The sequence below is a fragment of the Nothobranchius furzeri genome, chromosome 6 (genome assembly GCF_043380555.1).
Source record: "Nothobranchius furzeri strain GRZ-AD chromosome 6, NfurGRZ-RIMD1, whole genome shotgun sequence".
Taxonomy (NCBI): domain Eukaryota; kingdom Metazoa; phylum Chordata; class Actinopteri; order Cyprinodontiformes; family Nothobranchiidae; genus Nothobranchius; species Nothobranchius furzeri.
The window spans coordinates 75,843,493-75,966,958 of NC_091746.1; the positions used below are offsets into that span (position 1 = coordinate 75,843,493).

The 123,466-nt window shown below is 42.7% G+C and overlaps 1 protein-coding gene and 2 long non-coding RNA genes across 6 annotated transcripts; 2 read left to right on the top strand and 1 right to left on the bottom strand.

The window, feature by feature from the left end:
* The first annotated feature begins 2,017 nt into the window (after positions 1-2,017).
* On the top strand, positions 2,018-97,204 carry LOC107375150 (M-phase phosphoprotein 9). 4 transcript variants are annotated; one of them, XM_070552573.1, is made up of 24 exons: positions 2,018-2,144; positions 2,760-3,028; positions 9,294-9,441; positions 15,549-15,638; positions 15,735-16,240; positions 16,596-16,761; positions 16,876-16,930; positions 17,372-17,475; positions 27,911-28,012; positions 30,225-30,688; positions 32,047-32,196; positions 42,346-42,433; positions 44,456-44,671; positions 51,432-51,479; positions 51,607-51,671; positions 51,843-51,944; positions 60,525-60,758; positions 60,829-60,998; positions 64,910-65,176; positions 85,524-85,644; positions 85,752-85,840; positions 89,304-89,497; positions 89,703-89,771; positions 96,421-97,204. In XM_070552573.1, the coding sequence occupies exons 2-24, from the start codon at positions 2,796-2,798 to the stop codon at positions 96,520-96,522; spliced, it is 3,783 nt and encodes a 1,260-aa protein (XP_070408674.1). In that variant the 5' UTR covers positions 2,018-2,144; positions 2,760-2,795; the 3' UTR covers positions 96,523-97,204. The 4 variants fall into 4 exon arrangements, with proteins under 4 accessions (XP_070408674.1, XP_070408675.1, XP_070408676.1 ...); XM_070552574.1 differs by having other exon boundaries at positions 16,599-16,761; XM_070552575.1 differs by lacking the exon at positions 27,911-28,012.
* On the bottom strand, positions 34,625-35,302 carry LOC129164466 (uncharacterized). Its single transcript, XR_011520918.1, has 4 exons — positions 35,164-35,302; positions 34,968-35,086; positions 34,823-34,892; positions 34,625-34,704 (listed from the first exon to the last, which is right to left on the bottom strand). It is a non-coding gene; the product is annotated as an uncharacterized lncRNA (long non-coding RNA).
* LOC139070389 (uncharacterized) lies at positions 65,184-72,209 on the top strand. The gene is made up of 2 exons (XR_011520917.1): positions 65,184-71,233; positions 71,963-72,209. It is a non-coding gene; the product is annotated as an uncharacterized lncRNA (long non-coding RNA).
* Positions 97,205-123,466: the final 26,262 nt, after the last annotated feature.

Genomic DNA, 123,466 nt, shown 5'->3' on the forward strand with positions numbered 1-123,466 from the left:
ACAAATGCTGTTGCCTAGCAGACCAAGAGGATGGAGCCGCTAACAAATACACACACTCATGACATTGTGACATCATAATGTACCATCTAACATCATAGTGGACCTCTTAGCCAATAGCAATGGCAGATTTAAATTCAAATGCAGTGCTAAGGTTTTACCAGATGACGGTGCATCGCTGACGGTTTTAGGCAGAATATTTAAATTTTGACTAAGATGCACTAAAGTGCCGAATCATTGACTACACACGCCTACAGCACGATCAGACACAAAGATATAAATGTGCAACTAGGGATGTCAGTTTGCATAAACCTTGATGCATTAGCACTCACTAAATATGAGTATTCAATTCAAGTCTAGTTTTTGTATGTTTTTGTGTTCTTCTCTTTCAACCTGACATATCTCTTTTAAATGTGTACTTTTGTTTTTCCTTATTGCAGTGTTTTTTTGTTGTTGTTTTGTTGTCTTTTCTAAAAGTGGAGTAGCACATTTCTCTTTGAAGGGCGATAAAATAAACCAAACTAATAAAATAGGAACAGCCTCTCACATTAAACTACACTCAAAATAATAAATTCAGGTGTTGAACATCATGAAGTTAACCAGGGATTTTCTTATAAACAAAGTAAACTTTCAAGTTGTTGTAAAAAAATAAAAAATTAGATACCTTTAAGTCTTCTTTTCAACTGTGCACAATTTCATGTAACAAAATACAAGAAAGCGATTCAACAAAACTGAATTTAGCCAAGATTTTGTCTGTTTTTCCCAGAACAGATGTGTGCAGCGCCTTTTAAATTATCTGAATTTCACAAACAAGTATTGCATTATTGGAAGATGGTATTTCCCCATAATTTTACTCCTCATTGTGCCACCTTGTGGAATGATCGAGTATTTGTTTCAAACAGAAAGTTTTTGTTTAACCAGTAGTGGTTTAATCAAGGAATTATTTTTGTACATGATATTATGGATAAAGATGGTGAAATATTACAGCTACAGAATTTAAAATATAAATTTAATAACATTCAATGTTCTCTTAAGGAATATGAGAAAGTATATAAGGCTATACCAGTGACTTTGATACAAATGCTAAAAAACACAATTCTCTTCTCTAATGTTCGAATAAAACTTCCTAATTTATTAATAGGAGAATTGAACATCACAGAAAGAAAATGTGATAATAAATTTTTAAATGGAGCCTTTAAAAAATATATCTATCATGATTATGATAGAAAGATTAAACTAAAAATACTAGGAAATCCAATAATTGAAGAAAAACAATTAAAATTTATAAAATGGCCTATAATGCCCAAAGTAAAAGAAATGCAATTTAAAATTCTTAACAACTACTATCCATCAGCAGAGACGCTGAGGAAGAGATTTGGTTTTGAAGTTGACCCTTGTGAATTCTGTCAGGGAAGCCCTGAAAAAATAGAACACTTATTTTTCAGCTGTCCTGTCAGTAAGAGGTTTTGGGAAGAAGTCCACTGTTGGTTAAGAAATAAAATAAGAGAACTTGATCGTTTTACAAATGAAGATATTCTCATTTGCAATTCTAAATTAAATGGGAACAATTCATTGTTAATTAACATTATTATTATTATTATGGGTAAATACCACATCCACAAAAGCAAATGGAAAAATCGACTGCCAAACATGAACTGTTTCACAAATGAATTCCGTATGTTCTTATCCACTTTGACTCGTATAAAAAATTCAAATGCAAAAGACATTTGTCATGCTGCAGAAAAGTGTTTAATCTTGTAACAATGTTTTTACTTTGTGATATAAGTCCCTCATTTTTAAGTTTCTTATTTGTTTTTCTTTTATTGTTTCTAAGGATGCCTTGTATGTTTCCATTATGTGTTGCTGTCTCACGAGAAATTGTAATAATCGTTTAATGATAATTAAAAAAAAAGATGTGTGCAGCACCGGACACGCCCTTTCCGCTTAGCCAGCCAATAGAAAGCAAGAACTGTGACACCAACCAATCACTGTTCTGTATTTCATTTCGTATTTTGACGAATCGCGTGGTGGGGCTGTGAACGTTACAGCAGCCAGCAAACACTGCAGTGCAGTAGCCAACCAGCAACCAGCGGCTAGCGCGACTACTCGCTGAGAGATATGGGTGAAATGACGCTACAAGTTAACCGGTAGGGTTAATTGGTGTAGTTTATAACCGTCTTTGCTGTTTACCGCCCTTCGCTGTGGGCTATAAGGTCGCACGCGCTGTCCTGCCACTCCGCTGTGCCTACATGTTATAAACCAACTTAGCCAAACTGCTAGTTAGCTAACCAACCACTCGAACGACTCGACAGCTGTAGTTACCGCACTCCAGCTAGATAATCTAGCCTAAGTGAGCAGGCTGCCGCGGGCTGATGTGCCGTCCGCAGGCAGAGACGTCCTATAAAAGGCAGCTAGCTGGTGTTTGTGTTCAGTGATGACAAACGCCACAGTCTACAGCATCCCGCCTGTCTGCAGTGTGTTTGCTATGCTTGTTAGCTCTCCAGCTATTAAACTTCCTCATTTCAGTTCACTCATCACAAATGTGCTTACTAATATGTAACATCGACTTACGTCAGTTAAGATTTTGGACTTAGATTAATATATATTTATTCTAAATAATAGCTTTTGTTATGTATAGGTGTTCGTCCTACGTGTGCTTGTGTGGATTATTTTGTGTCAGTTGAGCATCACTTCCAGCTGTTAGGTCACACTTCCTGTTTTAATGACTTAACAGCTTCATTTTCTCTTTGTTTGGCCACCAGCTGTCAGAGTGACCCCCTCCACATGGGCCGGTAATCATGTCCACAGATGACAGTATCTCTGAGGATGTGTCCAGCTCGGCTTTGAGCCACTGCCACGCCAGCGCTGACGGGGATGGAGAGAAGGAGAGTGAAACCTCTCTGGTGTCCTCTGAGGGGACATCAGCCTCGGGACTGGCTGTCTCAGAGGAGAGACACACAACCTCCCACACCACGCCAGGCACCGTGGAAAGCAGGCCCTTGGACATCACACCAGCATGCAACAAGATCAGGTGACTAACTATCAACACAACACTTTACATTAAAAAAATGTCGGCTAGCAGTGCCTCCACCACACTCAGGACCATCCAGACAAAAGCGTCTGCTAAATACATAAACATAAAAAAACAAATTCAGTCTATCTTCACCCATGAGTCTCTACTTGACCTTGTGGTAACCCCAAGGCACTGAAGATGCCTGAGAGGTGGTTGGAGACGGAGTGTCTCCATGCTGCTTTGTTTTGGTCACTTATGAGCGTGAGGCGAGTGGTGTTACAACCCTTCCTGGGGAGTTTGGCTCGTGTGCAAAAAGGAAGGGACAATAACGGGATTTAAAAGTTAAAATGATGATCAGGTTTATTTACAACTACAAAAAACATAAATCTTTCCATCCACAGGTTGGGAATAATAAAACTAATTCTGCCTGTGGGGAATTAAAACAAAAGTACAAATAACTAGGGATGTCCCACTGGGCAAAGATTACTGGTTTCTGGACCAAAATAAGGATCTCCAAAGGTCCAAACTCTAAACTGGGTGGTTAAACCAAACTCAAAGTGATATTTTAAACTAAACAGAAACCCCACAACACTCTAAATGTAATAAAAGGGAGATCTGCACCACAAAAACAATGAACTCTAAACCAAAACGTAGCAGCTTATCCAAACGCAAGAAGCTGTTAGCGAAAATGCTAACAGTAGCTTTACCAATGTTAAGTTCATGTTACCAAGTTTAACAAGTTTAAATAAACCAAAAACACCCAGCAGCAAACAGACCAGCATGGAGGAGAGACTGCTACCACCAAAACAGCTCTCCTCATGTCTGAAAGAAGCTCCTTTATGAAGGGAGAAACGCTCCCGGTGATTTTCTACGTCTGCGATAGAGACGAAGCAGCGCATCTGACCCCGGAAGTTGTTGTCCGTTGCCGGGAGACGAAGGCGGGCAAAACAGGAAAGGAATCTAGTAGCGGACGGACATTGTTCTGGGTCTTCAGTATTTGGTGGAGATGTTAGTGAAGGCGGAGAAGAGGGCGAACTAGAGGAAAAACAGGCAGAATCGTCTTCTATTTACTAACTCCTGTGGATGCAACAAGTGGGCGTGGTGCGTCGAGTACCGGATCTGACATCGACAAATTTTTTAGAATCGAGCCGTCAACGTCATCGATGCGTCGCTACAACTCAAGGATCGAAGAGTTTTGCTTCTGGGTTGGCCAGTCTGGAGCTCTGCTCAAACTGAATTAACTCGGGAAGGGATTCTAGTTTTATTAATCCTATGTTATGACTTACTGACAAGTTAGAATTTGACATGTGAAGGAGGTTTTACCAACAAACCTCAGAAACCACACCTTTCTCAGATACAGGAGCTCTGATTTGTGGATAAGAAAGCAATGTGTCATGAGATTACTTTAACCTTGTCATCTTGTCATGTGTGTGAGCTGTCAAGTCACGTACGCTTATTATCAGACAAGTGGATATTGCAAGGACACATTCATTTCATCCTCGTTAATTTAAGCACAGATTAATCAAAACATTTCATTTAACACCTTATCCATTCATTACCTCATTTCATTAGCCGTATTGTTCATTTCATTATATGATTTCATTATAAAAGTTCATCTTTTGTTCTTTGAAGCAAAGCAGTCTGAGACAAGAGGAAAGCTTTAAGAGAGACTTTGGTGAAGCAACAGTTTGCCAAGGCACTGCAGAGTCTTCCTTGCAGCTCGGAAGATTAAAGGCACCAGATGCAGAGTTATGTCTGCAGCTGACTGGATACTGAAGAGGTCAAACTGTAGATGAAAATCGACCATTTCTGGACGCTACGCTGCCCATACTATGCTGTAACAGGATGTTTACTCACACTGTGGTGTGGACTTGCAGAGGTGAAGCTGGACGTTCACATTGTGCAGCGGACCATCTACCATCAAATGCACAGCGCTGCTCATAAACACATTCTGGGGGCCACGCTTTTTAAAAACGCTTTAGTTTCCTTACAATGAACTAAATAATTACTATACTATATTAATATTTATTTTACTAAATTAATTACTATTAGGTAGAGATGAGGAAAATAATCAAATAATCGATGCATAGGGATGTGGACATAAACGGTTCTGCATCGTAGGACAGTACGTCATAATCGATTATAGTGGAATGTAGTTTTGCTTTTTTTAACGGCGGCACCAGCGCAGCATCCAAATCTGTCAGAGTGGTTAGTGAAGTAGATCCATCAGCTGGGTAATTTAATCCTAATCCAGCCCACAGCCTTCTGCTGGTGTTACTATCAGAAAGAATAAAACACACATCTTAAATATTATTTCCACTTTATTCTTTTGTGTCATGATGATAAACTGATGTTAAATTCAGCTTAAAGAGAAGCTGGGAGGAAGCTTTGGTGCATTTTAAGTTACAGGAGGTCTTGTCTCCTATCTGCTCCTCCAGAGACAGCATGGACATGAGGGTTACATGGTGAGGGTCCCACAGGACAGGTTAATGGAAAGTTTTGTAGTTAGCTGGTTAGTGAAGTAGATCCATCAGCTGGGTAATTTAATCCTAATCCAGCCCACAGCCTTCTGCTGGTGTTATTACCAGAAAGAATAAAACACACATCTTAAATATTATTGGAAGTGTAGAATTTGTTTTATGTTTTATTGTTTTCTGCATCAAACAGAACTTGATTCATTCTCTAACATTTCAAAAACGAACCACTGGGTTCAAATAAAATAACAAACTAAGTCAAACATTTCATTTGGTGTTATTTCTGTCACCCTGTGGCATAAATATTTGACTCTAGAGCTGCTCACAGACATTAAACACTCATATATGAACCCATTATGGATTTTATTATTACATTATGTGTCCTGTAGGTTGTCAGTACTATTTTAGATTTAGTGAGTTTTTGAAAGCGTGTTTTCTCAGCCTGAGGCGTGGTGTTGAACGAGGAAACAGATGTTTTACTTTGTTAAATCTTCTTAAATGTTTAAATGTTTGTCCTAACCTGTTGTGAATGGAGAGCTTTTGAGGGATGGCAGGTTGTGTCAATTACGTTTTAGATGAAAAAATAAAAAACAATTATCTGACATCTTCTATTTATCGATGAAAACAAATCAATATGAAATAATCGGGATGCATCGGGATATCTAATCAAATTGAATCATTGACCCAATAATCGTAATTGAATCGGGAGAAGTGAAGATTCGCACCTCTACTATTAGGAGGCTGACGCAAAGCGCCGTGGCAGACTGACCTGTTGCTGGTCTCAGTTCAGTTGGCTGCATGGCTTCATTTCCATGTTCTGCCAGGCTCAGCGCTCCGATGTGAGGCTCATTGTGTTAACTATACCAAGGATAAATAATCCCACACTGTGCTCTTTCTTAAAGGGATGCTAGGCAGTTTTGCTAGCTTTTAGCACCCCCTTGTGTCCGTTATTAATTCACTGTGGTTGACAGGGTATCCGTGGGTTAGGCTTGGGCGGTGTCCAAATTTGAATACCGTCTAACTTCCACTTAATTTTACCCCGGTATACGGTATTATCGTGAATACTTAAAAAGTATGACGTAAGCCTCAAGTGGACCTTCACTTTTCTGAATCCGAATACCAAACAATTACTAAAAAAATAACAACGCAACTCACATACTATTAACAACATTTACTATCACAAAAAACGCAGCTTATAAACAAGTGCAAAGAGTCAACAGTCCAACAGCAATAAATCAACGTAAAAACCGAGGACAGCTGTTGTGCGCAAATCAAGTGAACAACTTATCAACGAGCAGCGTGAAACAGTGCAAATAAGCTGTAACAGTCAACAAGAGTTGAATAACCATAAACATTGCAATTATAAAAATTATTGCAACCAAAACAACTGCATTAAAATTATAAAAAGAAAACTCCGTCACACGGCCACACGCGTGCGTGCGCGCACGCACACACACACACACACACACACACACAGGAGTGTGAACATTACGGTATGTTGCAGCAAATCTAGTTAAGATTTCTCGCCAGAAAAACCAGCATGTTTACTTTTTCTGGGTTCAAGTTTTCACGTTGTGGACCAACAACTTTACCTGCGGTGCTGAAAACCCGCTCCGATGGTGAGCTGGTGGCGCAAATACATAGATACCTCCGGGCCAGTCGTGACAGCTTGGGAAAACGACTGCCAGCTTATTTCCACCAGAGAAGAGGGTCTTCGTCCCCTTGAATAACAGGTTCCAAACAGTACGCTGTTATTTCATCTCCAGCTCGTTGCTCTGCGCGGCTGCCGGGACCCTCCGGCGCAGCGTCAGCGCCTCGTTTTTGCAGGAGAGCCCCCAGAGACACCTTTTTGCATTGTGATCGTTCCTCTTGGTTCGGATGCTTCTGGTGCTGTTTGCCCCTCTAAGCTCACGATCTCAGCCTGTAATTCAGCTTTGATTTCAGCCAGTGCGTTGTCATCAAGCTCATATCTCCCACGGTAACGAGGATCGAGGAAAGGGCATTTTTGCATTAATTTGCGCACTGAGTCAGATTCATACTTGGCCTCCAGCTTTTTTAGAATTGTGGTTTTTATTGACTTTGTAAGCTGGAGGTCGTTTTCTGACACAGCCAACACGCTCTCCCTGCAGAGCTGGAGTATGGGCAGGGTAGAGGAACTGGTCAGTCGCACAGCTGTTTTTCATGACGGTATTGGAACTGACACCGTCGCTATTTTGTAATACCCCGTGTATACGGTAGTACCGTAATACCGCCCAAGCCTACCGCGGGTCCTTAAAAAGTCTTAAATTGGCTTTTCCAAATTTAAGACCTTAAAAATTCTTAAAAATGACAAATAATCCTTAAATAGTTTCCAAAGGTCTTAAATTACCAAAGACCCAATAAACAAGATTCTTTTATTTCTATAAAATTTTCGTGAATTTCTAGTTAGTGTTCAGCATTTTTTGTGTATGGTGTTGGCGTAAGCGACACATGCAGTTGGTTGTGAAAGGGGGCTATTTTTAGATGAGCACATTAGCTGGTTAAGCTAGTGGGAGCTTGCGCCACGGGGAAGTGCAAGTTTAATGGTAACGGGATGGCTAATCCCACGTTCGCGACGTGGTTAGCACCGTTTCCAGGCAATAGCTGGAAATTATAGCTTAAATTTAATTTAAAAAATAGCTTAAATTTGGTCAAAGTGGCCTTAAAAAGGTCTTAAAAAGTCTTAAATTTGGCTCCCTTAAACCTGCAGATACCCTGGTTGAAGTGAAACTCTTCTCCTCGCTGTGCATTCCTCTTCTTAACACCTTATATAAACCTCTGCAAATTGTTGTTCTTCACTTTTTCAAACTCTTTCTTACCGCATCGCTGTGGTTCTGCACTGCGCTGCGAACCCCTCTACAGATCTTCAGCCCACTGTCCACCGTGTTCACTCAGAGCCACGCTGAACACATGTCCAGTATAAAGCTCTGATGTTCTGATGGGAATCATTTCTTGATTGATTTAGTTACCTCCACGATGTACGTTAACGATTAAAATGTCAGCTCATCCATGCGCATCAGTGTGCGCGTCGGGGTAATTCTTTCAAAACAACCAACATCCTTGAGTTTATCCATCAAAATAAACAGTCAAATGGAAATATCTGCAACCTGCCATTTAACTGTTTTGCCTTCTTGTGAAGATTGTTGCAAAGAGAAACAATTAAACTTGATTTACACCAGAGCCATGCGCACTGCGCTGTACTTCGTGACTGTAAATGAGGGGAAACGATTTAATCGGATCCTTTTCTCTTCAACACGGTTTAATGTAAAGTTTCATTCAGTACAAACTTTAGTTACACCAATCTAACGAGACAGAGCCTGGATTTGTATTCTGAACAGTTTAAACATGTTTAAAACGGAGACATCCTATTGTGGAAATTAAACTAACAAGATGAATAACATGAAAGTATTTTAGGCACAGACAACATCCCCCACACTTTTGAAAATCTTACAACGCGCCTGATCTTAATCTAACAGCTGAATGTCTCCTCAGCCTTTATTAGTTTCTACAGGAGTGATTCATCACTAAATCAAACGCATCATGATCTAAAACATGCAGGAACTCCAGCGCCTCATCACCCTAGTGAGAATGAAGTGGTTTAGATAATGAATGGATGAATGATGTTTTACAACTTAATTTATACAGAATGTTTGCTTTTATGAGGAGATGATTTTTCTGGCCTATGTTTACAACCTTGTTTTTATTCTTATTACTTAATGCTGGCAAAAGCAACTTTCATTATTCACGTTTACACATGCAGTACAAGTAATTTCTGAACAATTCTCCTACAGGAGTCTGTGTCTGAGCACAGATGAAGCGTTTGAACAAGGGAAGAGCCTTCCATTCATCAACCCGAGCTCCCTGGAGACCCTTAGGGCTTTGGTGCAGGAGATCCAGAGCAGTGGAGAGACAGACCCTGAGGTTTGGAAGGACTGTGAGGTAGGAACTCATCATGCAGCCTAAAAGATCAATTGTTCAATTGAAATCACTTGTACTGCATGTGTAAACGTGAATAATGAAAGTTGCTTTTGCCAGCATTAAGTAATAAGAATAAAAACAAAAAACAGATCACAACATGCCCTATAGGTAAAAAAAAAAAAAAAAATTGTGAGTCGCTTTGGGTAAAAGCGTCTGCTAAGCACATAAACATAAACATCTTAAGTACACTGATGCTGTAAAGTTTGGGACCTCTGACTCAGCATCTGCTTCATGTGCTGTAGCATCATACACACACGCACGCACGCACGCACACACACACACACACACACACACACACACACACACTCACACACACACACACACACACACACACACACACACACACACACACACACACACACACACACACACACACACACACACACACACACACACACACACACACACACACACACACACACACACACACACCTCAACCCCATGCACAGCTTCTCCCTGCAGCTGATCATTGTGGGGCTTGTTTTTGTTGCTATCACACCTTAGGTGGGACGTCTCAGGACGATGCTCCTGTGGTCACTAGAGAACTATTGCCGCTAATTTTATAGATTTTTCTCTCTTTTTGAAGAGAATCTGAACATCGCAGTGGCCTCTGGCTTCATCCTTTACTAAGGCACATTGTATGTAGGCAGGCTGACATTTTATTTTAGTGTATTTTATTTAAAAGTCTCTCTTGTGGCTACCTTCTGTGTGTTTACTTTCACTTAATTAACTGAAGGATTTCTTGGTAGGATCTCTCCTGGGTATGACTTATTTCTGGACCACACCAGTATAATTAACAGGTTAGGGCCACTCGTATGTTACTTAAACATGTTCACACACGTCTGTCTGCAAATAAATGGTCCACAAGGACCTACACGAACATGGAGAGATGCATAACAAGCTCTCTTATGACTTCTGAATATATCAATTTAGATTTAACTAGTCTTATAACCAACATCTACATAGGTAGATTCAAGAGACTAATGCAAAATGGTGTCTGTTTATTCTGTTTCTTATGGTTTGGTTATTAATGTCTGAACAATAATTATAACCATGAAATATAAAGGAACAATATATAAGAATTCTACAGTGAAATAATCACAAAACAGCCTAAAGTCTCAACCATTTTGAAAGGAAGGTTACCTAGAAACAGATTTCATTGTCAGCCAGCAGTCAGTTTTTCTCCTTTAAAAACAACTAAAGAGGGACGTAGTCAGTGTTACGCTCTGTGAGCACAAAAGGTTGCAGAGCTAACGCTGCAGCGCCGGCATTGGAACATGGAAGGCAAAAAGCCCCAGAGTTGTTTAAAGAACTGAAGCCAGTAAACAGAAGTTATTTTTTGTGCCCCAGGAAGCCACGGCATCTTTTTGTTTTGCTCTATCGGGTGGAGCAGGCTAGAGGCTAACGTTGAGCTAACAATACTAACGGTGAATTAGAAGCAATAATTGACTCTAAAAATATCTCAAGCTACTTCTTCAATTACAACAACTCAATATTACTGTGAAATGCATGTGTGAAGAGAATAATGAGCCTGTTGTGGCGTTTTACTTCTTTTAATGAGTCGTTCAGAACTATAACAGCAAGCAGCCACACTTTCTCTAATGCTGGAGACATATTACCGTAATAAGTGTAGTAAGTGCTTACCGTAAAACACCAAAGAGTGCTAACACCAGATATGACAATGCATTTATCTCCTTATCAACTCCTTTGTGTTAGTCATCTAGAATCTTCTGGTGCTGATCCGTAATTGACAACAACCATAAAACCTATGGAATGGTAGAGAGAGAGGGATTTTTGTTTATAAAACGGACTGCAGTAACCAAATTTGTCCACATATTGTCATTCCCATTTCCTCCTAACATATTGCACCTTTAACAATTAATTTGCGATCACATCCATCCATCCATCCATCCATCCATTCATTCATTCATTCATTCATCCATCCATCCATCCATTTTCATCCTCTTATCCGGAGTCGGGTCGTGGGAGCAGTAGCCTAAGGCGAGAGGCCCAGACTTCCCTCACTTAGCCATCACACGATTTTCTAAAAGTGTGTAGCAAATAAAATATATGGTTACAAGTGAGTGTGTATTACAAGATTTAGGTTTCTTGTCTGGAAAAAGTTAAAGAGCGGGTCAATTGAGCCTCGGAGTCCTTCTCCACCCACGTATCAATTTTAAAAAATGCAACATTAGTAGGCGTTGCCTGGAGGACCGAGAGGGCGGAGCCGCGGCAGTGACGAAGACGATGGCTAACTAGACGAAGCTAGCTCCCTTCACTCTGAGCAGTTGATAGAAGTGGAGGACGTTTCTCCCCCTCCTTACAGACACTCGAGAAGAAAGGGACCAAGTCTATTTGGAGGAGACAAGCGGACCTGAGTCTTATTGTTTTGAGCTTGTGAGTTGCCTGAAACTCCCAGAACCGACCCAACAGAATCACCTCTGAAAGGTAAGTAGCCGTTAGCCATAGCATTGGATTAGCTGCAGGGTTTGTCTCCACGGCCCCAAAAAGCTAGTATTCAGCATGTTTTAGAGGTTTATCTGCTTCAGCACACCTGGTTTTAATCAGCAACAAATAGCTGAGCTGCTTAACAGCTAATCTAACCTGTTAAAGCAGGAAAATCCACTGAAACATGCTGGATAGCTCTCCGGTAGCCCTGGGCTCAAGGTACAGTCTGCTGCATATAAAGTTATGAAAATACCCCATGAGAAAATTATTCTGTAATGTGTTCAGCCCACTAAAACTGCCCTGATTTCTTTATTTATTTACTAATAACAGCTGCTCTCTCGGTTCTAGGTCCTCTGGTGTCTGCAGCTGGTCTCTGCTGGTGTCCTCAGGATCAGGAACTTCCAGAAGAATGTGCCTTTCAATGACTCTTTCCCCCTTATTTGTTATATTAATTAAATAAATCTCAATTTATATATTTCCTGTTTTTGTTCATGTCCATAAATACTTAAACATGCTTGAAATTAGAACGAGCTTTTAACAGTGAGGTGCTAGTTTAATTAATCACAATAGAGCTAGTTAAACATGCAACAAAAATGTGATATTCAATGTAATTTATAAATATCCATTAAAATATCAAAACTGGAATCTAAATGAGATATTTGGCAGCACAAAAAACTTGTCAAACACAATATTTATTATAATAATTGTAGGCAGACAGGAGACAGAGCTGATGGAGGTTCTCAGTCATCGAAGGATGGCTGAAGGCTTTCCAGGAACAGGAGATGTGGTGCTGTCTCTTCTCCCTCTATTCTGCCAGATGAGCTGATAGGTTACAGGTGTGTGAGGACATCCTCATGCTGTCATAACCAGATGACAGGAGTTATCAGGTGATCAGCCAGGCTAATGAGATGCAGAAAGAAAACAAATTCAGGACAGTGTACAATATGTGGTGTTGCTCACCTTATGTGCTCTTATAGAATATTAATGTGTGCATGCCTCATGGTGTAGAGTCCATATTTTGCTGAATGTCCTGCAATAATGCAGGTTATTAGTTAATTTACTTTTGATAGCAAAAACAAAATATTTAATGTAAAAGTTATTTTCCAGGAGAATCAGCTCACACGTCACCACCAAGTGTCACGGGCAGAATCAGTAGCCTCCGTCATGATGTAATCACATACTTATTTAATTGTTAATATCTTAAAAATTCTGAAATGTTTTAATTTTTTTTTTACCTTGAACAGTTCACTGAGCTTGCACTGTCACTGAGGTGGAAGCTGGAATCAACAGCAGACACCTCACACCTTGGTCTTTTCAGGGGGTGTAGATGCTGCTCTGGGACCTTCTGGAAGATGAATTTTCATCATGGTCCCCGTGGGTCACCAGACACACTGCGGCTGTGAACTCCATTCTGGCTGGCTATGTAAAAACAAAGAAGCAGCACATTTATAAATGTTTAAAAGAGCATAAAATCACGTGTAAAAATAATCTGTAAAACAAATTAAAACTAGAAGGTGATAATAAAATGTTTGCATAGAAGATTATTAAAAATAATTCACCTTTGCTACAGGGAAGGTTTCACATCAGCCTGGACAAGTACATTCATGCAGCTAAATCAGTCTGACAGCCAGTGTCTTGGGTAGATTTAGCCTGGAAAAAAAAATAGAAGCACATTGTTGTTGGAGTTTATAGTCAGATAATATACAAAAGAATCTCCTATATAGGCGCTTTATAACATTCCTAGTGTGTGATCGTTGTTATAACGTAAAAGTCAGTCACATATGATGTGGAGAGCCTGAAATGCGACCTCCTGAACAGAATTCCTCACAGAACCGGGTCACAAGCTGGATTTCACGCTGTAATGTTGTCAACAAGTGCTGCGTCAGTTAGAGTCACTGTTGCAGAATTGCCGACTGACTAGCTAAAGGAAGTGAACCACGTCTCTCAGACTTTGCATTTAGGTAGGGAATTGTCTTTAGAAGATGTTAAAACGTTTATTTAGCTGACTCACCTCAGACTGGAGCCCGCCGTGGTGGGGGAGCAGAGTCGGTGGGCTGCATCTAAATCGCGGAAGAGCCACGGTGGGCACAGCCTCCCTCTTCAAACGGAGACGTGCAGAATCGCGGGTAAAATGCCCAGAGTCACCGCAACCATACTACACTACACCTACTCACCAATACTAAGACGATATGGAGCACTAAACCCGAAATACTTTCCCAATTACACTAACAGCCAAACACTAACTAAACTATAATATACAACAGCCAAGCTAACACTAAATAAGTATTTATAACACTAAAAGATATGCTAAAGACTAGGATATGCTAATGCTATATGCTAATGCTGAACTACCGCTGACCTCCTACACTCGCTTGCAAATCCAACTCCCACTCGCCACAGGGCGTGGCCGAGACGCTCGTTGCTTTTATAACTTTGGCACGGAGCTGCTACGTAGTACTCTACTGGTTTACGTAGTACTTTACTCTTTAGCCATTGGCTAAAATTTATTCAAAATGACTCAAATTCTATGTTTTCAGCTGAAGGTGGCGCATTACTGTGGTTTTTAGACAGAATTTTTAATTTTTAAAGAAAATGCACCAAAATGCTAAAATAAAGAATGCACACATTTAAAACACTATTAGACACTCATTTATACAGTTCATTAGCAAAAAAAAGTTAATTTAGACGTTACTTGCTCTTTAACTAGGATTTTCTAGGATATTTTAAAGAGTAGATGATGTGTAAAATATAAACAAAATAAAAATATACTGACAAACATTTAAACTTTTTTGTTTTAATAGTTCAAAGGCAACCTAATAAGTTTATGTAGGATTGCTTTCCTACTTTCTTTGTGTTTGAGTTTGATGTTTTGGTTTCAGATTTCGCTTTTGAGTTGATTTAAAGCAGGATGGTGCCAGTTATTCTGTAAACTTTACAAAACCTGTTCCACTTTTGACACAAGGCTCTTAAAGTAACATTGTGTATTTGCCCCGGCGATAGGAGGCAGTAGATACCTAAATCATTGCAAGCGAGCAGTATTTTTGCATTTGAGTAAGACCTTACCAACGGATGGCCATTAGGGTCAAACATCCCTGGGAGCACAGCCTCCAGCAAAATGAAAAGCACATCAGACTCGCTTTCATCACTGGCAACAAGTGAAGAGGTAAATGTGTAAAGCAACGATTATTAATGGTGAGAGTTTTGTAATTGTTTGTTACAAATCACTAAATGCATTTCATCCTCATGGGCTTCCGTAGAAGGAAACATGGTGTCTAATATGGCATCGCCCAGAGACTTAAACCCACTGTCATGTATTTTAGACCGATTTCTATGGTTATATGTTACAAAGCCGCCAATATTTTTCAACAACTGGGCATCATTTCATTCATTTTCAACAACATTTTGATTGATATTTCCATAGATTAGCGGTAAAAATGACACATTCCCTCTTTAAAACCTTTAGAATCAGCAGAAATCCTCGCGTCCACCTTATAAAAATCATCTGTAATTCAGATTTGTAAATATTTACAGCTACTGATAATGAAATGGTTCAACATTCCGGTTTCAACAGTTTCACTATGTAACGAAGGCATACAACATTGTTTTTGTTTCTGCAACAGGGTCGATGGTTGCATCTGTTCCAGCTGGTTGAAAAGCAATACCAAGAGCAAATACTCGCTCAGCAAGAACAATATCAGTGCCAAATACAGGTAAACCTGCACTCGTCAAAATAAAATATTAAATATTAGTTTTACCAGTTCTATCATATATATTAAACTGTGTGTATGTGTGTGTTTTCTACCTAGTTGATTCAGGATGAAATTAAGGCCCTTGTCCAGCTCCAGAACCGCCAAACCAGTGTCCACCAACAAACAGAGTTCTCACCGACTCTAGTGACCAAAAGCACCACAAACACGAAGGACTACGTTTTTCCAGTCATTCCCAGCGACTGCACAGTTCTCATAAATGAGCCCAATGACAACAACAGCTTGGCAGCTCCTTTTCATAGTGCTTTCAGCACCCCCTCACCTCCACATACCACATCAGAGACCCACAACCAGGGCGAGGAGCAGACAATCACAATGCTCAGCAGTGGATATGGAACCTTGTGTACTTGGAAAACCGGTCTAGAACCTGATGAGTCTCCTGAAGATTTAGTACCGGATCAAGGAGTGCAGAGGCATCAGTGGGACAGAAATCTCCAGAAAGAGATGGAGACAACAGTGATTGGTCACCAGCTGGATTATCACAATGAAACAACAGTTGGAGTGAAGGAAACTAAGCCCGTGGTGTACCAGCAGACAGCTGCTGGGTATGTTTCAGCTCCTGCTTTTATTAGGGAGGAAACAAATGAAAATTTAGGCTAGGTTGTTTTTCAACTTAGTGGGTGTTTCTGTTACAAGTAGTTATGTGCTGTGGAAAACAAACTAAAAGGTGTCTGAGCAAGTGGTAAAAGTCCAGTCAAAGATAAGGAGTAGCTTCAAAGGCTTCACTGAGTTCATGAAATCACAAAATAAAACTGTTATTATTGATGGTATTAAATTGTGGCAGTAAAGGCTGCCTGATTCTGACATTTGATAAATTTTTACCAGCTAGTCTATCCCAGCTTGGATTGCCGGGTCCTATATTTTCCCACCACTTTTCACACTGAGCGGTTTTGTCTGCAGAAGCAATCAGCAGCTGACGTCTTGGGCCAAGAGGCAGAAACTCAGACCCAAGAAGACCAAAGCAGAACAAGCTTCACCACAAATCTCTAACTACCCGGAGCAGTCTCGCGGTCCCAGGGAACCCAGCGAACAAACTCCACTGGGGACTACAGACTTCCACAGCCAGGTAACAACTCCCCACCGACTCTGGTCAAAATTCAATCTTGGCCGTTCTTGATGTGCTTGTACAGATGTTGTTCCCGCCATTTATTCTCATTCTTGTACCTGCATCGTCTTTCAGCACCGACCTGATGGGCCGCTGGGGAGGAGTGATAGTCTGACGTCCGAAGCATCAGGTAACATTTCTCTCACAAACAAAACTCTGAATAATTTAGTAAAATAGGGCGTTTTATTATAACACAAATTTAAATGAACACATGTTAAATGTTGAGCTGATAAAAGAGGTCAAAGTCTCAACTGAACTCAAGCAAAAATGTGAGCAAACATAACTGACCCAAAGGGAAATGACACACAAGGGTGTATGTAATGGCTGATCAGACCAACAGAAACAATCGAAGTAACCAAACACAATAAAACACAGATTTTTTATTTTGCCAAAAAAATTATCAACTCCATTTATCTACGACTCCAAGTAGAAAAGAGAAGTAAAGAAACCAGATTTTTACGTGTAGAATCGGCACAGATTCTCAGTTTGAAGAAGCAGAGATTAGTTCAGACAGAACTAATCAAAGCCATTTATTTCATAATCTAATGACAGAAAGTCTTTTCTGTAACAGGCCTCACCTACTGGCGGCTGAATGAGTGTGAACTTTACTGGCCTCTACCAGACAGCTTTGACAGCAGCGCTTACCTTCTTCTGCAAGAGGCATCCACGCATCTTGTGAGTGTTGAAATACAGAGGAGATGTTTTATTGTCTGCATTAGAGCCCTGCACTGAAGCCCTAGGCCCTCGGGCCGGGCTTCGGGCCAATGACTGTGTAATTACCACAGGCCGGGCCGGGCTCCTTTATTTTTAATCGAATTCATTAAAAAAAATTGAAACACTAAGTCACTCAAGAAAAGATTCCCATCTGAACATCTGAGCTGGACTGCTCAGCGCAGCTCGCTGTCAGCGTGTACTACATAAGGTCCACAGCAAGCTGAAGATGTGGAGAGGGGCTTGGAGCGCGTCGCAGGACCAGAGAGCATGCGGGAAGATTCCTTCCACTGAAGCGAGTGTTTTCCAAACCCGGTCTCTCAGAGAGACTTGTCACTTAGAAAATGTTCCCTGATGATGAAACTTTGGCTGAATAGCGCTTGTTCCTGTCTCCAATGTGGCGACACATCCAGGAGCCGTCTGAGGAGAATCCCAGAATCTCACATCCTCTTCAGCTCAGAAAACGCCTATATGATTACGCACAAGCGTGGCGCGTCAACCCGGTCTCACAGTAAGACTGGATTGGAACTGTTCAGGTTTACGCAGAAAATCTTTACATTTAGAATTAGCTTACAGATGTAAAATTAATGCAGTCAAATATGAAGCTTTTTATTTAAATATCCATTCATTATTTTACAAGCACAGAGAGCCGCATCAGATGGATGGAAGAGCCGCATGCGGCTCCAGAGCCGCGGGTTGCCGACCCCTGACTGAAACGCAGCAGTAGAGCCCTGCGCGGGACTGTTTTCCTCATCCTGCTCCTGCTGAATTTCTGACAATTACCGCCCGCAACCGCAACGTGTGTGTAACGCCGGGGACACACCGGCCGCGGAAGCACCGCGAAGCGCCGAGAAGCGAATCGCTCACGAAATTCGGCCGCTGCTCGCCGCTCCTCAGTTCAGATCAGACGCGCCCCAGTCGAAGCGCGCCTCGGCTCATCTGTAGTTTTTCTTTTAAACACATGGTGTCCTCCATTTCCTCTCTGCCTTTTATCAGCTCTTTTCCTCTACGTTTGAGTGTTTGTGCGCGCGCACCCGCGTACGTGTGTGTGTGAAATAATATTATAAATAAATATTTTCCTTGAACGTGGACACACCTTGTGTGTGTGTGTGTGTGTGTGTGTGTGCGTGTGCGTGTGCGTGTGCGTGTGAGTGTGAGTGTGTGTGTGAGAGAGAACCTATGTTTCTGCCAGATGAATCTCTTGGAACCCGCTCCAATTCTGCAGCTGTATCCTAGCAGTTTCTTCCTAAATGGGTACGTAGATAACCATGTTTTTCGGGGGGCGTACAGCTCCTTGTGTTTCTCAACTTCCATAATTAATTTAAAGTCATCCATCTTAACTGCTTGCCTCAGACTTTCTGCTTCTCTGTCCTGTTTGCTCCGTGAAAAGACACTCAAAATCACACCCCCCTTCACGCGGTCACACACGCACACAAGTTCGATGTGTGTGTGTTCGTGTGGTTTTTCTGCAGTGTCTGATTACGAACACATTTGATTGCGTAATTTTATTTTGAAATGCTTTATTTTGTTAACTTTACCGGCCTGCCTCTTATGTCTCGGTTTGACTTCCTGCCAGAATTGACGCGATTCACCCGCGGCTCGCGAAAAAAATAGAGCCGACGCCGAAATGATCGCTGCACGGCGCGAGCTGGAGCGCCGGCGCGAGGCGATTCGCGGCGCTTCGGCGGCCTATGTGGTCTATAGAATAGCTTAACAAGGGCGCCGAATGAAGGCAGTCCCATTTTCGCGGCGCTTCCGCGGCCAGTGTGTCCCCGGCGTTACACTCCCTCCCGCACCTGCAGCGTGCATGTCTACTCCCGCCCGCAACCGCAAAACTCGGAGAAATTATTACCTCACAATAAAAGAGATGTATCGAGTTTGCGTCCTCTCTGGTCCTGGAGAAAACCTGTCACAACCCGCGGCTCTTCCATCCATCTGATGCGGCTCTCTGTGCTTGTAAAATAATGAATGGATATTTAAATAAAATGCTTTATATTTTACTGAATTAATTTTATATCTGTAAGTCAATTCTATGTAAAGATTGTCTGCGTAAACCTGAACAGACCCAACCCGGTCTTACTGTGAGACCGGGTTGACAGGTCACGCTTGTGCGTAATCATGTGCTCTGTCTGAGCTGAAGAGGATGTGAGATTCTGGTTCTCTTTCTTAACATTTGTTTCGATGTCTCACTATGGGATATCCCCCTCCGCGGATTCCTCAGATGCACTTATCTCAATACGCCAATCCTGATTGGCCAGTGACCGTGACGTACGCGTCCCCTGCTACTATAAGTAGCAAGCGTCCCAACGCACGCACTATTCAATCACCTCTTCTCGCTTCGGTGGTTGCTTATCTCTAAGGTAAGTTAGCTCAACTGTTCACAGACGGAGCCAGCTAATATTCACTCTCCGTCGCCGAATGTTAACTTACTGTCCTTCTGTCCTGACCTTCACCATAGGCTCGGGGCATAACGAGCAGCTTCACACTCCAGTGCACCTGTTCGTTCTCTTGCTAAAACACCAGTTTGCCCACATGGAAGCCGCTCCTCCCACCAGAGGAGTCAACGGCGCAGGAGCTCGCCTCTGTACCTGTGGGTACAAAATCTCGAGCAAAGACCCGCACAAGGTCTGCTCGAGCTGCCTCGGGCTGGAACACGCCGACCTGGCATTGGAAGTCCCCGGGTCATGTGAGAGCTGTGCTTGCTTCAACCTGAAGAGACTTCGCCGGCGAATAGCGCGCCAAGCTATCCTGTCGGGGAAGGACCCTTGCCTGCCGGCCCCTGGGCCACCGCCTGGGGACGCCGGCGAACATGCCTTCCCGGAGCCGGAACTGTGTGCCGAACTCAGCTGGGGCTCACAGCTCGAACTGGCTGGTCTGAGCCACCCCGTCGAGGACGTGTTGGAGTTGGACTACGGAGACAACGAGGACACCTCGGAACTCCTCATTTCAGAGGAGGACGAGGATGACGACCAGGGTGTCCGCGGGGTTTTAAAAAGTATTAAAAAGTGATAAATAAAAATAGTCAAATTTAAGGCCATTAAAAGTGTTAAATTTGGTCTCAGAGGTATTATTTTTTCCAAATTAGGTATTATTTTTTTCAGACTATCAGATGTCGTATTCTGAACATCGACATAGAAATATATTCCGAATGAAATGTTTTGAACGATTATAAAAACAAAACAAGCCGATTATTTGCTCCTCCCACTTGCGCTGCCTTGAGTTGCAAATGAAGCGCTCCTCCCAGTGTTGCCAAGTTAACTTAGCGACTTTGACGCTATTTCTAACAGCTTCTCAGACCCGCTTCTTGACTTTTTAAATCTTAAAAGTACCTAGTGAACACCTCAGAAACATCTCTGGTAACCCTTAGCTACTTTCTGGATAACTGTCGTCAACATTTCCTGCAGGTTAGCTAAACACTCCGCCTGCACTCCGGACCGTTCTTCAGGACATTAGGAAAGGGAATGATGTAGTGATGTGTCAGTCGCTAAAGACAGCTCTCGGAGCCGGCTCCTTGTTGGAGTAACCAGAGTGAGTGACACACACACCGCACCTGCGGGCTCCTGAGCCGATAAAAACGGCTAAATGTGCGCGTGCGGCGCGCTAAACACACGTGCATCTTGCCCCTGATTGCTGTGAGACCGGGTTGGGGGTGGGGGGTGCAGCTGTGGTTGGGGCAATTATTACATTAACTGATGGACTTGTAAATAAATAGTTTATAAATAAGGTAGAAATAAGTTCCTCACGCTGATAAATAATAACTAATCTCTCTGAGGACATGGTGTTAGTGCACTCTCCTACAGCACCTTGACATGACTCAATAAATGCTATGCAACATTTAGTGAACAGCAATTTGCATGTATTTGTTATAAATGCCACTGTATAATTCTTGCTGTCAGTATTTGCAAGATATTGGTATTTGGGTCTGTACTGGTTAGACTTAAATGAGTTAAACCAAGGTCTATAGACCTTGGGTCATAAACTATGAGCTATAAGTATATTGGTCTTTTTATACTGGGAATCAGGAGTTATTTTAGTGATCATCTTGTTTCTTGTTTATTTTTGCCCTGAGTAGTTTTATGACTGAATAAAAATAAAAAAAATAAAAATCTACATAAAATTGAAAAATCGTCTTAAATAATCGAGATCTCAATTTCAGTCACAATAATCGTGATTATTGTTTTTGCCATAATCGAGCAGCCCTACTTTAGCATATCCGGTCACATAATGATGACGTCATATTCAGTGGTCGTTGTGCATCATTTCAGGCCTCGTGGTCAACTGTCTGAACCGCTGAACAGAAGTGCCTGGCTTATTTTCTAAGTAAAATAAATATGTGCAATACGTTGTCAACATCAGTGAGTCTCTAAGTCTATTCTTTTTGTATGTTATATATGTTAAAATGTGTAAATAGGTCGCTGATTAACACTTGCAATTTAGTGTTGTGATGGTTTTAAAAAAATTCTGAAGGTAGTAAAAAAAAGTATTAAAAAGTAGTAAATTTTACTTAAGGATTGCTGTATATACCCTGACGACGTTTTTCTCCCCATCGCTCAGGCCTCCATGCCTAGCTTTCCGCCCTCTCCCAGGGATGGAGCGGCTTCTCCGGCCGCCCACCTGGACATGCAGTCAGTCTGCCAACGCGCTGCGACCAGGCTCAACATCCCTTGGCCCACCGTGGTCACTTAAGCTGTCAGATCCCGCTACGAGGGAAAGAAGCTGCCTCAGGCCACAAGGGTGGCAAAGCCCCTCCTTCCCGCCTTCCCGGAGCTTCTCCAAGAAGTGAGGTCCTCCTGGGACAAACACCCTTTCAGCTCCAGGTCTCCTGTCCAAGGAGCCTCCTCGCTGGACTTCGAGGGGATGGAGAAGGCTGGCATGCTTCGCATGCCGCCGATGGAACCGCTGGTTGCAGCCCACCTGCACCCACGGCTCTCGGCAACTTCCTCCAGGCCTCCCGCTCTCCCTGCAAAGGCGGACCGCTTCCAGTCGGCGCTGAACGAGAGGGCGTACAAGACTGCCGCCATCTCGGTCCGAGCTTTGAATGTCTCCTCCATGCTCTCGGCGTACCTAGCCGAGCTCTGTGAGGACATGAATACGAAGCTGGACCCGGAGGTGTGGGAGGAAATCACCGTACTGACCGACATCTGCCTGCGCGTGCAGCGCTGCGCGGTCCAGGCTACGGCTAAAGCTATGGGGCGATGGTGGCACAGGAGTTAAGTGCTCGCCTCGCAATCGGAAGGTCGCAGGTTCGAGACCCGCTCAGTCTGTCGCCGTCGTTGTGTCCTTGGGCAAGACACTTAACCCACATTGCCTGCTGGTGGTGGTCGGAGGGACCGGTGGCGCCAGTGCTCGGCAGCCTCGCCTCTGTCAGTGCGCCCCAGGGCAGCTGTGGCTACATTGTGGCTCATCCCCACCAGTGTGTGAATGTGTGTGTGAATGGGTGAATGACTGATTGTGTTGTAAAGCGCCTTGGGGGGTTCCAGGACTCTAGAAGGCGCTATATCAAATACAGGCCATGATGGTGCTTCAAGATTGTGCACGATGGCTGAACCTCACCAACCTCTCTGATAGAGAGAAGGAGGACATTTTGGACATGCCAATCGTGCCTCAAGGCATTTTCGGCTCTGCCCTGGCATCAATGCAGCAACGGTGTGAGGCCAAAAAGAAGGAGGATGAAGCCCTTCATCTCTGCCTTCCCCGTAAGCCTTCACCGGCACTGCCGGCTCGGCCGAACCTTCCTCAGGCAGCTGCCAGAGCCCAGCCTCAGTTCCGGATCCCAAAGCGCCCGAAGCCTCAAGCTGTCCAACCAGCTCCTTCAGGCTCAGCGCCTCGACCAGTTTGGCCTCAGAGATCCGGCAACCAAGCCGCTCCGCCGTCGGGACAACCCACCCGACCCGGCGGTCAGCAGGTGAGGAAGAAGAAGAGGGCAGCCTGACGGAGTTCTTTCCCTCCCGACGCTGCAGCTGGCAGTTCGCCAGCTCCTCCTGTTCGATGTTGCCATGGTGCCTTCTCCCCCCCCCCCCCTCACGGAACCCCTCCGGCAGAGTCCCCGAAAGGTCCAGGGTGGGGCCAGGACGTGCAGCCGGCTGTGCCGGCTCAAAACACACGTCACAAGCACTCACACTGTTTTTTACAAACATGTCACGCTCAAGGAGCATTAAAAAGTTCGCTGCCGCATCCAGACAAAATGTCAAAGGCACAGCAAAAATCAATAAAAATGTCACCCATGAGCGGTTCCAGGCGGGGGCGGCCCCTGGCGGACTTACCCGCCAGCCACAGGTCGTCCCCGTACGCCAGGGCCGTCAAAGCACAAAGCCCCCGCGCATGCGCAGTGGCTACCACAAGCACCGCTACCCCACAACCTCTGGAGGGAGCTGCTGCTCCGTGTGTCACGGCTGTGTCACCGCTCTCCACTCACATGGAGGAATGGACAGCGGTTTCTGCTTCACGTTGGGTGCTGAGAACTATTTCGAGAGGTTACAGGCTCCAATTCGCTTCTGTTCCTCCTCGATTCTCTGGCGTAGTGTTCTCCCACGCCCAGGGGACGTCAGCTCACATCCTTCAGGGAGAAATCTCCTCCCTGCTAGAGGAGGGAGCGATATGCATTGTGCCTCCCGATCGGTCTCAGAGCGGTTTCTACCCCAGGTACTTCCTGGTCCCGAAACGGGGAGGGACTGGTATTCGCCCGATCCTGGATCTGAGGGCCCTGAACCGATGCCTCAGAAAGTACAGATTCAAAATGCTCACGCTCTCTTCCCTTTTGCGTCTGATTCACCAGAACGACTGGTTCACCTCAATCGACCTGAGGGACGCATACTTTCATATTCCCGTGTACCCTCCACACAGGAAATTTCTGAGGTTTGCCTTTCAGGGAGTGTGTTACGAATACACCGTGCTCCCATTCGGCCTCTCACTGAGCCCGAGGGTGTTTGTCAGGTGTACGGAGGCGGCGATCGCCCCTCTGAGAGGGAGGGGCATTCGGCTGGCCACGTATTTAGACGACTGGCTCCTGCTGGCACGGTCCAGAGAGGAGGCAGCGTCAAACACGCTGGTTGTGATCCATCACTTGTGTGGTCTGGGTTTCAGAATAAACTGGCAGAAAAGCGCTTTACTCCCCTCCCAGAAAATAACCTTTCTAGGTCTGAATCTGGACTCAGGGGTGTTCACGGCCCGTCTCTCGGCACCGCGCGTGAACGCGCTCTCGCGCTGCCTGGCGCGCTTCCGCCTACACAGTCCGGTGCGGTTTGCGTTTTGCCTCAGGCTTTTGGGTCTCATGGCGTCGGCTATTTCAGTGGTACCACTCGGCCGTCTACACATGAGAGATTTTCAACGCTGGGTGGCTTCTCTGGGTCTCTCTCCAGTGCGCCACAGAGCGCGCAGGGTGACGGTCTCTGCAGCGTGCGTCGCGGCGCGCTGCTGTTGGCGTCACCCCTCCCTCTTGGCACAGGGGGTGCCTTTGGGGTTGGTTCTCGTGAGGAAAGTGGTCACGACAGATGCGAGCCTGTCAGGTTGGGGGGGGGGGGGGGGGGGGGCTCCTGGAGGGTCGCTCTGTCAGGGGTGTGTGGAGCAGAGAGCTCTGGGGGACACACATGAATTATCTGGAACTCCTCGCGGTCTTTCTGGCCCTGAGGCGCTTCCTGCCTTTTCTCTCCGGCCATCATGTCCTAGTGAGAACAGACAACACCACGACTGTGGCTTATATAAACCGCCAGGGTGGGCTGCGCTCCATGCGGTTACACACGCTGGCACGCAGACTGATCCTATGGTGCAGCAGGCATCTCCTCTCAATCAGAGCCACTCACGTCCCGGGTGTTCTGAATCGGGGGGCGGATCTGTTGTCCAGAGGGACACCCCTGTACGGGGATTGGAGCCTGCATCCAGCAGTCTTGGAACAGATTTGGATCCGGTTCGGCACAGTCGTAGTGGATCTTTTTGCCTCCAAGGAGAATGCTCAGTGTCCACTGTTCTTCTCCCTGCGCGACCGAGACACTCCACTCGGCGTGGACGCGCTGGCGCACGACTGGCCACGGGGACTGCTTTACGCTTTTCCCCCAGTGGCCCTGATACCACCCACCTTGCTGAGGGTACGAACCCAGCGCCACACTCTCATTCTAGTGGCCCCATACTGGCCGGCCATGCATTGGGTGGCGGACATTTTCCAGCTCCTGGAGGGCCAACCTTGGAAACTGCCGCTTCGCAGGGACCTGGTGTCCCAAGCGGGAGGCTCGATCTTCCACCCTCATCCAGAACGGCTGGCCCTGTGGGCCTGGCCCCTGAGGGGTGCGGGCTAGTGTCAGCAGAGCTGCCCCAGGCAGTCATTCGAACCATTCAGAATGCTAGGGCCCCCTCCACTAGGTCCCTTTATGACTGTAAATGGAGGGTGTTTGAAGCCTGGTGTCAGGGCAGGGAGGTCTCACCCTTCCAATGCCCGGTGAACGTCATTCTGTCTTTCCTGCAGGACTTGTTGGATGGGAAGAAGGCTTTCTCCACCATTAAAGTGTACCTAGCAGCCATTTCCGCCCGACACTTGGGTTTTGGGAAGAAATTGGCAGGTCAACACCCCCTGGTGTGTAGCTTCATGAGGGGCGCGCGCAGGCTTCTCCCTGTGTCTCGACCCCTGGTGTCCTCATGGGATCTGTCCTTGGTGCTGTCGGCCCTCTCCGGGCCTCCATTTGAACCTATGGACGGCCTGGACCTTAAGATCCTGTCTCTTAAGGTGGTGCTACTCCTGGCTTTGGTATCTGCAAAGCGAGTTAGTGACTTACAGGCTCTCTGTGCACCCATCCTGCACCCAGTTTGCACCAGGTGACATGAAGGTGTCCTTGAAGCCCAACCCTGCCTTTGTGCCTAAGGTGGTGGGCTCCTTTTCTCCTATTATCCTCACAGCTTTCTACCCACCGCCCTTCTCCTCTCCTGAGGAGGAGCGGTTGCACAAGCTGTGTCCGATTCGCGCGCTCAAGGAGTATGTGAATCGGACGGAGAACCTTCGCAGGGGGGACCAGCTTTTTGTGTCATGGGGTGGGCCTCGTAAGGGGAAACCCGTCACAAAGCAGCGGCTTTCCCACTGGATTGTGGAGGCTATTTCTATGGCTTACTCCTGTCAGGGCATTCAGGCACCTGTAGGGCTCAGGGCCCATTCTACTAGGGGCCTGTCTGCTTCTTGGGCCCTTTTTCGGGGGCTGTCAATCCAGGAGACTTGTGCTGCAGCAAGTTGGGCTTCTCCACTTGCATTTGCACGCTTCTATAAGCTTGATGTTTCGGTCCCTGCGATGACTCACACGATTCTGAGTGTGGGGTCTTTGGCGGGCCAAGACGTACCCCTGTAGGTTGGTGATCGCTGGATAAGCTGTCTGGCAATACGGGAGTCTCCATATCCCATAGTGAGACATCGAAACGAATGTTAAGAAAGAGAACTTTAGGTTACTGTCGTAACCCCGGTTCTCTGAGTAACATGAGTGAGATGTCTCACCAGACAACCCTTCTTGCTGGGCGAAGCGAGAAGAGGTGTTTATCTTGAATAGTGCGTGCGTGGGGACGCTTGCTACTTATAGTAGCAGGTGACGCGTACGTCACGGTCACTGGCCAGTCAGGATTGGCGTATTGAGATAAGTGCTTCTGAGGAACCCGCGGAGGGGCGTATCCCATAGTGAGACATCTCACTCATGTTACTCAGAGAACCGGGGTTACGACAGTAACCTAAAGTTTTGTGGGTTCATTGAGAACATGGTTGTTGTTCAATAATAAAATTATTCCTCAAAAATACAACGTGCCTAATAATTCTGCACTCCCTGTAAATGTAAATTTATTTCAAATAACTGTTTGGCTGCTTGTTTAAAAGTTGTTAATAAAGAAAAAAGTTTCACAGCGACCAGCATCCCGGCATGCGTTGTGGTCGATGACGCAATACTCCTTTTCTTAATTCTGCAATTATTTGCACACTTGTGCACTACGCACTCGAAACCTACTGCGCACTTTCTCCAAGTGCACTTTGCTGAAGACCGCAGGGCGAGTATGGATTGGGCCATTATAGGCCCACTGACTGATTACAAGATTGTAGACACTTGTGATGCTAACTAGTGGACACCTTAAATAACATGTTTATTAACATTGTTTTCACTCTTTTCTGGGGTATCATCATTTTTGTCCAGACCTATTCCTTGAGGTTTTTTTTTTATTATAATTCTGTTGAAGCAAGTTTGAAAAACAATGTCTGACTTTGGTTAAATTTCACAAAATTTTTATTTATTATTACTTTGGTCAAATTCAAGCTATTTCTGTGACCATTGTGGGTTTTTCTTTCATTGATCGAAGGGTACAATCAATTTTGTCCACGTCTGTATATTAGGTTGATAGACTGTCTTTAGGATCAACCTGTTTCGATGTTCTCCTGTGTCTCTAACAGGAGCCACGGCTGTCTCTCAAAGAGCTCTATCACAAGCAAAAAGATTGTAAACGAATCGACTCAGAAGGATCAGTTATTTCTAGTCCTTTGTCGCCACAGCAGGTACAACACTCAACTTCCACATTATAAGTTTTTAGGGCAACATGTTAAAATTTTCCCAATTAATATTTGTTATGTGTGTGTGTGTGTGTGTGTCTATATATATATATATATATGTATATATATATATATATATATATAGACACACACACACACACACACACACACACACACACACACACACACACACACACACACACACACACATAACAAATATATATATATACCGTAAATCCTCTAATACAGGCCCGGGCCTGTATTTGACTCAAGCTCATCAAGCTCCAGGCCTTTTTTGGAAGGAGGGCCAGTATTAGAGGCAGGCCTCTTTCTATTTGAGCAAAATGAACTAATGGTTCGCTGGAGTTTTTGACAATTAAAATTGAGCCCACATTTTCTAAGTTAAACACATTTCTTTTAACAACGGTAGTTTCTGCTTCAGCCCTCTCCCCCCTCCCCCTGCGCAGCGGCCGCAAACTCACTGATGCGCCTGCAGCCTCTCAGAGTTCCTGCTGCTCTAAACATTAAAATAATTATTTCATTTTCTGTTCCTCACTTCTGATGACCTTCAATGGTGTCTGTTTGTTGCAACCAGCAGGTACAAAAACTAACTTGTTTTTATTTGACTATTTTTCTGTCCTGTCTGTTTATTATCTTCCTGCATCTCCTCTCAATCCTAAAGAGAAACTGCTACCTGGGTTCATATATATTCACCTTATGAGTTACCTTTGAACTGCAGTTCTAAAAGATCTCCCGACCGCAAAAACAGCGGAGTGCTCGCTGCTTGCCGGCCGCATCAGTGATCGGTGCGTCACCGGATGACAAGTTGATGCGCCCCGCTCCACAGCAAAACGCATCAGGCACAAATAAAAGACAGAAAACATCAAAGGAAATGAACCGACATGAACGATCGTGTGTTAAATAATTTGACAACACCTGATTGTTACTGTGGCCGTGCTCAGGAGGCAGATTACCGACCGCAAAAACAGCGGAGTGCTCCCTGCTTGGTGGCCGCGTGATCGGTGCGTCACTGGATGACAAGGTGATGCGCCGGGCGCTCCACAGCCAAACGCATCAGGCGCAAATAAAAGACAGAAAACATCAAAGGAAATGAACCGACATGAACGATCGCGTGTTAAATAATTTTTTGAGGTGGTGACACCTGATTGTTACTGTGGCCGTGCTCAGGAGGCAGATCTACAGACCACAAAAACAGCGGAGTGCTCCGTGCTTGGCGGGCGCATCAGTGATCGGTGCGTCACCGGAGGACAAGCTGATGTGCCCCGCTCCACAGCATGCAGCGAAACACATCAGGCGTAAATAAAAGACAGAAAACATTAAAGGAAATGAACCAACATGAACGATCGCGTGTTAAATGTGGCGACACCTGATTGTTACTGTGGCCATGCTCAGGAGGCAGATCTACCGACCGCAAAAACAGCGGAGTGCTCCGTGCTTGGCGGCCGCATCAGTGATCGGTGCGTCACCCGAGGACAAGGTGATGTGCCCCGCTCCACAGCAGCGAAACACATCAGGCGCAAATAAAAGACAGAAAACATTAAAGGAAATGAACCGACATGAACGATCGCGTGTCAGTACCGACGCTCTGGCACAGCCTCCTCTTCGTCTCTGCACGGTTAAAGTTACCCTCGCGGTCTGTCACTGGCAAATCAAAAGCGAGACGATGACACAACCCCCCCCCCCCCCCCCTGTACTTGCTTGTTACCACATTCCACCCGGCCACAATAAGAGACCGGCCTTTATTCACCTCCGCCAACTCCGACACCGGCCAAAATTGGAGACCCGGCCTTTAATTGAATACCGGCCTGTATTAGAGGATTTACGGTATATATATATATATATATATATATATATATATATATATATATATATATATGTATGTATATATATATATATATGTATGTATATATAGACACACACACACACACACACACACACACACATGCACACGCACGCACACACACACACACACACACACACACACACACACACACACACACACACTCACTCACTCACTCACTCACTCACTCACTCACTCACTCACTCACTCACTCACTCACTCACTCACTCACGCACATGTACGCACACGCACGCATATAGACACACATCTCGCCCAAGCCTGTGTCATGTTGTAGCAAAAGCAAATGATGTACTTTAGTCCCTTTCAGAGTCCTTGACCTCCATCTCTGTATTTCAGATGTTGACGCTGGATGCAACAACTCACACGCAGCACTCAGATCGAACATCTGGCTTCACTTCACCGTCTCACTTCAGCAGCCCTTCATTTCCTGCCCAGCACTACTCCAGAGCCATAAAATCCATAACCCCTGACAGCATGGTGGAGAGTAGTCCCAATCCTGGAGACACAGACTGCATCTCCGACACCTCCAGTGCTTCTGCTGCTGGACCTTCACCCACTAAAATGCAAAGCACATGGGGAAACATTTCTCAAGCAGAGCTGTCTACCTCCAGGGTTAGGAACCAGTCCTCCCACATGGGTAACCAGCAGCACAGAGCTAGCGCCCCCTTAGGCAGTGAAGAGGAATGCACCCACACCAGCACTTTGAAGCCCTGTTCTGCCCTTGGCGCTGTTCTGCGGCCTACAGCCAGTCCACACACTGGGAGAGCTTCACCACTTGAAGATCCAGTTGTCCTTTCTCTGTGAGTCCAACATGATGGGGCTACTTTCTTTTTTCATTATTTGATAAATAATTAGCAGTTAACCTGGTCCGTGACCATGAAATCAGATTTCATTTAGTCAGCTATCATCCTCAAAGTACACATAATAGGCCCCTTTTTCACAAGTCATGTGTCATGTGACCTACTTATGGTAAAACACATCAGAAACAGTGTCTGTAGAAAGAGAAATCAGAACAGTCCTTTCTTCTGAACACTGAAATCCCTAGATCACATGCAAACGGATTTCCAGCGTGTTTAATACATTTAGTGAAGAAAACTTGAAAGGGTGGTTCAAGTTCAAGTTTATTTAAAGCCCCTTCCTACCCCCAATCAACGGGGCCCAAGGTGCTGAACATAAAGAAAACACAATAAAACAGCTGTATAGTAAAATACAGAAATCAAACATTCATAAGAGTTAAAAAAACAATAAAACAGCAATGATGATGATGATCACAACATTAAAACATGAGTAGAAAACTAAGAAATAGATCTAATATAAACCTTAAGTGTAGCTTTAAAACTGGGCAGCGATGTGGGCTGAGTTGGTTCCAAAGCCGAGGAACCAGAACTGGCTTTGGCCGCGGAACCACCAGGAGGTCACTCGGACCTGAACGTAGTGGTCTTGCAGACGTAAGGTGTCAGCAGCGAGACTAAATATGGTGCGGCAGATCCTGACAAAGAGTCGAAAACAAAGACCAGGATCTTTGAAAGGGAACAACATTTCACCGGTAACCAGTCCAAAGCAGCTAGGATGCGAGTGACATGCTCTCACTTCCGTGCTCTATAAAGAAACCTGGCAACAGCATTCTGGACCAGCTGCAGTCGAGTCAGTAAGGACGGGCTCAAGCCAGCATACAGGGAGCTGCAGTAATCTAGTCTAGAGGTAATAAAAGCATGGGAGCAGGGTATCCGCGGGTCCTTAAAAAGTCTTAAAAAGTCTTAAATTTGGCTCCCTTAAACCAGCAGATACCCTGTGGGAGTGACCCAAAGAAATGCTATAAAACACAGAAATCCATCTGGGCTGGGATTGAAAGATAACGTCATGCAAGAAAGCATACGGACCCTTTTAAACCAAAGGCTGGAGAAAGAAAGACAAAGAATTTACATAAAATAAAAGCTAATACATTTGTACTGATTAAGTCACACATCATTCCCCTCTTTGTTTAAAAATAATAAAAACCTGTAGATATTTCTGCACAATCAGAAACTATGACCTCTAGCTTGGTAATAATTCCTCTATTATTTTGAATTTCACCTGAACACATGTGTCTGTGAGTTCAGAGCAATAATAAAGTGAATCCACTATATTTAATGTCATCTTCTCCTTTTCTTTTCTTCAGACTGCGGCAGAACCTCAGAGAGAAGCACACTCGACACGTAGCGGATCTGAAAGCTTACTACGAGGCTGAGATCCAAAACCTACGAGACAAACTCAAACTCAAGGATCTGCCTCAGGATTTAGAGAAGAGCAATCTCAAGCTGACACAAAGGTTTGCATTAGTTTTTATTTTCATTTCTGTTTCCTTTCCTTCAATTCAAATCAAGTTTATTTATATAGCGCCAAATCACGACAAGAGTTGTCTCAAGGAACTTCACATAATAAAACATTCAAATACAGGTCAGGTAGGTCATTACTTGCTCGTGAAATGAACAATTGCAGCACAATTTAAGGAGAAGAAGGAACAAATTGAGACGCACATCTTTTGTAGAAACTATTGCCCAGATTTAAAGACTTTAGTTGGTGTAAATGAAAATTAATGGGATTAAAAACTCTTAACTCATTCACTGCCATTGACGACTAAAGTCGTCATTGGCATGTTTTTACTGTGTGGGCGTCGGACGAGCCCCTGCGCTGAGAGAACAAACATCTCAGCCCTGAAGCCAATCTTCATCCGCATACGTCACACATCACGTGATCAGGAAGCAGAACATCACAGGAGATCGTTTTGGGCAGCTGCTGTAAAAAAAGTGAGGTGCGAACCGGAAAAGCTTCTGCCGATCACAATTCAACAACGGATAATGAAAGAACGGATAACGCTCAAAACGCGCGGATTCTTCCTGATGTAAGAGGTGAATCTCCGCTTTGTTTTGGTTGTTTTGGCATCGACATCATCCTAGCGCGCAACGTTCTGTCACTTAAAAAACCCAGAAAAAACTGTGAGAAATGCTGGCAGCAAATGAGTTAAATAAATTCTGGGAATGTTTATTTGCTCTAATTACATTCAGACTAGAGGTGTAATGGCACGCCAAACATTCTGGTTTGGTACGTACCTTGGTTTTTACATCACGGTTTGGTTTATTTTCAGTACATTTTCTTCTGTGTGAACGGGTACAAACATTCAAAATAAAACTATTTGCAGTAAATTCTCCAACAATATATTATCAGATGACATACATTTAAATAATATAAGGCTGTTTGAGTATTTATCTTTTTAGGAAACTGTAGCATCAAAACTTGTCTGTTCAGCTTTAACTGAAAACAGAAATAATTTTTATATTTAGGACATTAAAGCCCTAGTGTGTTATAATTTCATTGTTAACTATTAAATTCTGTGTAGCCATTCACAAACATGCCTTTTTTTCAATATTTCTCACCAGCGTCTGTTCTAGGTATCTATTAGGTAGAAATTTTACATTTTTATATACATTATTAAATATATACATTTATTACTCAACATATATTTAGCTAAGATTCAGAAAACAATACAAATGAAAAGAATGGAGCTGATCGCTGGATTGAAAGCTGGAAGTCGACATGTTCCTTTTTTGATCTGTGCGGGCTGCCGTAGATGCTATATCTCCTCTAAACTGCGTGGCGCTTAAAGAAGTGGTAATGCCCCCCTCAGAGTCTTACTCCACCCACGTATCAATTTTAAAAACTGCAACATTAGTAGGCGTTTCCTGGAGGACCGAGAGGGTGGAGCCGCGGCAGTGACGAAGACGATGGCTAACTAGATGATGCTAGCTCCCTTCACTCTGAGCAGTTATTAGAAGTGGAGGACGTTTCTCCCCCCCCCTTACCCAGACACTCGAGAAGAAAGGGACCAAGTCTATTTGGAGGAGACAAGCGGACCTGAGCCTTACTTTTTTGAGCTTGTGAGTTTCCTGAAACTACCGGAACCGACCCAACAGAACCAGCTCTGAATGGTAAGTAGCCGTTAGCCATAGCATTAGAGCTGCAGGGTTTGGCTCCACGGCCCTGGAGAGCTAGTATTCAGCATGTTTTAGAGGTTTATGTGCTTCAACACACCTGGTTTTAATCAGCAACAAATAGCTGAGCTGCTTAACAGCTCATCTAACCTGTTAACGCAGGAAAACCACTGAAACATGCTGGATTGCAGCTCTCCAGGAGCCCTGGGCTCAAGTTACAATCTGCTGCATAGAAAGTTATAAAACTACCCCATGAGAAAATTATTCTGTAATGTGTTCAGCCCACTAAAACTGCCCTGATTTCATTATTTACTGATACTAGCTGCTCTTGGTTGTAGGTCCTCTGGTGTCTGCAGCTGGTCTCCTCTGCTGGTGTCGTCAGGATCAGGAGCTTCCAGAAGAATGTGCCTTTCAATGCCTCTTTCCCCCTTATTTGTTATATTAATTAAATAAATCTCAATTGATATATTTCCTGTTTTTGTTCATGTCCATAAATACTTAAACATGCTTGAAATTAAAACGAGCTTTTAACAGTGAGGTGCTAGTTTAATTCATCACAATAGAGCTAGTTAAACATGCGACAATGTGATAATTCAATTAATGTAATTTATAAATATCCATTAAAATATCAAAACTGGAATTGAAATGAGATATTTGGCAGCACCAAAAACTTGTCAAACACAATATTTATTTTAATAATTGTAGGCAGACAGGAGACAGAGCTGATGGAGGTGCTCAGTCATCGAAGGATGGCTGAAGGCCAGGAACAGGAGATGTGGTGTTGTCTCTTCTCTCTCTATTCTGCCAGATGAGCTGATAGGTTACAGGTGTGTGAGGACATCCTCATGCTGTCATAACCAGATGACAGGAGTTATCAGGTGATCAGCCAGGCTAATGATGAGATGCAGAAAGTAAACTAATCCAGGACAGTGTACAGTAATAACAATAATCTGTGGTGTTGCTCACCTTATGTGCTCTTATAGAGTATTAACGTGTGCCTGCCTCATGGTGTAGAGTCCATATTTTGCTGACTGTCCTGCAATAATGCAAGTTATTTGTTAATTTACTTTTGATAGCAAAGAACAAAATATTTGATTTACATGTTGTTTACCAGATGAATCAGCTCACACGTCACCAAGTGTCACAGGGCCAGAATCAGTAGCCTCCTTCATGATGTCATGATGTAATCTAGCTCCAAGCTTGCAGCAGCAACACACGTGAAGCAATAAGCTATGAATCAAAAACATAGTTAATGTTCAAACTCAAAGGCTGTAATAAAGATTACATGATGATTAAAAACAACTCACCTTTACTACACCTGCAAGGCTTCATGTTAGTCTGGAACATTTGTAGCTGCAACGATCGGTCTGACAGCAGATTACTTGGGTTCATTTAACCTGGAAAAAAAAATATGTATATGTATGTGTGTGTGTGTGTGTGTGTGTGTGTGTGTGTATATATATATATATATATGTATATTTATGTATGTATATATATATATATATATATATATGTGTGTGTGTGTGTGTGTGTGTATATACAGTTGTGGTCAGAAGTTTACATACACTTGTATAAAATGTAATATAATGGCTCTACTGAGTGTCCCGTTATTTCTAAAACTCTGATTTTTCTCTGATAGAGTGATTGGAACAGATACTTCTTTGTCACAAAAAACATTCATGAAGTTTGGTTCTTTAATGTCTTTATTATGGGTTAACAGAGAAAAGTGATCACATTTGCTGGGTCACAAATATACATACAGCAGTGCTAATATTTGCTTACATGTCCCTTAGCCATTTTCACTTCAATTAGGCGCTTTTGGTAGCCATCCACAAGCTTCTGGCAAGCTTCTGGTTGAATCTTTGACCACTCCTCTTGACAGAATTGGTGGAGTTCAGTTAAATTTCATGGCTTTCTGACATGGACTTGTTTCTTCAGCACTGTCCACATGTTTTCAATGGGGTTTAAGTCAGGACTTTGGGAAGGCCATTCTAAAACCCTTATTCTAGCCTGATTTAGCCATTCCTTTACCACTTTTGATGTGTGTTTGGGGTCATTGTCCTGTTGGAACACCCAACTGCGCCCAAGACCCAACCTTCGTGCTGATGATTTTAGGTTATGTTGAAGAATGTGTAGGTAATCCTCCTTCTTCATTATCCCATTTACTCTCTGTAAAGCACCATTTCCATTGGCAGCAAAACAGCCCCACAGCATAATATTCCCACCACCATGCTTGACTGTAGGCATGGTGTTCTTGGGGTTAAAGGCCTCACCTTTTCTCCTCCAAACATATTGCTGGGCATTGTGGCCAAAAAGCTCGATTTTTGTTTCGTCTGACCACAGAACTTTCCTCCAGAAGGTCTTATCTTTGTCCATGTGATCAACAGCAAACTTCAGTCGAGCCTTAAGGTGCCACTTTTGGAGCAAGGGCTTCCTTCTTGCACGGCAGCCTCTCAGTCCATGGAGATGCAAAACACGTTTGACTATGGACAATGACACCTGTGTTCCAGCAGCTTCTAATTCTTGGCAGATCTGCTTTTTGGTGATTCTTGGTTCACTCTTTACCCTCCTGACCAATTTTCTCTCAGCAGCAGGTGATAGCTTGCGTTTTCTTCCTGATCTTGGCAGTGATGAAACAGTGCCATGCACCTTATACTTACAAACAATTGTTTGCACTGTTGCTCTTGGGACCTGCAGCTGCTTTGAAATGGCCCCAAGTGACTTTCCTGACTTGTTCAAGTCAATAATTTGCTTTTTCAGATCCATGCTGAGCTCCTTTGACTTTCCCATTGTAGCGTTTGTGGCCGTTTGTATCCAATGAGCCCTATTTACCTGGCCTAAGAGAAGTCACCAGCTGTAGTCACTCATAATCACTCACAAGAAGTTAAGAGGCCATGCTATGAAGCTCAGTTCACTGACACGTTTCTAAGTCACCAAAATTGCTAGTTCATGTTGCTGTATGTATATTTGTGACCCAGCAAATGTGATCACTTTTCTCTGTTAACCCATAATAAAGACATTAAAGAACCAAACTTCATGAATGTTTTTTGTGACAAAGAAGTATCTGTTCCAATCACTCTATCAGAGAAAAATCAGAGTTTTAGAAATAACGGGACACTCAGTAGAGCCATTATATTATATTTTTTTTACAAGTGTATGTAAACTTCTGATCACAACTGTATATGTATATGTATATGTATATGTATATATTTATGTATATATATATGTATATATATGTATATGTATATATATATATATATATATATACATGTATATATATATATATATATATATATGTGTGTGTGTGTAAATATATGTATATATATATATATATATATGTATATATATAGACATATATATATATGTATATATATATGTATATGTATATATTTATATATGTATATATATACATGTATATATATATGTGTGTGTAATTATATGTATGTATATCTATATGTATATATATATGTATGTATATATATATATATATATTTATATTTATGTATATATACATATATATATATATATAAATATAAATGTATATATATATTTATGTATGTATATATGTGTATATATATATGTATATATATATTTATGTATATGTATATATGTATATATATGTTTATGTGTATATATATGTATATATAAATTTATATGTATATATTTATGTATATATGTATATATATGTATATATACATATTTATATATATATGTATATATATGTATATGTATATATATACATATATATATATATATATATATATATATATATATATATATATATAATATCACAGTGTTGTGGGAGTTCGCTTCCAGAGATGATGAGAAACATGTGGAAAGCAGAGCAAGGATGGAGCTACAGGTTTTTCTGGTAGATCAGGAGGCCCTGAGGTAAAATGGGATGTTGGTGTGAGTCTGAGAAGATACTCTTCTCCAGTGGTGACCAGCCAGGCTGAGATATGAGAAAAAAACAGATTAAAGAGTACCTAACCCTAACCAGTACTCTTATAGAGTATTAACATGTGCCTGCCTCATGGTGTAGAGTCCATATTTTGCTGACTGTCCTGCAATAATGCAGGTTATTAGTTAATTTTCTTTTGATAGCAAAGAACAAAATATTTAATGTAAAAGTTATTTACCAGGTGAATCCGCTCACACGTCACCACCAAGTGTCACAGGGGCAGAATCAGTAGCCTCCTTCATGATGTCATGATGTAATCACATACTTATTTAATTGTTAATATCCTAAAAATTCTGAAATGTTTTAATTTTTTTTACCTTGAACAGTTCACTGAGCTTGCACTGTCACTGACGTGGAAGCTGGAATCAATAGCAGACACCTCACATCTTGGTCTTTTCAGGGGTGTGGACGCTGCTCTGGGACTTTCTAGAAGATGAATTTCTATCATGGTCCCTGTGTCACAAGACACACAGCGGCTGTGAGCTCTATTCTGGGTGGCTATGTAAAAAACAAAGAAGTACCACATTTATAAATGTTTAAAAGAGCATAAAATCACATGTAACATTAATCTGTAAAACAAATAAAAACTAGAAGGTGATAATAAAATGTTTACATAAACGATTATTAAAAATAATTCACCTTTGCTACGAGTAAGGCTTCACGTCTGCCTGGACAAGTGCATTCTTGAAGACTACTAAATCAGTCTGACAGCCAGTGTCTTGGGCAGATTTTGCCTGAAAAAAAAATAGAAGCATGTTGTTGTTGTTTATAAAGTCAGATAAAATACAAAAGAAACTGTCCTATATAGGCACTTTATAACATTCCTAGTGTGTTATCGTTATTATAACGTAAAAGTCAGTCACATATGATGTGAAGAGAGCCTGAAATGCGACCTCCTGCACATAATTCCTCACAGAACCTGTTCACAAGCTGGATTTCACGCTGTAATGCTGTCTGTCAACTAGTGCTGCATCAGTTAGAGCCACTGTTGTAGAATTACCGACTGACTAGCTAAAGGAAGTGAACCACGTCTCTCAAACTTTGCATTTAGGTAGGAAATTGTCTTTAGAAGATGTTAAAACTTTTATTTAGCTTACTCACCTCAGACTGGAGCCCGTCATGGTGGGGGAGCAGAGTCGGTGGGCTGCATCTAAATCGCGGGAGAGCCACGGTGGGCACAGCCTCCCTCTTCAAACGGAGACGTGCATAATCGCGGGTAAAATGCTGGTTGCAAACTACAGCACCAGGTGGGAGCTGAATGTTTTCCAGACACCGATTGTGTGCAACCACTGGCGCCTAATTTCTAAGTCCAGCGGAAAGGAGTGCAACCCCACAGAGCCACCGCAACCACACTACACTACACCTTCTCACCATACTAACACGATATGGAGCACTAAACCTGAACTACTTTCCTAATTACACTAACAGCCAAACACTAACTAAACTACAATAGCCAACAGCCAAACTAACACTAAATAAGTATGTATAACACTAAAAGCTATGCTAAAGATTAGGATATGCCAATGCTATATGCTAGTGCTGAACTACCGCTAACCTCCTACACTCGCTTGCAAATCCAACCCCCAACTCGCCACAAGGCGTGGCCGAGACGCTCGATGCTTTTATAACTTTGACACAGAGCTGCTACGTAGTACTCTACTGGTTTACGTAGTATCTTACTCTTTAGCCATTGGCTAAAATTTATTCAAAATGACTCAAACTCTATGTTTTAAGCTGAAGGTGGCGCTATACTGTGGTATTTAGGCAGAATTTTTAATTTTTAAAGAAAATGCACCAAAATGCTAAAATAATGAATACACACATTTAAAACACTATTAGACACACATTTATACAGTTCATCAGCAAAAAAAAAAGTTAATTTAGACGTTACTTGCTCTTTAAGAGTCCCATTTTTCACAAACTGTAGTTTAAACTTTCTGTATTATCTTAAAGGGTCATTATGGAAGTTTGACAGCCAAAACATGTATAGAAATAATAAATGTCTTCTTCATACATTCTCCTGCAATGCCCTGGTCCTGTAGAATGAGCCCTGGCATTTTTACTGTGATTGCCTGTTTTTCTGTAAAATCACAGAAAAAGAGAGATGCTCGGGTCGAGCAGGCTGCTTCATGCGCGTTCACGCTCAGGCATCGCCCGTAGCATTTGCTATCCGTAGCTTTAGCAGCAGAGAGAGAGGCAGTGCCACTTTGTCGCTGTTCCTAACGCCTAGTGACAAAGCTAGCTAAATTTCTGAGGACCCTTAGCTACTTTCTGTAGAACTTTCTTCTAGATATTTCCTGCAAATTAGCAACAAAATAGCCATTTTCACTCCGAACCGTTCTTTGGTTTGACGTTGTTTCAGCTGTCATCAAGGATATAAATGTTACAGATACTGTGAATGTTACTAGAGTGTAGCTCACCTAGTAAGATGTCTGACTCTCATGTAGGAGACTTGGGTTCGATTCCGGGTGTGAATAAAGTTTGTTATTTGGAGTTTCTTTTTTACATTAATGGTATATTTTTTTACAGTAAGATGCCCAAATTTTTATTTGAGACTCGCCGAACGGCATTGAATTCACAGATAAAAAGATGTGGGTTCAACTTTCATTTTGGAACAATTTTTCAAGCAAGGGAAGGGAATGATCTGAGCATGCAGGAGGACTGACCCATCATAAACCTTTGTCCCCTGTGCTGAAGAGAAAGGTACAGAACCAAATTATTTAATTAATTAGCTGTGCGTTCTCCTGTCCTCTGTCCTGTGGGCCACACACACAGACACACGGAGCTGACTGTCTCAGCTGTTATTTTCATTAAGGAGTGTGCACGTACAGCATGCGCGCCTCGTGCACGAGCCTACTATTGAAGCTGCCGTTTCACTTTTGGCCTGGGGGGCGATCGCGAGCATAAAAATTCAAAAGTCTGTAAAGTCCCTTTAAGTGAAACTGTCGCGAGCGTGTACTTTTATTAGTTCCATTAGAACCTGGTTCCGTTAGAACCTTAGAATACGCTGCGTTTTCAGGGAGGTTGAGGCCGCAGGTGAGTTTTATCGTACTGACCCTGGTTTGGACTCCCTACTTAGAACTCGTTTTCTATTTTAAGGTGGACTGAAGATTGTCGTACTTGTTCTTCTTTAATAACACACTTCCCTTTTAACTCTCCCGTTATTTAATGGTTTTAAATACTAGGGCAGAAGTTCACTAGAGGCCATCTAGGTGACTATTATTTGGGTCCTATCAGGATTAATTTGCGCCTCTGTCAGCAATGTGGGCAGTGGTAGCTAGAAAATGATTCCTGTTAGTTGATCAGGCTAACATGGATTTATCAATTAATCTAATTAATCCACCCTTTGAAATGGTTCCTTCCCACGCTAAACAGAGACTTTTTCACACTTGCAGAACAGAGCCTGTTTGAACCATCGAACCATTATGATCTATAATCCTTAGGGTGTCCCGCTACCTAGGAGGAGGGGAGACTTGCCCCCATTACCTAAGGTATCTTTTCTTAATCTGTCACAGCCTGAAAACAAGTCCTGAAGCACAGGAACAAGCAATTCAAGGTGGCTTACCTCTCCGTTAGGTCTGGTCGGGGCTCCCAACTCAAAAGGCTAAAAGAGACCTTTAAGAATTGAGAACGAGGATTCTTTTTCCAAAAAATTTATTTCAAAATTAAAAAATACAAAAAAGGGTAAATATAAGATTAACAATCTCCTTCGGAGGATGCTACTTCTAAAAATCTTCCTGAGAATAATTGCTGCTACTTCATCAACTTGTGTCAACACTAACTGTCTAAGGCCAACTCCCTCTCTACTTCTAACTGCCCTTTTTATATCATTCTAAAAAACTGCCAAGCAAAACATTTTCCATAGTGAAGCAATATCTCAACTAGTCATGAGACAGCCTAAACAATGTAATCTTTTGCCAGTTACATACACCTTTTATCACAAGACAGCAAAACAATGTGATTATTTGTCAGTTTCATATCTTGGTCTAACACAAGACAGCCAAACCCGTATGATGTTATATTTGTAAGCTGGTCTCAGTCTCCACCCAAAGTCCAGAACTTTCCACAGAGGACTTTCATCTCCTGAGATGTCTCTTCAGTTGGCCTTCTTTGGTACCACCTCTTCTGCTGCTTCCTGTTCAGTTGGACCACTCCTCCTTATCTTCTGCCTGATTCCACTCGCACGAGCGAGCTCTCGCTTATCTTTGCTCTCCTTCTGACCTCCTCCATTGTTTCTGGCATGCGAGAGCTTGCAACAAAACATTAAGATTTCCAGCTTGTATTCCATCGTTCCCATTCAACAAACAAACCAGTGTCTGGTACTGACACCAGCCCACGTCGACCAGGTATGACAGACTCTTCAAAGGCGTCTGTACACGTACCATTACATCCTACGTCTACCATTACAGTCTTAATTCAGACACTAAAGCAAACCAAAAACTTGGCCTTTGAGAAACATTCATTAAACTTTATGTTTAAGTCTGAATAAATGGTGTGAATTTATTTCATTTACTGTTTTTATCTCCAGGTGCAAACATCTGCAGAAAGCGTTAGCTGATGCCACAAGCCGTATCCAAGAACTGGAGGCAACAAACAGCTCACTGGAGAAAAAACTGGTATTTTCTTAAGTTTCCTAAAGCCATCCTATGCAACTTTTTCATATTTTAAAAAAATTTTCTTGAGCCAATTTGTGCTAAAATAACCATTTGCAGGATTACTGAAATGTCACTCAGACCCCCACCGCCTCTGTGGCCAGAGTGTCACACTTGCAACGTCAGAGTACCGGTCCAGTCTCTGTTGGACTTAGTAGATGGAGCTTACATGCCTGAAGGTGGAGTCTGGTTCCAGCTTGTTTCAGATCACGAATACTGCTGATTTGTTTGATTTAGTGATGAACCGCTCCTGTAGACACTAATGTACCAAACCATACCATACCAGACCATACCATACCAAGTTTATTTGTATAGCACATTTAAATACAGCATGAGAGCTGACCAAAGTGCTGAACAAAAACACAATACAAACTATTAAACGTAATAAAAACTAAATCCATTAAAATCGAGTGATTCAGGTACAAAAGAAAAGAAAAAAGAGAATAAATTAGACTGAATTAAAAGCCAGAGAGTAAAAGTGAGTTTTTAAACAAGACTTAAAAATGGAAAGAGAGGAAGAGAGTCTGATCAGGAGGGGCGAGTGGTTCCAGAGCTTCGGTGCACAAACTAAAAAAGCGCGCTCCCCGCGGGACTTACAGCGGGAGCTAGGGACATGAAGAAGGTGCTGGTCGGCTGATCGGAGGGATCATGTAGGGACATAAGGGCGAATGAGCTCAGACAAGTAGCCAGGTGCTAAGTTATTGAGGGATTTGAACACAAAACCAGGATCTTAAACTCTATTTATATTAAACTCAATTTTTCATGGTGCGCATGCGTCAGGATTAAGGGTTAGGGTTTCTATAATTTTTGTTTGTTATGGATGTGATGTGATATGATTTTTGATTCTTGGATATAGTTATTTATTGCTCTGTGTAAACTCTCCGTTTTCACCTACTGTATTTAGATTTTTCATGAACGCTGAAGTGTGTGGTAACTTATTGGTATATCATTATAGCAATTGAGCTGGTATGATTATAATGAGCTCCTGGAGTTTGTTGTTGTTGGGTGTGTGTGTGTGTGTGTGTGTGGGGGGGGGGGGGGGGGGTTCGTAAAATATTTGTAATGAAATTGAAAGAGACCTCAGGAAGAATAGCTCCACACTATGGTGTGAGCTAATGAGGTTCTCAATAAATAAATAAAAATAAATAAATATTCGGAAATACATGGGGAGCCAGTGGAGATTTTCTAAAACCGGTGTGATGTGTTCTCGCTGCCTGGTGCCAGTCAGGAATCGGGCTGCTGCGTTCTGCACAAGCTGAAGGCGAGTGAGAGTGGAGAAGGAGATGCCGTATAGTACTGAATTAGAGTAGTTGAGACGGGAGGTAATGAAGGCATGGACAACTGAATGGAGATGACTCCTTTTTAAAATGGGCTTAAGTTTAGAGTGACGCCTCAGGTGGTAAAAACAGGTCTTAATTACCTGGTTGACATGAATGTCCATTTTTAGGTTAGCATCCATCACAACCCCTAAGTTTGAGACACGGGTTTTCAACCCACTTGAAATAAAAGGAAGGGTCAGTTGGGGGCTTGGAGAAGTCTTAGGGCTGAAAATGATAGCCTCTGTCTTGGCATCATTCAGCAAAAGAAAGTTTTGAAAGTAGGCTGAGGAGTTAGATGAAGGTGTTTAACTTTTGGTTTTACTAATGTACACTAGTGGTTGCTGAAAGCAAGCCAAACTGCAAAGTATGCCTTTAAGTTTTAAGGCCTATTGAAAAATGGCCACAAGTCCCGTTTTACATGGTTGGATCCTAAGAAGGTTTCAAGTAGAAGAAATAGGCGGAAGCAAAAAAAATAAAAACAACACTTGGACTGAAACAGACTGTCATTTCCTTTAGATATTTGACATTTATTTCACAATAAAAGAATAATTTAAAGAAACCAGAGAAAGCTGCACGGACCACACAGATTGTGTTGGACACTCATATTGTCATGTTTTCCCCTAATCTTTCAATCGTGTTTATGAAGGTTGTTGCCTGTTGTTGCTAGGCGGAATGGCCAGAGCGCTACGCCGTAGCAGGGGCCACAGTCAAATCGCTACAGCAGAGACTAGAAGAAAGCAACCGCTCAGGCAAGGAGAGAGACGCCCTGAACGTTCGTCTGAAGACCAGAGTCCGGCAGCTGGAGGAGACGGCGCAGAAAGCCTGCAGGGAGGCCGATGAGAAGGAGGCAAAGAGAGAGAGAGAGTACAAGATGCTGCAGGATGTGAGTCACATCAAGTAAAGTTTAAATATTCAAACTGCAATGAGAAAAGTCTGACATTCTTTCCTTTAGTTAGCCCTCCTGTTCATAACACCTTTAAATCTAAAGTGTTTCATTCTTAACGCAGGTAGGCAGCAGACTTTAAATGCATCTTAGATATTTATTTAGTTTAAGAGATGTAAATAACTTCTCTTATCTGCTGTCACCTGCTCTGATAATGAAAACATTAAAGCCACAATAACAAATCTCAATCAATCAATCAATCAATCAAAGATCCTTTATTAATCACAGAAGGAAATTAGAGTTTCAGTACACACAATTCAGAGATCAGACATACATGGGCAAGACACATGACAAGAATTGGTGACTGTGGTTATTCGCCAACCGAGTCGCGCTACCTTAATAGAGATCAGAGGGTAACATGAGGAATTGATTCGGGAGGAGGGAAAAAAAAGGCACTTCATAGCTACTCTCCCACCAGGAGGGCAGCTTTGCTCTGCAAGAAAAATGCCTCAAGCAGATGCGCAACAGATATCAGACAACACAACATAACATGATACTCCAACGGGGGGCTGGGATCCTGTTTCTCCAGCGAGAGCAGCCCTATACGGCGCTCAGTCACTGTAGCCACAGGTGGGAGGGAGATCTTGGGAGGAGCGTAGGGCACATTGACGCCTGCAGGTTGATGACCTCGCCAGGCTGAAGTCCACCAATCCGAAGGCGGGGGGGAGGTAGGGAGGGTTTTCACAGCATCTGTCTGCATTCCTTCGTGGGGGTTGTTGTTAGCATCTTGAAGGCTGCCATGGCGTCAGATTCGGATAACAAGACTTTGTTTGGGTCAGGCAGAGATAATTTTCTTCTCTGCCTTCAGTCTTTAAACTGATCATTCAAGTCCTCCAGTGAAGGCAGTTTAGGTTTTAAACATCTCCATACCGTCCGGTGACCCTCTCCGAGATGACATCCATTTTGCGCACTAATACCGGTCATGCAGCTAGAACATTGTCCAGCTTACGATTCACCTCGAGTAATGTCCCAGTCTGTGAGGTCTCTACACGGGCAGTGCTTTCCGTGGGTGCGGGTCGCCCTCCAATCGCTCCCGTCTTCCCAAATTTCCAGAAAACCAGATATCCTCCCACTCCAATCAGGAGAAATCCAATGATCATCAGGCCAAACATCCACACGTCTTTGACATCCTCAGTGGACAGCTGGGAGAGGCATACGATCTTCCACTCCCTCCAAGAATCGAGCGTATATCCCGCTGCGTGTGTCCCTTGTGGGCAAGTGGGAGCCCACTCCTCCGTTCTCATCGTAGAAAAAATCGTATCAATCGTGTTGAATGACCAATTAATTAAATCCATTCTAAAAAATAGGGTTTTTCAGAAGAAATGCAGAGAAGCGCTCTGTGGACAGACAGGACAAAGAGCCTTGGGAAAAAAGATAAGGGAGCAAAAAGAGAAGCGTCTGTACTCTGCGAGTGCCAGAAGAAGCTAGTTTACATTTTTTTCATGCCTCTTAATAGCATTCTAAAATAGTATAACCATAAACATTTTGTGGAGATAAAAAAAAAGAACTCTCGATTTACTGGTCACCTACGTTCCTACCCTCACCTATGGTCATGAGCTTTGAATAGTGACCGAAAGGAGGAGATCGCGGATACAAGCGGCCAAAATGAGTTTTCTCCGCAGAGTGGCTGGGCTCTCCCTTAGAGATAGGGTGAGAAGCTCGGTTTTCCGGGAGGGGCTCGGAGTAGATCTGCTGCTCCTCCACATCGAGAGGAGCCACTTGAGGTGGCTCGGGCATCTGGTCAGGATGCCTCCTGGATGCCTCCCTGGTGAGGTTTTCCAGGCACGTCCAACCGGGAGGAGGCCTAAAGGTAGACCCAGGACACGGAAAGACTATGTCTCTCACCTGGCCAGGGAACGCCTTGGGATTCCCCCGGAGGAGCTGGCCCAAGTGGCTGGGGAGAGGGAAGTCTGGGCCTCTCGACTTAGGTTGCTGCCCCCGTGACCCGACTCTGGATAAGAGTGTCCGCCCTGAGACTGGGAGATCAGGGGTTCGATTCCTGGTTGGGTCATACCAAAGACTTTGAAAAAATGGGACCCAATGCCTCCCTGCTTGACACTCAGCATTACGGGGTTGGATTGGGGGGTTAAACCACCAAATAGTTCCCGAGCGCGGCTGTGTCTGCAGCTCACCGCTCCCCCAGGGGATGGGTCAAATGTGGAGAACAAATTTCGCACACACACCTGTGTGTGTGACAAATAATGGGACTTTAACTTTAAGGTGATGAAAATGGATGGATGGATAAAAAAGAACAAAAATAAATAAACAGTGTTCCTGCAGGGTCTTAAAAAGTCTTAAAAGCATTGAATTTATGATTTTGGAAATAATACCTTAAAAAGTCTTGAATTTTGACAACTGGGTCTTACAATTTGTTTCATGTGTAAATTCTCTGTACTGTATTTGTCCTCTAAAGATTAATTTGTCAACCACAATCATTTTTATTAAATAACGTAGCATAAAGAGAGGCGGAACCAATAACTGAGAACGCAGCCTCGGGTCAAAATACTCTGAACACGTGAGTTATGTGCCATCGCGGGTCATACAACTGATCCAGAGTTACGTTATGAGTGGAGGAGACGCGTCTCCTTTCTACAACACTTCTCTGCAGTTCGCGGATGAAAATACTACAAAGACTCAAACGTTTGGGTGCATTTTGCTAAAGGAAGCAGCAGCTAGATGCAACACCAGCGAGAAGATTGATGCCACGAAAATCAGGAATGGCGGCAATACAGCACCTCGTCGTGCAGGGCATCATCTTGAGAGCTGAAACATGGAAAGTCTTTGCAAAACAGTAAATCCGAGTTCATCACCTTCCTAAACTCCTGAGGAGTCCGAGTCGCAGAGATATGTTTCTCAGCATTATAAAAGCAGTTTAGCAGGGTTGTTATTACGGTCATGAAGTCGAGCATTAACGAAGGCTATTTTATACATACAGTTCAATTTTGTGCCTTTACTGTTTGCACTGTAGCTTTGTTGTTTTTGCTCAAGAAAAAGCTCAAACCGCTCTGGCACTGTTCTCTACCGAGTGTTTTGGCTAACTATAATAAAAATATAAATAAACGAACACAAGTTCAAGGATTTTTTTTTGCCAGTAGGGCTGTGAGAGTTACTAGATTTTTACGTAAGTGGACTTGACTTTAACTTGATGAAACCTGTGGGAAGTCTGAATAAAGTGGTTCTTTCTCATTTGTAGGGTTGGGCATCGAGCATCGATTGGAACCGGGACCAACTGTTAGTTTTTCCCGGAACCGTTTAAAGTTTTTTATTTTGATTCCTAGTTTTGTTTCCTAGAATGCCGACCGGAAGAGTAATCCGCGGCCGATCTCCGTGAAAAATAAACGTGATCTGCAAATTGTGATCAACGCTTTTCAGAGCTGATCACACCAGCTGTCTGTGTGCAGCACCGCCCCCCTCCCCCCACCCAGATATAAACAAACGCGTCCGCTGAACTTTTACTCCGTGATGTAAACGTTAACTCATGCAGCGAAGAGGAAACGTGTTAAATACGTCAACACGGTGGATTTAATAGAAGCTTTAAAGAACAAACTCTGGACGGTGTGAGGTGAGTTTGTCTCACTGCAGAAATAAAAACACACACGGAGCGTCAGCAGTCAAGACGCAGCCGCTCACCAACACTCGTGTGTGTGTGTGTGTGCGTGTGTGTGTGCGTGCGTGTGCGTCAGAAGGCTGAACAATAACCTAATTAAAGTCATCATGCTAGAGCAGCTTCTCTGTGGTGGACCACACCAGCTTCTTTCACAATAAATAATAATAATAATTATAATTTAGGGATGCACCGATACCTCTTTTTTCCAAACCGATACGATACCGATACTTGGATATGAGTACTCGCTGATGCCGAATACCGATACTTGCACCACACAAAAAAAATGCAATGATTTGGAATACAGATTTTATTTTCTTCTCTGCTTTCAACAGGAAAAGACTGTGAGGTAGATAAAAAGTAAAATATATGAATGGAAGTCATCACAAAACTAAAATATTAGGTTGTTACGGTTGCCAGTCTGGCCAGGGAAGAGCAGGAGCCAGGATCACCCAGCTCTGGTGAAACAGCCTGACACCGCCCCTCCTCCTCCTCCTCTCTCCCGGGCTGCTGAGGAGCACAGCTGAGCTGAATCTTCCTTGATTGCCAACACCTGTATAAAAAGGCTGTGCCTTCAGCAGTCTAGGAGGCAGCAGTGCAGGGGTTCTGCTGTCCTCCTTGTTTTTGGTTTGGTTTCAACCCCTTTCGTTTAGTTTTATGTGGATGAGTTTTAAACTGGTTTAGTTTTAAACTCTGGTTTAGTTTTTAACTGTTAAGTGAGAAGTTTTGGATGATCCAGTGGGATCTTTTTGCTGTTTGGTTTTAAGGTTAACTTTGTTTGTGCAATTTTACTGAACTCGGTTTTAAACACCTTTCGTTGTGGTAAAGCTTTTAAAATAAGTTTTTACCAGGTGTTTTTAGTCAGTGGATTGTTTTGGAACTTTTATCAACTTCAGGATTGTAAAACGCCTTCTGTTTGGTTAAGCTTTTAATACAAATTTTAACCAGGTGGTTTATAGTTGATAATTTGCTGTGTACTGTTAACGTTTTTCAGAGTTTTAGAGAGTTCTGTTTGTTTTGCATTATTTTCATAATGCACCGTCGTCATCTGTTTGCACGTTTTTTATACCTTTTTGTTACAATAAAATATTTGTAATATCCACTGTCCAGTCTTATGTTACTCCCATCCTTCACTTTTTAACACCCGTCGGGGATGTATAACATAGGTGAACAGAAATGACAAGTTACAGTGAAGCCATTTTCAAGCAACTGCATTGGTATCGGTTCCTGGTATCGATTAACCTTTACCGGTATTGGTATCGGTATTGGTGCATCCCTAAAATTAATAATAATAAATCACACACAAAGCTGTGAACATTTTAATTTCCTTTCTGAACTATTTCTGTTGAGTTTTAATGTTTAAATCTGTTAGCTTGTTACTGACAGCAGCTACGGTTAAGCTTCACTTCCTGTTGTGACTGAATGCTGCTGCAGCATGGAGGTGTAGTTCTCAGTCATCCTGGACATGATCATCCTGAGAGTTTTAGCTGAAAACAGCTGAACGTTTCTGGATATGTTGGAGACATTTAGCCTCTCATCCCAGAGGCTGCTTCCACACTTTGGTTGTGGTCAGAAACAAACACACTGGTTGTGCTGCAAGTCGCCTTCTTTTTTTCTCCATAACATGTTTTAGGCTAAATGAAGGTGATGTTGTTGTTCATAGAGTTAAAATTCATGTTGAAGTTAAGATTATTTCATCAAGTAGGACCTGTGATTAGCTGGCTCATGTAAATCATGTCATGTCTTGAAGGAATCGGAATCGAAACAAGGAATTGGAATCGGAATCGTTCAAAATCAAACAATACCCAACCCTACTCTATTGTCTAAAAAGCTCAGCCAATATCGCGGCTCAGTTCGAAACCAACGTTTGGACCATCTGGTTGACGTTCTCGCCAAACCACAGCAACTCCACATTTACTTGAATCCTTCATTCATTATGTGCTTGCCCATTTGGCACCAGAACACCACTGGTGTGAGGTTCTCTTCTCAGTAACATCAGAGAAGGAGAAACGGCCAGCTGCTACCACTTCAACTTTAGGAAAAACTACCAGAGTCCCAAAAAGAAAAACACCGTTTGAAGACAACAAAAGATGTTTGGACCTAGAAAACAACGACTGGTGTTTAGCGCTATCTCATTTCCTCTGGCAATGTGCGTTTCCTTATCAGGGATGGTAGCCAACGGGAGAGAAGGTGTTTGTGTTTTTAGCTAGCTTTTTTTATCAGATCTGCTATTTTAGCTTGAAACGGTAAATATCTGCCAGGTTCCTGCAGCGCTGTTTGAATTCCTCTCATGGGTGAGTCAGGGTGCAGACTGATCAAACTGACAGAAAAAAACTTTATTGAAACTATTTTACAGGCTGTTTAAAAGCGTTTTATAAATAAAGTTGTTTTGAATTGAAAACAGGCTGCATGGTGGTGCATCTGGTCACACTGCTGCCTCTTGAGAGGGTTGCAGGTTTGCCACCTGGCTGTGGCCTTTTGGCTTGGAGTTGGATAACAGTGTTACTGAAAATGGTAACTAGTTACTTTTACTAGTTACCTTATTTAAAAACTAACTCAGTTATGTTTTTGATTACTTAAAGCAAATACATTCTTGAAAATGCTCCCATTAATGTCCTTATAGCCTAATTTCATTTTTGTACAAAGTCTAATATCAACTCAAACTGTTCACTATTTTATTTTCTAAATTATATAAAATAACAAATATGAAAAATAAACGCTCCAAAATAAGATTTATGAGGACTGATCAACTTATTTATCTGTTTCATGAAATCACCAGCGTGTGATTTGAGACTTATTGGCAAGCATTTTGAACCCATCCTCACCTCCCAACGTGCTGGGTAAATGTCACGTGAATGAAACGATAGCTACCGCCATCATGTTTCCGCCAATCTGGGCTGCACAGGCAGCTAGTAACGGACACCTTCTAGGGTAATGTTAACTGAGTTTCCTTGTTTAAAATGTAAATTGTTACATTCATATTTACGGTAAAAGACGTCATCATGCTTGGGTGGATTTTCTCAGGGTACTCCACTCACAGACTCCACTACCAGTAAAGGCTGACTTTAATGCAGGACTCTGGTTTTGTTTCCTCAGCTACTCCGAGAATACGACTCTCTGATGAAGGAGCATGAAGTGGTGAAGGTGAGCTCTCTAAACTCATCTCACAACATCTTTTTAGATTTAATGGGATCTGTAAAATATGTCGGATTACACACTATGAGTCGCTGCTGTTCAGCTTTTTGCCGTTCTAACTCTTTTGTTTCTGCAGAACAACCTGGTGTCAGCAGAAGGCAAGCTGGTCGACGCCAACAGTCATATTTCTGAGTTAAAGAGGTGTGTGGATTAGATGTAGCATCAGTTGGCAGGTTGTTTGAATAACTTTATCTCTAAAGGTTAATTGATGTTGCAGTTGGCCAGGCTGGAACAAGCCCAGTCACAGACCGCTCCAAAGAGCTGTGGGTGATGCATTCATGACTCTGTCTGATCTGTCTCTAAACCCACCAGAGTTATCTCCAAGCTGGAGTCCCAGGTGAAGCAGCTGGAGCACGAGAACCAGGACAGGCTCCGCTCCGCTTCCCACAGTAACACACAACCCTCTGGGGCTGGGTAAGGTCTTAAAGGCCCAGTGTGTGATATTTTTACCTGTTTACTATCAAATCCTGTGTTTCCAGTTCACAAACTTGTCCTTTTATTTATTTTTTATTCTTTTTATTTCATTCACAATTTATAAAATAAACACAAACAAATACATAACATAAACATAATGAAAAACATTTTTTGAATGAAAAGGAACAGACAGAAGAAAGTCTTATAATTTCTGTCCCTTTTAACAAAAGAAAATTATCTGTAAAACAATACAATATAACCTCAGTCTCTTTCTAATTTTTAAATATAATCATTGACTTTTTAATTTACCTTTTCATAATTACTTAATATAATTGATTTTATACATTTTTTAAATATAGCAAGTGAGTTTGATTCTTTAACTTCTCTGTTAAGGGCGTTCCACAATCTTACACCATTTACAGAAATATTACATTCATTCATTTTGGTTCTGAATTTAGGTTTTTTTGAAAGACATCAGTCCCTTTTAGCTAGAGGTGGGAAAAATGATTGATTCTAAGATGCATCGCGATTCAGCCGTGCATGATTCTGCATCAATGCATTAACGTGACATAATGAGATTCTCTCCCTATGTCTATGTCGGGGGTCGGCAATCCGCGGCTCTGGAGCCGCATGCGGCTCTTCCATCCATCTGTAAAATAATGAATGGATATTTAAATAAAATGCTTTATATTTTACTGCATTAATTTTACATCTGTATGCTAATTCTAAATGTAAAGATTGTCTGCGTAAACCTGAACAGTTCCAACCCAGTCTTACTGTGAGACCGGGTTGACGCGTCACGCTTGTGCGTAATCATAGGCGCATTCTGAGCTGAAGAGGATGTGAGATTCTGGGATTCTCCTCAGATGACTCCTGGATGTGTCGCCACATTGGAGACAGGAACAAGCACTATTCAGCCAAAGTTTCATATTCAGGGAACATTTTCTAAGTGACAAGTCTCGCTTCAGTCGGAGGAATCTTCCCGCATGCGCTCTGGTTCTGCGACGCGCTCCAAGCCCCTCTCCACATCTTCAGCTCGCTGTGCACCTTATGTAGTACACGCTGACAGCGAGCTGCGTTGAGCAGTGTCCAGCTCAGATGTTCAGATGGGAATCTTTTCTTGAGTGATTTAGCTACATCTGCGATGTGCTTAACGAATAAAGTGTCAGTTCGTCTGCATGCGTCGGGGTAATTCTTTCTATTCTTTCTCCGTCAAAATAAACGGTCAAATACAGGAACTATCCGGTCAACACAACACAAGCCCTGCTTTTAACTGTTCTGTTTTCTTGTGAAAATTGTTGCAAATTGATATAATTTAACTTGATTACCACCAGAGCCAGGCGCACTGCGCCCTTATCTCCGTCACTGTAAATGAGGGAAAAACAAAATGATCGGATCCTTTTCCGACCTTCCCCACCTACAAAGTTTAATTCCAACAATCAAACGTGACAGAGCCTGGATTTGTATTCTGAACAGTCTAAACATGTTTTAAAAAGAAACGTATGACAAAAGTGGCACCTGCTCAGTAAAACCACCAACAGGGTGAAAAATATCTAAATATTGTCGGCAGAGACGGGCTACAGCTTCTGGATCCACATTATATAAATCGTTTTATTGATTATCTTCTTATGAAAGATAACTTTGACATACACGCGGCTGCTGTCACCTGTTATGAGCAGCTCTCTGCTGTCTGAGGGTAGGCCCCGCCCACAACGCCACGGCTGCTGTGGCTCCCAGTGTTTTCTTTACTGTGGGAAACGGGTAATAATGTCTCTTTGATGGGAACAGGTTGCCGACTCCTGGTCTATGTCTATGCAGGACAATAAAGTTTTGAGGTTTTACAATTACTTCTGGGGGCAGAGTTGCAATGACATGCACGCTGCGTTGCCCTAGCGCCAATTTAAAACAGAGAAGGCGGACAGGGATACAGGGCCAACATTACCAGTAATCAAAGATGTACCCGTTACATTTAAATTGGATGTCTGGGCTAATTTCGGTTTTGGGATCCTGGATGTGAAAGAATCACTTAACACAGTATTTGTTTACTATTTTAAGTTCAGTAATATTCTATCTTAAAGCTGCTCTACCGAAAACATTATTTCTTATATTATTTAAGTAATTATAGGCAGCACACTTTAAACAGTATTGCTCACTATAGTGAATAGATGAATGTTCTGTTTTTCAGGGATTTGAAATCAAAAAGAAATTGAAAACTATTCTACTGCTTTTATTAAGTAATGGTCATTTTTGTGTGAAGAATCGTGATGCATTTCAGACTCAAATCGAATCGTTAGGCAGATAATCGGAATCAGATCGAGTCGTGAGGCAGGTAGAGATGCACACCACTACTTTTAACACGTACCGGTTTTCACGGTATGAAAATTTAACCTCACAGATATTGTGACCAAAATTATCACGGTTTTCGGTATTATCGCGGTATTTTTTAAACAGTGTTGCATATGTTCCGAAAGCATTGATAGTCCTGTTCTACACAAAATGAATTAGGAAAATATTATCGTTCTCGTTTTGTGTCCTTCAAGTTAATATGATATATCATATCATTGCAGATTAGGGTAAATGTCATCAAGCAGTAACCATTACTAAATTCATAATAATAGGGTGAGCAGTGGCGACCAACTCATCTGCGCCATGGGAGCCATAATGCATAACATCATTTTAATATGGGGGTGTCCGTGACACGGTTTAAATGCTGGCAGAGGATGCTGCGGCTGCAGTATATAGTGACTCGTTGCATTCTCCCTCAACCAAAAGTCCTCACATCATGCATTTAAGCTAAAATGCTAATGTTAACTTACCTTGCACTGGCTGTAGAGACGTGGGTGATGGTCACGCAGATGTGCCATTAGATTCGAAGTGTTGCTGCCTTTTGCAGACACTTGTTTCCTGCACGTTCTGCAAACGGGATAGCCGTCTTCTATTAACTGTCCCTCAGCACTTTTCAGAAATCCAAAATATGCCCATACTTCCGATTTAGTCTTCTTTGAGGGCTGATGGATGTCCTGGGTGCTGCCGTCTCCTCCTTCTGCCATTATTTCAGCTTCAAAGTTTTGGTTGCAAACTAAAAAGTGCGTGTGCGCGGGAACTTCAGCAGAAGCGACGGTGGCTGGTAAGGGTCACCGCGCCTAAACCGCGGCCACGGTAAACCCACCGAGATAATTTAGTTTTTTAAAAACTGGACGGTTATTTTTATTGTCAACTTTTTTACCGGGGTTTACCGCTATACCGGTTACTGTGACAACCCTCATTTCTGAATATCAGTTGGTAAATTAATTGAATTCCCTCTGTACATTATTTGCAAAATTTTTCACTCTTCCAAATTTCAGTATTTTATATCTAATGAATAATGGATTTAGTGTGATCTCTATAGTTACTGTTATTAATGATCCTCAATGCTCTTTTTTGTAAAATGAACAAACGTTTAGTAAATCCATGCTTTCGTTCTTTTTTAAACACAGAAACAGTTTTGTTTACCTGTTTGTAGCTACAGTTTCGCCGACGGCTGCCGGCTTCTTCAGGCTGACGCTGATGGTGGCGCGTCACTTCCTTCTCCGTTTATCTGCGGGCAGCAGAGGACGTTGTCGCAGATAAACGGAGAAGGAAGTGACGCGCCACCATCAGCGTCAGCCTGAAGAAGCCGGCAGCCGTCGGCGAAACTGTAGCTACAAACAGGTAAACAAAACTGTTTCTGTGTTTAAAAAAGAACGAAAGCATGGATTTAGAAAGACACAGCAAGAACACACCTAAGATGTTGAGTAAATGTTTTGCATGTGGCTCCCCAAATTTCTAAACAATAAATTAAATATGGTTCAATCAGTGAGTGATACAACGTTAATAACCCAGACCGATTTAGTAGAAACTTGACTCTAGGGATGAGCGAGTACACCACTACCTGTATCTGTAGCTGTACTTGGAGTGGGCGTGGCCTAACCCAGAAGTGGATGTAGTTTAACCGGAAGTGGGTGTGGTTTAAAACAATACGTTATTTTAAGTCCGATCAGAAGTTGCTATGTGTATTGTTTATTTGAAAACTATTTACAGAGCAGCCTCAGAGTTGAGATTAAATGTTTTTGATCACAATAGTAAAGGAACTATTACAGAACAAGTTTTACAATAAAATTAGAACATTAATATTTAAGTGCAGAGAGAGAGCGAGAGAGTGAGAGCGAGATCTTTTCTATAGCGCCTCTCAAGATAAGTCACAGGGCGCTTCACAAAAACAAAACATGAGAAATGAAAAAAATAATTTAAAAAATGATTAAAATATATTTAAAATGAGCAAAAAATAGACACTTGTGATTAAAAAAGGTAAAGAAAGAGAGAGAGTCTATAGGAAAGAGGGAGTGGATCCTGAGGAAGAGGAGAGAGAGGGAAAAAATAAACCCGAGCGGAGGCAGTGATGCATGCACGAGCCATTTTCAGCTCTGTCTTGTCAAATGCACCACGTACGTTACGAAAAAAGTAACTTTAAATAACTTTAAAGTTACTTTAAAAGTGGCGAGCTGAAGAAAACATAGGGAGAACTGAAGAAACGTGAGCAACAGTGAAGCAAGCACAGAGAGATCCGTTACTGTCTGTGTGTGTGTGTGGATGGACCGGACGTGGACAGAGCTTCCGGCTGCAGAGTTTTGTGTGTAGGGAGGGGCGGGCGCTAGGGGTGGGCAATATAAACGATATAAGGTAGAAATGAGTTTTTAGCTATTTTGCAATACCGCAATATCGTGATAACACATGACGTCACTAAGATGTGCACCCTGCTGACATTGGGGCAACAGAATGGCAGTCACTGCAAGCATGGAGTGGGCGGAGGAGGAGGAGGCCTATATGACTCAATTGGCATATATTTGCCACATAAGGATATTTAAAAGCATGCAAATTTGACATATATAAACAGAGGAAAAAAAAATTGCAATATATATCGTTACCGCACATGCTTCAGATTATATCGCAATATAGATTTGAGGCCATATCGCCCAGCCCCAGCGGGCGCTCTATGTGACTGGCCAATCACAGAGCGTGAAGACAGTCAGTTACCCAATGAGGATTTTCCTTCAGCACGATTACAGATATTTACGAGTTTTACTCGTTTCATGCTCGTACTCGTCAAAAATGCTTTATCTGTACCGGAAATTCGTCTGAAACGAGTATACGGCTCATCCCTACTTGACTCTATATAATACTGCTATGGCTTTGGCAACTTTCCCCTTTATATAACTTGTATGTGATTCCCAAGTGAGACTCTCATCAAACATGACGCCAAGAAATGTGGTTTCTTTTACTCTTTGAATTTCCATCCCATCTATTGTTAAAGATACATCACAGCTTCTTTTGTTGTTAAACAGTATAAAGTTTGTTTTGTTCAGGTTCAATGACAGTTGTAGCGTAATGGTTTATGGCTCATTATGAAAGGTGAACCATTCTACATAATAATCTGGAATATTAATTTTAACAAAATTAAAAACCAAATTTATAGAGATAAGAAGACTCAAAGGTTGTTTTCATCGATAAACTGACGATCATATCCGTGTGTCTGTGTTTCAGTTCAATGAAGAGACAAGTTTGAAATTTAAGAGTTTTAATTCTTCAATTTAAACTAACGATTTTGAAATGACAATCATAGGAAACAATCAACATTGGCAACCATGTTGGACAATCTTTAACAGTTGATATTTTAAGCTTGCACAAATAGACCTTGTGTTGGATGTGCTAAGATTTGAGAATGATGGAATTATGAATGCGTGCATGCATGTGTATGAGATTGCTCCAGGGAGAGGGAAGGTGAACTGAGTGAAAAATGATGTTTTGCAATTAAACTTTAGTTCTTATTAGAAAACCAGCATCAGGACGCTATCTGGTCGTGTTCTGCCTCACCGCACTAGGACCCTCTTTTAGATCCAGACCCCGGAGGATGTGTTCTCCAGATGACACCATGGCTGACAGAGAAGACAAAGGTGTGCGACGGTCCAGTCCAGAGTTGACCTCGGTACACGTTGCTGAAGCGTTTCGGCAGATGCGCTTTCTCAAGTTTAAATTAACTAAGAAATCAAAGACTCTGGACGAGTCTGCGTAAGCGGTTGCATTTCAGCTATTCTGTCTGGCTTGACAGAAATAGCGTGGGGGGAGAAAAGAGCCGGCAGGGCTCCTTTCCCCGTGGTGTTCGTTCCCGCACGTCCGCTCTCTTTCCTTCTCTCTCTCGAACTGACTAACTTACCAAAACCACTTCTCTTCCCAAAGCAAACTTGTTGTGTGTCAGAGCAAATGTGTTTTGAAGTTACTGTGAATCCAGACCTGTGTGAGCGAGTGTGAAGGTCATTGCTAAACATCTTTAAAACATTATTTAATTAATTATACTGATTCATTATAGTTCATTATGATTACCCAAAGCATAATAATCATTCATTTGATTAAAATACATTTATAATGAGCAAAGTGATCAAATGATTATTTAACTTTAATAATGAAGAAAGTTTAAGACTTTGTTATGACTAGGGTGTGTGAGAAGTCCTTCCTCTGGAGACCAGGTGTGCGATTGTTGTGGAATTCTTCAGACTTGCTGTCGGCTCAGGTCTTAATCTGTGGGTGAAAGTTGCTGCGTGACCCAGCTTTGACCCAGCCAGGCAAATACAACCTTTGGAACAGAAAACCCATATTTCCTCACGTTACACAGTCTATTTATATCAAACTAATATTTCACTAATATTTCTCACCAACATCAATTCTAAATATTCCTCTCAATTTGAACTTAGACATTTTTATATACATAAACTGTGGTCGACGCTCCATGGTCATCCACCGTCTTAAAGTACAGTAGCTGTTTAGGGACATACCAGCTCCATGTTACCCGTTTGATTATGACTGTAACCTGAAAGAACCAGCAGAGGGCAGCAGTGCGCCCTGGAAGAATGGAGTCTGCTAATTCAACTCAGAAATAGAAAAGAAGAGCTACACCGTTGCTGTACTTGTTAGTTTTAATAAAAAACTATTAAAGCAAAAGACATAAAATTTGTCAATTCGTCATCATGTCCAACACAAGGAAGCCGCACATGTTCTGGCCCCCACCCGCTACTATCTGGACACCTGCCTCTGGTTAGTGTCTCTGACTCCCAAACTCACCTCAAGTTGTTCATCCGTCTTTTCCTAGTACCAGAACTCCCTCGGGGTCTCCCGGGGGTTTCTTGGGGTCTTGTTCACGAGTGAGGGTAGGAGGGATCGGGAGATCGACAGGCGGATTGGTTCGGCGTCTGCAGTGATGCGGACGCTGAGCCCATCTGTCATGATGAAGAGGGAGCTGAGCCAGAAAGCCAGGCTCTCGATTTACCGGTCGATCTACGTCCCAATCCTCACCTATGGTCATGAGCTTTGGGTAATGACCGAAAGAACGAGATCGCGGATACAAGCGGCCGAAATGAGTTTCCTCCGTAGGGTGGCCGGGCTCAGCCTTAGAGATAGGGTGAGGAGCTCGGACATTCGGGAGGGACTCGGAGTAGAACCGCTGCTCCTCCGGATCGAAAGGAGCTGGTTGAGGTGGTTCGGGCATCTGGTCAGGATGCCTCCTGGGCGCCTCCCTGGAGAGGTGTTTTGGGAATGTCCTGCCGGCAGGAGGCCCCCGGGTCGACCCAGGACACGTTGGAGAGGTTACATCTCCAATCTGGTCCGGGAACGCCTTGGGGTCCTGCCGGAGGAGCTGGTGGAGGTGGCCGGGGAGAGGACGGTCTGGAGCTCCCTAGTTGGGATGCTGCCCCTGCGACCCAGACCCGGATAAGCGGAGGAAGACGACGACGACGACAGAACTCCCTATCCAGTCCCAACGTGTCTGTTCCTTCCACTCAAGTCTCCTCTCTTCCCGCAGCCTGCCATCTCTCCCAACACGCTCCAGCGCTCATGTGCTAGCCAGTGGCTAAATCAGCATTGTTTCCTTTATCTCCACAACACTCTACTAACAGCGATGTAGTTCTCCAGGCGTTACAGAGACGCTCCGACACAGAGGGCTTCTTCTCAAACGTTACCTTTAGCCTTGGATCTCCTTTTGCTGGTAATCCGTGGACATTTACGCGCAGCATACACAGCGTCTCCCCGGCTCTAGCCATGGCTAACTAGTAGCTCGTGACGTCCATCTCCACCACGCCAGCCGTGAGCTACGATTAGCTGGTGGATAAGTCAGCATCGTTTACTTGACCTCCAGCGTGTCCCCGGCTTACCAACACTCCTTCACCAGTCGGGGTTAACGAGCAGCCAGTGATCGCTCCATATCCATATAAGCTGGTAGCGACAGCATGTTTGTTTACATCGAGGTGCCGTGATCCACCTGAAACGGGTGTTGTGGGAAATTATGTTCCCCTGAAATATTCGGTTTCCCTTAGGCAGTCAACATTTCCAAATCCACAGAACTTCTTGTCCTTTATGAGGACTAAACTAGCTCAACAAAAAGATGTTAAACGGAGAGAGATTACATCTTTTTACATATGAGCAGATAAATAATCCAAATTTGATCTTTTCTCCCTAGCTCAGTTTTTATCTCCCTAGTATTGATGTTCTTAAACGTATTTCCTGCTATCTCTGCAGACTTTTCCATCATCCGGACCTTCTTCTTTCAGCAAGTAAAATCCAAACAGAGCCAGATGTCACCTGCAGGAAGTCTCCCCGTTCTCGGTCTGACCAGCTGAGTGGCAGCAGAAGATCAACGTTCTCTAAAACTAACCAGTCGAGTGTCCACAAGAGGTCTGCAAGTTCAGTAACCGATCAGTCATCTGGAACGGAAAGCTCTGTGGACTTCTCCTCAGCTGCAGGGAGCTGGAGGTAGGTTTGTTTCATTTTGAATTCTTGTTTGACGTGAGTGTAAATAATTTACTGAGCTCCTGGTTCGCAGGTGTGCATCTCCTCTAGAGTGTGAACAAACCCTGCTTCAGGCCAGGCACCAGGAGCGGAGCGCTCCTCACAGGGAGGCTGGTCGAAGAGAGGGATCCAGCCCGCTGACCCCCATGATGAGGGCCCTGATAGAGCTGGAAGAGACCAAAGCCACAGAGAGCCGGGCCCCCTGTGAGTATAAAGCGCTGTTTCCACTAGAGGTCGACCGTTATTGATTTGTCTGTTGCAGAGGTCACGGTCAGTCAATATCTAGATGTTTTCCATCATATTTTTATGATTTCAGCCATGTTGCAAAGTCACTATCATCAAGACACTCTCTGCTCTCTCTTCTCACTGCAAAAAAAAAACCCCAAACCCTTCTTGTGGGCGGGCGCGAGCCAAGATGGGCGAGGTCATGAATGCAAATTCACAGTGTGACTTAGAAATGTGAGGATTTTCAAATCCTAGCATTATTTGGCATTTAATTTTTCTTGGCGTCTGGAAAATCATCTCCTTTTGCCCCCCTTTATTTGACTTTCTGCCCTCTTTATTTTGGTCCAAGATCATTACTGGGCTGGCCCTGTTAAACACCTTCTACACCCCTGCTTAGTAGACTTAATGAAGTATTTTTAAGCCAGTATAAAAATGACTGAAACACAAATTTACATATTTGGCATTATTGACCAATATCTTTGATTTAATGTATTTGTTAAGAACATCAAGATGCATTACAGTGAACATTATAATAAAGTACATGTTTCTAGTGCAGAGAGGAGTCAACCCATAGAAGCACTGATTTGATCTCATTTCAGAGAAAAATAGAACAGGTCAGATGCACCTAATAAATAAAATTACTAACATAAACTCAGAAATCTGTTTCTTTGCTTCACTGTTCTGGTGCTGAAAACATCACTAATGCAGATCAAAGGAGACACACAGATGAATGCACCTCTTATTTATTATTTGGAAATTAGTGGGTGTGGTTTACATCAATACATTATTTTTTCTTCTTCTGGCACGCGAGGAGTACAGACGCTTCTCTTTTTGCTCCCTTATCTTTTTTCCCAAGGCTCTTTGTCCTGTCTGCCCACAGAGCGCTTCTCTGCATTTCTTCTGAAAAACCCTATTTTTCACTATGGATTTGAGGAATTGGTCATTCAACGCGATTGATAAGATTTTTTCAACAATGAGAACGGAGCAGGGGGCTCCCACTTGCCCGCAAGGGACACACCCGGCGGGGTATATGCTCGATTCCTGGAAGGAGTGGAAGATCGTATGCCTCTCCCAGCTGTCCACTGAGGATGTCGAAAACGTGTGGACATTCGGCCTGATGATCACTGGATTTCTCCTGATTAGAGTAGAAGGATATCTGGTTTTCTGGAAATTTGGGAAGACGGGAGCGATTGGAGGGCGACCCGCACCCACGGAAAGCACCGCCCGTGTGGAGACCTCACAGACTGGGACGTTACTCGAGGTGAATCGTAAGCTGGACAATGTTCTAGCTGCATTACCGGTATTAGTGCGCAAAATGTATGTCATCTCGGAGAGGGTCACCGGACGGTGTAGAGATGTTTAAAACCTAAATTGCTTTCAGTGGAGGACTTGAATGATCAGTTTAAAGACTGAAGGCAGAGAGGAAAATTATCTCTGCCTGACCCAAACAAAGTCTTGTTATCCGAATCTGACGCCATAGCAGCCTTCAAGATGCTAACAACAACCCCCACGAAGGAATGCAGACAGATGCTGTGAAAACCCTCCCTACCCCCCCCCCCCCCCCCCCCCGCCTTTAGATTGGTGGACTTCAGCCTGGCGAGGTCATCAACCTGCAGGAGTCAATGTGCTCTGCGCTCCTCCCAAGATCTCCCTCCCACCTGTGGCTAAAGTGACTGAGCGCCGTACAGGGCTGCTCTCGCTGGGGAAACAGGATCCCACCCCCCACCCCACCACTACCACCTTCCCATTGAAGTATCATGTTATGTTGTGTTGTCTGATGTCTGTTGCTTATCTGCTTGAGGCGTTTTTCTTGCAGAGCAAAGATGCCCTTCTGGTGGGAGAGTAGCTATGAAGTGCCTTTTTTCCCCTCCACCTGAACCAATTCCTCATGTAACCCTCTGATCTCTATTAAGGTAGTGCGACTCGGGTTGCGAATGACCACAGTCACCAATTCTTGTCATGTGTCTTGCCCATGTATGTCTGATCTCTGAATTGTGTGTGCTGAAACTAATTTCCCTCTGGTTTGATTTGATTGATTTGAAATCTGAAATTGATATGGATTGATCAGAAGTTGCTATGTGTATTGTTTATTTGAAAACTATTTACAGAGCAGCCTCAGAACTGAGATAAAATAGTTTTGATCACAATAGTAGGAACTATTACAGAACAAGTTTTCAGTAAAATCATAACATTAATATTTAAGTGCATGAATTAATACATCTGAACTCATGCAGTAGGAACTAGGAAATATGAAATACTAGAACCATTTTATTTTAGTTTGATTAAACTGATTTTTTCCTAACGTTGTTTTCCCACACACAGTTAAACAAAACAATGTTGATTGAGGTGTGTGTGAGATAGAGAGGGAGAGAGAGAGAGTTAAAATAATAATATAAAAAAACCCGGCCGTAGCGGAGGCAGTGACCGACGCAGCACGAGCCGCTTCCAGCTCTGTCTTGTCAAATGCACCACGTACGTTACGATAAAAGTAACTTTAAATATTCAACCGAAAAAGAGGCGATCTGAAGAAAACCTAGGGAGTACAGAAGAAACGTGAGCAACAGTGAAGCAAGCACAGAGAGATCGTTACTGTCTGTCTGTGTGTGTGTGTGTGTGTGTGTGTGTGTGTGTGTGTGTGTGTGTGTGTGTGTGTGTGTGTGTGTGTGTGTATGTGTATGTGTATGTGTATGTGTATGTGTATGTGTGTGTATGTGTATGTGTATGTGTGTGTATGTGTATGTGTATGTATGTATGGGCCGGACGGACTGAGCTCCCGACTGCAGTTTTGTGTGTAGGGAGGGGCGGGTGCTCTCTGTGACTGGCCAATCACAGAGCGTGAAGACAGTCAGTTACCCAATGAGGATTTTCCTTCAGCACGATTACAGATATTTACGAGTTTTACTCGTGTCATGCTCGTATTTGTCAAAAATGCTTTATCCGTACCGGATACTTGTCTGAAATGAGTATCCGGCTCATCCCTAGCTGTAACCACCCTGCCCTGCCTCCTCCTCCTTGCTGCCTGCCGGCTGTGATCACAAGCAACAACAGAGTAGTTCCCGCTGCTTCTTCGGGAAACAGCGCAAAAAAAAAAATCAATAAAACTTGGGATCTTGTAGGCGTGGCGCTGGGATTTCAGCCGCGGTGGGCCGCCATGGCTGCGCCTATGTAAGGGAAACACTGGTCTGTTATTGTAAACAGTTGTGTGTAATCTGTAAAATTTGCTGTGTGTATTTGGGTTTTACTTTTCACGATCCCTCAAAATGCTAATTAGTTAACCCACTATCAAAATAAAAGCAGAGTATCTCTGTTTTGATGAAAACTTTTTTTTTTTTAGTCATTTAACAACGGAAAATGCTTGTTTTTTTATCAGTTTTGATCAAAGCGGACCAAATATAATACAAATAATATGTTTTCAATGTTATTTAAGGAACAAACTACAGTAGGCTTGTATTTTTATATCAGGTCGTTTAACCAGAGCTAGAAACAAGCAGTATTGAGTATTGAGAAAAGGCCCAGGAGAGAGGTGTAGAAGACTGTTTCCATGTGCAGCCTGCATGAAAAACTCAGTGATTGATTGTAATCAGAAATAATCATTAAAAATGTTTTTCAGTCAACCACACCTTTAAGTTCCTGCATACCTCTCTCCTTTTGCTAAGCCAACACCAGAAACTGGACATGAGCCGGGCCGTCTACAGAAAGGGGTCAGCGTTCCTTTGTAGCAGCAGCAAAAGCCCCCGGTGCAACATATTAAGACGATTGGCAACCGGACACTACAGTCAACAAAACAACCCCGTGCATGACAACACTGCAACATTTAAAAACACACAGGTGCAGGCAGCCTGACACATTTCAGATGTAACACAAAAGAATGCTGCTTTCTGTTTCTGCAGGGCTCAGCCATCAGCGGACTACCGTGGGGTTTGTGGAGCGAAAACACAAAGAGTCAATTCAGCAGAGAACAGAGCCTAATCAGGCAGAGAGGGAGGCCCATACACCTGGTGGAATCATGGCCGGAGCCGAGCAAGGAGCAGCACAGAGTCGCGTCACAGTCGAGAGAGCTGCAGTTCTGCTGAGAGGTCAGAGGAGTTTGTCTCCAGAGGGCCGCAGATCCTCCTCCTTGCCTCCAGCGCAGTGGAACGGACCTACAGCGACACCCAGTGAGTGACCTCACAGTTCGGGCAGATGGTCTTTTTCCCTTGAGGGGCTAGTATCAGTCCTGTCTTAATACAAAGAAACATTCTGTATTATCCCCTTAGCTCTGGAAATGTTGGTTGATTTCACCCGGGAGGGAAAAGAAATATTCCCATTATTCTTTGCAGCTGAAGCATTTAAAGCAATCCTCAAATATTTAAATAGAAACTATTTTTTGTTTAATATTTCAGAAAAATGGTCAGTAACTCTGATTTTAACATGCAGGATGAACATGAAAATAGTCTCCTACACCTATCTCCTGCATAGAAGATAGAAGGTGAAACTCTAGGATTAGAAAAACCTGACATCTACGTCACACTGTAGCTTAGCATTCATGAACTCAAGACGAGAAAGGCTGTTGTTGGTTTAGCGTCCAGGAAACAGCTCTGAAGTGGTCTGGGACATGCTTGTAAGGCTAGATGAAAATGATCCTGAGCCAGGCTGAAGGAACCCCCCGACCTGATGGGACTCAGCAAGCAGCAGAAACAATAGCGTGGTGGTTCTCCGAGTAAAAAGAGCTAATGGCTTTGCTGTACAAATCAGGCTAATTTGACAATCAGCCATCAGTGGAACGGAGTGAGCGATCTTTCTCCGACTGAAATTAAGATTTTTGACAACACGATAACTGACCCAGGGTCTGTTGTGTCTACTGTTTTACACGTCCAGGGCTTTAAAAGTGTTACCGTGGTAGCAGCGAGCGCCGGCGGAGAGCTCTGGGTAACAGGAGCTAGATGTGTGAGCTGACACAGCGGCACATTTGGTCATCCTTGGTTTTCTTTTCATGGTGCTACCACGACCAATATTATTCATGACTGTGGTCGTCTCGTAGACATAATTTGCTGCTTTCCGCTTTACTTTTATCCCCGTTATCCCTTTGCTGTCCCTCACTCTGCACCGTTGTTTGAGAGAGGGTGGGACAAAGAGGCTGATCCTCTGGCTTCCTGACAGAGCACGAGGGAATTAACTGTAATAACACTACAGGTTTACATTTTTATGGACTCATGGTAAAACAAAGCAGGCATGTAAAATGCTTCGTTGTTCAGTGTTTTTGTCAGAAACACGTCCAGGCGGCCCCTCTTTGTAAAAAACAATGCAGCAAGACTCTGCATGAAAGTTTCTTACATTTGAAGTGAATTCTTACCTTTAGATTAAATCCTTGTATTATTACAGATTATAATGCTTTGATGGCATGATCAGGGACCAGTCCAGGCCCCAGGCGAACCGCAGAGCTCCTGTAAGCACGGCAGGAACCACAGGACGTCCAGACCCACACGAACCGAACCCTCAGGCAGCAGGCAGCCAAATCAGGCGATAGTGTAGAGGAGGGCTGCAAAACATATCGAATAATTATCGTCATCGCGATAACAGGACGTGCGATAGGCCCATCACAAAGCACGTCAAAAACGGCGATAAATGTTTGGTTCAAACATTTCCATCCATGTCATACATAAACTTTTTGTAAACCAGCTCTGTTTTTTACGCGGAAGTATTATTTGACCAATCAATGTAGCCCTTCTGATATGCGGCCAATCAGATGGGTCCGTTCACGTAATACGCCTGCCCCCTACGTAGACCCATAGGATGGGTGGAACGCAACACCCGAACTGAGTTAGCAGCGCCGTTCCCTTGTTTGTCATGCTGGCTCAGAGCAACAAACGCACTTTGTGCTGATGTTTCTGGATTCATCGCTGCTTTCAAACGTGAACGTGAATCCGCTCGGTGTCGTTAATCATTTTTACCGGGATGACTCCGACACGTGCCGGTGAACAAACCCCCCTTCATGTCGCTAGTGTTAGCCCCAGGCTCCGGTTAGCTTCCAGCTAAAAGGCTACAGCGCTCTCCTCCCAGTCCCACCCTGCTAAAGAGGGCCTGGAAAAGTTCCCCCACACATCAAAGTGATTTTTCATTTATGAGCTTTTTTAACCTTGTTAATCAGGATAGTTGATTTGCTGCTGCACATAAACTGTCAGTCAGAAGCTCTGCTAGCTGGTTATCTTAAGAGGAGCTAGTTCAATTTGTTAGCTTGTTATCAGAATCATAGTTGCAGTTTCATCATCTGAGCTGCTTTTTAAGATCTAGGTAAACTTGTTCAATTTGGGCTTAAAAACAAACGTTTTCACATTTTCCATGTAGTTTTTTGCCAGTTCCTCTTCTGAAAGGTAGACAATTGTTTTTCTCTTTCCCTCAGAAAATCTTAATATTCTCCTAGTTTGGCCCAGCCCAGTTCACTTCCCAGTTACAGCAACAGCCTTATATCATAACCACATAAGTGGAGAAAATGCTCGGTAGCAACGAGAGAATTTGCTGTTGCATTTAAGTGATATTAACTATTATTTAACATTTAAACTTATTTTCTGATATATTTATTTATTCAAAAACCCTGGTAAGGGATGTTTTTCTGTATTTGGAGCATCAGAAAAAGTTTTATGGTGGAGGTGATGTTTTAAAGTCACTGAGAAACTGCATGCATGCAGTTTGTTGTTTTGCTGCTAATACAGTAGCAGGTGCAGCTGCTAATACAGTAGCAGGCACAGCTGCTAATACAGGAGCAGGTGCAGCTGCTAATACAGTAGCAGGTGCAGCTGCTAGTACAGTAGCAGGTACAGCTGCTAATACAGTAGCAGGCACAGCTGCTAATACAGGAGCAGGCGCAGCTGCTAATATAGTAGCAGGTGCAGCTGCTAATGCAGTAGCAGGCGCAGCTGCTAATACAGTTGCAGGTGCAGCTGCATATTTTCGCAATAAAAATGTTATGCTGTAATGGAATTCATGCATTAGTTTTTGTTTGCTTTGAACCCAGAGCAGACGTCAGACGACATCAACACTGCATACTTTAGTATTTGTTCATTTATCGTGAGTAATATCGATATCGCAATATTAAGCACTGTTATCGAATATCGCAGGTTTTCCTAATATCGTGCAGCCCTAGTGTAGAGAGGTCCTCCCAGGAAGTGAGGACCACAGGCGAACCCAGGGGAGAAGAGCAGACACAGGCACTTCAATGTAGACACACATAGATTACGTCTGATGCAAAATAACAAACAAAAATAAAATTTGCACTATATGTGCCTACATGTGCTATGTGAAGCAGATTATGTGAACGAAGTTCAGATGATAGAAATGGATGCAGGAAGCTACGTGTACTGAAAAAATGTTGCAAAAAGAACAAAATGAACATAACCCTATAATGTATGTAAGGGAGAATCAACGCTTGGAGCAAAAATGTCATCAAAACAGATGGGCAAAATAATCTGTAGCCCATAACTGGTAATAATCAAAATAAAATTGATTATAATAGAAATGATGAAAGAAATCAGCTGTAATGAAATAATGCAGAAATATATCTGTGAACTGATCCGTTTAAATAATTAATAATATAGTTACTAGTAATATAAAGAAGATGAAACACTTAAATGTAAATCAGTGTTGTTAGTAATCAAACCTATATGTGAATATACCACAGTATGAATTAGAGATTAGTAGATAAAATGAAGCGTAAAATGGACTCAAATTAGTCCTTTAGTGTTTAAAAATTGCAAAAATTATGAAAATCACTAGGAATTGAAAAGTAAAAGAAAGTTGATTTTGGATTAAACATAACAGTCAGTGGAGTCACTCACAGTTATGAACACAGCATGACCACAACAGAGTCATCCAAGTCTGTATGTTATGTTTAGACATGAATTCTATCTACGCACGCACACACACACATACACACAACAGAACTTGTGAGACCTGAAACAGAACCGAGCGAGAGCTGATGGAAAATTCACCTCCCTTTTGAGTTGATTCGATTTTGGTCATCAGATTTATGGGTTGTAGCTAGGGCTGCACAATATATCGAAAAATTATCGTCATCGCGATAACAGGACGTGCGATAGGCCCATCGCAAAACACGGCAAAAACAGCGATAAATGTTTGGTTCAAACATTTCCATCCGTGTCATACATCAGCTTTTTGTAAACCAGCTCTGTTTTTTACGCGGAAGTATTATTTGACCAATCAAATGTAGTCCTTCTGATAAGCGGCCAATCACATGGTTCCGTTCACGTAATACGCCCGCCCCCTACATAGACCTTTTTGGAAACAGGGTATCCGTGGGTCCTTAAAAAGTCTTAAAAAGTCTTAAATTAGCTTTTCCTAATTTAAGGCCTTAAAAGTCCTTAAAAATGACAAATAATCCTTAAATCCAGTTTCCAGAGGTCTTAAATTACCAATGACCAATGGTACCAATGAAACAAGATTCTTTTATTTCTATAAAAATTTCGTGAATTTCTAGTTAGTGTTCAGCATTTTTTGTGTATGACGTTGACGTAAGCGGAACCGTACGCAGTCAGTTGGTTGTGAAAGGGGGCTATTTTTCTAGATAAGCACATTAGCTGGTTAAGCTAGTGGGAGCTTGCGCCATAGGGAAGGGCAAGTTTAATGGTAACTGGATGGCTAATCCCACGTTCGCGACGTGGTTAGCACCGGTTCCAGGCAATAGCTGGAAATTATCGCTTAAATTTAATTTTTAAAATAGCTTAAATTTGGTCAAATTGGCCTTAAAAAAGGTCTTAAAAAGTCTTAAATTTGGCTCCCTTAAATCTGCAGATACCCTGGGAAAGCAACACCCAAACAGAGTTTGCGGCGCTGTTTCCTTGTTCGTCATGCTGGCTCAGAGCAACGAACACACTTTGTGCTGATGTTTCTGGATTCAGCGCTGCTTTCAAACGTGAACGTGATTCCGCTCGGTGTCGTTAATCATTTTTATCGGACTGACTCCCGACGTGCCGGTGAACCAACCCACCTTCATGTCGCTAGTGTTAGCCCCAGGCTCTGGTTAGCTTCCAGCTAAAAGGCTACAACACTCTCCTCCCAGTCCCACCCTGCTAAAGAGGGCCTGGAAAAGTTCCCCCACACATCAAAGTGATTTTTCATTTAGGAGCTTTTATAACCTTGTTAATCAGGATAGTTGATTTGCTGCTGCACACAAACTGTCAGTCAGAAGCTCTGCTAGCCGGTTATCTTAGAGGAGCTAGTTCAATTTGTTAGCTTGTTATCAGAATCATAGTTGCAGTTTCATCATCTGAGCTGCTTTTTAAGATCTAGGTAAACTTGTTCAATTTCGGGTTAAAAACAAACGTTTTCACATATTTTCCATGTAGTTTTTTGCCAGTTCCTCTTCTGAAAGGTAGACAATTGTTTTTCTCTTTCCCTCAAAAAATCTTAATATTCTCCTAGTTTTGCCCAGCACAGTTCACTTCCCAATTACAGCAACAGCCTTATATCATAACTAGGGCTGCAACTAACGATTATTTTCATAATCTCTTAATCTGTCGATTATTTTTTCGATTAATCGGTTTGTTATTGTTTAGCTATTTAACCTATACAAGTGATGAACACATTTCAGTTAAGAAAAAGAAAAACATAAGAGAATTGTGCAGTTGACTGCAATCTATTTTATTGCACATGAACACAGTCAGCGGTGTAAAATGAGCTAAACAGTGCAAAATATCAGTCCAGAATAATTTTTTGGCATCAAAATATAAGAGGTAAATTCCATAAAAAAATAATGTAGAATCTAGAGCTGAAACAACTAATCGATTTAATCGATTATAATCGATTATTAAAATAGTTAACAACTTTTTTAGTCATCGATTAGTTGTTTAATAATCATATTTTACCGCATAAAGTCTATTTTTTACCACAATCTGACATCGGTTACAAGCTGTTAAATTTGCCGCCAGTGTGTGGCAGTAATGAGCCACTGATCTACCAGTGGAGCCGTAGAAGAAGAAATGAGCCAATGGGTGCCCTTGGTTTTCATGACGTATCACGTTACTGACGCTCATCTTGCTGTGAGAAAATGGCGGAACAAGAGGAAATACGGAAGAAAAATAGAAGCGACAAAACTGAAGAGAAACCCCGGACAAAAACCTCACGAGTATGGGAGCACATTTGAGACGAAAGCATGTGGGGGCTGATGCAGCAGAGGAAGAGCACCGCGGTCAAGTGAGCCGTCATTTGGAAGAGCCAGCCCGGTAAGTAACAGAAAATAAACAAGCTGGACTTAGTGTTTTAGCTGAGTTCGTTATAGTGGATGTTAAACATGTTTTTTTGCCGCGTCAGTCTGCGGTGTTCTACTTCTGATTGACTAGATGCAATCGTGAATCTCCTCCGTGTTGTGTATCATGCGCTTGCCAAATTTAGCACGTCTGTTTATAAGAATGTTCTCGTTAAGAGAAAAACGGCACAAACCCATAACTATGTTCCTCATTCAAAAAAGGACAACTCCGCGGAGAAAAATATACAGACAAGCTGTGTCCAGGTGAATATAACGCGGCATAGTTGTACACTTTCAATTTTTAAATACAGGAGAAATTCAGAAAAAGTCATTTTTTTACTATTAAAAGGCTGTTTTACTATCTAACGCTGTAAAACGCCTCACAACACATTTTTATCATGTTTCTTAAACAGTATTACACAAAATAAACATTTTTCACATTTCTCTGGCTAATTTAAACACTCCCGACTCAAAGTAAAAACCTCATGAGCTTCTTACTTAGAGCTTTTTAATAGTAAAAATGTTTTACTTTTTTTCTGAATATCTCCTGTTGCGGGCTATTTTGTAGAACGTAACCCTCAAAATAAATGATCACTGTATATTGTTAATTAATTCAAATAATATAATATTGATTTAGTGTTGTAGTGTGTGTGCTGCTTTATTTTATATGTGTACTTATTTCAGTCTATTTGTGTTTCTTATGCAGAAAAAAACAAGCAACGATGGACAACTACATGGGGAAGAAGACACTCACCCCCCAGCAATTCATACCACTTACAAACTCTATTCTAAACATGCTGGTAAAAGACATGAGGCCACTATCCATGGTGGAAGGAGCAGGCTTCCAGCTAATGCTAAAAATTATTCTGGACTGATATTTTGCACTGTTTAGCTCATTTTATACTGCTGACTGTGTTCATGTGCAATAAAATAGATTGCAGTCAACTGCACAATTCTCTTATGTTTTTTTGTTCTTAACTGAAATGCATCCATCACTTGTATAGGTTAAATAGCTAAACAATAACAAACCGATTAATCGATTAATCGAAAAAATAATCGACAGATTAATCGATTATGAAAATAATCGTTAGTTGCAGCCCTAGTTAGAATCTAGAATAGAGTTTGTAAGTGGTATGCATTGCTGGGGGGTGAGTGTCTTGTTCCCCATGTAGTTGTCCATCATTGCTTGTTTTTTTCTGCATAAGAAACACAAATCGACTGAAATAAGTACACATATAAAATAAAGCAGCACACACACTACAACACTAAATCAATATTATATTATTTGAATTAATTAACAATATACAGTGATCATTTATTTTGATAAAAATGTGTTGTGAGGCATTTTACAGCGTTAGATAGTAAAACAGCATTTTAATAGTAAAAAAAATGACTTTCTGAATTTCTCCTGTATTTAAAAATTGAAAGCGTACAACTATGCCGTGTTATATTCACCTGGACACAGCTCGTCTGTATATTTTTCTCCGCAGAGTTGTCCTTTTTTGAATGAGGAACATAGTTAAGGGTTTGTGCCGTTTTTCTCTTAACGAGAACATTCTTATAAACAGACGTGCTAAATTTGGCAAGCGCATGATACACAACACGGAGGAGATTCACGATTGAATCTAGTCAATCAGAAGTAGAACACCGTAGACTGACGCGGCAAAAACATCTTTAACATCCACTATAACGAACTCAGCTAAAACACTAAGTGCCAAATTTGATCTGCGTGTAGTGATGGACCACTATATTTAGCTTATTTTCTGTTACTTACCGGGCTGGCTCTTCCTCTGCTGCATCAGCCCCCACATGTTTTCGTCTCAAATGTTCACTTAGGGACGTCGTGCTTCCGTGCCATGCTAGATGGTTTTTGCATATTTTGCAGGTCACCCGTCTTTTCATGGCATCTAGAGTGAAGTGCTCCCATACTCGTGAGGTTTTTGTCCGGGATTTCTCTTCAGTTTTGTCGCTTCTATTTTTCTTCCGTATTTCTTCTTGTTCCGCCATCTCTCACAGCAAGATGCGCGTCAGTAACGTGTTGCGTCATGAAAACCGAGGGCACTTATTGGCTCGTTTCTTCTTCTACGGCTCCACTGGTAGATCAGTGGCTCATTACTGCCACACACTGGCGGCAAATTTAACAGATTGTAACCGATGTCAGATTGTGGTAAAAATAGACTTTATGCGGTAAAATGTGATTATTAAACAACTAATCGATGACTAAAAAAGTTAACTATTTTAATAATCGATTATAATCGATTAAATTGATTAGTTGTTTCAGCTCTAATCATAGCCACATAAGTGGAGAAAATGCTCAGTAGCAATGAAAGAATTTTCTGTTGCATTTAAGTGATGTTAACTATTATTTAACATTTAAACTTATTTTCTGATTTTTTTTATTTATTCAAAAACCCTGGTAAGGGATGTTTTTCTGTATTTGGAGCATCAGAAAAAGTTTTATGGTGGAGGTGATGTTTTAAAGTCACTGAGAAACTGCATGCATGCAGTTTGTTGTTTTGCTGCTAATACAGTTGCAGGTGCAGCTGCATATTTTTGCAATAAAAATGTTATGTTGTAATGGAATTCATGCATTAGTTTTTGTTTGCTTTGAACCCAGAGCAGACGTCACACGCCAGACGACATCAACACTGCATACTTTAGTATTTGTTCATTTATCGTGAGTAATATCGATATCGCAATATTAAGCACTGTTATCGAATATCGCAGGTTTTCCTAATATCGTGCAGCCCTAGTTGTAGCGTCATCCAAATTAGCGGAACTCTTGTGTAATTTGATCTGATTTCTGTGGACCCACTTATAGATGGGATCTTTGTTTCCTTCGGTGATCTTGATCTGATACACGATCGGAGAGAGTTTTTCAGTTAACAGGTATGGACCTGACCACTTCGGCAAACGTTTCTTAGCCAGTTTACCAGAGTTTGCTTTTGTGTGACTAGAATGAGAAGAAAAGATGTAGAACCAGGCCTCATCACCCACGTTGAGTTCAGAATGTGAGGCCTTCTGATCATAATAGGCCTTCCTGCCCTCAGCTGATTTCTCCAGATTTGTCTGTGCAAAAGAAATCGCTGCAGGCAGATGGTTCTTCAGGTCCTGCGAATACTGCTCGTTAGTGTAAGCCGTAGCTGCACTGGGTTGATCTGACTGATACAGCAAGTGAAGCGGCAGGGTCATTTGTCTACCTGTCATCATTTCAAACGGGGAGATGCCTGTAGACTCATGAGGAGTGGCCCGTATGGCCATAAGGAACAACGGAAGCTTCACATCCCAGTCTCTGTGATTAGAGGACACGTATTTCTTCAACATGCCGACAACAGTCTGGTTCGTTCGTTCCACCTGGCCAGAAGACAAGGGCCGGTAACCAATGTGGAAATTGGCCTTGACACCCACCATCCGCCAAAGATGTTCCAACACCCCAGAGGTGAAGTGAGTTCCCCTATCCGAGTTAACACGTTCGGGGAGACCGAACCGGGAGAAGATGTGGTTCATCAAGAAGACAGCAGTTGTCTGAGCCGTGTCTTTAGGTTTCCTCACCGGCCAAAATGGAGCCGAGTAGGTGCTGTTCCATGGTCGAATGATGCCTTTGTCCAAGAGGCTGTCAATGATTTCCTGGACCGGACCATGGGACGCCAGGGGAATCTTGTACTGATGCACAAAGGTCGGTGTCGCATGTGGCGGCGTAGGAATTCTGGCCTCATGGATAGTGGTTAGCCCACAGTCCAAGGAGTCGACCGAAAGAAAGTTCTTGTATTTTAACAGAAGTTGCAGTAGTTTGTACCGGTCAACTTCAGTGGTAAGAGCATCGGCTTGGTCCAAGACCTGTTCAATGTGATAGAAAACATCAGAGGATGGCGCTGGGAGGCTTTGAGCTCGGCAGGGAGCATGCAACTTTATCATGCTCTGGACCACCAACCGCAAAACAGTGGAGGTCAAGGTCAGGAGGCAACACAAACGGCAGGGGTTCTTCGACACCTGCCCAAAGTTCCCCCTTTTCCAGATCGATGAAAGCTTCAAAGCACTTCAAGAGGTCAACGCCGAGAATCAAATGAAGGGCACGGCGCTCACAGAGGAACGTGGGGTGCTCCAAAGTCAGAGGACCAATGGTGAAGCGGAGAAGTGACCTAGATGACAAGATCATGTCAGAAGGAGAGAAAACACCCACAGTCACTTTACAAGGAATCAGTTCTGGAGGTCGTACAACTCCCCCTGTACCCCGGCAGAGGTGGTTGAACGTAGACCGGCGCATGATTGTATAATCTGAACCAGTATCCAGGAGGGCATTGCACTGGAGCGTATGGCCCACTTGCACGCACGCCACAGGCTTACCGGCTCTCCCGTGAGACAGGAGGTGTCCCAAGAACAGTTTGGCGGACTCGACACCAGGGGGCGCCGGACCATCGTTACCTGAGGATGAATCGGTCATCAGTTCAGCTGGAGAAGAGATTTGGTCTACTTCCTGAAAATCAGAGTCAGAGGACTCGTTATCTGGCTGCAGTGTCTCTCCCACATCTGGAAGCAGATCAGCAGAAGAAAGGGTTAAAACCTTCCCAAAATAGTAATCATTCTTCATAGCCTGGACTCTGTCATCCAGTTTTTGGGTTTTCTGGTTCAAGTTGGAGAACTGCTGCTGAATGTCTCCTTTCATTTCAGTTAGAAAATCCATCAAAAGTTTATCTCTATCTACAGCCATCTTGGAGATGCCACAGAATGCTTAATTTTTTGTAAATTAAGTGTAAACTGGATTTAATAGCTTTTGTAGAAGCTGCCGGATTAAAACACGCCAGTAGATGGCGGCACTGGATTGAGGAAGGAATCTGGTCAGAGGATGGGTGCCATGAAGCTCTTCTTGTCCCCTGAAGCCTTCAAAATAAAAGGACTAGCTCGTCAGCTGTTCTTTTAGAATTAGCAGCATGAAATCACTGATAATTAAAACCACAAATTAAATCCTGGAGGGATTTTAGTGGAGACGCTGGTTCGCTGCCGCAGATTGTTGATAGAACCTGAAGAAGCTTCAGTGTTTTATCTCTGCGCTCAAACAGCTAAATGCTAAATATAGCAAAGTAAGCGTCAGGCTGTAATCAGTTGATCAGGCGTGTAGGTAATAATTCACAAGGGAATCAACCTCTTCAACACGGTATACCTTCGCAAGGTTCTCGTTTATGTCGGAAAAGCGTTTAATTAAGCGGAATTCCCGTTCCCTTCCGTGTAATGGCCTAACCCCTGGTTTCCACTGGAGCCGTCAGCAGCACGTTACTGCAGCAGCACGTCTTGCTCGCGTAAACTGCTGCTTGGCCCTTCCCACAAGACGCGAAGCAGCAGGGGAGCAGCTGTCACCGACCGAGCACGAAGTCACACGAGTGACTTCGTCAGTAAACACAACAAGCAGGAGAAAACTACAACATGGCTCCAAAAGGTTTGTGTTTTATGTTCTGTCCATTGTATAATCGCCAATACGGACCTGAAAAACAAAGGAGACCGCTAGCTAGGTGGTAACTTCTCACGGGGCCGCACATTTAGTAACTTCTCTTAAAAGTAAAGCAACCGGAAGGCAGTACGTTTCTTTATTCTGAAAATCTCGGGAGCTTCTCTCCATTTCCGCGTCCGATTTCTTGTCTTTCCTTCCCCAAAAATGTCGAAATTGACCCGTGTCAGAGGCGTAGCGCGTAGAAAATAGAACCGGCGCGTAAAGGCGGCGACATGCTGCTCCTGAGACACGGCCGACTCACGCTGCTGACGGCTCCAGTGGAAAAGGTTCTGTTGACCACAGCAGTTCCTATCAGCAGCTATGACGTGCTGCTGCAGTAACGTGCTGCTGACGGCTCCTGTGGAAAGCCGGGGTAAGACTGGCGTTGCAGCCAGGGGAAGCCTACGGGTATTAAATGCGAGCTCTGAGTCGGTCAGACGACTCGGCTTCAGGTCTCTGCCTGGCAAAATCTGGTATTAGCTTCGGAAAACGTCCGGTATCACTGCGGATACCCAGTGGACTAACCTAGGTTGATCAGACCTCGGTTAAAACTGATTAGCTCTGGTGCTAAATCAGAGATGGCTTCAGTGCTAAGTGGATTAGCGTTTCCTGTCCGTGTAACACAAGCCTACAACAGTGACAAAACCACTTTAAGATGAACACACAAATGTTACAAAATGACACTCTTACTTCTAGGAGTTTAGAGGAGTGGAAAGCAAACACTTGGTGATACAGACTTGGTAACCAAATAGGTTCTCACTTTGGCTCCTCCGGAGAGGAAGTTACGAAGAGGCACCCTTCAAAATAAATCCTTCCCTCGCCATGGGCTTGGGAGAGGAGAAGAGAGGAGCTGCACAGCTCAGCTTTTAATGGATGAGAGAAATACCACGAAGTGTAAATTGATGTGACTAGCTAAAATAAGACTGGCTGGTGACGTCATTAGGGATGGGTACCTTTGACATTTGAATCGATCCAGTACTAATTCCCGGTACCTACGAATCGATACCTGTACTTAACGGTACCAATATTCGATACTTTTGAGTGTTTAATATTTTAATTCTCTTTTATAATTAGATATATATTTTTCTCAATTTATAACCATATTTGATAAATATCACGATAAATAACATACAACTGTTTGTATTTTAACATCGTCCTTGTAGTTTTATAAGCTGATAATTCAACTGAAGCAAACATCTTTACTGTGAACTAAATTTACTGTGTATCTTCATTCCTTTTGCCGTCCTTTTTCAATTGATTTTTCCTATTGGGAAGTTAGAATTTCCGAGGAGAAAGCGAACGCACCATTAGCTGATAACAACGGTGGCAATGGAAGCTAACATATCAAGCTAACGTTATCTTTAACAGTTTATTTAACTGCTGGAGCAGATTAAAACGATGATGCCTCACACTTAAATCGTTGTCACTGGTTTCATCTTCACCCAGTCACCCGTCGCATTAAGTAAAGCCAAACTTTAGAGCACGTTCATGTTCTTCTAGTCAGAATTTCGGAGTTCCGAGGAGAAAGCGAACGCACCATTAGTGAAACGGAAGCTAACAAATCAAGCTAACATTATCTTACATTTTATTTACCTACCGGAGCAGATTAAGATGAGGATGTCTCACTTAGATCGTTGTCGCTGGTTTCATCATCACCCAGTTACCCATCACATTTAGTGAAGTGGGCCCAGGCTTTAGCGTTCATTCTTTCTACCATGCTGCTCTGTTTACAACTCGCTCACAGCGACTGATGACGTAACGCTCTTGCGCATGCACAGCTGTCTAGGCAAGTTCTCGTTGTGAAGGACGGGTACCGAAACAAGGCACCGTTTCAAATGAAGTGAATCGGTGCTCGGTCGGTACTGTGGAATTCGGTCGGTACCTTAAAAAGTACCGAATTCGGTACCCATCCCTAGACGTCATTAAATGTAGCGGAGGCAAATTTGATAATTTTATTTGTTATAACCAGGAAGATGTAATATTCTATATAAATACTTGCACAGACTTAGCAGACTTGGCATACCCCCGTTATCTCAGCAGGGCATCCAACATTAAGGACAAGTTCCATCCTGGGAACCATTTGTTTCAGCTGTTGCCATCGGGTCGTCGGTACAGATCCCAGAGGATCAGGACAAACCGCTTCAGAGACAGTTTTTTTTTCCCAGGGTTATCATGGCTGTTAACAACAAAAAGAACGTGCTAATTTGAAAGCACATGTTCTTATCTTATCTAATGTTTGCAGGTGTAGCCCTGATGGAACTACACAAGCTGCATGGTTCTAATTTTATACAATTTATGAAGGAAGGATTTGTCCAGACTGAATTTTAATTATTTTAGTGTTATGTATTTCTTTTAGAGAAGTATTTGTCCTAATTGAATTTTAATTGTGAAGTGTTATGTATTTCTTTCAACTTGCACCCGGGAGTGGCTTCCAAATTTCGTTGTACGAGTGTGTACAGTGACAATAAAGGATATTCTATTCTATTCTATTCTATTCTAAAAATATATAAAATATTAACCTGCTAGGTTCTTTATTGTAATTAATCAGAAGATTCTAGGATTTAATTCAGAAGATCTAGGTTCTTTGCTTTTTCAGTGATCAACCACACTTCGGGTTACTTCAAGAAAGAGTCAGGTTTATAAAATTAAGAATTTATTTTACAAACAATTAAAACATGACTAATTAACTAAGCATTTCCTGTGAGTGGATGTAACTAAATGTGATGAAGGAACCTGTCGGGTATTTTATATGCGCCATGGTCCTTTACCTGAAATAACACACCTTACACAAAGAGAAACAGAGGAGAGAGAGAGAAGGCCCAAACCCCCTCCGGAGCTTTCCATCATCTCTCTCCCATATTACCTCTCCTCTATTACCTTAAAGAAAGTCAAAGCACATACAGGTAATTTGGTAAATTGTAACAAACCTTAAAATGCGTTACAAAGCTTCCTTTGTAACGGGTGAGGGAAAGGCACAGAGACACACTGGAGTCAGAAGCCATTTTCCTCTCACAAAGAGCCAAAGCTTGTGGAGAGCTTTCTTTTGAAAACACACACACACCCACACATTCCTCAAACACCCTCCTTTGCCTCAGAAAACAAAAGGGATCCTTCTGATAGCATGAAACTCCCCGTCTGACTAGTTTAGCTTCAAATAATGGAACAAAACACCTCGAGCAGAAAGGAGGTTCTGAAAACATTCAAACATATTTGGGTCAGTACTTTTCCTAAAAACATCTAAACATATATGGCTGAGGTGAACTCTGCTTGATATTCAGCTTTTATCCAACATTTCCCCCTGTTCAAACAGAGTTCACCTTACACAATTATAACAATGAAGAATAACACAATCTGAGGTGATAACAAGAACATCAACCAACAATGGTTACAGAATGAAACCAACTTTATCAGGCAATATATTCATCTTCTGCAAGCTCTTCTTTTTGTCTCAGGAACCAAAGCGTTCGTCATCAGTTTGCTTACCATATTCTTCCTAAAACTAAGCAAATCATGACTAGGAAAACCATAACAGGTGCAAGAAACTTTAACACGAGCTGATACCAGTTACCAGATACCAGCCAACTCAGTCGATTCGTTGGATTTCAGGAAGTTGCTAGAGGGGGAACGTTGATGTTAATGTTAAGGGTTTGCAAGGCGTCAAGGTCACTCATCGTATCCCTCCCACTGCTGCATACTGCTGAAGAGGGCCACTACGACTGACCATCCTCTGATGGAACGCATGCGGGCTCGCCGAGGACGGCAGATAAGTAAACGATCTGCCTTAAGCTTGCAGGCAGACTCGTTTCAGACGAGTATCCGTTACGGATAACGCATTTTTGACGAATACGAGCATGAAACGAGTAAAACGAGTCATTATCTGTAATTGTGCTGAAGGAAAATCTTCATTGGGTAACTGACTGTCTTCACGCTCTGTGATTGGCCAGTCACATAGAGCACCCGCCCCTCCCTACTTACAAAACTCTCTAGCCGACCGGGAGCGCAGTCCGGTACACCGGCCGGCTCATCCACGCACACACACACAGACAGTAACGGATCGCGCTGTGATGGCTTCACTGTTTCTCACGTTTCTTCAGTTTTCCCTAGGTTTTCTTCAGCTCGCCTCTTTTTCGGTTGAATATTTAAAGTTACTTTTTCGTAACTGACATGGTGCATTTGACAAGACAGAGCTGACGTGCTGTTGTCACTACCTCCGCTCCGGTCGGGTTTTTTATTTTTTTTTAACTCCCTCTCTCTCCCTCTCACCCTCTCTCTCTCTCTCTCTCTCTCTCTCTCTCTCTCTCTCTCTCACACACACACACACACACACACACACACACACACACACACACACACGCGCACACACACACACACACATTAATCAACATTTCTTTGTTTAACTTTGTGTGGGAAAATGCCAAGAACGTTAAGAAAAAAATCAGTTTAATCAAATTAAAATAAAAAAATATATAGAAAGTTGTGTCTGGTTCTAGCATTTCATATTTCCTAGTTCCTACTGCATGAGTTCAGATGTATTAATCCATGCACTTAAATATTAATGTTCTGATTTTATTGAAAAACTTGTTCTGTAATAGTTTCTTTACTATTGTGATCAAAAATATTTAATCTCAATTCTGAGGCTGCTCTGTAAATAGTTTTCAAATAAACAATACACATATCAACTTCTGATCATTCCATATCAATTTCAGACTTAAAACAATACATTGATGTAAACCACATCCACTTCCGGTTAAACCACGCCCACTTCCGGGTTATGCCACGCCCATTCCGAGTACAGATACAGATACAGATAATTTAGTTGGTTGAACAGATACAGATACAGATACAGATAGTGGTGTACTCGCTCATCCCTAGTAGCTACCCTGTTGGTAATAAACAGCTTCCTCCTCAGGTTCATCAGTTTCTTTTTCCAGTACCTCTAAATTCATACTTTCTCATACATGCACAGACAGACAGACAAACAGACAGACAGAGTCGGCTCAAAGCTTCAGAATTATAGCTACTCAATCACACTTAGAACAGAACCTGCAGGATTCAAACATACTCAAAAACCCAGATACACGCCCCTTTATCACACACTCATACACAGATATCCACTGAAGCAAAGCTCACAGCTAAGTTTTTAACACTTTAGCACGGATTTTCACTGACACCCAATGTCTGTGATAGGACAGCCGACATCAATATGTCAGCAACGAATCACATGACCACAAAGATCTGCTTAACCAGAAGTCGCAAACCTGATCAGAAATGGGACGCAGCCCTGATACTGGATGCACAACACATTACGAATAGCACACAGCGAGGGCAAATTTGGACCGGCTTGGGATTCTTTGGCCAAATGTAGCAGTGATTTTTATGTACCTTTGTCGCACCATAACGCCGGGGACACACCGGCCGCGGAAGCGCCGCGAAGCGCCGCGAAAATGGGACCGCCTTCATTCGGCGCCCTTGTTAAGCTATTCTATAGACCACATGGGCCGCCGAAGCGCCGCGAATCGCCTCGCGCCGGCGCTCCAGCCCGCGCCGTGCAGCGATCATTTCGGCGTTGGCTCTATTTTTTTCGCGAGCCGCGGGTGAATCGCGTCAATTCTGGCAGGAAGTCAAACGTAGACATAAGAGGCAGGCCGGTAAAGTTAACAAAATAAAGCATTTCAAAATAAAATTCCGCAATAGTCAAATGTGTTCGTAATCAGACACTGCAGAAAAACCACACGAACACGCACACACATCGAACTTGTGTGCGTGTGTGACCACGTGAAGGGGTGTGTGGTTTTGGGTGTCTTTTCACCGGAGCAAACAGGACAGAGAGGCAGAAAGTCTGACGCAAGCAGTTAAGATGGATGACTTTAAATTAATTATGGAAGTTGAGAAATACAAGGAGCTGTACGACCCCCGAAAAACACGATTATTTACATACCCATTTAGGAAGAAACTGCTAGGATACAGCTGCAGAATTGGAGCGGGTTCCAAGAGATTCAACTGGCAGAAACAACTCATACCATAGGTTCACACACACACACACACACACACGCACGCACACGCGTACAAACACTCAAACGTAGAGGAAAAGAGCTGAGAAAAGGCAGAGAGGAAATGGAGGACACCAAGTGTTTAAAAGAAAAACTACAGCTGAGCTGAGGCGCGCCTTGACTGGGGCGCATCTGATCTGAACTGAGGAGCGGCGAGCAGCGGCCGAATTTCGTGAGCGATTCGCTTCTCGGCGCTTCCGCGGCCGGTGTGTCCCCGGCGTAAAATAGTTAAACAATACAATCGTCAGTGAGCTTTACATAGTGATTGCACATCCAACTCTATTACGACCCACCCCTCTCTCTCTTTCTCTATTCGTTGTGGGGTGCCTGTGTGTGCGGACACAGACTGGATTACAACCTCCCTCGCTTTCCTCTTCTCTCAAATTACTATCCGCTTTAACGTGGCTACACATCACTCTCATTGCAGTGCCGCATGCAGTTTGCCATCCTTCCTGTCAGCAGCTGAGACCGTGTGTGTCTATGCCAACTGCGGTTGGCCGCTTTAACGCAGCGCTGGTGTAACTGAGGCAAAAGGAGTCCAGGACAAAGTTCGGCGGCTCTCAGTCCAGCCATCAGCCGAGGCCCGAAACGTCTTTCGAGCGTGGATGGCAAAAAAATCACTACCAGCATAAAACCACACCGTCAACTAGTTATTAAAAATAAAGGGTGCAACTTAATTTAGGTACTCACTTGACGTTCTTCGTCCTGGTAGAGCGAGAGCCGTAGGTGGAAGCTTGCCTGTGGAGCAGCCGGCCGGAGAGCAATTCAACTGGCCGGACTTTGATGAGGAAGTGGCCATGCAGCTCCCTGAAAGGCGATCCCCCACCGGAGGGCATCTGCTTTCCCGGGTTTCAGCACCACTTACTGTTGGGTATTTTATATGCGCCATGGTCCTTTACCTGAAATAACACACCTTACACAAAGAGAAACAGAGGAGAGAGAGAGAAGGCCCAAACCCCCTCCGGAGCTTTCCATCGTCTCTCTCCCATATTACCTCTCCTCTATTACCTTAAAGAAAGTCAAAGCACATACAGGTAATTTGGTAAATTGTAACAAACCTTAAAATACGTTACAAAGCTTCCTTTGCAACGGGTGAGGGAAAGGCACAGAGACACACTGGAGTCAGAAGCCATTTTCCTCTCACAAAGAGCCAAAGCTTGTGGAGAGCTTTTATTTGACAACACACACACCCACAAATTCCTCAAACACCCTCCTTTGCCTCAGAAAACGAAATGAATCCTTCTGATAGCATGAAACTCCTCGTCTGACTAGCTTCAAATAATGGAACAAAACACCTCGAGCAGAAAGGAGGTTCTGAAAACATTCAAACGTATTTGGGTCAGTACTTTCCCTAAAAACATCTAAACATATATGGCTGAGGTGAACTCTGCTTGATATTCAGCTTTTATCCATCAGAACCTATGTGTGAATGCGATGTCAGTCAGAGCTTCCTTATCAAAGTAAGCCGAGTTCTGGTGAAAAAGTTTGGTTTGCTCTACGTTATAAAGTTCTTCTCATCAGAAGAACATCAGACGCTATCAGTCATGTCCACTTCACCCGTTGCATAGTGGATCCGAAAGTTGCAGGAGTCGGCTGACCTCTGGCACCGGAGGGCTGTAGAATACCGTGGTACCGACTCTTCAGTCCAGAAATGTCTCGGGTCACTACAGCTGGATGGAACCGTGCGTCTGGAGGACTCTTAAGGAGTCTAATATCAGCTTTGTTTCTGCAGGAACTGTTCGCTCATCAGCTTCTCAGTTGCAAAAAGGTTTTGACGACGTGTCAAAATCTTTGATGGTTAAAGAGGTTTACTACAGATGGCCGGTCTGATCGATTCTCTAGAACTAACGAATCACTCAGGATGATCCAGTTTTAAGGTTTAGATGTTATGACTTGCACAGCCAATCAGAGGCTGACAAGTTTGGAGATGTTTTACTAAGACAACTCAGAAACACGCCTTTGATATCGGATGTCCTGACTGGTAAAAAAAAAAAAAAAAAAAAGTTATGTGTTGTAGTCTAACTTAGCCGTACTTTGTTATTGTGTGAGTGCAGGTGTGAGGACCTCGTCGTCATAACATGTTGAACACGTGGCAGGTTCTAGTAGACATAAACATAACGTCCATTCAGCGAGCACAGATTCCTATACTATATTATAAGTAGTAATAAATGTTTATTTAATGATTATCTAGATTATGAGTCATGGAAGAAGTTCATATTGATTTAGGAAATCATTCTTGATTTTAGCAACTGATTGGAGCTGGAGTTGTTCCTTCTGTGGAGGCAGACTGATGGACCTTGGGAAAGAAAGTTATTGTTTATCTTTCAGACTTGCAGAGTCTGTGAGCCCCAGCTGGTATGAAGGCCGGCTCATTTAAAGAGAACACATGCAGTGTTGTGTCTCCTTTGTGACCAGATGTTGAATAGATGGTGAAAGGTCAGACTGTACCTAAACTGACCATTGCTGGAAGCTACAGGTCATTTCCTGTCACATGTACAAATGTTTCAGTACATTGTGTGAATGTTGTGCTGAAACTCCATTTGAATTTGATCACCCCTTCTGTCCTGAGTGGGAAAATCCGGAAAGCGGTGTTTGTTCCGCTAAAAGATCTTTTTTTCATGATTTTACCAGTTATCATCTTCTATCACAGCATGTTTGTAAATTATTAAACAAGTAAAAGAAAACTGTGTTTGTTCACTTTTTAAACTGAGGATGTCTTCCTGTCTTCCATCCAGCTAAGAGAGAGACGTTGCTCGGGCCTTTGTCTGCCAAGTCCAGCCCCAAACGCTGCCCTTCTGAGAACTTCTCCACAGCCTTTGGTCACTTGATGCCTCGAGAGGAGTACCTGCTCCATGCGTGAGGAAGATCTAATCTTATTTAACTCTTACTATGAAAAGAAATCAATTTTATAATTGGTAAAGGCAGCTTGCTGTTAATTCAAAGTCTCGGTGTCCTACCTCTAGACACGATGGACCAGTTGACAAGAGACGCCATTCGTTCCACAGCAGCAGTCCCAGGAAGAGACTCCAGTTCACGTCAGCAGACAGCAACGGTAACAGCCCGTTTAACCTCTGTGCTGAACAACTGTTTTCTATCACTTTAACTTACATCCTGCTGCTTTGTTCTTTGTTCTGAACTGTTGGTTTGAGGTGTAAAACAAGACTGCGTTCATAGACCTTCTCTCTATGTAAAACCACTAAAAAGTGACTACAATGTTCATTATGTCCTCTTTTTAAGTATTAAACGAGGTTCTTTTAGCTTCAAACATGAAGGTGTTTCGAGTTACCTTTACATGTTTCGACCTTTGTCTGCGGTCTTCACCAGAAATGTCACAGGTGTTTGTGTGATGCGTCTAACGTATACAGAACGTATACAAAGGGCCATGAAAAAACAACAAATCAGCACAACTGTCTAACCTCACATGAAACTCAGACAGCTACTAGTACACCCCAAGGACAAAATAGAACCAGACAAGAAATGTAATGTAATCTACGAAATACCCTGCATGTCGTGCAATAAAACATACATACATAGGGGAAACTGGCAGAACATATGACGCAAGAAGAAAAGAGCACCAGAAGGAACGTGAGAAGGAAACAACAGAAAGACTCACAAGGACAACCAAAAAAAGCAGAGGAGCAAACCCTCAAGTCAGCCATCTCAGATCATTGCAAACGAAATAATCACATCATGGACTGGGATCAAGGGAAAATTATCAACATGGAGAACAACCGGTTCAAACGTTGGGTCAGGGGGTCAATAGAAATAAGGAAACGTGAGCATTGGAACATGAACAGAGACGAGGGGGCCTATCAGCTGTCTCGCACCTAGGATTCCCTTCTCCAAAGACCAGCCAGCGGAGGTTGGCGTGGCTGACCCGGTGGATCTGACAGGTTCGGGTTGGTCGCGCCCACCAGAAGAACCGCTGCTACAGACGCGTAACTCTTAACACCTGTGACACTTCTGATGAAGACCGCAGACAACGGTCGAAACATGTAAAGGTAACTCAAAAAACCTTCATGTGCGAAGCTGAAAGAACCTCGTTTAATATAAAAAGTGGCTGTTTTTGATTATTAATTTTGAAGAAGTTGAATTTTCTTATTCATGAAAATCATATCTATAAGTTTTACCGTTGGGTGACAGAAAAATGGTCAAAGGTTCAAATCCCTGCTGCTGCATTTCTGCATGGAGTTGGCGTTCTCCTCGTGCATACATGGGTTTTCTCCAAGTTCTCCGGTTTCCTCCCACAGACCAAAAACTTGTGTGTTAGGGTAAATGGAGAGTCTAGATCGGTTGTGTGTCTGTGTGATGGACCGGAGATCTATCCATGGTGTCCTTTGCCTCTCACCCCATGAGAGCTGCAGATAAATATCAGCTGCAGTTGGGGTCATGTGTGAGAAGGAACTTGCAGACTCCTCTTTAAAGGTCAACTTCACTATTTTTAATGAATATTTCTGATTATAATGAGTCACTCTGAGTTTTTCATGCAGGCTGAACATGAAAATAGTCTCCTACACCCATCTGCTGCATTAGCTTCTGATAGAGATAGACGGTGAAACTCTAGGATTAGAAAAGATTGAGATTTTAATCATCTGTTCAAGAACTTGAAAACAAAAATGAGCCTACTTTCTTTAATCCAACCTAGGTGTCATGAGCAGAACTAGGAAGACCCGTGAAGACGCCAAACACAGTAAAGTTCTTTAAAAGTCTTTATTTGGATGCGGAGTAACCAGAGGAGGGCGAGGCAGGAGACAGAGTCGGAGGGCAGGCGTGAGTCAAAACCAGATTGGCACAAGCAGGTACCGGGAGCAGGCTGGAGACGTGGAAGGAGACAGGCGAGGGTCGTGATGGCAGGCAGAGTTCAAGGCAGGGGTCAGGAGAAAAACGAGGTCCGGAGGCAGAAATCAGGCAGGGTGGATGGCTGGAGAATTTACTGGCACGAAGTTTTCAATAATCTGGCACCGAATGACTGGATGGCTGGTTCTTTTGTAGCAGGGTAAACAGGTGTGAGTGATGAGCTGAGGAGTCAGAAGCAGGTGAAGTGGATGAAGCTGATTGTGGTAGTCAGGGAAACAGGGCTTGGCTAGGGTTTGATGATGAGACCAGGTGTGCTGCATGAAGGCTGAGGAGGGTGAAGGATTGGGAGTCATGACACTAGGACTGGAAAATATCTTGAGACTATACAATCAATCAATATCTTTTCAAACGAGAAGCAAAGTGAGATGACGTGAATTTCAATAGCCTCTCCATCTCCGCCTCCTCATAACATGGATTCTTACACATCCAGTCAGTCATGTGCTGACGAAACTTACAGAAAAGTTACCAGGTAACAGATACGGGGGCCTGCAGCGACCAAAATACCTCAGAAACAGATCTTTCCCCTACTCGCTGTTAACGAGAGAATCCTGTGAGATTCCTTCCACGTTTTTAGGTTCAGATGACATCAAACTTTATTTGTCAACAACAGAACACAAGTTCTAAAAATGACCATGACAGAAATGATAAAAAACAGATAAGTTACCCATGGAAGAGTATAAACAACCATTTGAGTAAAATAACTAAACACAGAGCTGATTAGGCAACGATGTGGAGAAGTAGTAATGTGTCCAAACCTCGTTTAGAACAAACACCACAACGATGCTCGCCCCTCAGAGGGTTAGGGTGAACTTCAGCTCTGGAAACCGTTCAGAACAGTCGTTTCCTAAAACGTTCATAATGATGTCTTAGGTGTGTTCTTGCTGTGTCTTTCTAAATCCATGCTTTCGTTCTTTTTTAAACACAGAAACAGTTTTGTTTACCTGTTTGTAGCTACAGTTTCATATCAGTTTCAATATCAGCTGGACAAAAATGTGGAGTCATCTACGAAATCCCATGCAAAATATGCAATAAAACATACATAGGAGAAACCGGACGCCAACTCAATACACGGACAATAGAACACAGAAAGGAGTGCGAGAAAGAGGCAAATCGTAAACACACAAGAGCAGCAAAAGAAGAAGCAGAAAGTACAATAAAAAAGTCAGCCGTAACAGATCATTGCTTAAGAGAAAACCATATAATGGACTGGGACAACACACGGATCATAACCACCGAACAACAAAAATACAAAAGATGGATCAAGGAAGCAATCGAGATAAGGAGACGTGGATGTGGGACCATGAACAGGGACGACGGAGTTTACACGCTGGACCACGCATGGGACTGCATCGTCGGAGAGGGGAGAGCGGGCAGTAGAGGGCGACAACGTCCTCTGCTGCCCGCAGATAAACGGAGAAGGAAGTGACGCGCCACCATCAGCGTCAGCCTGAAGAAGCCGGCAGCCGTCGGCGAAACTGTAGCTACAAACAGGTAAACAAAACTGTTTCTGTGTTTAAAAAAGAACGAAAGCATGGGTTCATAATGATGTCCATCATTTCATGGAGATTATCTAAATGTGTTTTCAAACAGCTGAACAGCAGAACTTCTTGTTGGTCTGCAAGACAGAAATGAAACACCACATGTTTATTTTCCTTCAGAGCTTCAGGAGTCCGAGTCCTCTCGCCGTGTGAAGCCTCTGGACCCCCAGCTGGGCTGGGAAGAGCAGCGTGACCAGGGTTTACCCGACTCGCAGAACTTCTCAGAGGACTCGGCTCAGCTGGTCTTAGACAGACCGCAGTCGCTGGCCGAGGCAGAAAGGCTGTTGGACGAGCTGACACAGGAGAAGCTACAGGTGAGTACTTCCCCTTTTTTCTGTCATCCCTCACACACAGCTCTCCCCATGCTGCCGCTTGTAAAAGAGCGTTTAGGAATGTTCACTTCCCTCTGACCGTGACCCGTTACCCTGGTCGGATGAGTCCTGCTCTTTAGCTGCTTCATCATTGTGTCACCATGGAGGTTTCTACTTAATAGTTAATCGTGTGTGTTTGTGTGCACAGATCGAGGCAGCTTTAAGCAGGATGCCTGGAGCAGGTGGCCGAGTGAGTCTGCAGACCCGATTAGATGAGGTGAGACTGTTCAGAACCTCGAGCTGTTGTTGCTATAGATTATTCTGTCTGACAGAGCTTCACCTGATGGTAGAATCTCTAAATCCACCTACACTCATCTTCTGAGTGGCATAAGTATTTGAACAAATGTTTCCGGCAGTATTTGATGAACTTCACCAGTTTGTTGCTGCATCACAGACAAACACTTCTCTTGATAGCTGCTGCTATAATGGTGCTAAGTCCACCCAACGTCTGTCCACAAATGTAGAGCGCTGTGATTGGCCAGACCTAAACATAGCTGAGCCAGTGGTAGACCTGCTGAGGCTACGATGGAGCACAACCTGCAGTTGGCCCCCACAGAGGAATTCAATTCAATTTGATTCAATTCAAGTTTATTTATAAAGCGCTAAATCACGATAAGAGTCGTCTCAAGACACTTCACATAGTAAACATTCCAATACAGGTCAGGTCATTAAGCCAATCAGAAAAAAGTTTCCTATAAAAGGAACCCAGCAGGTTACATCAAGTCACTGACTAGTGTCAGAGTCTTTACAGCAATCCTCGTACTAAGCAAGCATTTAGCGACAGTAGAGAGGAAAACTCTCTTTTTAACAGGAAGAAACCTCCAGAGGATCCTGGCTCAGTATAAGCAGCCATCCTCCACGACTCACTGGGGATGGAGAAGACAGAGCAGACACACACACACACACACGCACACACACACACACAAAACATATATACCAAGTAATGTGTCTATCAGGGTGTCCGCGGGGTTTTAAAAAGTATTAAAAAGTGATAAATAAAAATAGTCAAATTTAAGGCCATTAAAAGTGTTAAATTTGGTCTCAGAGGTATTATTTTTTCCAAATTAGGTATTATTATTTTCAGACTATCAGATGTCGTATTCTGAACATCGACATAGAAATATATTCCGAATGAAATGTTTTGAACGATTATAAAAACAAAACAAGCCGATTATTTGCTCCTCCCACTTGCGCTGCCTTGAGTTGCAAATGAAGCGCTCCTCCCAGTGTTGCCAAGTTAACTTAGCGACTTTGACGCTATTTCTAACAGCTTTTCAGACCCCCTTCTTGACTTTTTAAATCTTAAAAGTACCTAGCGAACACCTCAGAAACATCTCTGGTAACCCTTAGCTACTTTCTGGATAACTGTCGTCGACATTTCCTGCAGGTTAGCTAAACACTCCGCCTGCACTCCGGACCGTTCTTCAGGACATTAGGAAAGGGAATGATGTAGTGATGTGTCAGTCGCTAAAGAAACGGCTCTCGGAGCTGGCTCCCTGTTGGATTAACCAGAGTGAGTGACACACACACCGTACCTGCGGACTCCTGAGCCGATAAAAACGGCTAAATGTGCGCGTGCGGCGCGCTAAACATACGTGCAGCTTGCCCCTGATTGCTGTGAGACCGGGTTGGGGGGTGGGGGGTGGGGGGTGCAGCTGTGGTTGGGACAATTATTACATTAACTGATGGACTTGTAAATAGTTTATAAATAAGGTAGAAATAAGTTTCTCACGCTGATAAATGATAACTAATCTCTCTGAGGACATGGTGCTAGTGCACTCTACTACAGCACCTTGACATGGCTCAATAAATGCTATGCAACATTTAGTGAACAGCAATTTGCATGTGTTTGTTATAAATGCCACTGTATAATTCTTGCTGTCAGTATTTGCAAGATATTGGTATTTGGGTCTGTACTGGTTAGACTTAAATGAGTTAAACCAAGGTCTATAGCCCTTGGGTCATAAACTATGAGCTATAAGTATATTGGTCTTTTTATACTGGGAATCAGGAGTTATTTTAGTGATCATCTTGTTTCTTGTTTATTTTTGCCCTGATTGTGCCCTGAGCAGTTTTATGACTGAATAAAAATAAAAAAATAAAAATCTACATAAATTGAAAAATCGTCTTAAATAATCGAGATCTCAATTTCAGTCACAATAATCGTGATTATTGTTTTTGCCATAATCGAGCAGCCCTACTTTAGCATATCCGGTCACATAATGATGACGTCATATTCAGTGGTCGTTGTGCATCATTTCAGGCCTCGTGGTCAACTGTCTGAACCGCTGAACATAAGTGCCTGGCTTATTTTCTAAGTAAAATAAATATGTGCAATACGTTGTCAACATCAGTGAGTCTCTAAGTCTATTCTTTTTGTATGTTATATATGTTAAAATATGTGTAAATAGGTCGCTGATTAACACTTGCAATTTAGTGTTGTGATGGTTTTAAAAAAATTCTGAAGGTAGTAAAAAAAAGGTATTAAAAAGTAGTAAATTTTACTTAAGGATTGCTGTATATACCCTGGTCTATAGTTATATTGTGATTTCTCAGTAAATATTCTATTTGGTGAGAGATAAACTTTATTGTATTTATCCTAGTGGATCTATAATTAAACGGATAAACTAGTAGTAGCTCATCCAACGTCAAAGAGAGTAAAAAGTTATTATCAGGAGAGGGAGAATGTTTTAGTGGTTAGCAGCAGTATGCTAGTCGATGTTCCCCTCCATGAGGCCACCACAGCTCAGCAGAACATCTTTGTAGCTTCTTCTGGGGAGAAAAACACTTAGAGAGAAAATAAAGTTAACAGCTGAAATAGCAGGAAATAGTACAGTTAAAGAGCAGATTGTAGAAGAAAGCAGTAGAGTGTGAGAAAGCAGTAGAGTGTGAGAAGTGGTCAGTGTGTCCTCCAGCAGACTAAGCCTATAGCAGCATAACTACAGAGATAACTCTGGATAATCTATCCTATTTAGATGGAGGCATGTTGGAGTCAGGGCAAGGGAGAGCCGTCTTTACCGACTGTACACTCCACCTCCCTCTACTCCCCCACTTGTCCAGATTTAGGCTAACATCAGATTTTAACCATAGGCCCTATCAAATAAAAATGTTTTAAGCCTATTCTTAAAAGTAGACAAGGTGTCTGCCTCACGGACTAAAGCTGGGAGCTGGTTCCACAGGAGAGGAGCCTGATAACTAAAAGATCTGCCTCCCATCCTAATTTTAGATATTCTGGGAACCACCAGTAGACCTGCAGTATGAGAGCAAAGTGCTCGGTTAGGAACGTATGGAACAATCAGATCACTGATGTATGATGGAGCTTGATTATTAAGAGGTTTATATGTGAGTAGGAGGATCTTAAAATCTATTCTCTATTCTCTCTATTAATCTATTCTAGTTAGGAAACACTGGTAGACCCTAAAAAGGATGAAAATAACAAACTACATTTTATTTATATGGGACAAGGGTGTCTCAAGGCACTTGAAAAAGTAAACATTCCAGTTGATCTCAGCTTAGGCTGCTGCGCCCACGACTCCACGCCGGATAAGTGGAAGAGAATGGGTGTGTCCGAATCCACAGGAAGGATGCTTAGGAGTACGGGTCCTCGCCAGTCTAGCAACGCCGGGTCCTTGAAGACCGCTAAAACCGGAACCCAGCGGCTCTGAATTCGGACAGTCTAGCCTTCACCTCTACGGTGGCCCGTAGGTCCCGTCACAGCCGTGGCGGCAGCTACACGTAAAGGAAAAATGCTAAAGCTAGCGAAAATGGAGCAGGAATGTTAAGGAGCTAGAGCAGCTTCACGTCCATCAGCAGCGTTTGTTCACAACCGTTTTCAGGTAAAGTAACTTTGTTTATTCTAGAAGCTTTCAGGACTTACATTTTAACTTTAGATGGTTTCATGTATGTTTTAAGCTACAGAATGAACTTGTTAAACGTACACAACACATTACTACAGAGTATTATCATGTAGGTAATTCATATAAACCAAATGCATTATAAATGTTGAATGCAGCAGGATGTTTTCTGATGTAAATTGGACCGTAGAACTTATTTAGCATCAAATGAGGGTAAAATGCTTTAAAAACAGGCTTCTTAATAAAATAGCATTGAAGTGTTTTCAATGTGCATTTGTTTATTCAACTTAAGCCTAATAATGATTAGATCTGTCTTAAAAATGTAAATTCTCTGTAGTTTTCCCTGCTGCTTTTCTTTAAACTGAACAGAACCAGTGTAATGCAGGTTATATGTTTGTTTTACATTTTTCTATAAAAACCCTCTTTTTTAATCTATTACAAGTCAGCATGCACTGTGCTGCACATCTGCCTCTGTGCTGGTGAAGTTGTGGGTCTGGAAGATGAGCGTGAGGAAGATGTGTGTGGAGGAGGTCAGTGGTGCTCTGTCTTGGAGGAGGTACCAGCAGACCACCACTACTGTTAACAGGCAAGTCATTCACAGAGATGTAACAGCCGTCGTCTGAGCCAGCCCAGCAGACCCTGTAGATGGACGATGGAGTGGACAGTGAGAGGAAGCGTCCCAAAGCTCTCTCTGCAGACCGTCCTGTATGATTCGCAGCGGGATATGCACTCGATTCTTGGAAGGTCTGGCGGATCGTGTGCCTCTCAGTTGTCCATCGAGGACGTGGAAGATTTGTGTATGTTCGGCCTGATGATCACTGGATTTCTTCTGATTGGAGTGGGAGGATTTCTGGTTTTCTGCAAATTTGGGAAGACGGGAGCGATTGGAGTGCGACACGCACCCACGGAATGTGCCGCCCGAGCTGTGACCTCACAGACTGGGACGTTACTTGAGGTGAACCGTAAGCTGGACAATGTCCTCGCGGCGTTGCCTGTGTTAGTGCGCAAGATGGATGTCATCTCGGAGAGGGTTGCCGGACGGTGTGGGGATGTTTAGAACATATAAATGGCTTCACTGGTGGACATGAATGACCACTTATAGACTCCAAGGCAGAGAGGAAAATTATCTCTGCCTGCCCTAAACAAAGTCTTGTTTATCCTTATCTGACGCCAAGGCAGCCTCCAAGGCTGCCACCAACACACCCCCACGAAAGGAGGAATGCTGACAGATGCTGTGTCCCGACCTTCCCCCCCCCCCCCCCCCCCCCCCCTGCCTTCAGATTGTGACTTCTGCTTCGAGGTCAGCAACCTGCGGGAAACTCAATGTGCTCTCTGTCCCTCATTTCTCCCTCCCACCTGTTGGACTGCAGCTGGCTGAGCGCCGTAATGGCAGCTCCCGTTGGAGGACTCAGGATCCCGCCCAACTCCGCCTCCTCATCGGACTCTGATGTTTTGTATCTGTGAGGTTCGTGCTTCTATGTTGAGGAGTTTTTTGTATACTAGAGTTAATCCCCGCTGGGTCTAACTCTGCTATGCCTTTTTTACCTTACCCCGAGTATCCTCATGTAACACCCTTTTCATCTAATGAAATGAGTGCCGTTCTGGCTGCTCTCGTGACTGCCTGTACCTGTTTTTGTCTACATGTGTATGTGTTTAACCTTGGTCAGGTTGTATTGCGGAGTCAAGTTCCTATGCTCTGGGTCGCTGGAGCACTGGCAATAAAGCTTATTCTGATTCTGATTCTGATGATGTTCCTCTGGCCAGAAACGTCCAGCCACGGGTCTGCTCCAGCCCTCCATCCACGTCTGGATCCTCCTGCAGCAGATCCAGCTGCACTGATAAAGACTTCCTGCTCACTCAGTTTAAATAAATGATCCAGGAAGAGTCACTCAGATTAATCCTGCTTTAACCGTACATAACTGGTCCATACTGGTTCTGATCTGTAAATAAGTGTAACGTATTATAAATAATCTTGTCTCCTTACCATCTTTTCATTTTCTGTTCATGTAACATGTTCAAAAACATCTGTAATAATAAAACTGGTGATAAAATCAATGACCAGAAAGAGTTATCAGTTAGTATTTGTTTTAATAAACGTGTTCAAATATCAAACAGCTAAATAACATTAACATGATGACAGTAGAAGGCCTCTCTCCCAGGAGGTCCAACAGGTAAAGCCTCTCCTGACCCTGGACACCTGCAGTCCTACAGAGAAAATCAGACCACAGGTGACAAAAAGGCAATAAACACATTTTTACATTTGTCCACATGAGAAGATAAAAATTATATTCTTCACACAAACTTTTTACTTCATTAAAACGTGTCAGCTGTGTAAATCCCCGAATGCAAAACTACTTTTCACAGCAGAACTTCTGTGGTTGTGTGTAAACAGCTTCACTCTTCACCTCTAATCTTAATAAAAACGCTTTGCTCCGTTGTCCTTAAAACAAATGACAAGTTTGATTCGCTACACACACACACACACACACAGGAATGACTGAGACCTACGATACGAACTCGTTCTGGCTGATTTCTGCCTAAAATGTAATTTAAAAAACAAATGTACAAATGAAAAATGTCTAAAAACTGAACCGCTTTAAGCTTTTTAGGTTTCTACGGCTAGTTTTTAACAAACTTACGTTTAAAACTTCGTAGCTCTCCCCATTTTCTCTGCCTGTTGAAAATCCACAGCCGGCGTGCAAAGCATGCTGGGATAGCCTTGTTCTGTGAGGATACAACAGACCCATCCTCGAAATGTGGGCGGAGCGAGGGCGCGTTTGAGGACGTGAGAATGAGTATTCTTGGAATTGGGACAGTACTCGTCGCTGCGCTGTGACGTCATCGACCTCAAAATGCGCTCTTACAAGCATCCTTCCCGTGGATTCGGACACACCCAATGTCTGGATGGATGGATTCACGAAGCTGCAGTCGTGGATTGTTTAACTCTTTTTATTGAAAGATGAATTTAATCTCTCACTTCCTGTAAATTTGAAACTCTGACTCCATCCTCAGGTGGCCTTAGAGAACCGTCTGGAGAGACTGAACCGTGATCTGGGATCCATCCGGATGACTCTGAAGAGATTCCATGTCCTCCGATCTTCTGCTAACATATAGAACATCTGTCTTTGGTTCCTGCTACCACTCAGCACAGCACGGACTGTCCTGCTGTTTGTTTCTGTGCCGTGAGCTCATCTGTACTCAACACATTTTTATGGCCATTTCTGAAAAATACTCTGGGACATTTTTTATATGTTGTAAGAATATTGAGAATTTTGAAGTGTATTTTTAGTAAAACACAGATTTATAGAGGCGTTTACTTTTTTAGGCTTTGAAATATGAATTTAAAAAACCTGTTTTACCACTGGGAAGGAAAAGTAAACAGCATAAATGGGATTGTTCAGTACAAAGACAGTCTTTCACCAGGGGGATACCTCTGTCATTTTTTATTTTGGATCAGTGGGGAGTTGTATATTTTTATTTGACATATGTTTGTATTTATTTATGTGCCATTAAAAATATGATTTTCATTTGAAGTTTGTACATTTCACTTTGGGCCAAATTTCTGAACTTGAAACTTTTGTTTACTTGAATCAAAGATGCCTTTTTTATTGGTTTATTTTTGTTGTCTACTTGTCTGAGTTCTGCTGCAGCTCGTGGCTCAGAGCCAAGCCAGCACACTGATCCTTAAGCACGAATTTCTATCACTGCTTGCGTTTCACCTCGTGGTGTCCAACAGAGACGTGACCCTTATTGGACCTGTAATGCTATTTCACAATAAAATAATCTGTTTTATGAACACTGAGGTATTATTATTTAGCAGCTTAGGAGAAAGCACTCGTTTGTTACAGCGGTGAATCAGGTGCTGCATAGTGGTGCAGTTGGTTGCATCGTTGCCTCACAACGAGAAGGTTGCAGGTTTGAATCCTGCCTGCATCTTTTCTGCTTGGAGTTGGCGTGTTCTCACAATGCATGCGTGGCTTTTCACCAGGTTTTCTGGTTTCTTCCCAAGTTTAAGTGGAGGCTCTAAATTGTCCAGAGGTGTTATTGACAGTGTGACTGGTGGTTTGTCTCTGTGATGGACGGGAGACATGTCCAGGGGGTGTTTCCCATTTTGGCCTTGGGGCTTCCAGTCCATACTCTGAACAGATGTTTCTGTAGACGATGCCAGCCACTTGGTTGTGGCGTTCCATGTCTGCTTTCCCTGCCAGCATTCGACACCCTGCAGGTATGTGGTGGATTGTCTCAGGGGCCTCTTTACACAGCCTACAGCTTGGGTCTTGTCTGACCAGCTGCCCTGGGGTGCACGGACAGAGGCGAGGGTTCTGAGCACAAGCGCCATCAGTCCCTCCGACCACCACCAGCAGGCAAGTTGAATTAAGTGTCTTGCCCAAGGGCACAACAGCAGAATTCTTTATCGGGAGCCGGGATCAAACTTTCAACCTTCCAATTACTGGACAACCCGCTCTGCCTCCTGAGCTACTGCTGCCCCAACTAATAATAATAGGCCTAATTGAAAAGCAACTAATAATACTAATTCACAATAATTAAGATTTAAATAACATTACAAAACCGATCAGATACAAATTAATTAGTGACTTTCTGCTCATCTTTCCCAACCCTCCCCCCAGCCCCGGGCCCTGACCTTAACCGGTTGGGGCCTGGAGCGGATTCCTTTCCGTTTCCACCATCCCACCCTGACCCCCACCCTGAGGGACCCACTGTTAGTTTTTTTCTGTTAGCATCCAACTTTCACTAGAAGATGAGCTATATCTTACCACTCCACATTGTATGGGTTGTTGTGATGGTGTCTGTGAAACCCGAGGCGTAGTTCTTGGGGGAGGCGAACCATCAGGATCTGGGGGACCCAGAATGGACAGAGCATTAAGGGGTTAGGGTTAACCCTAACCCTTTAGAGTCCTGGAACCCCTCAAGGCGCATTACAACACAATCAGTCATTCACCCTTTCACACACACATTCACACACTTGTGGGGATGAGTTACATTGTAGCCACAGCTGCCCTGGGGCGCACTGACAGAGGCGAGGCTGCCGAGCACAGGCGACACCGGTCCCTCTGACCCCCACCTGTATGGAAATCAGTCACGGCCACAGTGCTCGAGTCAAACCCAGACTGGACTGCACAGCAGCAGAAGCAAGCTGAGAAACTCTGGATGGTAAGGTTGGACACGGCACACCCGAGAGGACTAAATGAGACCAAGCCTCGGGCTGTCACGGGCCGCTGACACTGCCTCATCCATCCGACCACAGGTCAGCTGACTCACACTGTTGGAAAGCAAAAACAAAGAAAGAAAAAACTGTAGTTTGAAAGTTGCAACTTTGATGCCCTGTTTTTGGAAGTAAATGACTGTTAAACACAATATATTGTCTACAGGTGATGTGGGATGAGAAAGCTGACCACCAGAGGCCTCCCTCTCTGCAACCCTCTGACCCTAACCAGTTGGCCCCTAACCCCTGACCCAAGCTTCCTATCCTCTCCCCCAACCCCAGGCCCTGACCCTAATTTTCTCTCTCTCTCTCTCTCTCTCTCTCTCTCTCTCTCTCTCTCTCTCTCTCTCTCTCTCTCTCTCTCTCTCTCTCTCTCTCTCTCTCTCTCTCTCTCTCTCTCTCTCTCTCTCCTCTCTCTCTCTCTCTCTCTCTCTCTCTCTCTCTCTCTCTCTCTCTCTCTCTCTCTCTCTCTCTCTCTCTCTCTCTCTCTCTCTCTCTCTCTCTCTCTCTCTCTCTCTCTCTCTCTCTCTCTCTCTCTCTCTCTCTCTCTCTCTCTCTCTCTCTCTCTCTCTCTCTCTCTCTCTCTCTCCTCTCTCCAAAAGGCAGACCTTGACCCTGACTAGGGGGGTCTGTCTCCTCTCCCCCATCCCACCCTGAGGGACCCACTAGTTGCCTGTTTAAAGTGTGATGAGCTCCAACCCAATTGGTGGATTGGACAGGTCTTACCACTCCAGAAAATGTGTGTGTTATTGGTACTTAACTGTGAAACCCAAGGCATAGTTCTCAGGGGAGGTTGACCATCAGTATCCAGGGGACCCATAATGGACAGAGCCTCAAATACAGTTCCTCCTAACCTGCGCGTGCCTCTGTGGTGGACCCGACTGGTGGGAGGCCTCCCTAGCAGGACGAAGCTAAGGGCCAGAAGGAAACCAAAAAAGAACACTCGTTTTAACCTGAAAGGAAGGTTGTCATGAGTGAGTAACTTACCTGTGAAGAGCCTGATGCATCCCAAACAAAGGGTTAACTAAAATCAGAAGGACAGACTAAGTGTTAATTAGAACAATAACATAACAATAAAAATAGATTAAGAACATAAAAACATAAATTAAACAAATTACTCTAAAATTACTTTATATACAAGGAGAAAGAACACTCCTAAACAAAGTTTAAAATTAATAAAGATGAAACCTAAACTTACCTGTAAGGGAAACCTGTAAAAAAAGAAAACAAAGTTAGCAAATAATAACAAACTATGGATAATAACAACAAGGGAACTAAAGAGGAAAAACTATTCCACATGGTCAAGCTGAAGGGATGGACATGAACGCACTTCTTGTTAGTACCGGAAATACCGGATCTGGTTTTATTTTGATGGACTGCTATTCTCAAGATTATTTATAAAAATGGACTTGCTGGTTACAACTCCTAGCACTTGTTTTGTACACAGAATGCTTTTGGACTGATGTATCTATGGACTTTTATATATTTGAATTGATGTTCCGTGTGAAATCACACTTCTCCTGTGCGCCTGAACGCAGCATCGGGAACGGACCAATAGAGACGCTGGACAATATAACGCGAGGCGCCTTAAGTGCTCTGATTGGCTGCAGTGACGCAAAACTGCGCACCTTCCCTTAGCTAAGAGCTAATGAGCTGGTCACGCACGAGGGACGATACTTACCTGAGGAAGGTCCATGCAGACCGAAACGTAGTACGTTTAGTCTTGTTTTTGTAAAAAGGAAACTTGTTTATTAAAGGTGCCGTTTCTGCGTGAGTGAAAAAAGTCAATTTTCCTTTTTATTAAGAGTGTGTAACACGCATAGACTGGTAACACGGAACCGAGTCGTTTCAACGACATTTTTCGAGGCACAATATGCCTCCACATACCTACCATGACGAGGAAGAAGAAAGAGGCTGGACCACAGTGCATTATGGTCGCCGCCAAAGAAACCGCTGGAAGAGCCACGCCGGCGAAGGAGCCCCGCGGCAGCCAGCCGAGACAGGTGGGTGGAAGAACCAGAACACCCCAGACGGCGATCATATGCCTCTGTCACCAGGGAAGGCCGTGCTGAGAACCAAGAGGAACGATTTGGGGGCCAACGCAGAACCCGCCGACTGACCTCGCACTACCGGAGGGCCCGCAGACCAGAACGGAGAGTTGATGACGGAGGACCGCCATTTGGGGACAGAGACAGGACACGCTGAACGGGTGACGAGAGACGGCCATTTTGGGGCAAAAATCCCAGAAAACCACAGGTTAGACACAACCATGAGAGCCCGATCCGCCCTAAATTCTCCAGATCCCAACAGAATGCCAAATTATCCTCTGACCTGGACTTTAAAATGAAGGGCCACATTATTTACAGGGTCATTAAAGCGGCTCACCACTTGAGTAAGATCTCAGGGGAGGAATATCCCCCCTCACTAAGGAGGAAGATGAACAATTTAATGACTTCCATTAAACCTGCAAGTCCCACAGATAAAACCAGAAACCTGATTAGTGGGAACGCTAAAAACGGCTTACAACAAAGTTTTGATCTTAAGGAACATTACAGACAGCATGGAGAATGAGGTGTTAACCCTGACTGGTTACCCAACAGGTGTTGCTAGGTATTTTGGTGCCCTATGCACAAAAGTTTTAAACCATGGTAAAAAATACTGCAATAGATTATTTATAGGTTTATTTTGGCTTATAAATCACTGGCATGTGACATGACTAAATTCAAAACTATTTAACCGTCGCAGCAGCCTACAAGCCACCACCAGGCCAGCAGCAGCCTACAAACCACCACCTGGCCAGCAGCAGCTACCAAGCCACCACCAGGCCAGCAGCAGCCTACAAGCCACCACCAGGCCAGCAGCAGCCTACAAGCCACCACCAGGCCAGCAGCAGCCTACAAACCACCACCTGGCCAGCAGCAGCTACCAAGCCACCACCAGGCCAGCAGCAGCTACCAAGCCACCACCAGGCCAGCAGCAGCTACCAAGCCACCACCAGGCCAGCAGCAGCTACCAAGCCACCACCAGGCCAGCAGCAGCCTACAAACCACCACCAGGCCAGCAGCAGCCTACAAACCACCACCAGGCCAGCAGCAGCCTACAAGCCACCACCAGGCCAGCAGCAGCTACCAAGCCACCACCAGGCCAGCAGCAGCCTACAAGCCACCACCAGGCCAGCAGCAGCCTACAAGCCACCACCAGGCCAGCAGCAGCCTACAAGCCACCACCAGGCCAGCAGCAGCCTACAAGTCACCACCAGGCCAGCAGCAGCCTACAAGCCACCACCAGGCCAGCAGCAGCCTACAAGCCACCACCAGGCCAGCAGCAGCCTACAAACCACCATCTGGCCAGCAGCAGCTACCAAGCCACCACCAGGCCAGCAGCAGCTACCAAGCCACCACCAGGCCAGCAGCAGCCTACAAACCACCACCAGGCCAGCAGCAGCTACCAAGCCACCACCAGGCCAGCAGCAGCTACCAAGCCACCACCAGGCCAGCAGCAGCTACCAAGCCACCACCAGGCCAGCAGCAGCTACCAAGCCACCACCAGGCCAGCAGCAGCCTACAAACCACCACCAGGCCAGCAGCAGCCTATAAGCTACCACCAGGCCAGCAGCAGCCTACAAGCCACCACCAGGCTAGCAGCAGCCTACAAGCCACCACCAGGCCAGCAGCAGCTACCAAGCCACCACCTGGCCAGCAGCAGCCTACAAGCCACCACCAGGCCAGCAGCAGCCTACAAACCACCACCAGGCCAGCAGCAGCCTACAAACCACCACCAGGCCAGCAGCAGCCTACAAGCCACCACCAGGCTAGCAGCAGCCTACAAGCCACCACCAGGCCAGCAGCAGCTACCAAGCCACCACCTGGCCAGCAGCAGCCTACAAGCCACCACCAGGCCAGCAGCAGCCTACAAACCACCACCAGGCCAGCAGCAGCCTACAAACCACCACCAGGCCAGCAGCAGCCTACAAACCACCACCAGGCCAGCAGCAGCCTATAAGCTACCACCAGGCCAGCAGCAGCCTATAAAGCCCCATTCCCACCTGTACCGGGTCGGCCCGGGCCGGGTAGCCCCGGTCGGCCCGGGCCGGGTAGCCCCAGTCGGCCCCAGCCTGGCCCGGTTGATTCCACACATCCTTGCCTTAAGCCCATGTGGGCTGATTCTACCCACCAATCAGAGGCTTGCTCTAATGGAAGGTGTGAATTTGCTGTCAGCAGTGGGCGTGTTGGCCCTGGTCGGCCTGAAGCAGTACCCCTCGGGAAGAGGGCCGAGAATGAGCCTTGGTTGGCCCGGGAAAATTCCAGGCCACCCAGATATGTAAACAACCTATGCTACCCGGCCCGGGCCGACCCGGTACAGGTGGGAATGGGGCTTATGCTACCACCAGGCCAGCAGCAGCTACCAAGCCACCACCAGGCCAGCAGCAGCTACCAAGCCACCACCAGACGATTCTGGAATATACCATAGGCCAATAGGCCCAGAAGCCCAGGTTTTACTAAACACTAATTGCTAAAAAGGAAAAAATACCAGCAACCAGCATCTGGGAAAGCCACAGGCCACAGGCATCAACTCAGGAAGCTGGGCTAAAGGATTCAACATCAGCAATTAGCAACTGGGTGAGTCATTGGCTACAGGCCTCAACACAAGCTACCAAGAAACAGGTTTAACTGCTGATAGTAACAGTTTTTCAAGATGGGACCAAAGAGGATTAATAATGACGAAGTGGATGAAATTAAAAAATCACTTGACTTTCTGGCTGAAGAACTTACAACAGTCAGGCAACAACAGAAAATTATTATGGATTTGGTACAAGAAGTAAAAAAAACTGAAACAACAAAATGCTGAGAAGGACAAACAAATCTATATTTTGCAAAAACGAGTGGATGAACTAGAGCAATATTCAAGAATAAATGATGTTGTCATTACAGGAGTTGATATAAAACCTAGATCATATGCTCGAGCAGTAGCAAATAGTAATGGGGAGGAACCAAGTGAAACGGATATGAATCATGTGGAAAGGCAGGTAACAACTTTCTTTCACTCACAGGGTATTGAAATCAGTGAGAACAACATTGAAGCATGTCATGTTTTATCAAGTAGGAATACGAAGGGAAAAGTGTCTGTGTTAATGAGATTTGTGAGCAGAAAGATGAAAAATTCACTCCTTAAGCAGGCCAAAAAGTTGAAAGGAACTGAGGTCTATGTAAATGAGCATCTGACAAAGTATAATGCAGAAATTGCAAAGAAAGCCCGTTTTCTGAGGAAGCAGAAAAAGATCCAGGGTACCTGGACTGCAAATTGTAAAATTTTTGTTAAATTGAATGCAACTCCAGAAGAAGCAAATATACTGGTGATTAAAAGTTTAGAAGATTTGGATCAATTTCAGTAAAAGAGATGATGGGATAGAGGAATGGAATGTGTAGATTAAAATATGAGGATAATGAAATTTCATTTGGGACTTGATCTTTCAATGATATTTGGATTCTGAAACATGATTAGTGTGAGGGAGATTAGAAATTTATAATTAACAGGATGACAAATGAACTACATATTGACACAAATATAGGCTGTAAAGAAAGGTTTTGGGATTTTGACAGCAATATTGATCCTGTTTACAATTTCTTTAATAATGAAATACATGAATGTAATTATTACAATGAAGAACAATTCAATAGGAAGATGAAGTCAGAAAATAGTTTGACAATGGCTCATTTCAATAGCAGAAGCTTATATGCAAATTTTGACACCATCAAGGAATATATAGCACAATTCAAGAAACCATTTACTGTCATTGCCATATCAGAGACATGGATAACACATAAAAAGGAAGGAAATTTTGAATTGCATGGATATGACTTTATCCACCAAGACAGATTAAGAACAAAAGGAGGAGGGGTGGCACTTTATATTGACCAAAATCAAAATTACAAAAAAGCAGAAATGATGACGACTACTATTGAGGGAGTGATAGAATGTGTAACTGTAGAAATAAGCATGGAAAAAAGAACATATTAGTAAGCTGTATATATAGAACACCAGGCTCTAAGATTGAAACATTTAAGAATAAAATGGAGGAGATATTTACAAATTTGTACCAGAAGGGAGTGTTTATTTGTGGAGATTTCAATATAGACTTGCTAAATCCAAATAAAAACAAAAGTACAGAGGAATTTATTGATATAATGTACAGTCTAGGCAGGGGCGGATCTAGAAAATTATTTATGGGGTGGCAGAAGAGGGGCAAACATTTTTCTGGGGTGGCAATACATACCCACACAGAGATTATTTATTTATTTATATATATATATATATATATATATATATAGAGAGAGAGAGAGAGAGAGAGAGAGAGAGAGAGAGAGAGAGAGAGAGAGAGAGAGAGAGAGAGAGAGAGAGAGAGAGAGAGAGAGAGAGAGAGAGAGAGAGAGAGAGAGAGAGAGAGAGAGAGAGAGAGAGAGAGAGAGAGAGAGAGAGAGAGAGAGAGAGAGAGAGAGAGAGAGAGAGAGAGAGAGAGAGAGAGAGAGAGAGAGAGAGAGAGAGAGAGAGACGTAAACCAAGGTAAATCTAATTGCACTGTGTGTAAAGAAATATTTCACTGCAATGGGATATTGTACTTTGGTTTTATTGTTCACTCAGAAACATGTTTTCTTTTATCTTTTCCCAGTATTTACATATTCATTTGTTTTGGGTGCTCATTTAATAAGCTTAAAGGCCCATCACAAAGATAAAACATATTATAAAATTATGTCCTTCCTACAGCTGAATGCGGCGGTTTCCATGTTGCTCAGCAAAACACTTTACAAACTCATCAAGATCCAAAGATTTTGCCCGTTCAGATTCAATGCTGAGTACAGCCAAGCTTGATAGTCTTTTCTCTGTCATAGCAGACCGCAAATAGGTCTTTATGAGCCTGAGAGTTGAAAAACTTCGTTCACAGGATGCACTGCTTACTGGTAAAACAACAGCTATTTTACACAACCTGTACAATTCATGAAAAACATCCTGATATGGGTCTAAAAACTGAGTTATCTCCATCAGAGTGGTAGGACTCTCTTTGTTGGCGCCAAAAAGGTCAAGAGGTCATCTACAAAATGTATTGAGTTAAAGTTGAGTTCTTAGGTTGAAAGTGTTTTCTGGCTAGAGTTCGTGTGCTGTTCCAACATCAGCTCCGAAGGAATTTCCTGTTTTGGTCTCTGCTTGCTTCCAGTAAAACTGCTTAAAGCTTATCTGACTTGCTAAAAATACTTGATGTGTTGCTGTGTCCCAGACAGAAGTCTCCACCCACAGTTTACCAAATATGGTCTGGTTCTCGCCGGTTGACTAATGAATGTTCAAAGGCTGTGAGCTATAAAAAGGGGAACGACTCTTTTGTCGGGGTCTTTCCGGCTGTCCTGAGATGTGAGAAGACAAATAAAAGACCACGCTGTTCTCGACTGAAAAACTCTCTTCGACTCTTTTCTTTAAGAATAACAGAAATTGCCCACATTTTGGCACCTCAGATGGGTGAACAGCGAGGACTTTCCGTGGCATCCCTTGGCTCCTGTCCAGTGGCTGAGGTCCGTACTAAGGGCCCAGGTGAGCATGTTTTTGTTCATTTTTGTGGCCTCTGTCACTGGGCAGGGGTGTTCTCCTGTTCTGATAATACTATAAATATCAGTTGGAGAGAGGATTCATGTCTGACAGTGGTAAAATATTCACACCGTGTGAAGTCAGCTGTGTCATTTTGATGACGGACAAATTTTAAGTGTCAAATTGAAAGGTGGGACAGCAGATCATTGGAATAGAATCTGAAAAGCTGACAAGGTTTTGAGAAATCCAGTCTCCTGACTCGGTAAGAGCAGAGACGGGGATCCTGAAGAAAAAGCGCTGAAGTTGTGAGAAATGAGCTTTGCCTGTAATTCGGTCTTTTCCCCTGGGGATTGGTAAATTTAATAAGAGTTTGTGGCAAAGTAAAAAGAGAAAAAGAGGCCTGTATAAGAAGTTGAAGTCTTTGCTGAGTTCGGTTCGTCCTCGAGGAGTAACAAATTTAAGAGTGTTTGCAAAGCAGTAGTGAGGCCTGTGAGAAGACGTCTTGAGTTTGCAGCGAGAGGCTGCGTATGGCTCTCAGTTTGAGCACTTGGAGAGTGCAAAAAGCAGAGCCGAGGTTTGGGAGCTCCTTGTGTGGGTGGTACGTGCATGTTGACATGTTGCTTATCAATTCCAGCCGCACACGTGCGGTGCAACTCCTTGCTTATCAGGCAGCCCAGCTGCTGATTACGTGATCCAAAACATGTTGATCTCTCCAGCTTATGTAAGTCTCAACTACTTTTGACCATATTAGGAGGTGGAAGTAGCGCCCCATCATTTCTCGGAATCGGGGGGAGGTGGGGGTTGAATAGAAAGAACCACAGTGTGAGGGCCTGATGCGGTACCAGGAAAATAAATAAGATAAATAAGAGCTCTAAAAGTTGCAACTCGCATATGTAAAGTTCACTGCAGTGCTAAATTTAATGTTTGAAGTTACGCAAAATTCAAATTCTGCAATCCTGTTCTGATCAGTCTGAACAGAGCACCATAAGTTAATAAATAAAAGGTTTTAAAGTAACATATATATATATGTAGTGGCCTGGAGATTAAAAGGGAAAAAAACAAGGAACACAAGGAAAGTTGTAAATGACAGCTTTATTTTAGAATATTTAGATATACATTTATTGAAGGTCAGGCAGCTGCTAAACAGTAAGATCGAAACAGATCTGTAGAAAATAAATATGTGGACTGTTTCTCAGAGCGCTCTCAAAAATTGCAATTTGACTTGCTCTAATGGTTGAATAAGACTTGCTTAAAAGCAGGCATTAAGTTCTGAAAATTACCAGCCGTTAAAGGAAGTCCTGTCAATTTGGTGTAAAGTAGGAAAAGTAAGTGCCAATTTGGGTCAGTTAAATTTAAATTAGGAGAAACACAATAATAATAGTCCAACTGGAACAAAGAAATTAAGAAAAGATAAGGTAAAACAAATGTTTGTATGTGTATGTGTGTGTATATGTATATATATATATATATATATATATATATATATATACATATATATATATATATATATATATATATATATATATATATATATATATATGTATGTGTGTGTGTATGTACATATATATATACAGGGAATAAATAAGTGACGGACTGACTTACTTTTGTTTAAAAGACTGTGACAAAGAGGAAAAATGTTGTCTGTGCCGTTGTGTGACTGGATGTGAGTGTTTCTTGCATGAGAAGTGAATGCTGCTTCTGGCTGGATCCTCTGTTGAATGACGCAGTGTTTAATAGAGAGAGCTGCTGGATAAAACAGGGCATAGTTCAGCTTTGCCCGACTGAAAAACAATAGGAAAAGAACTGGTAGTTAGTGCGATGACAAGGAAATCGTTTAAAATATAAAAGTTGCATGGTCGTGTTTATACAAAGGAAGTATTTTATCAGCTTTTGGGCCGTGTTGTAACTGGAGTCTCTCTCTCTTCCTCTTTTTCTACTGTCTGCACACACACACACATGGTGGAAACAAGGCTTGCTTGCTTTCTGTAACATGCAGTTTTAAGCAATTTGTGACTTTAGAAAAGATATTTTTGGTGTTTTGGGCGTACCTTCTTAGTCCAGTCTTAATTCTTAGTCCATGGGTGGCCTCCGTGAGATATTTTCTCCTGAACGGTCAGGGAAGAATGAGACTGAAAGTTCTGCCTGAGGGCCTGACTCCACCCACATTTACACACAAGAATCCCGTAGTCTATAAATAGCACAGGGTGCTGCATTCTGTAGCTCTCATACCTCTTTGAATCATAGGATCCAATCTTAAAATTAACAATCAGTCAGGAAATAAAGTATTTGCTCCAGAACGTTCACTTACACCCATTTATAAATATTTAGTATAGGTTTTGTAAAACTATTGCTGTAAATCTTGCTGTAAAACAAAACCCAATAATTGTCTTGCCTCAACTTTAAGAACCATTAACATTAGTGGCTGGATTTTGAGACGCTGAATAATGGAAAAAAACTGATAAACTATTATTTCCTGTAACCTGGCTAGAAACTGTACCAGGCTGCTTTGGATTAAAAAACTGGTAGTTATTCTCCCAAAATAAGATGGATAAAAATAAAAAATGAAAAGAGGGATCTTGCATTTTGGGTTAGATTGCACCTAATGATTAAAACCTGTGTAGAACTGATTTGATGAATAAGGAACAATTGTGCCCAGGAAGTAGTCTAGATTTACCTTTGAGTCAGTAAAGTCGACTAATCATTAGAAGCCATCGTTGATTTGTAAAAGAGAAAGTTCTGTCATTTCAACCCAATCAACATATTTAAGGAAGAAGTTTGCTGTGAACTGTGGCGGCATGAACTTTACTGGGTTGGCCTGTCACAGAGATGGAAACCGACTGCAAATGACAGTTTCCTGGATCTGGCCCTACACAAATGGAGCAGGAAGTCCCCACCACAAGCTGTGTGTCTGCGTCGAGATGGGGGAGGCGCCGTAAAATGGACACAATGAGGCAGACGCTTGTTTGCCCTGCTGCATATGAAATAAAGGACAAAGGGGAGGAGCATGTGTGCTAACATGTGAACTTTAATCAATGACGGTGGTCATCCTGGACTTACAAAGAGAGGCTCAAAAGAGACTGTCTCCTATGGTTACACCCAGTGAAGGAGTGCTTGCTGCAGTTAGGTAATGGAAAAAGCTTATTGGGCAACAATCAGTTGGCTTGGTGAAATGTCAGAATTGGGAAAAATTTACTAAACTACTGCAGAACATAGTTAACTGAGGAAGTTATCCTTAAAAAATAGGATTAGAAACCTGATCCTATATTTTTCAATCAGCTGTAAGTTCTAACGTAGAAAATAATGTTACAAAATAGTGAATAATTGTACCTCTCATTCGATAATAATTATGTTCACATTTTCTCATCTTGTGTAATCTTTAACATAACATTTTTAATTGGCCTTTTGCGGGAATGGCGTTGCGAGAACATTTGGATTTGGCTACAGCCGAAATTGGCTAAACTGAAATTTTTCCAGAAATAATCCAGATGTTTAAGAAGTGGAAGGAAGCTCTGGATGAAATTGCTAACATGCATGCCTACTTAACTGAGGAATTTCACACTTTCGCTTCAGTCTGACATTTGCTTGGTGTGTGAGGGCACAGAGACGTGTATGGACCGTGTGCTTGACTGTGTTTGTTTTGTTTGTTTGTTCCTTTATTTATATGGGCGTGGCCGAGCCTTGAGAAACATCAACAAAGCCATTGGACTATTCTGAGTAAATTAACCAATTCAAATTCAAATTCAGGATCCTGAAACAATTCGGTTATAATCTCTAATTGATGAAGACCATCTTAACAATCCATTGCACAAGGCATCGTCAGTGCTACTGGAACTGTTTAAAAAAAAACATGCATGGTTGTATATTTTAGTTGAATCATTTATACTCATTGAATTATTGTTGTTTGCTTTATGTTTTAATTTCTTTGCAATTTTTTCTCTGTGACACAGGTGGAGATGCTGGTGGCAAAGTGGATCCCACTTATTTTTCTTCCACACACACATTCTTGCTCTCTCTCTATCTCTCTCTGTGTGTGTGTATGTGCATGTGTATGTGTTTGTGTGTCCGTGTGTGTCCATGTCATGATGTCACTGTACCTTTAATTGCGCTTGCTGTTTGTAGCTGTATGTGTCTGATGTTGTAGGTATCAGAGGCTAGGGTCAGTAAGAGATAGGACATTTTTGTGCATAACCATTAATCCCTAGGCGATCGGCTCGGGGGACGTCTGGTCCGTACGGAGTGCAAGGCTTCCTGGTGTTGCACGGTGACCAAGGGTGAGGATGGAAAAAGATGAAGATTGGACTCTCATGGACTCACGTCGATACCTGAGATGAAGGCTAAAGGACCCATCCCTGATTAATTACAATGGGGTTTCTGCTGGAGGAGGTGAAGAGGATAACCAATGGACAAGCATAACAAGAGGACAAAGACATCACCACAATGTATCATCGTTTTATAGGCCATCCGACGACCGCGACACCAATAGAGGAATTGTTCACAATGACAGATGAGTAAAATGCAACTACTCTACACCCTAGACTGGTTTCCATACCTGCATTCACGTCATTATAATCACATCTGTGGATGCAAAGACTTGACTAGTCTCACTAACCATACAATGACGGCGTCACTTAGCTGATGTCTAATTACCTTTGTTCCAGTTTTACAACTTTGATTGTTTTATTTGTCCGAGGGGAGGTTATAGGTTTAAGGTGTACGTAAAGCTTTTGCATGGGCCGGAGGGGCCAGGCAGATCTGAGGTAATAAAGAGATAAATCCTAACAGAATATAGCCTGTGTGTATTCCTGGTAAACTACCAATAATGAGCCCAGAACTGACATGTTTCTGGATAAGTGCTTAGAGCACATTAATGCCAATATCATAGATCATAATGCTGCGGATTAATTCCTCGTATGCTGGGGATTCAGAACTACTGATGATAGGCGACCCAACATATGAGTTTACCATATATTCTTAGGTTTCACATCATTTTTGTTCCCGTTTGTGTCTGAGTTCTTTAACTTAATGTGATAACATAACCATGACTGTTGGTACTCCATTTCAGGTGCGACAGATCTTCTGGTGGGTGCTGGTTGAGTGAATCATTGCATGCCGTGCTGGCAAACTAGCTCTTTAATTTAGGATAGTGAGTAGTGTAGAAAGGGGGTGTGAATGTGGGGATGGATGCTTTGTCTTTGGGTCTAATATTTAGGAAGTTTTTGTGGTAATAGGTTTATAGGCAATTGGCGTGCTAATTCAAGTTTTTCTTGTTGACATGTTGTGTTTTGCTCGCTGTGGGGAGGATGGAGTCGGCACCACCACGCTGCACGAAGATGGACAAAGGGAGGACTGAGCCAAGGACTTATGCCTTTGCTTTCCTGACAAATAAAGGACACTTGTCCACATGAAGCCCTCCTGCAGCAGAAGGCCTCCAACGCCGACATGGATGCTGAACTTGTATTTTCCGTTTTATTCTTTTGAATGAAGTTTTCAACCGGACTTATTACTGTTTCATTATGTCTTCGCTAAAGCTAATTGTTCATTATTCATCATATTTGTCACCTGTTTATCTTCATGTGCTTTTGTTGATTTGTGTGTGTTTTTTCTTTTGATCACTGACGAGGACATGTGTCACCAATGTCCTCGCATGCACGCTCTGTGCTTCAGGTGTTCGTCCCTGGGGTCGGGGAGGACATGGAGGAATTTTCCTTGTTAAAGTACAGCGGGCAGGGTTTTTTGCCTCCATACAGAGCGCGCATGCAATACATTCGTGAAGTAATGGGTTCAGTTAATGCTAAATTCATGTTTAATGTATTGTTTCATAGTTTTTCATTGTCTCAGCTGTGAACTCATCGGTTGTTTTTCAGTGTCTTAATCATTGTTCATTACATATACATGTTAACGTTGCTGTGTTAGTCTGGAACATCATCTCGTGTTTTGGCATGGGTTCTCCTTTATGCACTTTTTGATTCATGGTCATATGTTATGCCCTTTTGTCTCTATCCTCGGTCATATTGTTACATTATCATTATTTGTTGCTCATTTGTTCTGTTACTTAGTTAAGCATTCATTGCTAATTTGCTAATTTGTTTACGATAGTAATGTGTGGTGGGCAAGTCCACCAAAGGGAGGACTGTTGGCGCCAAAAAGGTCAAGAGGTCATCTACAAAATGTATTGAGTTAAAGTTGAGTTCTTAGGTTGAAAGTGTTTTCTGGCTAGAGTTCGTGTGCTGTTCCAACATCAGCTCCGAAGGAATTTCCTGTTTTGGTCTCTGCTTGCTTCCAGTAAAACTGCTTAAAGCTTATCTGACTTGCTAAAAATACTTGATGTGTTGCTGTGTCAAGGACAGAAGTCTCCACCCACAGTTTACCAAATATGGTCTGGTTCTCGCCGGTTGACTAATGAATGTTCAAAGGCTGTGAGCTATAAAAAGGGGAACCACTCTTTTGTCGGGGTCTTTCCGGCTGTCCTGAGATGTGAGAAGACAAATAAAAGACCATGCTGTTCTCGACTGAAAAACTCTCTTCGACTCTTTTCTTTAAGAATAACAGAAATTGCCCACATCTTTTTGCCCTTTTTTCTCAGCAACACCCTTCTTATCTGATGTAACTCATGTTTGAGATCCTCAGTGTTGGAATCATACGCTTCAGCCAACTAAAGAACAGTCTCCTCTCTCAAAAATGTCTGACTTGATGGATTTAGTGCCTGCACACCTTGCATTATGTTAGTTTGTGTTAGAAAATCTTCTTCCTATTTCTCCAATCATGTTATCCAGAACTGGATAGTACACAGAGACGCAAAAAGTGTGTTTGTTATCTGGAACTTCATGCTGTCCTAAGGTGGAGGCAACGACACTGCCCTGAAGCACCTTTGATGTGACTCTTGGCCTCTTTTGTTTGTGCTGAGTTGTCTCAATGCTGCTTCGTGTACATAACTCAAGTGTTTCACCCCACATTTCCTCAAAAGAGTCATGACTACGGTACTGGATCAGTGTCTCTTTAAGTGATTCAACAAGCTCAACAACCTTGGAATAATCCACCGTTTTAGACTGGAGCAGGTCTGATAAATATTTGGAGTCACTGAGAACCTTTCGAAAGAGAACAAGACATCCGGCAAAATTTAGATCAATCTGAGCCAATATCCCTCTTGCTTCAACAGCTCTTTGTGGATGTTTCTCAGATGCAATCTCTTCAAGCACCTGTACAATTGCAGGCAACCTGTCCATAACATTGCGACATGCTATGTGCCTACAAGCCCAGCGTGTATCACTTAGCTGTTGAAGCTCTCGTGGTGCACCATCAAACATCTCCCGCTGCACTTCCAGCCATCTGTTATGTACATAAGAGCCAGATATGAATGTGTACATTGGTTCCAACAAGGAGAAGTTTCCTGCATCTGCCACAATTTTTACAGCGTCTACAATGACCAAGTTTAAGCAATGTGCGCTGCAGTGAACATAAAAGAAATGTTTAGCGACTCCTTTTATTTTAGCTTGGACACCTGCATGTGCCCCACGCATAACTGCTGCACCATCATAGCCTTGACCTACGAGGTTGTCCTTGTACTCTCGGCAATGCTTCTCAAGAAAGTTTATGATCTTGTCACTTAAGGCAGCAGCATCCATCTGTTCTGCCACTTCAAACTCAAGAAAACTCTCATGAACCACACCACTGTAATAGTATCTCAGAACAAAAGAAAATTGTTCTTTTTTTGAACATCTCTAGTTTCATCCACAATCACTGAAAACTGCATGCTCTTTTTAACCTCTTGAATGATTTCCTTTTTAACCATTCCAGCTAGGCATTCAAGTATTTCATTTTGGATTGTTTTACTAGTGTACACTCAAAGAAAAAATTTGTTGGATGAACGTAATAAAATTATGGAAAGGATTTCCACCTAACTGAAATGCTATGATTCAGCAATGTAGAATTTTGCTGAGTGAACAAAATGTAAACATGTTGGTTCAACTTGATATAGTTTGGTTACTGTGACCTAATTATCGTTGTTCAGCACAACTAGATTTGTATGGGTAAATTTAACATTAAGTACATGATTTGTTTGTGCAATTTAAACACAAAAATATTGTGTTGGGTGAACGTAATAAAAATAATATGGAAAAGATTTCCACCTAACTAAAATGCTTTGATTCAGCAAAATATAATTTTGTTGAGTCAACAAAATGTCAACATGTTGGGGCAACTTGATACATTTGGGCCACAGTTACTTAATTAGCATTGTTCAGTCAAACATTTGTATGGGTAAATGTAACATAGGTCCCATTTAGCTAATGTGCTTTTTTGTGCTATTTTATCTGATAGTAGTTGTTACATTACTTTAAAAAAATACACATCCAGGGCAGCGATGGAAGAGTCAGCTACCCCTGCCACATGCCAAAGTGCTGAAGTGTAAGACACTGAAAACACTGCCGCTGGTTCCTTCGAATAGCTACCAGCAGGCAAGGAGGATGCAGCGTCTTGACCAAGAACACAAAAACTGCAACACACTAAGCAAAGTGTAAAACTGCAACCCTTCGGTTACAGGAGAGGTCTCTCAACTCCTCTGCCAATGCTGCCCCTATTACCCAAAACAAATGTTAAGTGCAAGAAATGCCGATATCCAAATAGTTTTGAACATTAAGAAAAGCAGAAACAGATTTTTTAAAATAAAACTTTACTTCATACCATGAAGGTAAACGTAACTGACTTGAAACGTAAATGCAAATGCAGACGTCCTTACAGATGAATAAAAAGCGAAAGAGAGAGAGAGAGAGAACATTGCACATTTCCATGTTTATATATAAAAAGAAATAAAAACAGAAAAGCCATTACAACTTTGGTGTATTAGTTCGAGCTAAACAAATATCAATCATAAGGAAAACAAAAATATCAGTTTGCAATACTTTCCCAAATAGATTCAGTGCAAACCATTTTACTGCTAACATTTTTGTCTGTCTTTCACATTGAGAACTTTTGTGAATATTCAATGCAAACTTCATGCATTACTCTATTTTTAAAACTCCAAAACATTAACAATTAGAAATTGAAAAACACGACAAAACCTGACCAATAACAAACATTTGGCTTTTGCTTCTTTTCCATTAGTAATCCCACGGTCACTAATAACAAGCAAGCAGAGTTTTCAGTGCTTGATTTTTTCTTGAGTCATTTTCCATCAAGCTCCATTATCATCTTCTGCAAAGCCTCAAACGTTCAGTTCTAGAGGGTAGGGGAGGTTCAGACTGTACACAAGTGCCAACAACATGGCCACTGCCAGTGGCACATTTCTCAGCTCAGCCAGAACTTCCACGTCCTCCAGAATGATCCCAACATCTTCTGGTTCATCATGCGGTTCTGCACCTTCTTTGCAGAACCGGATCTGTGTGTGTGTGGGGGTGGGGGTGGGTGGGGGGGTGGGGGGTGGGGTGGAGAAATAATAGTAGACAGAGGGTCAGACAGAGCTGTCTCTGCTTCAGCCTAGTTCTTAAAGGTATAGCAATCAATGTTTTTCTTCCGGGTGGATCACGTCAACCATTGGTCCGCAAAAATGACAATTTCTTGTGAAGCCAATCCTGGGTTAGTTTTCACTTCCTGCCCATGCGTACTCTGTGCACCCCCGCACTCACATGGAAATAAGGAAGAGGCTAACGCGGTCCAGTCTGCTCCCCACAGATGCCGCTGTTGCCGGTTTTCTGCTTGAGAGGTAAGCTAACGTTCTGCATGCTATTTTTAGAGCCTCTTATTATCCATTACGACCAGCAGCTACTTGTAAACAGATGTTGGGAGAGTGTTGCGCAACGTGGAGAGGGCGGTTCTTTCCTGAAATTCAGAACCATCGATTGCTATACTTTTAAGCAAGTTCAGATAGCATTTTCAGGAATTAGCATTCAAAAGCATTTCTGCTAAGAAATCACCCCCCCCCCCCCCCTTTTTTCTTTTTTTTAGAGATGCTCCAATCAGATCGTGTGATTTTAAATGGATCAGAATTGGGAAAAATAAATTGGATTTAACCTTATAAAACAACAAAAAATTACTTTTAAATTCTTCTTGAGATAGATATTTTCAAATGAAATAAAAACAACCTAATTTTAATTACAATAAGTTAGTCTACATCAATATTCTTTGGTTATTGTATGGAAACAAAGTAAGGTTACACACTGTAGGCAGGAACTCAGATGCCTAGATACAGCTGTTAACAAGCAGGCTAATGGGGGAGCTAACATTTTTTTCTCAGGAGAGCTAAACTGTGTTCAGCATGGTAGTATTTTAAACCAAACAGCAAAGGCAGAGCAACAGCCACTTGTAATGTGTGCATACTGGGCATTTAACACACTGGAAAGAATAGAGCGCCATGATTTGCTGCCTTCAAAACAGACAACTTTTGCTTGCGGCTTTTCCCTTCGGGTGTCAACAAAGTGAATCACCAGTCTCCATTAATTCCAAGTTTGCCTTTAAAAATACCAGTTCAACAGTAAAGTAAGACAAAAACGCAAATCCAGCCGACAGGGAAAGATACACTAACAAAGAAAATTTGTCAACAGGCTGCAAAATGTCGGGTTGGTTCCTACAGCACTAGAGCTGTGCAGCAGCTACAGGTGTTAGGCAGGGAAAATTTAGCCTGTCGGCCGAGGTTCCACCTGCCTGCTGTCACAGGAACATACATTGCTTGCAGTTGCATTTTGATGAAGTAAACAACTTGAAATAATCGCAACGCTGCCACTTTTAAGTATATTCAGAATACAATCTTTTTTTTGTCAGTGTACTCCACTTAACAACTGGACAACTTGGATCAGTTTTTTTATTTTAATGGTTTCCTGAAAATTATTGGATCGGGACTCTGTATTGGCAGATACTCAAAATCAAATGACTCTGAATTGAATCGGGGAAACGTTACTGGAACACCCCTAATTTTGTTACAATGTATTTTTCCAAGTAAAATGAGTAATGGTTAAAAACTGAAACAAACCATGTAGTCTTTCCAAAGGTTCTCTGGCTCTTTGTTCAGGTACACACACAAGGCTTTGAGAATGCAATCTCTTCACATCAGTGGAGTCAGTCTGAGAAAAGAAGTGGAAGAAGTAAATAATTAAAAGAAGCAAGATTAGAACACAAATAGAAATAAACATAATTGAAAAGAACAAATCATGAGAGATAACATCTCAGCTCTAAAGCCGATCTTCATCCACGTACGTCACATGTCACGTGATCAGGAAGCAGAAAATCCATGGGTGTTTAATGTCAAGGAACCTTTGGCCCTGCCCTGGTTGCCAAGGCGATATGTCATCAGGAGCCGCCAAGACGTGTTCCAATCGGTTCCAATGTTCATGTTCTACCGAGGCGTGTGTTCTCCGTTTGTTAGCCGTTTTGCTATCTGAGCAAGGATACACGGGAGGTGTCCTGTAGCCTAGCCTTGGTCAAAAATTACCCACAATACACCGCGGTATTTAAAAAAAGATGGCGGATCAGAAGCCAGCAGCTACTTCGGGGACAACTTTTAAGTTTAAAACTAAGTCAACTAGTTTAAAATGGTTTTTTTTAGATCCAAAGAAGTTATCTATGGTTGGTTAGTTGCTTAGTAGTTGCAGCTTCGGTAGCTAGCGGAGAGTAACGCACTTATATTTTTAATTTAATAAACATATACACAATTTAAAAATTAAAAGACTTGTTCTATATTTATATTGAAACTAATACGTATAAAATATAATGTTGTCTCCCGTGTCACGTGATGTTACGTGATTGGCGTGGAAGCCGCGGTCACGTGATGCAAGCCTCTTCCATTGAACCGTTTTATTTGACCAAGGAAGGACAGTGTCCTCGTAAGCAAGGCGCCTGGCCTCGCAAGGCGCCTTGACAATGAGAAACACCCCATGTGTTAGGAGATCGATTTAGGCCGCTGCAGTAAAAAAAGTGAGGAGTGAACCGGAAAAGCTTCTGCCGATCACAATTCAACATCGGATTATGAAAGAACGGATAACGCTAGAAACGCACGGATTCTTCCTGATGTAAGAGGTGAGTCTCTGCTTTGTTTTGGTGTCGACATCATCCTAGCGTGCAACGCTCTGTGACTCTTAAAAAAAACAGAGAGAAACGCTGGCAGTGAAGGGCTTTACCAATCAGGAAACGGCTGGCAGCGAATGAGTTAAGTGTATCTTTGGTATGTTCTGTGTCTAGTTTCTAATTCCATTTTTAGTTCTTTTTTAACACAGGAAAGGTTTATTTAAAATAAATAAAATAAAATAAAAACCTTTTCTGTTTTAAAAAAAGAACTACAAATGGAGTTAAGTGCATGTCTTGGCCATCAGTGGGGCATGTTTTTTTTAAACTGTCCCCACTATTTATTGGGGGGGGGGGGGGGGGGGGATCCGGTCATCGAGGGCCGCTATCCAGCATACTTTAGCTTGAACACACCTGATTTCAATCAGCAGGTGATTAACACATTGATGCTTGACGAGCTGCTGAACAGGTGAATCAAACACTGAATCAGAAGTGTTGGAGCAAAGATATTAAATTTAAAGTAAGTTGCACTAAACTGCCACTCTAATGATTACACACAACTACAGCACTATTAGACACTCCTCTATGCAGGTTATGGCAAAAAAAAGTTAATTTAGGCGTCACTCACTAACACTAAAACTAAGATGGCTGCAAAAGACAATGCAGTGTCATACCTGGGTAATGGGTACCATGATGCGCGTAATCCTTCTTCCTTGCGCTCTGCTTTTCTTGCCAAACGCCCTCATCAGCTTTGAAGATTGAGCATCAATGTAGGAGAAGAACTTTGACAGCAAACTGACAGTTGTGATCCTCCGAAATTCAGCAATTAGCTGAAATGGAAATAAATAGTGGACAAAAGCTGTGAAATTAACTATTTGAACAATTCACAACAGATTGTGAACAAGGAAAACAATTGCGTAATTATTAACATATGTATATGAAGACATGACTGTAATAATAAGTAAAGGTTATCAGCTGTAGGTTTAGTGTGTTCATAGGAAACGTGACAAAACACAAATCACACTTCTCTTTATGGCCTATATAGTTATCATCAATGTCACATGATTTACAGAATACATGTGACCAACTAACATTTGGCATTAGGGTTAGGGTTAGGTTAGGTGTAAAGGGTTAGGTGGAGTAGATGGAGTAGATAAATCTCAGTGAGTTCCCCCTGAATTGGTAAATTAACCAAAACAGTTTGAATGGGGGGTCACTGGCAATGCACGGGCCGTCGCGTGTCACTCTGGAACCCCTCCCCAATCGTTGGTTCGTATCAATAAAGAGTAAAACAGCAGAGTAGGGAAAAATTAAAGGACAGAATAAAGGAACACTAAGAAGTAGAAAAAATTAGAATAAATAAAGAAGAATAAAGAAAAAAACTAGGTTGGAACAAAAACTGGCCCGGAACAGGTACCAGATATGGTGTCATGGTGTAATGTCAACCACATCCGAGCCGGAATCGGCTGACCATGGTCCACCCAATTTCAAATCCAAAGTGTTTGAGAGAGGGAAGGGGAAAGGCAAAGAGATGAGATCCGAAAGAGAATGGTTTCTAGTGTGGTGCCAAATACCTTTATAACAAACTATCTTAAGATGAGGATTTAAATGTTAAGTGTAGAGAGTGTAGGAGCCTATTAAACCTAACGATAAAACCACATGTAATTACGCATTAGACTAAAGGATCTTAGGATTAGAACTGGAATCCTAGGGTGAGAGTTGGCCTTTCGGCTCAAGATAGGTAAGGGACTAGTCACCTAGAGCTAGAGGCTAATATATTAGAGCCACGAACTTTAGGGTTAGAGGTAGGACTCTAGAGTGAGGGTTAGATTTTAAAGACCAAAATGGGTAGGAGACCAGGTACATACCAATAGAGACTAATGCCTTAGATCCACCAATCATAGGGTTAGAGGTGGAAATTAAGGGTGAGGGTTAAATGTTGGGCGTAAGGTGGGTAGGGGGCTAGTGAACATACAGATAGAGATCAATTTAGTCACACCTTAACCCCACAGACTTTTTAGGGTTAGAATTGGGAGTTTTAGGGTGAGGGTTAAAGTTTAGGTATAAAGTGGGCAGGGGACTAGTGAACCTACAAATAGAGACCTATACCATTACGCATTAGACCTACAGACTTTAGGGTTAGAATTGGGGGTTAGGGTGAGGGTTAAATTTTAGGTGTCAGGTGGGTAGGGGACTGGTGAACACACAGATAGAGATCAATCAAATCCCGCATTGGATCCACGGACCTTTAGGGTCAGAGTTGGGGGTTTTAGGGTGAGGGTTAAATTTTAGGTGTCAGGTGGGTAGGGGACTGGTGAACACACAGATAGAGATCAATCAAATCCCGCATTAGATCCACGGACCTTTAGGGTCAGAGTTGGGGGTTTTTTGGGTGAGGGTTAAATTTTAGGTGTAAGGTGGGTAGGGGACTGGTGAACACACAGATAGAGATCAATGCAATCACGTATTAGACTCACGGACTTTAAGGTTAGAATTGGGGGTTAGGGTGAGGGTTAAATTCTAGGTGCAAGGTGGGTAGGGGACCAGTGAACACACAAATAGAGATCAATGCAAACACGCATTAGATCCACATACTTTTTAGGGTCAGAGTTGGGGTTTTAGGGTGAGGATTTAAAGTTTTTTTTTTTAAAAGAAGAGGGGGGCGGGGGCGGGGGGGTGGTTAGGGTTACGAGGGAGACGGGGTCAGGGTTAAGATGAAAGAGAGGGTGGGGCTGTTTATAATTCGAATGTAAAATTAACGCAAACGTAAGGGGAAATAAAGGGATTATTTTGATTCCATATAACCGGGAAATGGAGGAAAGAATAATAATTTTGATAACATCCAAGATTTTGTAATTAAATTGCTAAAATCAGAGTGTAGGATAGAGTAAAAGAAAGGTAATATTATGATGCCATACAGTGAAGATGAAATGGCCAGAAACAATATTTTAATCATGGTCCAATTGTTATAATAGAATGTATAATTAATAAATTACCCAGGGGAAAATAGAGAGTTTTTTTTTAATTTTTTTAATAATAATCGGGGAATGGAGGACCGAATAATAATTTTAATAACATCCAAGATTTTATACTAAAATTGCTAAAATCAGAGTGTAGAGTAGAGTAAAATAAAGGTCGTATTATGATGCCATACAGTAAAGGCTAATTGGCAAGAAACAATACTAGAACTACACTATACCATTAATAAACAGTCTAAGGGAAAACTAAAGAGTCCATTTTTATTCCATATAAACGGGGAACGGAGAAAAAACATATAATAATTTTCATATTATTTAAGAATTTACATGTAGACTGTTAGACTCAATGTGCAGGGTACCATAAAATGAGGATTGTATTGTGACTCTATTTCTGTAAAGACGAAGAGGAAAGAAAAAATAGTTAAATCCTGGTCCAGTTTAATTAATTAGAATGTAAAATTGATCCACGACATAGGGAAAAATAAAGAATTAATTTACATTTAACATAACCGGGGAGCCAAGGAAAGAATAACAATTTTGATCATATCTACGATTTAATACTGAAACTGTTAAAATCAGGTCTGTAAAGTAATATAAAATAAAGGTTGTATTGTGACCGCATACGGTAAGGGTGAAGAGGAATAAAAATAATCATTAGTTTTTATCATGGTCCAGCTTTTATAATCGGAATATGAAATTAATACACATCCTAGGGAAACATAACGAGTTAATTTTCTTATCCTATAGCCAGAGAACGGAGGAAAGAACTTTAATTTTGGCAACATCTAAGATTTTATAATTGAATTGTGCAACATCAGTGTGTACGGTAAACAAGAATAAAATAAAGGTAGTATTGTAATGCCAACAGTAGAGACGAAAAGCAAAATAACAACTTGATCCTAATTCAACTCATATACTTAACCTGTACAAACCCCCAGTCACCTAGGGGAAAATAAAGAGTGACATTACACACCATATCACCGGGACGTGCAGGAAACAATTATTTCAGCAAAAAATAAACAGAGAGAAGAGCCAGTTTTAACTATCCACCTCATTGGCTGCAAAGAAACATCCCCGCACCCTTTCCTATGAGAAGCTCTAATTAGACAAACCCAGAACATCATGTAGTTTTAATCTCCAATAAAACATCTTTAAGGCTCAAAAAGGTATGATCAAAACCCATTATATACAGAAATACCAGCCAACACATCCTTATCCTTTAGCCCATGTCAATGTGAAATGACATAAAAGATCCCCATCTCTATAAAAGCAAGGAGGGGAGCTGAACTATGTTGATTCTGGTTAAGAGTTTAGGTTTGGACCTTAAAATTAGTGTAAAAGGCAGTGTAGATTTGGATCAATGTCATTTATTTTAAAATTTGACACATCATCAGTAGTGTCCCTTGGGATCAAAAAGCGTTTCGGCCATTTGAACACTAGACGCTCTCCCCCAAGGAGGCCCGGCGAGATCGATCAAGTCCCGCCGTGTGTCACAGACTAAATTTGGAAAAACATCCAAAAGGGATTTATGGCCAGCTCCGAGAACCATATTTGTCCTTTCTATTGGTTATTATTTGTTTATTAATAATGTATTGCTGCTACTATTTGTTTATTTAGACATTTTATTTATGTTATTTTGTGTCCATCTAATAATTGGATCGTTTTAATCCTAAAGTCCTGCGTTTATGATTCATTTCAGAAAGCTGTTGTAAAAATAAATCCTAAGTTCACCATTGGTGCTCTATTTAAAATAGTTAAGTTGCAAAATCCCCTATTATTGTAAACAGTCATTCATTCACTCAGTCATTCCTCCTACTTTATTATTCCTTTTAACTAATAAGCTCACAGACCTCGTAAAAATGAGATGAAATCAGCAAGTAATAAACAAGAAATCCAAGCTTTTCTGTGATCCTTAACCCAAAGGGGATAACCACAGAAAATGCTGATTGTTACTTATAAATCCAACCTGGTAATTAAATACCGTTTCCTACAAGAGACGTATTTAACAGGAGTATTAAGAAATGAGACGGAACAATGATCATCATCCGTTTCCCTGAGAAAGAGCAGCGTGTGACATGATCCAAACAAAACATCGCCACACCGATCAGTTGACCACAATCTACCAGCCATTGTATCACCCAGCCTCATTTTATCCTTTTATATGAAATCATAGCAGCACCTTACCTGTAAATAATGTCGTGTTAGAGCCCCAGCGAAGTTTTCCTACATGTGAACGAAGCAGCTCAGCTGTCCTAAATGTAAGCCGTCAGATCACCTCCGCTCTGTGAACACCTCA

Excerpts from the sequence above, each read along its gene's own strand:
- LOC107375150 (XM_070552573.1), top strand. The coding sequence starts at position 2,796 with ATGTCCACAGATGACAGTATCTCTGAGGATGTGTCCAGCTCGGCTTTG. Across the intron at positions 28,013-30,224 it reads GTCCTTTGTCGCCACAGCAG|ATGTTGACGCTGGATGCAAC; the intron begins GTACAACACTCA and ends TCTGTATTTCAG. Across the intron at positions 60,999-64,909 it reads CACAGAGAGCCGGGCCCCCT|GGCTCAGCCATCAGCGGACT; the intron begins GTGAGTATAAAG and ends CTGTTTCTGCAG.